Here is a 111,961-nt window from a genome sequence, read left to right as displayed (position 1 = left end):
AGATAAAACCTCACTGCAACTGTGGAGGCCCTGGCCCTGGAGGAGCTGGAGGAGGAGCTGGGGGGAAGATTAGCATGTGAAAGGAAGTGCTGGCCAAGCTGGAAAGCTGTGGCCTCCCCCCAGCAGGTCCTAGCCTGGATGACGTCAGCCAAGAGGTGCTCCTGGCAGCCAGGGTGACCTCAGACCCAGGTGGAGGGGGACAGCCACCTGCTCGCCCACTCCCCTGGCCCACCCGGCTTCCTTTGTCCCACCCCAAACTCTCCGCTGCTCAAAGCCCAGCATGCTGCTGCCCAACCACAGTAAGTGACTTAACACTCAATATAGAAACAGACCTGGATGCGCTTTGGGGATAGGTTATTGGTTATGTAACCCAACATGTGTTAATTTAAATACAGGCTCTGCCACCAAAGCATCACAGCCTACTGGAAGGGCAGGCTGAGAGGGGCGGAGACCTTGGTATTTTGTGGACAAGCAGGACAGAGAGAGGTCAAGGGTTGCGCCCCAAATGCTGGGAATGCCAGGTGGGTGGCAGATCCCCACCTCCCAAGCAGCTTGAGTCCCTGCCCGCCCATCCCTTGGCCCCAGGTCCACAGAGGCCTGTCCAGAGGTAGCCAAGGACAGGCTGGCCAAGTCACAGCCTCCGGATACAGCTGGAAACACGCAAGCTTCAAACTGTGGGTAGGGGTGTATGCTCTACTGTGATCTGGGCCTTTCTTTTCCTACCTAAGCCCATCCACGTCAGCTACGCAGTCTCTAACTGACACTTAGGTCTGTTTCATTTTTTTCCATCACCAACAGTACAATACACAGCCCTACATGTGCTTCCCTATGAGTAATTGTTGGGTACTTTCCTGGGAGTGGAATTGCTGGGTCCAAGGCTCCAACGCATTTGACATTTTGACAGGCCACACGTTTAAAGCAGCTGGAGCAGGGCCGTCACCTTGACCTGCCCTAGGGTAAAATACGGTCATTATTCAGTCACCCTCATGCTCACTTTTCATGTTTAAAATTTATTGTTTTGGAGGAAATTGAGATTTACAGACAAGCCACAGAAGTAGCAGAGAGAATCCCATACCCTTCTCTGGCTTCCCGCGTGGTAACATCCCGTCAAAGCCGGAAAATTCACATGGGCACCTGTCTGTCACCTAAACCCCAGACTCCATTCCAGTGTCCTCAGTTTTCCCCAACGTCCTTTCCTGCCCCAGGGCCCCATCCGGGATCCCATGTAGCATGTAGTCCTCTGTCTCCTAAAACCTATGACAGCTCTTCAGACTTTCCTTGTTTTTCGTGACTTTGACAGTCTTGAGGGGGACCGGTCAGGTGTCCTGTGAAATGTCCCCTAATCAGGGTTTGTCAGTTTTCTCATGATTACGCTGACGTCACAGGGTTTGGAGAAGAACTAATTCCCAGAGCTGAGGTGCCCTTCTCATCACATCCTATTGGGGGTACCTGCAATCCACACGACCTCCTGTGATATTCACCTTTGCCACCTGGGGAAGGTGGGGTCCTCAAGTTCCCCACGGTCAATGACTCTCTTCCCCTTTCCCTGCCCTGTTCTGTGGAACCACGTCACTCAGTTCAGCCCACACTTGGTGGCAGTGATGGAGGGTTTATTTAAAAAATAAATTTTGGCCTGACAAGGTCACTCATGCCTGTAGTCCCAGCACTTTGGGAGGCTGAGGCAGCAGGATTGCTTGAGGCCAGGAGTTCAAGACCAAGCCTTGGCAACATATCAAGACCCCGTCTCTGCAAAAAATTTTAAAAACTTAGCCAGGCGCGGTGGCGCATGCCCGTAGTCCCAGCACTTTGGGAGGCTGAGGCAGGAGAATTGCTTGAGGCCAGGAGTTGGAGGCTGCAGTGAGCTATGATGATGCCACCGCACTCCAGCCTGGGCAACAGAGTGAGACCCTGTCTGTAACAAAAAATAAAACAAGAAATTTTGCTACAGAAAAGTGTAAAAATGAAAGGACAAATGGCCTGTAACTACACTGCTTAGATACCTGTTGACATTAAAGAAAAGTAGTAAATACACGTGGGTAAAAAAACATTGGAATAATACAGAAAGTACTATTAAAACTATTAAATAGTAAAGGCTTGACTGTCTTAAGCAACCACAGCTACGCCAGCATATACGCACCTGCACACCCATATCTTCTCATACCGGGCCCCTGTTTCTGCCTGTCACCTGCCTTGGGGTGTCTGTGCTGTGGGTACACTTGGGCCTGTGGGACCTCTGCCCTCTACTGTGCCTGGGAGGTTGTGTGCACTCTGGCCTCCTCCAGGGCAGGGCCACAGTCCCTGGCACCTCTCAGAGTCCCTCTTCATGTTCTTCCTGTCCTGCTGGAGACCCCCGGTGACACCTGGCTGCTGGCTGTCCCCTGCCCAGCTCTCTCCCATGGGTGGCCCTCAAGCTTGCAGGACTGCCCTTCTGTGGGGCTGGCAAGATCTACCCCCTGAACCCCTTGGTGCTCCCTGGGAAGGGTAGAGAAGACACCCCCCATCTACAAGTGCGGAACTGAGAGCTGGAAACAAGGGGTGAGTTAGGGTCGCCCTGGATGTGAGCCAGGGCGGCTTCCCTGTGTGTCCCCCTACCCCAGACCTCTGCTGCTCTCAGCTGTGAGCACAGGCAAGCTGCTCCTCCGTCCTCTCCCAGTGTTGATTTCTTTATCTGTAAAATGGGGGTGACAACCCCTTAAGTAGCACAGTGAAGACAGAGGAACAGCACATAGCAGACCCAGCGCCCCGCACTGTGGTCAGTGTGGGGACAGGATGGGCTGCACATATATCCCTGTTGTTCCTGGGGTTTGGGGGTGTGGACCTGGAGAACCCCTGAATGGGGACTCCTGCCTGCAGAGCGGCTGGCATGGCCCTCAAGCGAAGGCCACAGGTGTGACACCCTGGTGGTCTCTGGAAGAGGGCAGATGGCTGAGGATCAGAGAGAAGGTCCTGTCTGGGGCCTCAAGGCCCAGAGGACAGGAAGCTGTGACCTCCCAGGGCTAACCTCTGCTGCCTCTCCCTGGCAGGCGCGTCCTCAGGGAACTGGTCTGGGGACTCCTCACACGTCTGTGGCACATCATGGGCATCATTCATGCCCCCAGGTGGAGGTGCCTCCCGCCAGCCTGCCAGCTGCCTCCCCACCAGGGCAGGGCTGGTGGGTCCCGCTCTGGGCCCAGTAAACATCAATGGAAAAAATGAAGGGTCCTTGCTGCTGTCTCGGACTGTTCCTTGCACAGGTGCCTGGGTGCTCTGTGCTAGGTGGCCAGGCCTGCCCAGGTGGTCCACTTTCCAGACCTTCAAAGACACCCCAGGCCCAGCAAGTATAGCACCCACGGAGTCCAGAGGGGCTTCGTGCCCAGGGTGGGAGAGAGGCCCGAATGTGTCCAAGAGAGCCCACACCCTCCCGCGTGTGCTGGGCTTAGGGTTAGGGTCTCCCCTCTCACCTCTGCCCAGCCCGTGCAGGGGTCTACTGGGCACTCACTGCCCGGTCCTTCGAGGGCTCAGCCGCAGCCTCCCAAGGGAGGCAGGCCGCCACCACCAAGTATGGTCCCGCCCAGGGACAGTGGTCGGCCTGAGTACACCGGCCAGCGGGACCGGGTCCGTTAGCCGGGCTTCAGGTAGGGGGAGGCGGCCAAGCCCGGGGCAGCGGCTCCAGTAGGTGCAGCGGGTCACCGCAGGCCGAAGCGGCCCCGCCCCCTGGAGGCCGGTCCGGTCACAGCGCGGCCGCCACCGCCCCGCGGGCGCCGCCGCGAAGGGCGGGAGCGTGGTGGCCACGGAGGGGGCCGCCCCTGGCCTGCGGGTGTCAGGACCCCGGCCATTTGGGTCCTGGTTGCTATTTAAGAACTTGGCCTGCGTGTCCTCAGCGGCTTCGAGTGGCCCCACCAGCTGGCCTCAGTTTTCCCGTCCAAACCCCAGGGTTGATGCCTGGGGCCAAGAAACGACGCTACGGACCCCGGTGCCCCAGTCGGGCGGGGGCCTCTGCCTCGCTGACCCGCCCCAGCCCGGCCCTTGCTTTGCGTCCGCGTCTTCCCGCGTCCCCTCTACTCGACCCTTCTCCGTGGACCCCAGCCCTCCCCGCCCCCAGTGGTGCGCGCACGAGAAACTCCGGAACCCGGTGCAAAAAGGGGAAGGAACGTAGGCTCGGTCGGCCGGGCCGCTCCACCCTCCCGGGGGCCGCCGCTGGACACCCGCCGCCCGGGTCAAGGAGGCGCCGCGGCGATCGGAGGGCGGCGAGGGGGGACCCCAGAGTAGGATCGCGGGGACCTCGGGGCGGGCAGTCCCAGCAGAGCCCCAGCCGCGGAAGAGGAGAGGGGGGAAGGGTCGCGCACGTGGCCTAGGGGCGGGCCGGCCGCTTCCGCACCACCACCCCGGCCACGTGGGGATCCGAGCCCTCCCCCCATCGCGCTCGGGGGCGCGCACGGGGCCAGGGTGGAAGCGGCCCTGGAAGGGGCAGGCTCCCGCCGGCCGCGCGCCCCAGCGTGGGGTGGGCGCGCCAGGAGGAGGCGGGGCGTGCCGGGATGGGGCGGGGCGCGCACCGGGCAGAGGGGGGCGTGCCGGAGAGAGGGCGGGGCTCCTTGGCTTCCCGCCCCGGCAAGGGACGGGCGCTCCGGGAAGGGGACGGGGGCGCGCGCCGGCAGGGGGCGGGGCTCCCCGGCCTAGCGCCCCAGCGTCGGGGGGGCACGCTCTGGGCCGAAGCAGCTCTCTGGGGCCAAAGTGGGCGAGCCGGGGGGCGGGCTCCTCCCTCCCGAACCCCGCCCCCGGAGGCCGCGCGCCGCTCGGTGGGTGGCAGAGGGTGCGCCGGGCGGGGGGGCGTGGCTGCGGCGCCCCGAGGGGGCGTCCTCCGGGCGGGGCGGGCTGTGGCCGCCCCCGCGGGCTCCGGTGCGTCAGGGCGCGTCAGGCGGGGCGGAGCGGGCCGAGCGCGGGCGGCGGCGGCGGCGGCGCGCGCCGGGCCTCCTCCTCCTCCTCCGCCTCCCGCACTCGAGCAGCCGCCACCGGCCGGACGAGCGCCACTCTCGCCGCCTCCGCTCAGCCCGCGCCGCGCGCCTTTCCCCGGCATGTCGGCGGCCGTGGCATGCGTGGATTACTTCGCTGCCGACGTCCTCATGGCCATCTCCTCGGGCGCGGTGGTGCACCGCGGGCGGCCCGGCCCCGAGGGCGCGGGCCCAGCTGCCGGCCTGGATGTGCGCGCGGCACGCCGCGAGGCCGCCTCGCCCGGGACCCCGGGGCCACCGCCGCCGCCCCCTGCCGCCCCTGGCCCGGGCCCGGGCGGCGCCGCCGCGCCCCACCTGCTGGCCGCCAGCATCCTGGCCGACCTGCGCGGCGGGCCCGGAGCCGCCCCGGGGGGCGCCTCCCCCGCCTCCTCTTCCTCGGCCACCTCTTCGCCGACCTCTGGCCGCGCCCCCGGCGCCGCGCCCTCCGCCGCCGCCAAGAGCCACCGCTGTCCCTTCCCGGGCTGCGCCAAAGCCTACTACAAGTCTTCACACCTAAAGTCGCACCTGCGGACGCACACAGGTGAGTGCAGCAGCGATCCCGGACCGTGCGAGGGCGGCCTCCTGAGCCCCATCCCCCGCCGGGACCCCGAAACTGCGTGGCGCGTGGGGGGCGGGGAGGGGGGCGCGCCCGGGCCGCCGCCGCGCCGGCCGGCAGGGCGGGGCCTGGGTAGGTGGGGCGCGCGCGGGGGGCGTGGCGGCCACGCGGTCGGGCGGCGAGCGGATGGCGGCCGCCGTGGACGGCGGTGTCAGGGGCTCCCGGGCCGAGCAGGGCGGACGGCGCAGCTGGGCACCGGGGCGGGATCGGGACGGTCGGGCAGACCGTCTCTCCTTCCGCGCCTTGCCTCATGTTTTTTTTGTTTTTGCATTCTGAGCTGGGTGATGGGCGCCGAGGTTGGGGAATATCCAGCTCTGAGATTCTGCTCTTCCCTCCCCCTCCCCCAGCCTCAGTTTCCTTATCTGTGAAAATGGAGAAGCAACCGCGTGCCCGCGCCTGGGTTGGCGGCGCGCATTCTCCCCAGAGGTCGGCGGAGCACCTGGCACGGTGCCAGGGTGTGGGGGGTGCCCAGCACGTTTTCTTTCCGTCCTCTGTGTGTTAACGAGGTGGAGGGTGGGGCTCGGAGTGCGGGTTGGGGCCTGAGTCCGGGGAGGGCGGATTGGATAGGGGGACCCCGGAGGGAGTCAGGTCCTCACCACGTTTTTTCAGCATGTTTGGGTGCCGGGTTGGAGTCCGGCGTAATCCAGCTTCGTGAGCGCCCCTCCCAGCCCAGCCCCGGGGTTAGAGGAACAGGGAGTCAGGTGGGCGCTGATTATCTTTTTACTTTGCGCACCCCCCGTCCCCCGCACCCCAGTCCTTCCCTTGAGTTCCACTGTCCGGAGAGGGAGTTTGGATTGGAGACAGGAGGTGGGGTTCTGTAGGCTGCTTGGGTTTGGGATGGGAAGCGAGGGTTGAGAGGCCTGGGGACAGGCTGTGGGGGCTGTGCTTGGATTTGGCATATTGAGCTTGCCACCATATCACAGATGACCTGCTGCCTTTGGGCCTCGGTTTTCTCATCTCTATAATGGGTGCAACGCTGCATTCCTTTTAGGGTCATAGTGGGTTGCATCGGAGAACGGGGCACTCCGAGGAGGCTTGTTCCTTGGGCCACCTTTGTGAAAACACAGATGGAGTGAGCCCAGGAAAGCCAGGTGGGCCAGAGTGCGATGTCTGAGATAGAGCAGGCAGCCCCGGAGGCTCCAGTCTTTGGGGTGTGGGGAGGGGAGGGCACTGGCAGCCCCACCTCCTGTTCTCTGTTCTTCCCACCTCTAGCTCAGTACCTGGCATTATCCCCAGGGCCCTGGAGGCCACCTGGGGGCACAGGTTGGAGTCCAGGGTGCAGGACAGGGCTCGGGGTGGGGTCTGCATTTCACCGTTGTGTTATGTGATCTCTATATGGAATCTCTTTAAGGCGAGGGAGTTCTTGTATCTCTGTGTGTCCCTGAGGATGGCAAGGAGATTTGGGGGTGGACAGGAGGGAGATGCTCCTCTGGGGGGTCCAGGAGTACCCTGTTCCTGCAGGGTGAGTTTGCAGGTCTAACCTGTGAGGGGCTGGTGCGGAGGCCTGTTGAAAAAAGGACCTCCACCTGTCCACCCCCCCCCCGGGCCTCATCCCTTTGTTAGGTGACATGGCCCTGAGAGCATTTTCGATCCTAGCATTCTGGTTTGGTTTGGTTTTTTTTTTTTTTTGACCTTTAATTTCCAAGGTTGGGAGAAGGGGGCGGACAGGCCACCTCCTATCTAGGTGCCAAGGGACGCTTCCATGGGCCCCCAGGAAATGGCAGCAGCTATCCTTCAGCCAGAAGGGACAGGAGGGAACTCTGTCACCCCGAGGTCGTGAGAAGCTGAGGCCTGGGAGGCCACGTCAGGGCATCCCAGGGTGGGTGCAGATGTTCTGATGCGGCACTGGTGCCTGCTTTGTGTGCTGGGGGTGGATCCTGTGCCCTTCCACCCCCACCCCATGGGTGGCTATGGCTGTCCTGCCCTGAAGCTCTCTTTATTACAGTGACATGAGGACTGGAGGGCAGCCTGGGACCCAGGTACCTTTGAGCTTGCTTCCAAAGGGTTTTGGACACTTACGAGCTGAATGACTGAGGAGCATTCAGGGTCTCCCCAGGACCACCAAGGGGTGTGTGAAAACGGCCTGTTTTAGTGGAAGATTCTTGGTTTTTTCCAGGCCCCAGTGGAGGGAGTGGGTTTGGGGCCAGGAAGGCCATGCTTGTGGGGGTGGGTCCGAAGACTGGTGTGGTGGTACCCTGCTGGAGGGTTGGCCCTGGGTGGAGGCTAGGGACAGATCTTTGAGGAGCCACACTTAGGTGCCAGCCACTGCAGAGCTGTCCCCAGGCCTGAGAGAGTCCTGCCCCCACCCTACCCCAGCCCCCTGCCTGGGCATCCTCCTCCTCCTCTGTGTAAAGGGAACAGCAGTCCTGGCCTAGCCCCATTTCACAGATGGGCAAACCGAGGCGGGAGCAGGTACCCTGCTGAAGGACGGCTCAGTACTGCTGTTTTCTCTGCCCCATTTACCCTCCTATCTGCGGGGTGGGGGGAGGCGAGGAGGCCAGGAGGGATGATGGTTTTTTTTTCCCCTGGGGGCACCCGGCAGTGGTGGGGCAGGGCTGCTCCTCATGTCTCTGGGTCTCTGGGTCTGGCCCGTGGCCCCCAGCTCAGCAGGCTCTCTCTTGCGTGGGGCGGGGGAAGGACTTTGGAAGCTGTGGGAGATGTTGACGCCGTTGCTATGGTTACTGAGAGTGAGGGAGCCAGCATTGGGGCGGGGGCGGGCACAGAGGCTGACTGTCTGCTCCTTGCTCTCCAAGCCTCCTCCATCCCCATGGGCCTCCCATCCCCAGAGTCCCCTGTGCCCAGCGCACACTCAGCCTCGTGCCCCCTGTGGGGTCGCTGACCCCCTCCCCCAGAGCAGGAGCTCAAGCTGGGAAGGGGGCTTCTAATAGTCTTCAGTCTGTCTCCCGCACCCCCCCCCCCCCCCCCCCCCCCCCCCCGCTTGGCACTGCTGAGACATCGTCTCAGGCCAAATCCTTCTCTGGGGAGGGGCCGTCCTGGGTGCTGCAAGGTGCTTTGCAGTGTCCCTGGCCTCCACCCACCCCATGCCAGGAGCAGTCCCCGGTTGTGACAACCACAGATGTCCCCAGACATGGCCCAGGTCCTCTGGGGGACTGCAGGATCACCCCCAGTTGTAATTCAATGTTCAACTCTAAAATCCTATTCACTGAAGTCTGAACAGGGCTGTGCAGGGCAGTGTGGGGGTGCACCCAGCCTCTTCCCCCCAGGACTCTGGTAAATCTGTGTGTTGAGTGGTGGCTGCAGAGATTCTGGCGAAGGAGGGAAGAGGCTACCTGAAGGAAGAGACCTCAGGCGGACGGGCTGGGCGGGGCAGAGAACAGGGTAACTCTAGGAGGGAACAGAGTGCTGGGGTAGATTTTGGGGTGGGGAGGGGGCCTGTGGCAAGGTGAAGAACTGTACTTAATCCCAAGAGCGGGGGTGGGAGTTTGGGAGGCAGGCTGGGCTTTGCAGAGGGAAATCCCTTTATGGAAAAGGGATTAGGATTGGAGAGGGGTTGAGGGCAGGGCACGGTCTGGGAGGCAGAGGGGTGGACCCAGCCACAAATTGGGTGGGAGAGAGAAGGTGCAGGACTGCGGGGTGTGGGAGAGCAGTGAGGGTGACTCCCGGTTTTCTGATCTGGCAGCCTGAGGTGTGGGGAGTCAGGGCTGATGATGGTCATGGTACTCTTTGCTGGGGAGGGCCCCAGCGGGAGAGGCCAATGGGGAAACTGAGGCCTGGAGGGTGGAGGCAGTCCCACCCTTGTTCTTCCCACCACACACTCAGTCAAGCATTGTCATCTCTGCCCCCAGGCAGAGCTGGGAGCTCCCTTAGGGTCAGGGTGGCATGGCTGGTGGGCTCAAAACTCAGGACTCTACAGCTTATGGGAGGTCAGAGACTGCCCAACCCCCTCCTCCAGCCCACAGGGTGCAGAGAGCAGCAGGAACAGACCGCAGATGCCCCAGCTTGAGGGATGGGGAGGGCTCCCCCAATGTTGTAGGGGGTGATAACCACCCCACCCAGGCTCCCTGATAAAGGTGGCCCAGATGGGTGGGGAGTTGGCGAGTGATACTGGCCGGAGAAGCCCCCCCACCCCTCTGCCAGGGAGAGCTGGCAGGCCTGGGTGGGCCGCCCTGGCCCCAGGCTGTTTCTAGAGCAGGGGTTACACACGCTCACTACTGGGGGGGGGCTTGTGGGAGCTGTGCCCTGCCTCACCCCCAGGCACCGACAGCCCCATGTGGAAGGTACCAGTCTGGGTAGGGACATGGGCCACGCAGCCTGGTGGGCACCAGGTAAATGATGTGCCCCACAAATGTCATTTGCCTGGTCTCTTGCTGGAAGCCGGGGCTTGGTTCTCTAGGCCTATAAGTTCTCTCTTCCCACAGATGTGCAGTAAGCACCTACTGCATGCCAGGCTGGTGCTGGGCGTGCATTTCCTAGTCCTGTGGGGTGGGGGGTTGTGTGCATACATTAAATCACACAAGATGCAAGTGTTTCAGAAACCCGGCGCAAGGATAGACGAACTGAGAAAGGGGATGGAGGGTAGGGGGCCCCCGGGGAGGCAGGGGAGACCACCCTGTGGGGGGAGACTGAGCAGAGACAGGCCAGGCAACAGGGCCTGGAGCCCCAGCCCAGGCAAAGGCTTCAGTTTTGACCCTGAGCCAGGTGGGAGTTGCTGGGCTACTGCACTAGTCCAGGCGTGAGCCAGGAGGAGCCAGGGTGGGGTCTAGACTGTAAAGGTGATGGGATTTGCTGGCAGGGAAGAGAGGTGAGGGGTTGGGACAACCGGTGATACACCTGCCCAGGTAGGTGTCCCACAGGAACAGTGGGGTAGTTGGAAAGCAGCCTGCCCACTGAGGAGTGGGGTGGGAGAGGTGGGAAGCCAAGGGTACAGTGGATGTGGGGGTGGCCAGCGTCCAGATGGTATTCAAGGCCCCCGAGTGGATGACACCCCCCACCCCCAGGCTGGCCTTAGTAAAATCATCTGCCCTTGGTGCACTCGGACCTCACCACTAATTTTCTGTCTTAGCTGCTGCTGCGGCTCCTAGAGTCTCCTTAAGGCTTTGTGGGACCTGCTGAGGGGTCACTTCCTTCAGCAAGCCCCCTGCCCGGCCCTGGGTGGGCGAGAGGCCCTCGAGGCCCCAGCCTTTCCCAGCTCTCCTAGGGGCAGGTCTGCCTTATTCCGCTCCTCCCCCCATGGAGTCTGTCCTACCTGGTAGGTGAACCTCTGTGCTAGGACAGGTGGCTGACCACACCTCCCTCCCCACGCAAATCCCTGGACCACCCAAGGAGGTGAAGCTTCCCTTTCAGACTCAGGGCCCTTTGCCTCTGCCCTGCCCTTGGCCTCTTGGAGACCACGCAGGTTGAGGGTTGAAGCCTGAGGCCAGGTATCTGGTGCACAGGCCCTCCCCTACTGGCTCAGGGGCTGGGCCAGGTGTCCAGGACTTCTCGTCCTCCATTTTTCTGAGCCTGCACCGCATTGAAGTGTCCCGGCTGTCCCAAACTCACCCGCGCCCCGCCCACACTGCCCTCCCTGCGTGGTCCCCACCGGCCGCACCCTCCTCCAGGCCGCACCCTCCTCCAGCGCCGCGGTCCGGCCAGGTAGCCTGGAGCAGCCGAGTGGCTGCGCCTCAGGTCCCTCCCACTCCCTGCTAGAGGATCGTCTGAGAGGGTAGCAGGGCCTGGCATCTTGCAGGCGTTTGCCCGGTAATGCGGGGGCGGGCAGCCTGCACACCCCTGCACCGTCGCGCACGTGCGCACGGGAGCGGGGAGTGCGGGGCGGGGCTAGCAGGCGACCAGGCCCCCGAGGCGACCCTGGTCCCGGCCCCTGGCCCGGGCGGGAGCGGGACCACGTGAGTGGGGCGGGCTGGGGCTGCGGAGGTCCCTGCCGCTACTACGTGCAGCAGCTGTGTTCCCAGCGGTTGCGCGTGTCCTGACCCGCTCGACCCCTTTGCAACCTGCTCTTTGCAAAGTGGAACGGAGTGAGGGGGGCGGAGGGGAGGATGGGAGGTGGGGACCAGTCCCCTAAAACGGGAAGTGAGCCAACCCCTGGGCAGAGCTGCAGCGGGATGTCCCCCCCTTCTGCCTCCACCCCGCCTGCGCCCTGCAAGATGGCGACAGGGCTGCAGGCCCCCCTGCGAGGGGCGTTGCTCCCGCATCCCGGGGTCTGCTCCAGAGCCAACAGCCCCTCCCCCTTAACAGACTCCCCTTCCCCCACGCTGAGGTCCTTGGGAGCTGTCAGATCCCAGGGGTCTGGGTGGGGGTCGAGGTCCCTTCCGGGGCTGTTTTGAGCCTCTCAGTTCTGTCCCCGTGGGAGCCCTCCCCCAGCTGCTGCAGAGCCTGCCTTCTGGATTGTTTTGGGGAGCCTTGGGGTGTGGAGGGGGCAGCCCCAGGGATTTGGGGCTTCTGCTGGTCTTGGGGACAGTGGCTCTGGAGCTGCCTGAGTTCACAGCCTCCTGCATGGCCCGCAGGTGTCCCAGGAGAAACCTCTTTCGGGGGCCCTACTGGGCTCTGACCCCCATCTTCTGTCTTACAGGGGGTGTCAGGGTGTGGCAGGCAGGAAGGATGGGGTTGGGGGAGGGGAGGTTTTCTCCTGGTTCCTTCCTGGGCCCTGCGTGGTGGCAGGTGCCCCTCAGTGGCCTGGACCCCTCCCACTTCCCCTCCGTCTCCACAACCCCTCTCTCCCCAGGGCAGCCCTTGAGATCAGAGATGTCACCAGGTCACCTTGGTGGCTGTAGGTCTGCCCCGTGGGCTCTCCCGCTGGCTTGTGGCCACTTCCATACTCCCCCACCATGGGTCCTCCTTGGGGGCCCTTCCAGGCCCCTGGCTGAAGCACCCACTGCTGTCTGTAGTTCTCAACCAGAATCCTTCCAGCCATCGCTCCCCTACAGGTGGGCGTGGTCCCTGGTCAGTACAGCCCCCAGTGGTGGACGAAACCCCCACCCCAGCGTGCAACCCACGAGGTGACCTTGCTCCTGGCCACCCTGTCCCCGCTGTGGCACTCCTGAAGCTAGGCTCGGGGGTCCATCAGGTGCCACCAGGGGCCTTGCAGAAGCGTGTGGGTGCCCCAGCCCGCGTGTCTAAACTCTACCGCCACCCTTCAAAACCCTTGAGTATGGGCGAAGCTACACCTGGAATTCCGGGGGCCCGGGTACCCGGAGCGTGGTCCAAAAGGGGGCCGGCTTCGGGGGCGCACAGCCCCTTGGCCCCGGGCCTGGCGGGGAGGGTCAGAGCTGTTCTAAAGCACAGCGGGGGCGGGCAGGGGGCACCTGAGTGGACTGACCTGCCCCTCCCCAGTCCCTGAAGACCCTTGTCTGCTGGGGAAACACTGACAACACGGTTGTCCCGCGCTAAGGGCGTGAGGCCGGGTAAAATTGGGGGAGGGGTCGGGCAGCAGTGTTTTGTAGCAAAGACGCGATGCCAGGTGGGGAGGGGACAGGCGGGCAGGGCTGGCGACGGCTGCTGGGGGCAGGATGGGCGAGGCCCGGCCCGGCCGGGGCGGTGGGAGGGGTCTGCGGAGGAAGTGGCTGGGTGGCGGCCCGCCCCTGCCCAGCGCCATCTGTTCCGCGGGGGCGGGGCGAGTGCGGCCGCCTGCGGTGCGTGACCCGCCCCCTTTTCGTCACCGTGCTCTGACCCGCGGTGACCCTCCCGGTGGCGGGTCCAGCCCGCGCCTTCCCGGCTCTCCAAGCGCCAGGCCCGGCCTACAGGTCACTCGAGGGGAGACCGAGGTGCCCGATCCTTACCATCTGCAGGTGGCCCCAGGGCATGGTGGGCTCCTCACCTGCTCCTCTGCTTACAGGGGGGCCCCCAGGGTCCTTGGAGGGTCCGGCAGGGGAAACTGCCAAGATGGTGCCTGTCCACCCTGGCTTTGCGCCCCAGGAGGGCATTTGAAAATGGAGGGGGTTGGGTGGGCTCCTGAACACCTGGGAAGCTCCTGAATGCCCCACAGGAGGAGCGGGCAGGGTGTGTGGTGAGAGCGTGACCTGTTTGCACAGGAGCAACTGCTCCAAAACCACACCTGTGTTCTGAGCATGCATGTGCATGGAAAATAAAGTGGGAGACATTTTCTAGACCCTGCCCAGGTCCCACCTGGGGTGGGTGGGGGACGTCAGTGTCAGGTCTCTGCAGATTTTACTTAACAGCAAACAGAAACCGCTGGCAGGAGTGTCCTTTCTAACGGTTAAGAGGAAATAAGGGGAGAATTACCCATTAGGGGCTCGAATCAGGCGGTTGCAGGGCCGGTGAGGGTCGTGTCCTGTGCACCTGTGTGGGTCTGAAACGCACACCCGGAATTCAACCTTTGGGATCTGCTGGGTGTCTCTGCCTCCTGCCCGCCGCTCACTGCCGCCTGTCCTCTGCTCCTCTGTCCAGGTGAACGTCCTTTTGCCTGCGACTGGCCAGGCTGCGACAAGAAGTTCGCAAGATCTGATGAGCTGGCCCGCCACCACCGGACGCACACGGGCGAGAAGCGCTTTCCCTGTCCTCTGTGCTCCAAGCGATTCACCCGAAGCGACCACCTAACCAAGCATGCCCGCCGCCACCCCGGCTTCCGCCCGGAACTGCTCCGGCGTCCGGGCGCCCGCAGCACCTCGCCCAGCGACTCGCTGCCCTGCAGCCTGGCCGGCAGCCCCGCACCCAGCCCCGCGCCTAGCCCCGTGCCCAGCCCGGCCCCCACTGGCCTGTAAGGCCCTGTCCAGCCCGCCCTGAGCATGCCCTCTGCCAGGCCCTGGCGTGGACCACCAGCAACTCGAGGACGCTCCTGCCGGCCAGGGCCCATGGTGGGGACTAACAGGGAGCCCTGGCCCCTTCCAGCTGTGGGTGGACCCTGAAGATGCCCCCATCCACCTCAAGAAAGCAAGGAAGGGGCTGCAGAGGTGGCCCTCAGGATGGGTGACTGGGGCCTGTGTCTGTAAATAGCCATGATTACTAACTTTCTTCCCATCTGAGCAACGGGGTCCCCTGGCAGAAGAGTGCCAGGGGGCCTTCCCCTTCCCCACCTCTTCCCCCGCCAGGGGTGGGGTTTGGGGGCTGGGCGCAGAGAAGGTGCCCCCTGCCCAGGGCTCGGACTCCGCCCCCAGGCCATTCCCTTCAAGTTGGGATGAAATGTGCAGAGCCATAGATGAACCAGGGGTCCTCTCGGGCCCCCACCTCTCTCCCCACCACACCGAAAGCCATTGGAGAAGTTCAGGGAAACAGGGGGTGCAGCCCGACCACCTCCCCCTTGGGTACTCAATCTCAGGTGTCCACAGCTTCTGCCCACAGGAGGGGCCTCCCAGCACCCCAAGCCTTGAGGGTATGGCCGGGAGGGGGGAGGCATTGGGGTATCCAGAGGGGCCCAGGTCTTCGGAGACTTGGGGGAGGGAGGAGGAGTAGGGTTCTTCCAAAGAGATTTTTCACTTTGGGGCAGGGGCAGGGGTCCCCAGCCAGTGCTGTCTGGCTTATTTATTTTCCTGTCTGCTGGTGTTGGGGGGGCCTTTCTCCCCCTCTCTGGGTGAGTGGGTGTGTGAGAGAGACTCCGGGGGAGACCGGCACCGTGGGCCCCCCTCCCCGCTCCTGCGTGGGTGGAGTCCCTGACTTGACAATCAAATCTCTGGTTTGGGTGCCGTGTGCTCCCCGCCCCGGCCTGCAGGTGGGGCTGTCGAGACCGGCCGGTGGGAGATTTGCGCACCGTGGGCTCTGGGGCTTCTCCTCCCTGCAAGTCCCCTCCTTGTCCTGGGTGCCTGGAAGAGGTGATCCCTGGGCCGCAGTCGAGGTCCTGCCTCGTGGACTGGAAGCTGGAGGCCTGGCTACCCAGCCTCCTGGCATAGCTCGTTTTTTTGGACCGGGTAGAATATTTTTTCAGGCACCGATTCCTTGTGGGCCCCGGCGGGTGGGCCATCGTCCTCAGGGGGTGTGAGTGTGGGGGAGGGTGGAGAGTTGTCTCTTGAGGGTGACATGCCCTGTTCTCCCAGGTGTCTTCTTGCTGTGGCGTTGGTTGCATTTCCTTTTGGACTGGGTACTGGGGACCGCGACCCTCCAGTGGGAAGGGGGACCCAGGCTCCTTGCCTGAGACCCGGGAAGGGCTGGCCTATCCCCCAACTGTTGGTTTCAGGCGGTTTTTGGCACCCCCTCGTTCCATAATCTTCCTGTCTCCCTATTGGGTGGGTGGCACCTGGGCTCAGCCCCTGCTTGGCGGGACCCAGGGATGGGGGGACCCCGGGGCCTGGGGAACAGAAGCAGGGCTGGCCCTTCTGGAGCTGGGCTCGGAGGGTCTGCCCGGGTCAGCCTTGGGCTCTTGGCCTCCTCTCTCTGGCAGCAGCATTAGTGAGATGCCTTAGTCTGGGGGTGGGTGGGGGGCTGGGGCCCGGTTTTCTTTGGTCTTCCTCTGGGTGTGTCTCTGGCCCCAGCCTTGGTGGGTGCCTGGCTAGGGGTAGGTAGAGCTGCAGGCTCCAGAATTCCTGAAGAGACCTGCGCACCCTCCTCTGCTCAGGAGCTGGTGGTCCCTGGGGCCTGCTTGCAGCCCTTTGGCTGTGGCTCCAGAGGCCGAGTAGGGGAGGAATGCCCCGTGGGACTTGTGCTTTATGTGGGTGGCGCCCCTCCCCCGCCCTGCCTGGCCTCATCCTTGTATTTAATTAATTAAACGAGCCCTTTTTAAAACCTTCCACCCTGTCAGTGTGGTTTTTCCCATCGCGGGCCCCCTGCCTGTGTGGGCCCTGAGTCCCTCCATCCCACCCCCCAAGGTCATCCAACTCCTCCTGGGGAAACAGGCAGCGGACTAGTGCATCCCGGGCTCCGGTGGGGCTCTCGTCCAGGTCCCCGCCGACCCTAACGCCCCCAACCCAGCTTCCCGCCCCGTCACCCGGCAACCCGGCAACCGAGACGCGGTGACACGGCGCCCGCCTGGGGGCGGCCCCTTCCGGCGCCGCAGGGGCTGGGGGAGCCCTCGCCTCTGGAGGTGCTCGCGGGCGCGACAGGCTCCTGTGCCCGCCCAGTGGTGGGGCGTTCGTGTATTGAGCGCCTACTGTATGCCAGCTCCCCCCCCCCGTGGAAATTGGGAGGTGGGGGCTAGTGCTGGAGGGGAAAGGGGCTCCGTGGAGAGGAAGCTTAGCGCCCCTGGAGCATTGGAAATCTGGCGACAGCTCTGAACCTGTTGCTAGGAGAACAGATTCCAGCGGGGTCCGGAGCCGAAGGCGGGCGGGGGCGGGAGCAGACCCTCCCAGCGCACCTGCTCCCTCCGAGGTCTCGCTGCAGGGAAAGCGGTGGCTCACCCCACGGTGGCCGCCCCTGGTCTTACGCGGCTGGCGCCCGCTCACGCCCGACTGCTCTCCCCTCCAGCTCCTGCCTGCTTTTCTGCCCCTTTGGGGCAAAATTACTAGAATGTGGGGTCTACACTTGCAGCCTCACCCCCTCGATCTCTTTGGCACACACACATCAGGTTTTTAGTCCCCCGTACGTGCAACAGAAACAGCACCGTCTTCTTGCAGCCTCTGGGACCCCTCACCCACCCCCAGTCTGCCCCATCACCTGTCACGTCCCCTCCTGGGATGATGGCAGCTCCCTCTTTCCAGGTGCGCGGGCCAAATGCCTTGGAGTCGTCCTGGACTCCCCTCCTTGTCTCACCACCCTCATTCAGTCCATCTGAAAATCTCCCTGGGTTCAACCTTAAATATATCCAGAGTCCGGCCACCTCTCCCCACTTCAAAGGTCTCCACCTGGTCCAGCCCCAGCATGGCCCACGTGGACCAGGCAGTCCCCTCCGCCCTGGTCCCCGGCTCCCTGCTCACCTCCCACAGCCTGTCCTTCCCGCAGCAGCCACCAGAGGACACCTGTGAACACCTGAGTCATAGCCTGTCCCTTCTTTGCCCACAGCCCTCCATGACTCCCACCTCCCTCGTTGTGGTAAAAACCCCAAGTCCTCCCTGAGGCCCACCAGGCCCTGCATGACCCATCCTGTCCCCTCCCTGTCCTTCCCCCCTCCCTCTTTCCCCTTTACTCGCTGCTGTGCCTCCAACATGCCAGGTGTGGTCCTGCCCCAGGGCCTTTGCAGAGGCTGAGCCCCCCCCCCCGCCTGGAATGCTCTTCCTCCAGAACACTACTTGGCTCTCTCTTTACCTTCTTAAAAACTGCTCAAATTCCACCTCTCCATAGGACCACCCACATTAGCCCTTCCTCCAGACAAACCTCTCTCCTGTCTCCTTTCCCTTGGCACGTTGTGCCTCATATAAGGGTACCTCATTTATTTATTTCCTATTTTCATTGTCGGCCTCCCTGACTACAACACCACCTCCACTAGGGTGGGGATCGTTGCTTTGCTCCCTGATGTTTCTAGCACTGTCTGCCACATACTAAGTGCTCAGTAAATATCAGCTGAATGGATGACCACAACCAGCTCACATGGATGGAGCAATCCCATAAATAGTATTAGTATTTCATTTCACAAGCGTCGTCAGGGGCCAGGCCAAGGAGTGTACCGCTCCGTTGCTGGTGAGGGAAAGCCTTTGTGACACCATCACATCCTCCGAAGAGTCATCTCTGATCCAGCCCAACCCACCTGCCTCCTATCACTGCACCCTGTCACTTATTTATTTATAATTGTTGTAAAAAAAAAAAAAACACCTGCGCACAATGTAAAATTTACCATCTTAACCCTTTTCTTTTTTATTTTTATTATTTATTTATTTATTTTTGAGACAGAGTCTCATTCTGTTGCCCAGGCTAGAGTGCCGTGGCGTCAGCCTAGCTCACAGCAACCTCAAACTCCTGGGCTCAAGCAATCCTTCTGCCTCAGCCTCCTGAGTAGCTGGGACTACAGGCATGTGCAACCATGCCCGGCTAATTTTTTCTATATATATTTTTAGTTGTCCATACAATTTGTTTCTATTTTTAATAGAGATGAGGTCTTGCTCTTGCTCAGGCTGGTCTCGAGCTCCTGAACTCAAACAATCCACCCGCCTTGGCCTCCCAGAGTGCCAGGACTACAGGCGTGAGCCATCGCACTGGCCTCCATTTTCTTTTCTTTTCTCTTTTTGAGACTGGGTCTTGCTCTGTCACCCAGGCTGGAATGAAGTGGCGTCATCACAGCTCAATGCAACCTCCAACTCCTGGGCTCAAGTGATCCTCCTGCCTTAGCCTCCCGAGTAGCTGGGACTACAGGTGCCACCACGCCCAGCTAATTTTTAAAAACACAATTTTTGTACAGATGGGGTCTTGCTGTGTTGCCCAGGCTTGTCTCGAACTCCTGGCCTCAAGTGATCCTGCCACCTTTATCTTCCGAAAGCACTGGAATTACAGGCATGGGCCACCGTCTTAACTATTTTTAAGTGCACAGTTAAGTGGCATTAAGTTGCACAACCATCACCATCACGCGTCTCCAGAACTTTCTCATCTTCCCAAACTGAAACCCTGTCCCCATGAAACACTACACCCACTGTTCTACCTTATGTTTCTATGAATCTGACGAATTTTAGGGACCTCCTATGAGTGAAATCACACAATATTTGTCCTCTGTGTCTGGCTTCTCTCACGGAGCACGATGTCTTCAAGGTCCATCCATGCTGTAGCCTGTGTCATAATTTCATTTCTTTTTATGGGTAATATTCCACTGGATGTATGTACTACACTGTGTTTATCCATTCATCCACTGACAGACACTTGGGTTGCTTCCACTTTGGGGCTGTTGTGAATAATGCTGCTGTGAACGTGAGTGTGCAGATATTGCTCTGAGATTCTGTTGTCAGCTGTTTTGGGCATGTACCCAGTGGAATTGCTGGATCACATGGTAATTATGTTTAACTTCTTGAAGAACCATCATACACTGTTTTCCATAGTAGTTCCACCATTTTAAAATCCCACCAAAATACCCCAGTTTGTTCTTAAACTTCCCTTTAACACGCGGGCCTACTCCACCAGACTTTGAACCTCCCTGTTCCCGCCTTATCCCGCATTTGCCTGTTGCAGTGCACCATCTAGCTGGTGTGGGGCCTGGTATACAGTAGGCGGTCAATATTTCGTGAATAAATGAGTGAATGTGGACCTACCTGGTCAGGTTAAGACCAGCTCGCAGACTCGTCTCGTCCAGCAGAGGGCGCTTTAAAGTGATATGCTAACGAACGCAAATGACATGCAAAAGAACCACAGCTGGGCCCTAAGAAGTTTGTTTTTTTTTTTTTTTTTGGTCAGGCGCGACGTGGACAGCCCAGGCGCCCCAGAGGCCTGGGGCTTAATATGGCGCCGCTGAACCTGCAGAGGGCGGGGCGGCGGCGCCGGCGAGGCTCGCGGAGGCTGCAGGCAGCTCAGTCTGCGCCTTCCATAACTCCTCCCGTAGCCGCCTGTCGCGGCCCATGGGTCCGCCAGCCGCCTCGGTCCCGCGGGAGCAGCTGTTTCTGATCAGGCGCGCTGTGGGCAGCCCCTCCCGGGGTCCCTTGCGGCTGCGTCCCGGGGGCCTCCGGGGGCCTCGGAGCAAGATGGCGGCAGTGGGGTCCGTGAGGCGCGGGCGGCGGCGACCGCGGCGCTAGTGAGGGGCCCGGGGGCCCGGGTGGCTCCGGGCCGGGGCCCCGGCGCGGGACGGACCATGCTACGCTCCACTGGCTTCTTCCGGGCCATCGACTGCCCCTATTGGGCTGGGGCGCCTGGGGGGCCCTGCCGGCGGCCGTACTGCCACTTCCGGCACCGCGGGGCCCAGGTCCCAGGAGCGCCCGGCGGCGGTGGAGCGGCGTCCCCGGCAGCAGGTAATGCCCGCCTGCCTTGGGCTTGGCTTCCCGGCTCGGGTCTGGACTCTACCGCCAGGCCCCACCCGAGACCCCCGTTCCCGGTCCAGCTCTCTCCCCACACGCTCGCGGGCGGCCGTTCCCCCAGCCGGAACCAGGACGACCCACCGGGACCCCGTGCAAGTCGCTGGGCCTCTTTAAGCCTCGGTTCTCACGAGTGTGAAATGTAAACAATGGCTTGTCTGGGCTGTCGCGAGGGCGGAGTGAGACAGCGCAGGCGGAGCGCCGGGCGCCGGGCCGCGCGCACAGAGGGGTTGAGAAAGGAGCGCGGCCACCCCTAGCCAGGCCCAGGAGTCCTCTTGCGCTTTTCCGCGCCCACGCTCCTCGGGAGGGAAACCGTTGCCGCCGCTCCCCCAACCTTGTGTGCGAGTGGCAGCCGTTGTTTATTTCCGTGACACTTTACCTGACCACGCCTCTCGTCGCTGTCACCACTGTCTCCAGTAGTGGAGTCAAGAGGGTCTGAGGAGCACCTACTATGTGTCGAGCTGTGTGTCCAGCACGACTGGAAGGGGAGTACGTCAAACCCAGTTGACTGGGACAGGGGTGAGGTGAGGTCGCCTTCCAGGGAATGCCCTGCTTTACTGGACTGCACGTCGAATAATCATGGTGACTATCAATGTCACGGCCGCTTTTCTTGTAGCAGATGTGGGATTTGAGCTGAAAATTTAAGAATCTTGAAGATTTGAATTGGAGCTAGAGAGGGACATCACAAGGAAAGGCTTAGAAGGAGGATTATCCAGACCCCTCCTTCCCCCTGTGACCTTTGTCCCTCAGGAGTGTCTCTCCCCTCCCATGAGGCCCTGATTTTTTACATCCTGGATATCTTTATTTGGCATCAGTTTCAAGCATTCTCTGTCATTTTTCTCATAACACCATGATTGTTATTGTTTCTGTTTTTCATTCAAAAGAGGAACACCTTTGCTAGGATTAGATTGTAGACCTGTTTTCCCATTTTTGCCAGAGAAAAGGGTAGGATTTTCTTAAATTTCCTCCCATAAATTTGCTCAGAACGCCTGTACCTGTGGCCAGCTGTTTGCAGCTGGCCAGATGCAGGCATTCCTTTCCCAGCTCCTCACCTGGCACCCAGCATCTTTGCCATGATTGTGCCTGATGTGGGTGATTCAGAACTTCGTAAGATGCCGGCTTTGCACTCTGAAACCCACCACTGAGAAGGAAAGACAGATTTGCCCACAGATACCTCAGCAGGAGGTCGTGATGCCCTGGGAGCATGCAGCTGGCTGCGGGGGATGGGGTGCTGGGGAGTTGGTGGAGAAGACAGCGAGTGGGAGACAGTGACACCCAAGTCATGTTGTGCATTTTTACACTGTTAGAGTGCAGTTTCTTGCCTTTATATATTTTTTGGCATCGTACGTGTCAATCCGCAAAGAGGCTCCTGACTTCAGTTTCTTCACTACTCAGACTACTTGAGGATAGGACCACTCCCTCATGCCACTGACGTCCTGACTGCTCAGAGTCTGTGCGTGGCCATCCAGCTGCCAGAACTCAGGAGCACTGATTTCTCCTTACTGCACTCCTCCCCTGCCCAGTCAGTCTTTTGATGTCTTTCTGTGTCACACTTGGTCAGTTAGTTTCCCAAAGGATCGCATTTGAGGGTCCATTTGATGATGTCCTGTCAGCCCCACTTTACCACGGGGAAAATGCAGCTGCCTACCTGTTACCTGGTATGTCTGCATTTTGCTTTTGTTGCTGAGAATAAGTAGTCCTTTTCCCATCTCTAGGGGGGTCGAGGGGTGGGGCCTTTTGTTACCTTCTAGTAGAAGGCTGTGTTCCCCTGCAGAAAGGCAGGAACAAATTCCAGCTCAACCTTTCTTGTGCGGCTTCTCTGACCCTCTGTTTCCTCTTCTGTGACATGCCTACCCTGTCTCGATTTTGACAAGTCCAATATCTTGTCAGATTTGAAGAGGCGGAAATGATCTAGGCTTTGCTGTGTTCTCTTGGGCTCTGTGGAAGGACAGAGGAGCCCTTCTTGCTGCCTTTATTTTTATCTATCAGGTGTCAGTTCATTCCGATTTCGGTTTTTTTGTTTTGTTTGTTTGTTTGTTTGTTTGTTTTCTTGAGACAGGGTCTTGCTTTGTCACCCAGGCTGGAGTGCAGTGGTGCAATCATAGCTCACTGCAGCCTCGAACTCCTGGGCTCAAACGATCCTCTTGCTTCAGCCTCCCAAGTAGCTGGAACTACAGGCATGCGCCACCACGCCCAGCTCTGGTTTCTGAACCCCTGCTCTTTGCCAAGCACCTGTGTGACCTCATTTGTGTCTGTAGCAGGCAATGAAGAAACATGTTCATTTGGCCCCTTGAGGGTATTCCAGGGTGGACAGGGTCGGGGCCCAGGTCCCCTACCACTGCCCCTGGTGTCTTGAGGAGTCTGCACCCCACCAAGAGGTAGGATGTTGTCTTACAGGGTAGGTTATGGGAGAGCCCATGGCACTTCACAGGTGAAGTGGGTTCTGTCCCAGGCCTCCAGAGAGCCCAGGCTGTCCCTGCCCTGGCAGAATTGCTCCCACAATGATAGTTTTCTGCATGAGTGAGGCCAAGGGAGAGAGGAACAGCGTTGAGAATACAATGATGTCAGGGTGCCTGGTGGATTGTCCCACTCTCAGTTGGCACTGTGGCCCCGAGGGAGCCTCCAGTGGGAGACTGATGGGCCTTGCGAAGGTGCTGGGGCCTCATGGTGGGATGGTGGATGTAAGGACCCCACAGCCTTCCTCAGCACCTGGCAACCATATGAAATTATTCTGTGGCGGGGCTGTTGACAGCATCTTAGCAGGGGACCCAGTGGCTCTAAGCAGTGGCATTCAGGGTGAGGGATCCTTAGGATGGAGGTTTGGGTCAGGTGTGCTGTGGTGGAACTTTCTGGAGTGCATCTCAGGAGATGTGTGAAGTACTGCGCTTTCTAGAAGGAGTCAGACGTTGTGAATCCAGGAGAGGAGGGAGGCATTCCCAGTGAGGGATTAGGTTGGGTGAAGGCAGGCGACCCAGGTACAGAAGCCAGATGTGCACGGTGGGGCAGAGGCACCAAGGGCGGGTGGGGCCGGGTTTGCCTCAGGTAGTTTTTATGCTGTGGTCAGGGGTGGCAAGATGCTGGGTAGACACCGCCTGCAGGCAGGCTTCGTGCTCCCCATGCCTATGGGGCCCTCTGGCCTCTGGCAGGTGGCCTCCTGAGCCTTTCATCAGAGCCAGGACTGGGCAGGGGTCCTCTTCCTTCTGGCCTGTCAGCTGCAGCCCGCATGTGCAGCTCCCAGTTACCACAGCACTTGCTCCCGCGGGCCCTCTGACCCTGGGACAATGGTGGGAATGATTATCCCCGTTTTACAGATGAGGAAACCGAGGCCCAGAGAGGGGAAGCCACTCACCTTTGTACGCATGCCTGGTAAGTGGGGGAGTGGGTCGGAGGCGGGTGGTTAGGCCCAGGCCTTGCCACCTCCACCGGCTCCTGTAATTGCTGGGTGCCCAGCGCGGCCCAGGCTCTGTGCTCTGCCAGGAGGAGGGAACTTGAGCCCAGAAACCTTCTGAGATGTGGCCTGGGGCAGCCCTTCCCCCTACTGGGCCTGGCCCGCAGAGCTCCAGGCAGGCCTTGCCTATTTGGAATCCTGATGCAGTCTCCAGGGAAGCCAGACATATGGGGAGAGGGAGGCCCCTGACCAGCACTTCTCTGCAGCGGGTGGGTTTCATTTTATTTCCTCTGTGAACTGACTTGGGACCAAGAGGGCCTCTGTCTGCTGTAGGGCTGCTTCCTTTTGGGGGCTGGGTGCGGGTTCACAGTGGGTGGCAGGGGCCAAGGGCGACATCTTCAGAGACCTGACAAAAGCCGCTCTCCTTGGTGTGACCCTTGCTCACCGAAGTGGACTGCTAGTATCCCCATTCCAGGGAGATAGCCCAGCAGAGAGCGCTCTAGAGTGTGTCTCTAGGGGCAGAGGCCTGGCTGGGGTGTAGGAATGCCTCGAGCTGCTCTACCCGCCAGCCTGCAACTGCTTCTCCCGCAAGCTGGGAAGTGTTGCCGGAGGGGTGTAGGCTGTAGCTGTGTGGGACCAGGGCCTGTGGGGTGAGGTCATCCTGTGTGGCTTCTCCCACCCTGGTGGTGACAGCCACAAATGTTGCTAGGACCACTTCACTTTGTTTTTCAGCCCTTTCTGGGGGACCGGAGAGTTCAGGCGCGGCTCCTGTTCCTGGGAGCCAGACTCCCCCAAGCTGGGGGGATTGAAGCTTTGCCCACATCCCCCACCATAGAGTGGTTGGTTCTCTTGTTCTGTTGTTCAGATGTCATCAGGACTGAATTCACGCTCCTGTCACGAAGATGGATCTCGGTGGGTCACAATGTGGTATCTGTGGACGGATGCCTGCACTGTTGCCTGTGTTCTCCCAGCACCTTATTTTTGTTCTGGGCTAGGAGTGATATTCCTCTTGGAAATGTTGGGGAATACAGAAGGGTCAAAAAAGAATTGCTTTTTAAATCACCGGGAGCCTGCATCTAGCAGCTTGCTGCGTCTCCTCCCAGACCTAAAAGGCAACAGGCTTTACGATTGGTGTCCTCTTACAACGGTTGGATCAAGCCAGACAGGTCACATTGGGGTCTGTGGTTTTCCGAGGTTTCTCCCCAGGTTCTGAGGTCCCCACCTGGTGGCCTTTCTCCATGGCCAGGGAGCTGTGAAAACCTGGCTTCTCCGGATCTGGCCCTGGAGTCAGAACCTCTGGGCCTGGGCCATTAAATCAAGATAAAAGGAACGCGTCGGTGCTTAAAGCTGTTGTGGTATTTTAGGATTCTTTGCCTAGTGTCCGTCAGTACAGCAGTGATCTCAACCTGTGTCTGGAGATGTTTTGGTCATCAATTTGGGGGCACTGCTCAACATCCTGCAGCATCCTGGTCCCCCCCTGCCCAGAAGGTGCCAGGGAGGGTGGTGACCCAGACCAGGTGCCCCTGTCCTGGCCTGTGTCGTATTTTAGAGCGAGAAAGGCATGGGGTGCTGGCTGTCTGCCTGAGGGAGGCAGAACCTGGGGAGAGTACTGTTCTTCCTCCTTGGGCCTGGGAGGTGACAGGCGGAGTGGCGCGCCACTCAGGGGTGGGGTCCTTCGGGGTCAGGGGACACCTGTGCAAGCTGGGAGGGGCTCAGGGGACCCCTGCTGGTGCCTGCTTCGTGCCTGCCTCCCACAGCTGTTCTCCAGGGAGTGACTAGAGGTGCAGGTGCCACCGGTCTGGCCTTAGCCCCCAGGGCCAGAGCCAGCCCCAGATGAAGGTGCTGTGACTTCGCTTTCTGTTTTGCAGGGCGGCTGGGTAAGGGCTGGGCTCCACCTGCTTGGCGGGCGCCCCTTCAGCATCCCTTGAACAGTGGTCACAGTGTCCGAGGGTGCCACGAAGCACAGCACGTGCTGTGCCGCCCGGTGGTCTTACCAGAGCAGGACAGCGCCGGTTCCTCCCTCTCTCCCTGTCTCCACTGGCAGACCCCACCTTTGCACAGGTCCAGTGAGGAGCTGGGGGTTTTAAACTGAGTGGGCCATGCAGGGCTGTGGTTCATTCCTTATGCTGTCCGTGTGCAGTGGACTTGTTAAAGTAAGAAACTGAAAGGAGGCCAGTGCGGTGGTGGTGCCTGTAGTCCCAGCTACTTGGGAGGCTGAGGCAGGAGGATCGCTTGAGCCCTGGAGTTGGAGTCTTCAGTGAGCTGTGATAAGGCCACTGCACTCCAGTCTGGGCAACAGAGCAAGACCCTGTCTCAAAACAACACCTGGGAAGGAAATAAACGGTGTCGAAGGAGACTCCTGGGTCCCAGGGAGCCTGTCAGGGCAGACTCCTGGGGTCCCCAAGCCTCATGGAGGCGTCTCAGGTCATCTTTCCTCATCCTTTGCTAACGCATGAGTCCTTGGGGGCCCTCGTGTGGTCACTGTGCCGTTTGAGGTGGGCACTGCGTGCTGGCAGCTTTAGGGGGATCTATCGAGGGCTTCCTGTAGATGCTCAGAGGTGTTCTGCAACCAGCTTTGGGGAGAGAGCTCCTCCTGTCCTGTGACAGGCGCTGTGAGGGGCAGGCCAGGGTTTCTCAGGGCTGCTCTCCTGCTTCCTGGGCCTCGGGCTAGACACACACACTCCCTGCCTTAGTGTCCACTATAAAGCCAGGAGCTGGCCTGGTGCCCTCTGTGGGTCTTTCCAGTTAGTCTGGACTCAGTAACTATCTGTGCAACCAGGCAGAGGGGACTCGGAAGCAGCAGTGGACGGGGTGACAGCTGGGGGGTGGGCCTGGGTCCGGGAGAGAGAGCGGTTGGCACTTGGAGCATGAACGCGGCTGGTGCCCACTGCAACTGTTCAGGGGGTGGAGATGGGCATAGGGAAGAAAAGGCCACCTCTAGCCCCAGCCCTAGCCCCCCCAGTTCTTTTCCTCTGATTTATACTCTCCTGCATTTCTGCATGGTTTCAAAAGGTGGCTGACCTCTTGTGCTGTGACATACCTGTCACCCAGCCTCATGCTTTCAAGCTCTCTGTGCAGCCTGTGTGCTGTGTGTCCCCAGGGCCCTCGGGGAGCTGAGCTGGGGGTCCCAGAGCTGGCTGGGGGCCTTTCCTTTTCCTCTCTGGGTCCCGCTGTGTAGCTCCGCCTGCCCTGAAGCCCTGTCGCTGCACTGTCCAGGTACGGCACAGCCCAGCCTCAGCAGCTCATCCCCGGGAGGGGCGCTGAACCCACCACCTTGGATTTTGGGGAGGGTCTTTGATGCCACTGAGTGGTGGAGCCCAGCCCCATATTCCCGCTGGGCCTGACGCCGCACTCTCCCCTGCCCTGCCTCCTGTACTGTGTGGTCCAGGTGTCTGGGGCAGCTGTGGGGCTCTCTCCACACAGAGTATGTGCATGACCAGGTCCGTTTGCCTGGGAGCTTCCATTCCTCGTCCGTCTAGTGGGTCGTGCACCAGGGCCCTGGGCACCTAGATGTCCCAGAGCAGGGCTTGAGGATGTCCCACCATGAAGCACAGACCCCTGGAATGGACAGATGGCCCCGTGTGGGACCTTGCTGTCACTCTGTTCCTCTGGGGTGGGCTTCAAGGGACCCCACCTCCCAGGAGAGCCCCAGCAGGGCTGGCCTTGTGGACTTTGCTGCCCCTCCCTCATGCTAGGCTCCCCTGTCCTGCTCCTGTCTCCACCTGCAAGGGGGCTGCACTGAGCTCCGGGTGGTCAGGGACTGTGTCTGCCCCACAGGACCAGCGTGCTGTGGCTGCCACCAGGGCTGGGGAGCCGGTGGTCCACTCAGTCTCTGAGGGGTTGGGGCTGCCCTGTCTTCTGTCCCGGTGGGAGGGGGCCAGGGCTCAGTGTCCCCATCTGTGAAATGGGCTGGCATGGAGAGGGTGCCTTTTTTTTTTTTTTGGTGAGACATAGTCTCACTCTGTTACTTGGCTAGAGTGCTGTGGCGTCAGCCTAGCTCACAGCAACCTCAAACTCCTGGGCTCAAGCGATCCGCCTGCCTCAGTCTCCTGAGTAGCTAGGACTACAGGCATGCGCCACCATGCCCGGCTAATTTTTTTCTACATATTTTTAGTTGTCCAGTTAATTTCTTTCTATTTTTAGTAGAGATGGGATCTCGCTCTTGCTCAGGCTGGTGTCTAACTACTGAGCTCAAGCAATCCTCCTGCCTCGGCCTCCCAGAGTGCTAGGATTACAGGCATGAGCCACCTCGCCCGGCCAGACAGGGTGCTTTTGAGGATGGACTGAGGGAAGGCAGGGGGCTCAGTCAGGATCTCACAAGAGAGAACGTTCTGGATGTTCACGGAGGGTCTCTGTGCTCAGTCGTCATGTCATTATTAGTCTTTGGGTCATTCATTCCACGCATGGCTGGGGGCGCCAGGTCTTATCCTGAGGGGGACAGGCGATGGCGCAGATGGGTGGAGCAGCCTAGACAGGCACCCTTTGCTCCTTCCGGTCACTGCTGGCTGGGGCTCCCTCTCCCTCCTGGCCCTGGGCCAAGCAGGAAGTGGGGACTCCCCAAGCTGTGCCTTTGAGGGGCTTTTGCAATCACCTGAGACTTGCTGCACGTGGGCCAAACCCCTAAGGCTGCTCCGTCTGGGTCCATCCAGGTGGCTTCCCCAATGGGGGGGCCGGGGGTTGGGTGTCACTTGGTGGGCCCTTCCACCTCAGAGTCCACTTTTGGACATGCCCCCCCCCCCAGGCAGGCTCTCTTGGGGAGCCTCTCCCGTCCTGACAGGTCCCCTAGAGGACCCAGCCCAGCGGGTACAGGGTGGCCGTGGATGCCCGAGCATCGTGCACCTTCCACACCTGCCCCCCGGGCTTCAGGTAGCCTTTGTGGGGGCTCAGGGACCCCACGTGCCCATTTCTGAGCCCCTGGCAGACATGCACTTGAAGCTTCCACGCCTTTCTGGAGCGGCTAAGGCTAGGATGCTGCCTTATAGCCCAGTGGAAAACTGAGGCTGCAGGGCAGGGCCAAGCCTGGTCACTTCAGGAAAGGGAGGCGTCACTGGGGGGGTCTCGACCACGACTACCTCAGGCCCACCTAGGGTGTCTTTCACCCTTGGTGCAGCCTTCTTGGAGATGGAACAGGTTTAATTGCCCTTAAAAACAAGCAGATACTAACACAGGCTCCTGGTTAGAAAACAAGCCCCCTCCCCAGACCCTGAAAGCCTGGCCTGAGGCCTCAGGGCCTTTGCAGGGTCTGGCCCTACTCCGGGAGGTGGGCACCCTGCCTTCCAGAAGTGCTTTTGGGGGGAAATGATATCTCTCCTTTCAAAATCCCAAATGTCTGGAGGTCTGGCCTCTGCCCTGAGGAGGGCTGGAGGGTGTTTTCCCAATGGACTGGGCTGGCCCAGCAGGCTGTGTCTCTGCAGACCGTGTGTCTCAGGGCCAGGGAAGCGGTCAGGCAGGGAGCAGATTCCTGCACTGTCCACCCTCAGATCTCCCTCCAACCTGCGGCCCACGGGGTGGGCTTTTCCCCAGCCCCCACCCTCTGCCTCAGGGTGTGAGTGCAGAGGCAGCATTAGCTGCAGCCTTGGGAAGCCAGTGGCTGGGTGAGACCTGCGTCCCTAACCCGGCCTTGTCCCCCCACGCATCTCTCCAGTTCACTGGCCAGGTGGCCTTGGCCCGGCCTCTCCCCTGCACTGGGCAGCTGGGACTTCTGGGGGCTGGGGGAGGGTGGGGGTGGGGTGATCTGGGCCCCCCCAATGGGGTGGCTGTAAGGGGAGCCCTTGCCCCGCCTGCAACGTCCTCCTGACCTGCGGCTGTCCCTCCCCAGGAGAGGCCGGGAGGGCTGCACTCCCTGCCTCCCAGCCCTGTCAGAGTCTCAGCATCCTCATTCCACCTGCAGCCTGCTAAGATGACTGTCCCAGCCCGTGCTGTGTGAAGGAGAGCCACTGTCACTGTGGCTGTTGCTGTGTGCTCCCCACCTCCCCATCCCCATGCTGCAACCCCACGCAGTCCTGTGGGGTTCCCAGTGGTCCGGAGTAGAGATACAAACTTCATTTCTCCTTTCTGATATAAGTTTAGAAATGGGTACAGCATGCATGTGGTTTCAAGGTAAGAGCAAAACAGCAGGCCCACAATGGACTCCTCCCCCTGCTCCATACCCCCAGGCCTGACCACTGAACCTGCAGGGTCCCCTTCTGCACATGGCAAGAACAGGAAGGTCCATCTCGCCTCCTCGTGGAAGGGCGGCCAGCTCTGTGGCTTCCTGTCGTGTTTTTAGTCATTGCCTGGTGCTGCGTGAGTTTCCTGCAGGTGCCCTAGCTAATCGCAAACCAACTGGCATGTGGCAAATGTGTGTTAGTTAAGACAGCACACGTGTATTACCTCACAGTTCTGGGAGTCAGAGTCTGACATGGTCTCACTGGGCTGGTCCCTCCTGGGGCTCCAGGGGAGAACCCGTCTCCTGCTTTTCCCAGCGTCTAGCGGCTACCCGCCTTCCTTGGCCCGGGGCCCTTCCTTCCCCTTCAGAGGCAGCGGCGAGTCTTCCAGTCTCTTTGCTGCCGACCCTCCCGCCCCCTCGTATGAGGACACTGGGCGTGGACCTAGAGGAAGTCTCTCGTTCTGTTGCTATTCTCAAACCACACAAGAGCCTCGTACACGCCTCTCTGGCCGTACCTCTAACCATTTCTGTGCACAGATGTCTGAGCACCCTGTGGGGCAGGTCTCTAGGCCCTAGAAGGGGGGTTGCTAATGGGCCAGAGGGCTCACAGGTTTTGCAAACAGACCACACACACCTGATAGTAAGTACGGAGATAACATGCACATTCTAACCCAGAATCAAGTTGGAACAATCAGTTTAGAACGGGGTGGTGTCTTGGCGCTGGCAGATTCACAGGCAGCCGCCTGTTTGCATTTGGCTACATGGTTTCACGTCCTGTCTGGCTGCTCCTCTGTCAGCCCCTGGGTGTGTGTCTCCGCATCTCAAATCCCGCGTGGCCATTGGCATTGTGTACATTGCACGTTAGGATTGTAGTTGCTGTCCAGATGGGCCCTCTGCTCACAATCGGGACCCTTGGCTTGGTTTGCATGTGGACCCGGCTGGACCCATGTTCAAATCGCCGATTTCGTGGCATTTATGGGGACGCTTGTCAAAGATGAGAATGTACAGTGCTTATTTTCCGATACCCCCACCTCGCTGGCTTGTTTCCTGTGTAGCTATGGGATGTGGAGGTGGCCGTGCGGCATGCCGTCCTTTCTAACCCAGTTGATCTACATTTGGGTTTTTAGGGTATTTTGTTTGTTATTACAGTTTTGCTCCCAGTGCTGCAGCAGGGACGCCTGCCTCTGTGTGGGGGTGTCGGGGGGATGGGTTTTTAGAATCCTGAGTCTGAGGGTCACGACATTTGAACTGCTCGTGGTTGGTACAAATCTGCCCTCCAGAGAGCTCCATCTGTCCGTGGCCATCAGCAAGGGAGGCTTAATCCCATCCACGGGGTCGCTTTTGCCATCGAAGGTGACGCATCCATGGGCTCTCGGGTTAGAACGTGGGCATCCCCAGCACGGAGGGCTCCTCGGGCTGCTCACTGGCTGTTTTCTCCTCTTCCCTTTCAGGGCTTCGTTATGACCCCTACAATCCTGAGCTGCCCAAGCCCCCTGAACAGAGGGAGAATGGCTCCCTGGGCTGGGGGGATGAGCCGCGCTCGGATGTGCTGGAGCTGGAGCGGGTCAACCAGGCCATCGAGGCTGTGCGCAGCGAGGTGGAGCTGCTGGAGACGGCCCGGGAGTACAGCTCCAGCGAGGGACCCACCCTGGTACCCGCACGGCCCCACCGCAAGCCCTGCTGAGGGCCTGGACGAGGACACCTTCCCGCTGGCCTTCGACTACAACCCCAGTGGCCGCCGCTTGTTAAACCCTGATGCTGGCTACCAGCCCACCCCGCTGGCCACCCCTGCTGAGCCAGGCAGCAAGTACTCGCTGGTGTCCCTGGAGAGGGGCCCAGGCCGAGGTGGAGGGGGTGGTGGCGCCCTGGAGTACGTGCCCAAGGCCGTGAACCAGCCCCGACGGCACAGCCGACCTGTTCCCAGTGGCAAGTACGTGGTGGACAACTCCAAGCCATCCACCGACCTGGAGTATGACCCACTCTCCAACTATTCGGCTCGGCACCTCAGCAGGGCCAGCTCCAGGGATGAGAGGGCCACCAAGCGGCCCAGGGGCTCCCGTGGCAGCGAGCCCTACACACCTGCCCTCAAGAAGCCCTGTGACCCTTTTGGTGGCTGCGATGCCAGGTTCTCCGACTCGGAAGATGATGCTACCATGGCTCCAGGTGACGGGCCTGCAACAGCCAGCCCCCCCAAAGCTGGCACTGGCCCTGAGAGCAAGGCCCCCAGGCAGCCCTCCTGCAAGGAGGGCCTGGAGGCCGAGGTGGGTGGCCTGCGGGAGACCAAGGAGACTGCTGTGCAGTGTGACGTGGGGGACCTTGGGCCACCCCTGAAGAGCCCAGGTGGGGCACCCCCAGCCAAGCCCACCTCCCCAGCCAGGGCATCACAGGATCGGGGCTGCCTCCAGGATGGAAAACCCAAGAGGAAGAAGAGCAGGATCCCAGCAGACCCTGGCCACAGGGATGGTGCCCGGAAGAAAGACAAGACCAAGGACAAAGGCCAAGGGCGGCCTGGGGAGAAGGGCCCTGTGGACAGGAAGGGTTCACAGGCTAGCAGCCCCCGGCATGAGGCAGGACGGCCGGAAGGGACCAAGAAAAAGCCATCTTCGGCCACCTCGGTGGCCAGCTCAGGGAAAGGGAAGCCCGACCGGCCAGGGCAGTGGCCCAGCCCCTCCAGCGGGGACCCCCGGCCTCAGGACTCCCGGCCGGCAGCCGGCAGAGCTGACCCTGGCCCTCCCAACCAGCCACACAGGAAAGGCAGCGGGAAGGCCCCTCCTGGGAAGCTGGTGGAGCGCAAGGCCCGCTCGTTAGATGAGGGTGCCTCCCAGGACACCCCCAAGCTGAAGAAGCGGGCCCTCAGCCACGCCGACCTCTTTGGGGATGAGAGTGAAGACGAGGCTGCCGGGCCAGGGGCGCCGAGGGTCTGGGCCCCTGCCCTGCCCAGCCTCAGCTCAGACTCGGAATCGGACTCGGACTCCAGCCTGGGCTTCTCAGAGGTGCAGGGGCTGCCCAAGCGGCTCAAGGCCTCCCTGCCTCCCTCCCCCCGCCCGGTCCTCCTCCTCCTCCTCCTCCTCCTCAGGCGCTGGGGAGGGCGTGGAGGAGGAGGTAGACTACGCAGCCCTGGAGCAGGAGGTGGACTTCGACTCGGACCCCATGGAGGAGTGCCTTCGGATCTTCAACGAGTCCACCAGTGTCAAGACCGAGGACAAGGGCCGGCTGGCCCGGCAGGTGAGGCTCCGGGCATCCAGGCTGGGCTCTGGGGCAGGCTGCCGCGGCCAGGACCTGGCGCGGGGTATCCCGTCCTGGGTCCTGGACCTGTTCCCAGAGGACTCCATGTCTCTCACTGGGTGGAGACGCCGCCTTCAGTGTTGGCCCCTTAACTCGCTTAAAACTCAGGAGCCCTCGGCGGTCACCTGCCGCCCTGCACCCGTCCAGAAAGAGGACGCTGGCTCACAGCCGCCTGGCCAGGCTCCCACGGCAGCGCTCAGACTGACCCGTTCCGACTGACCGGCAAAGGGGTATCAGGCCCCCACCCACCCCCAGCCTCCCCTCCTCCGAGCCCCTCCCTGCCCCAACCCACCCAGCCTCCTCACCCCCCCTCAGGTCAGAGCTCTGGCTCTCCTGGGCCAGCCTTGACCTGGATGGTGTCCTTGTCCAGTGTCCCTACGTCAGCCACCAGAGGGAGCTCGCCTCAAAGTAACAGAGCCCTGTGGGCCAGGCCCCCACCTGAGTGGTGGGAGCACTCAACTCCCTGGCCTCCCACCAAGGGCCCTGGGCACTTGGACAGAACTCCACGAGCCTGGGAAGGGCCCAGGGCTTGGGGCTGTGGGGTGCTGGTCTGGGTGTTCTCATCTACAAGACAGGGCTGGCCCCCCACCTGGAGCGTGTCGGCCCCTTCCTGCTTCAGCTCCCCTGTCTTAGGGTCTGCAAAATTCCATCCTCCACTTGCCAGCGGGCAGTTTGAGGCCAGGGCGGAGGAGAGAGGGTGCGTGTTGGTGCTGAGGGCTGGTGAAGCACAGGGGAGACCCACTTTGAGGAAGGGACGTGTGTTATAGCCTCCCAAGGAAGAAAGCAGTGAGGAGAAGGCACACTCGGGTCTGACCACCCTGTTCCCCGGGCAGAAGAGGAGGATCTCTCACCTTTCCAGGCAAGGCAAGGAGGTAAGGGCCTGTGGGGGCTGGCGGGGGGGTGGGGGCATCCGCCCTGCCGCCTGCTGCACAAACAAGGTCCCCTTGCCCGCTCACTGGTGGAGTCATCCAGCAAACTTGTACGAGGTGATTTCAAAAAGTTCGTGGAAAAATGCACTCTAAAGATAAAAATAAAAATGTAAACTTTATTTCTCAGCATAATATCCAGACACTTTTGTATGGGATGACACCAGCCATGTGGTCCAATCCCAAAAGAACGGAGGGTCCTGGGAATTTGACCATGTCAGTGCAGTCTTTGTTACATTGTCAATCAAAGAGAAACGGGTGCCCTTTAAGGATGTTTTTAAAGGTTAGGACACAAAAAGTCAGAAGGAGCCCTGTCAGGTCTGTGTGGGGTATGCCTGATGATTGGCCATCAGAACTCTTGCAAATTGCCTTGTTTGATGAATGGAGTGGGGGGGCCCCTGAGGCTTACCAGGCATGCTCCTGCTCACACGGCTGAGTTTCCCAGTCCTCTCCCAGCGAGCCGATGGCATGTGCTCCGGCCCCCCAGAAAGTCAACAAGCGGAACGCTTGGGCATTCCCCAAATGCCAGGACCTCTGCTTCTGCTGGTCCACTTTGACTGCACTGTGGCCGCCCCTGGGTCACCGCTGCTTTGTGGCTTTGTCCTTTGTCTTCAGGGTAGTCCTGTGACAGCCAGGTTCCATCTCCTGTGACAGCACTCGGAAGAATCGCTTTGGGATCTTGGTCCCGCTTGTTTAAAATTTCCGTTGAAAGGTCTGCTGTTGTCTGCAGCTCATCTGGGCGTGGTGGTTTTGGCACCCCCTGAGTGGGATGTTTGCGCGACTTTAATCTTCCCATCAAAATTGTGCATGTTGAGCCTCTGGAGATGTCTGTGGTGTCAGCTGTTTCTGCTGTCAGTTTTTGGTCCCCTTCCATTAGGGCCCGAACAAGATTCATTTTTCTCAAAAAAACGGCTGTGGTCTCTGTCTTCCACGTGGTCTTGGTCTCATCTTTTTTTTTTTTTTTTGAGACGTGGCTTCCCTTTGTGGCCCCAGCTGGAGTGCAGTGGCGTCATTACAGCTCACTGCAACCTAAGACCCCCAGGCTCAAGCGATCCTCCTGCCTCAGCCTCCCAAAGTGCTGGGATTACAGGTGTGAGCTGCCATACCCAGCCGTGTCCTTTCTTAAAACAAGTCATCCATTTGTAAACTACTGATTTCTTTGGGGCATTGTCCCCCTAAGTTTTTGGTAAAACATCCGTGATTTCACCATTCTCCCACCCAAGCTTCACCATAAATTCAGTGTTCTTGCTTCAATTTTAGCAGAACTCACATGGCTCTGTTAGGGGTTCTTTTCAAACCAACGTCTTATTCTCCTTAGTGCTGCGGGCTAGATCCAATTCCGATGTGTTATAACAAGTTGGTATGAGTTTATTTTGGTGCAAAATAATTTTGAAACCCATGCATGGTTTTTTCATAACATGGATTTTCCACGAACTTTTTGAAGACTCCTCAGGTTCAGCACTGCTGTGTCCTGGGGGAGAAGCGGGTCCTGCCCACTTCCCGCCCTCACATTGTCCCGCCCCAGAGCCACCCTGCCCTCTAGTGCACAGCAGGCTGCCAGGCCCAGGTCGTGGCTCCGGGTGTGCTGTGTGGGCCTGGCCAAGCTGCCCAACTTCTGAGCCTTGGTTTCCCCCTGTGGTCCAGAGACAGCAGTGGTTGTAGGGCTGCTGTCAGCAACATGACTTAGCACAGGAAGAGCAGACAACCTGCCTCTGACGTTAGCAGCCAGGGGTCCTGGTTGATCCTATCACCAGACCCTGCCCTGGAGCAGGGAATTTGGAAGCTGGGTTTCGCGTATTATTTAGGTGAGATAGGATTGAAGTCCCACCCCAATCAGAGCGGGGGCCATCCCACCCACCCCATGCCTATATCAAGGCCCAGAGCTCAGCCTGAGCACTCAGAAGCCAGGAGTCAGCAGAGCGGGGCCAGACAGGCGCTCCAGGAGGGAAAGCGGCATGTCTTTGAGGGCCACAGCGCCATGCTGGTTCCCACCAGGGCATCCCAGAGCTCAGAAGGTGACAAGAGAGGCGGACCCCCCCAGCCCTCCGGGAGCCCGCACAGGGCTGCATGCTCTGGGTGTGCCAGGTATGCAAACAGGCTTGTATCATCCAGGTGGAGCCCCCGAGGAGAGGTCCAGTGGTGCCCCCCACCCGGCCCCCGACTGCCCAAGAGGTTTGCTACCTGCGGGCTCAGCAGGCGCAGAGGGAGTCGGCCACTTGGCTGCAGGCTGCCCCTAAGCTGGCTGAGAAGCCTTCCTCAGTCCACATCTCCGTGCCCGGCGAGAAGAAGAGGATCGCTCACATCCCCAACCCCCACCTGGCCACAGGTGAGTCCCAGCTGCCGGGCTGCCCTGAGCCTTCCTTGGGGTCCCTGGCATGCCTGTCTGCATGGGAGGCTGAAGAAGGCCTGGGCTGCTTTCCTCAGCTGCTTCCGACCTCTTCCAACCTCTGGGTAACCGGAGGGACTGCTCTGAGCACAGGCAGCTGGTGTGAGCTCGATGGGCAGGGCAGGGGAGGGCCAGGCCCCAGCCCAGGTGTGGCTTCTGGCTGGGAGGGTGTGAGTGAGTGTGGCCTCTGTTGGAATCTGCCAGCTGATGTGCCCTGGGGTGGGGCTGTATTTCCTGCCCTCTGAGGGCACGTCTCTGCCTTGGCCTTGTCGATCTGGAAGTCCCGCCATGCCTCAGCAGTAGGGATGGGCAGGACATGCAGTAGGGTGGTAGTCTTGTCCTCCGTGAGTCTCCATATGAGGCAGGTTACAGGTGAGAATCACCTGGGAGGCATTGACAGCACAGATGCTGGTGTGGGGCTGCAGAGGGTGTCCTGTATCTAACCAGCCCCGGGAAGGTCCTTGCTGCTGGTTCAGAGATCACCCTGGAATAGCCGGGTCAAAGCTCCCCGTTCCCTTTCCTGGCACTGGTCCTGCAGCCCTCTGGTCTCAGCCCTCTTGGCCGGGCATGGCAGTGGCTGGGTGTGGGGCTACAGCTGGAACCCAGTCCCAGCTCCTGCAGTCTCAGCTACTCAGGAGGCTGAGGCTGGAGCATCTCTTGAGCCCAGGAGTTGAAGGCTGCAGTGAGCTGTTATGATGCCACTGCACTCCAGCCTGGGCGACAGAGTGAGAGCCAATTTTAAGAAAAAGCCCTCTGGGTGATTCTGGCCCTCCCCTACGCAGAGCCACTTGACAACCAGAGATGTGGGAGAGATTTTAGCAGGGTTTTGGCAGCAGGGAAAGGAAATGACTGAATTGTGCCCAGCCCAAGACACCCCACCCTTTCCCAAGTCTGTTTGTATCTTCTGCACTTGGGGTTTATGTACAGCTGGTGGCGGGTGGCAGAGTTGTCACAGTGCAGGTGCGGGGTGCCACAACCGGGAGGAAGTCTGGCGTTCCTACACTGCCAGGGGCACTTCCAGGGGCGGGGATACTGACCTGGGCTGGGAAGATCCCATCTAGCGCTTCCTGCCTCCTTCCATGAGAGACAGGGAACCTTCCACACTATGCGAGGCTCATGTCCAGTGTGGAGGGCAGCTTGCTTCTTCCCTGGGGGGCCTGTGGGAGCCCCCCACCTGTACATAGACACGCACACCAGGGTGTAGCTGCCCCACTGGGCCAGCCCTTGGAAACAGCCCTGCAGGTCGGCCCTCCTTTCCCCAGGCCCTCCTCTCCCCAGGCGAGAGACCATTTGTTTGTGACCTCATCAAAGGAGCGGCAGAACACAGGCTGCATGGGCAGGCCGCTGGTCACAATGCACAGGCCGGGGGTGTCCCATACCCTCTGGTCCTTTGCCCAGGAGCCAGGGCCTTCCCCCCTTGGACGTCAATGCCGCGGAGCCGGGGCTGGAACATGTGGCAGAGGCCCGCCACGCTCCTTTGTACTCACCGGACTGCCCTGGCGGCAACGTTGCCTGAGCCGGGCTCTGCAGCCTGATTTTGTTCCCCCGTCTGGATGGACTTGCCCAAAAGCAGATAGAGCCTAATGTCATTCCACAGCCCGAGCCCTGCGCCCCGGCCCGTGCCCCTGCGCTCAGAGATGCACGTGCTGCTGACCCTGAACGACCGCAGCTACCTGGTGCTCCGCAGCTCAGTGATGGGCATTCTCTCTTCCTGCACTCACGCACCCTATGCCCCGCTAGCCCCCACAGGCGCCAAGAGGACCCTTGCGGCCAGCAGCAGCCAGCCTTCCCATGGCCCGGAGCACGGCAGCCAGCCGCTGAAGACGCGCACGCTCTCCGGGATGACGTCCAAGACCACCACCACCATCACCCCGAAGCGGGTTGCTCATAGCCCGTCCTTACAGGTGACCACTCCCACCCACCCCCAACGGACTACCCCCCCACCTGCCAGGCCCCGAGCCTCAGGCTCCCCCCCTCTCCGCCCTCATCCCACACAAGCACTGGCGCTGTCTCCATCTCTTCCCTCCTTGTCTTCTGTTGGTTTTTTATTTTTTCTTGTTTTGATGTTTTTACTTTTATTTTATTTTATTTTTTAGATTTTTAGATTATAAACAGCTAATTTCTTTCTATTTTTAGTAGGGACAGGGTCTCACTCTTGCTTAGGCTGGTCTTGAACTCCTGAGCTCAAATGATCCTCCCACCTCAGCCTCCCAGAGTGTTGGGATTACAGGAGTGAGCCACCCTGTCTGGCCTTGTTTTGTTTTTAATAGATTTTACTTTTTTTTTTTTTTGAGGCCACCGTGGTGTCAGCCTGGCTCAGAGCAACCTGACACTCCTGGGCTTAAGGGATCCTCCTGCCTCAGCCTCCTGAGTAGCTGGAACTACAGGGGTGCACCACCACGCCCAGCTAATTTTTGTATTTTTAGTTGTCCAGCTAATTTCTTTCTATTTTTAGTAGAGACGGGTCTTGCTCTTGCTCGGGCTGGTCTCGAACTCCTGACCTCAAATGAGCCTCCTACCTTGGGCTCCCAGAGTGCTGGGATTACAGGTGTGAGCCACCCCGCCCGGCCTGATTTTACTTTTCAGAGCCATTTTAGGTTTATAGAAAGTACAAGTTCCCACATGCCCCCCACCCCCGTGCCCTCAGTTTCCCCTGTTGTCCACATCTCGCCTTGGTGTGGCGCATGTTTTCCAGCTGGCGGACTGATATGTCACCAGCATAGACCTAAGCACCAGCTCCAGCCCTGGGTCACGGCAGGGCTTCCCCTGTGTGCCTGAGAAATGCCTCCTGTCACATGTATCCACCCGTAGAGGACCCGACAGAGCCTCACCCTCTGCTGGTTTTATATTCTTCCAGAGTTTAAAGAAACCCATTATCCCAAAAGAGTTCGGGGGCAAAGTCCCCACTGTCATCCGCCAGCGCTATCTTAACCTGTTCATCGAGGAGTGTCTGAAGTTCTGTGCCTCCAACCAGGAGGCTGTGGAGAAGGTGGGAGCCCTGGGGCCAGTCTGGTTGACGGGCTGGAGGGCTGGGGGGGCCGGCTGGCCACTGTGTCCCATGGCTGAGGGCCTGGGATGGCGACCAGACGTCTGCCTGGCCCTAGTGTCTCAGCCCCAGGGCTGCCTGTGCGAGATGCAGGTGTACCGGTCCTGGCAGCTAGCTCCAGGGAGCTCCTGGCAGCTAGCTCCTTTAGCAACCCCACTGCCAGGGCTCCAAGCACCGGTGTGTCCTCCCCAGGCGCTAAACGAGGAGAAGGTGGCCTATGACCGCAGCCCCAGCAAGAACATCTACCTGAATGTGGCTGTGAACACCCTTAAAAAGTTGCGAGGCCTGGTCCCCAGCACTCTGCCCGGGCTCAACAGTGAGTCACGGTGGGGCAGAGGGTGGGGTGGGGCACAGACAGGATCCAGCCTGTGTTTCCTGCTGGTGTGGCAGGCTCCCCCACAGGGACCCTCTGGGGCCTCTGCAGCCCTGAGCCCTGTGAGAGTCCCAGACAAAAGGCACCGCAGAAGCTGGGGGTGGGCTGGGCTCTGTGTGGGCTCCTGGTGCTCAGGCTTCTGTCCCAGATGGAGTTGGCCCGGGTACCCTCCAAGTATCCTCTTCTCGCTATTAGCCACCGTCATTTGCAAGCTGGGGGCCTCGAGAGCCAAGGGGCCACCCACTAATGGAGATGCTGGCGGCCTCTTCAAAGTGAGGCTCGGGCCCCGCATGCTGTTGTGCATTAAGCTCCAGGGAGGAAGAAAGAGTCGGGGTTAAGGCGTTTCATTACTGCCTCTTGAGGGTGCATTAAGCCATCAGCTGGTGCCCGTCCTGGCCCCCCCTGCCTCCATTAGCAGCTCACTGACGCTCGGAGGGGCCCCAAGCGGGCTTCGCAGCCCAGCCGGCCCGCCCAGCACAAAGCCCTCAAAGCAATTAGATTCCCCATCCAGTTCTCCCAGCCTTTCCCCGTTCCCCTCTGAGGGGTGAAAGCTTCACTCACAGGAAGGGCATGGGGGTCCCGCAGAGCCAGGGGAGGGGGCTGCCCTGGGTCCCCCGGCGCGGGCCTCTCGCCTTCTGGTTGAGATGTGACTCTGTGGGGCAGTGGGGAGCTGTCTCGCGGGGCTGAGTGGGCAAGGTTTGAGCCAGTCTAGTTCACCCCTCCCCGTCCTCTAGAAATCAGCAGCCGGAGGGTCGTGTCCCACGAGGTGGTGTTGGGGGGCAAGTTGGCTGCCAAGACCAGCTTCTCGCTCAGTCGCTCCAGCAGCCCCCGGGTGGAAGACCTGAAAGGTGAGGCCTGGCTTGGCTGCTGCAGGGCTGGTGCTGGGAGTACAGCATGGCCGTCTGTGGTGGGCCCTCCCTGTCCCGCGTCCCTGCCCAGTCTGCCTTCCTGCCCAGTCTGCCTTCCCACCCAGGCAGCCTAGAACCAGAGGCAGCAGTTGGCAGCCAATGCCGGCCCTTGAGGCTGTGCAGCCCCTTCCCTGCCACACATGCACTGGAGGCTGTCCCCGGGCAGCACGCTGACTGCCTTGCACGTGTGTCTGCAGGGGCCGCCCTGTACACCCGCCTGAAGGAGTACCTGCTCTCTGAGGACCAGCTCAAAGAGAACGGCTACCCCTTCCCGCACCCCGAGCGGCCAGGGGGTGCCATCATCTTCACAGCCGAGGAGAAGAAACCCAAGGATTGTGAGTGGCCTCCCCACAAGGTTGTGCTTGGGCAAAGGGCGTGTGTGCAGGGAAGGGTGTCCGGGCAGAGGGAACAGCCTGGGTGGGTGGGTGCAGGGGTCAGGCGGGGCAGGGGCTGTGGGGGCCTCTTGAGTGCTGGCCTGATGCCTCTTCCTCCCGCGTTGGTCCCCGTCCCACAGCCTCCTGCAGGATCTGCTGCCGCTGTGGCGCCGAGTACCTTGTGTCCTCCTCTGGCCGCTGTGTCCGTGACGAGGAGTGTTATTACCACTGGGGGCGGCTCCGCCGGAACCGAGGTGAGGCCCAGCTGAGCTGTCCCAGGGCCCCTACCTGTCCACGCTGCAGGGGCGTGGGAGCAGGCCGGGCTAGGCCCTGACCCATGTCTCTCTTGCAGTGGCAGGAGGCTGGGAGACCCAGTATACGTGCTGCTCGGCTGCCACCGGTGCTGTCGGCTGTCAGGTTGCAAAGGTAAGTCCCAGGGCTCTGGCGCCCTCTATGCCTTGTCTTGATAGACTTCTGCTTGCTCTTTGTTGGTCTGGCATCTTGGGACACACCAGAGTCCTAGACTCGGATGCCAACCACTTGGCTCCAGCCAGCCCTCCCCAAGTCTTCCCTGGAGGATGTGCTCCACCCAGGCCTCAAGGGCCTGCTCCCTGGGCCACTTGCTTCCCCATTCTGGGTCCTGGGAGGCCGGCCCCCATATCTTTTCGGCAAACTCCAGTCTCAGACTTCTCTGCCACCTCGGCCCCTCGAAGCCTCTCTTTTCTCATCCACAAATGGGGATGAATGAATAGGATAATCCCCCCTCAAATCTCCTGGGAGCACCGAGCTGTGCCCCCGTCATTCCGGGACTGCAGCCCCTCAGCCCATCCCCCCTCCCCAGCAACACGTGCAGGACGGCCGGAAGGAAAGCCTTGAGGGTTTCGTGAAGACCTTCCAGAAGGAACTCTCAGAAGACGCCCACCCAGGCATCTTCGCCCTGGACTGTGAGATGGTGAGTCTGCCTCTTCATCCCAGCCACCACAGTCGCCCAGGTGACGGCAGTGCTTACTGGGTGCTCATGGCCCTGGGGACTGAGGGCCCCTGCAGGGTTGTGAGGGACAGAGAGCTGGGCCCGCCAAGTTCAGTCCCCCTTGTGCTTGGGGGCAGTGAGGGCTTTGGGGAGGGGGCCCCTAAGTTCACACTCTATTCCACCCTCCCTCGAAGCCCTGAAGGCCTCTGGCCCGGTTCTATGTCTATAAGTGGGCATTGCTGCCTCTGTCCCGCTGGGCTCTGGGGACCTGAGCCCTGTCTTCAGCACATGACTTGGGCCCTTCCTGGCCTTGGATGCCAGGGCAGGGGGTCCATGCACAGGGCTGGTGGGTCTGGAGGGACTGGGTGTGTTTGAGGTGGTGTCTCAGTCTGTCCCTTCCCACCCCCAGTCTTACACAACGTATGGCCTGGAGCTGACCCGTGTGACGGTGGTAAACACAGAGTTGCAGGTGGTTTACGACACCTTTGTCAAGCCTGACAACGAGATCGTGGACTATAACACTAGGTGCGGCCCTGGGCCCCGCCCCGGGAGCTGGGTCCCCCCACCAGCCCCCCCATCTGGGCTGGGCTCTGATGGCCCCTGCTCTCCTGCGCCAGGTTTTCGGGGGTGACAGAGGCCGACCTCACGGACACAAGCATCACCCTGCGCGACGTCCAGGCCGTCCTGCTGAGCATGTTCAGCGCAGACACCATCCTCATTGGACACAGCCTGGAGAGCGACCTGCTGGCCTTGAAGGTAGCCCCTGCCCACCTGCCCTCCCACCCCGCCCAGCCCATTCCTGAATGGCTCCAGGCCCCGCGCCTCGGTGGTGGTGCTGCCCCTGGCCCTGAGGCAGCCCTAAGCAGCACCTGCTGCCCCCAGGTCATCCACAGCACCGTGGTGGACACATCTGTGCTCTTCCCCCACCGCCTGGGCCTCCCATACAAGCGCTCCCTGCGGAACCTCATGGCCGACTACCTCAGACAGATCATCCAGGACAACGGTGAGTGTGGCCCTTGGGCCAGGCAGGGCACTGACTGTGTCTGTACCTAGTGGATGGACACAGATCCAGCGCGGGGCCCTCGTCCCCTGGGCCAGGGCAGGGTAGTGACTGTGTCTGCCCCACAGTGGATGGGCACAGCTCCAGTGAGGACGCTGGCGCCTGCATGCATCTGGTGATCTGGAAGGTCCGAGAAGACGCCAAGACCAAGCGATGACTCCCACTCGCCCGCCCGCCACCTGCCCGCCTCTCCTGCTGCCCCGGCCCATCCTTAGCCCCAGGCCTCTTCCAAAACAGTGCAATAAATCTCGAGAGCTAACCCTGTCCATCGCGCCAGACATGGCAAACTGAGAGATGGGACGAGCCGGCGGCATGAGAGAACAAAAAGCCGAGACCAACCCTGGAGGCCTGACCCCTCTACGGCCCCTCTTGCCTGTCCCTCCTCTCTGCCCCCAGACCTCTGTCCCCTCCGAGACTGCTGCTCACTCGACTGGCCCCGCCCTTGCCCGCCAGCCCCTCCCAGTACCCCCAGCCAGATCCCAATCCTGTCTTCCTTATGTGGCATGGGGAGGTGGGCGGGCAGGGTGTTGTCTTGGTTTGTTTGAGACAAGCAATGTCTTTTTTTATTTTGTATTGTTATTTTTATTATTTTTAATTTAAACCTGACAACTTGCACAGTGGCCATCCCCCCCTGGGGGGCACAGGCCTGCTGCTGCCTTCCCTGCTAGGGGCTGGGGGTGAGCGTGAGCCAGATCTTGGCCCAGTGTGGGCCTGGACCTCTGGGACCCAGAGGGCTGGGTCTGCCTTTGGGCGGCTGGCTTCCAAACTGGCCACCACCCGCCCACCCAGACCTCTGGGACCTCTCAGAACCAAGCCAGGCCCCAGGGCCTGCCATCCAGATGCCCCTGGCCCTGCGACCTTAGACACTGTCTTCCCTCAGAGCCCCATCTTCTGTGGGGCTCCCATATCCCTCCTCCCCCCACCCCTGGGCAGGGACCGAATAAATGTTTGTATGGATTTTAGATTTCACTGCTGTGGTGGTGGTCTTGGTGTCAGGCGAGACGTACCCTGTGGAGGCCACTGTCCCCATGGCCAGGACCCACTCTTCCCTGCCAATGTGGGGAAACAAATGGAACCTTGTTCACCTTCACAAAACCAGCTTGAAGTCCTGGGTGGCTGCACCTCCGCAGCCTGTCAGCTTCCAGCCCCTCTCTGAGGGACAGTGGGTGGTGTCCCCTGCACAGGGTGTGAGGCATGCTGGGCTGGGCCCTGGGATTGGAGTTAGCCTCTTTCTCAGCGGGGATAGGGGTGCCCAGGGACAGTCCAGGGGGCTTAAGGAGACCAGGAGGGCAGCTTCGTGTTGCATGTCTCAGGGAAGGGATGGGGACCCCAGCCCACCATGAGCTGCCTGTCACCCTGCCAGCAAAAGCCATAAAGCTTGCAGTGCATGCACAGCCCCAATCCACCTCAGCTGAATTGGCCCTGTTTGTGAATTGTTCTGGCTTGGTGGGAGGAGGCTCAGGGGTGTTCAGGCCTTCAATTTCCATTTAAAGTATAAACGCTGGCTGGTGTGGTGGTGGGCACCTGTGGTCCCAGTTGCTCAGAAGCTGAAACAGGAGGATCACTTGAGCCCAGGAGTTAGAGGCTGCAATGAGCTATGATGATGCCACTGCACTCCAGCCCAGGTGACAGAGTGAGACCCTGTCTCAAAGGAAGAAAGAAGGAAAAAGGAAAGAAAGGAAAAAGAAAAAAAGCCAAGCTGAAGAGCTTCATGGAACAGAGATGCTGAGGGACCCTCAGCCCCAGCACCTGGGGGCCCAAGTCTGACTCTTGAGCACAGATTTCTGGAGGGGAGAAAGTCCTCTGGGAAGTCCATGCCCCGAGCCCAGCCTGGCTGGGTGGGTGCCACTCTGGACAGGACCCCGTGGGCTTCCCCCTGGTCTTGGGATGGGCTCAAAGGCTGTAACTGCAGCCCAGCGCCCAGGACTGCACCTGCACCTTAGCAGGTGCTCGTTTAACGTCTATGGGATGGATGAGCGACAGATCCAGGTGCATGGACCACACACACACCCCTCCTACCTGCGATTACCTGTGTGTCCTTCCTCCCTGGCCCCACGCTGCCCCACCGACCTCCGCTCCAGCGAGTCTGCGAGGCCTTCCTGGCCTGACCAAAACCTTCCCACGCCCTGCTTTACAAGACCCCCGAAGCTCGCCCCCCTAGCTCCACCCCAACCCTTCCCTGACAGCCGTGGCTCCCTGCAGGCGCCAGCCCTGCCCTGCCACTCCACAGACCCCTCCCAGGCCCCGCCCCCAGGTCCCCACCCCCAGGTCCCCACCCTGACCGCGCTCAGGAAGGCCCCGCCCGGCCACACCTACCGTGGCCCCGCCCCAGAGGCTCGGACCACTCCTATCCGGGCCCCGCCCCCGAGTTCCCATCATACTTGGGCCCGTTCCCCGAAGTTCCTCTAGGCCCTGGCTTCTACCTTGGCCCCGCCCCACATCCAGCCCCGCCCCTCCGTCTACCTAGGCCACGCCCCCAACCCGACCCCTCCCCTCCGTCTGCCGAGACCCCGCCCACCACGCTGGGGGCCGCCCCTACCTTGGCCCCACCCCGAGGGTCCGCCCCCACCTCTCGTGTTCTGCAAGGCTCCTCTGGCCCCCGTCTTGTACCTTGACCCCGCCCCCAAGTCCCGCCCCCTACCGAGTCCCCGCCCCCACCCCGGCCGGTTTGCAAGGCTCTCTGGTCCCGCCTTCCATCCTGGCCCCGCCCCTACCTCGGGCCCACCCTAGCCCGTTCTGCAAGGCTTCTCTCAGCCACGCACCCAGGTCCCGCCCCTGCCCCGGCACCGCCCCGCCCCACTGGGCCCCGCCCCTACAGTGGCCACGCCCCCACACGGCCCGTTCTGCAGGCTCTCTGGCCCCGCCTTCCGCCCTGGCCCCGCCCCGGCCCGGCCCCGCCCCCGGCCCGCGCAGGGCGTTCTAGGCGGGTTGGCGGTTGGCGGTTGGCGCCCGGCTAACAGTCCCACCAAGCCTGCTGCCCTGGTCGTCCGCGGCCCGCCCCAGGCAGCCCGGCCTCCTCGTCCCGGCCCGCGCAGGTCAGCCGGGGCGCCCCCACTGCTGTGCGTCCCTGGGCTCCCGCACACCCTCTCTGGGCTCCGCCCCGGCTGAGGGCTGCGAGGTCGCAGCGGGGGAGGAGAGAGCGGCCCCTCGAGGTTTGCGCTGTCGGGCCCGGGAGGGTGCGGGGCGCCGGGGGCCTCCGCAAAGGGGGTTCTGGTAGGACCAGCGGCGGCGGGACGGAGGCAAGCACCGCGATGTCTCTGCCCCGGACTGGCGGGCGGTCCTGGCCGCCCCAGCCTCCCCTCCACAGCGCAACTCCGCCCCTTCTCGCCGACAAGCCTCAGTTTCCCTCATCTGCCGAATGGGCGCGGGCCCCGCCCAGCCTCCCAGAGGCGGGGGCCAGCCCTGCCCGCCGGGCCCCGGGGACACAAACACCCGCCCTGGGCTCTCGGGCTTCTGCAGGCGACCAGACGGAGAGAAGTTGAGGAGCGGAGGTCTCTGGAGCTGGGATGGAGGACACCGGGGTCAGGGGGGCCGCCCAGCGGCGGCGCAAGGCCCCCCATGAACTGAGACCCGAAGGGTGAGGACACGGCCATGCAGAGGGAACAACCTGGGCAGGGGCCTGGCCAGGAGGGCGCTGCTGGGGTGCTGGCAGCGTGCAGGAGAGCTGTCCAGGGCTGGCATTCAGGGGTGGTTTGCACCAGGTCCCCCTGCTGCAGAGCTGGACTCAAATTCCTGAACCTGTTAGTGGAGAAGTTTCCCTCCCCAGTCACACAGTCCCCTGCCCTGAGCAGCCCCGAGGCCACACTCAGACCTGTCAGAGCAGCCTGCCCCACGGATAACATCTACCCCTCTGGGGCTCATTCAGTCAACAAACTGGGTGCTGGTGGGGCGGAGGGCGGGAGGGCTGCAGTGAAACCAGGCTGAGGTGGGCAGTGGGAGCAGTGGCCAGAGGTTCACGTGTCCAGCACTGCTGCAGGTTTGGGGTCAGCTCAGGACCCCTGTGTCTGAGGGTGTCTGGGCAGGGCAGGACTCACAGCCAGTGGCTGGACCTTCAGAGCCCAGGGAGGAGGGAGCAGATGGGCCTGGGTGGTGACATTTGCCAGGGTTGACCCCCAGGCCATTAGTTGATGGCATCCCTCTGGCCAGGGCTGGGGCCACCCATGTGACCCGGGGTCCCTCTCCCCCCTGGCAGCCCCACCAGCATGGATACTCTTACCTATCCAGAAGATCTCAAAGATGGTAAGGAGAACACAGGTGCATGTCTTGGGCTGAGGGTGGGATGTGGGCAGGAGGGAGCAGTGAGGAGGGAAGGGATGGGGAGGCCACCCCCAAACCTGCATGAGGGGCCTTGCCTGGGGTTCCCGCATGGTTACAAGTGGTTGGGATACGGGGGCTGCCCAGGCTGCGTGTGTGGCCTTGGTTGCCCTAGAGCCCATCACTGGGCCTCAGTTCACTCCATCTGCAAAACGAGGGGACCTCAGTGGGCCCCCCAGGACCTTTCCTCTGTGTCCAGAGAGTGGCCCACAGCTGGGGGAGGGGGTGTCTTCAGATCCACCTACTGTGTGCAGAGGCCGGGTGGGCGGGCTCCTCCTGTTTGTTTACAGGCTCGCGTCTCTGGCCATGAGCTGGGTATCCCCAGCGCCTGGGTCCCCTGGGCCCTGTGAGCCCTCCCCCAGGGTGTCGTTAGAGGTGTTTGTCCTGGGCCTGGTGCTCCAGCAACACCCTGCTCTGCCCTTGCCACAGCGTTCACCTGGGACATAAAGGCCAACAGCCGTGCCTACAACTGGCAGTTCAAGGCGAAGGTGTTTCTGTGCTGGCACAGGCCAAAGTACAAGGTGGGCAGCCCTTGATGCACCCCCAGAGCCAGCAGTCTCAGCCCCAGCACTCGTCTCCTTTGCCCCATCCCAGTGCATGTTAAAGGACAGTATGTCCATCAGGGCCCCCCCGAATCCCTCCTGGTGTCTCCCTTGGGGGTCCCAGCTCGATGAGTCTTTGCACTCAGTAAGTGCTCCGTAAACGCTGGCTTATGGCTTTGCATTCAGTAGATAATTAATCCTGGCTCCAAGACCTTGCATTCTGCTCAATAAACTCTGGCCCAGCAGATGCTTACCACAGTGGGGGCCAGGGTGGGGCAGGACCTGCCTTGCGACCCCATGCCAGGCGCTGGCGGCTCTCATTCCAGACCAATGTCATCCACACGGCCAAGTACAACTTCTTCTCCTTCCTGCCGCGGAACCTGTACGAGCAGTTCCACAGCGTGTCCAACCTGTACTTCCTTCTGATCATCATCCTGCAGGTGGTGGTCCCCGCATGGCGTCCACGCCGCTCCCTCTCCCTGTTCCCCTCCCGGCCGAGTTGTCCTCTGTAGCCACGGTAGGAGTGTCACCTCCTCCAGGAAGCCCTCCCTGACCACCTGGGCGACTGTGTATTTGTGTGATGGGTGGGTCAGTGCCTCACTCCCTGCAGATGCTCACTGCTGGGTCCCCACTGACTGGCCCAGGGCCTGGCACACAGGAGGTGCTCAGTGCGTGTTGAATGATGAAAGTGGATGGACAGACCCTCCAGGTCCCAGGAGGGCGGCCTCTCCATGTCGCACTGACACCTGCTGGGCACAGCCCCTTCCCAGCCTGGACAGCCCTGGTCACACCACTGCCCCCAGCCCCTGTCCGCTGAGTGGACCTTGACGGGTGTGGAGGAGGAAGGAAGGGTCCAGAGCGGTGGTCTGGGGCGGCATCTGGGGACGGGCATCTGGCCAGGGCACAGCCCACTTGCATCCATTAAGCCTGAGGCCAGGCCCCAGATATGATCTTGGCACTCAGACCTCAAGGAAGACCCCAGGAGCAGCGAGGCCAGGGCTTGGAGGGCTCCCTGGAGGAGGTGGCACGGGAGCTGGGCCAGGAAGAAGAGGAGTTTGTTGGGGGACAGGGTAGAGGGAGGGACTCAGCGATGCAGGGTGCAGGGGCCCGGCTTGCTGGGTGGCAGGGCGGGGGAGGTTGGCGGAGGAGGCCCCCAAAAGGTCAGGGAGGGGGCAGTCTGCCTGGCCTGCCGGTGTGACTTGCCCCACCCCACGGCAGAGCATCCCCGAGATCTCCACACTGCCCTGGTTCACTCTCTTTGCCCCCTTGGTCTGCCTCATCGTCATCCATGCCACCCGCGACCTGGTGGACGACATTGTGAGTGGGACCAGGGGGAGCCACCTGGCGGATGGGCACGGGGCGGGGCCGGGAGAGGCAGGCTGGTCCCTCTGATCTGCTCCTTCATGAACAGAGCCGACATAGGAGCGACAGAGCCATCAACAACAGGCCCTGCCAGGTCCTCGTGGAGAATAGGTGAGGCCGGTGGCCAGCGGGGCAGAGGGTCCGTCACCTTCCATGCCCCTGGTCTCCTGGCTGAGTCTGATGGGGACCCAGGCCTGCATTTATAAGGCACCTGCCACCGATTGTTAACCCTGGCAGAGCTTAGAGTGTGAAGAGGACTTGGGTGCAGGACTGTGGAAGTCCCGGGGCAGGAGCATGGGCCCCCAGGAGGGAGGTGAGAGGTCAGGGAAGGCTTCCTGGGGGAGGCAGCGACCGAGCTGGCCTTGCCGGCTGCCAAGTGGGTGGGGCCCAGCGGGAACAAAGGTCTAGGGATGAGTGGGGACTCCGGAAGCCAAATGCCCCCAACCCAGCTGTAGCCCCTCAAGACCTTCTGCTTCGGCTCAGTGGGAGATGGCGGGGGGGCCACCTCTCACACCCCTGCTCCCTGCAGCTTCATTTGGCAAAAATGGAAGAATCTGTGCGTGGGAGACGTGGTCCGTCTCAGCAAGGACAACATAGTCCCGGTGAGCTGGTGTCACCCGCCCCAGCGTGCCCCTCCTTGTGAGCACCCGACCCCTGTCCCTGGGGAGGGCCGCCTGGCCTCTCCTGCTTGTCTTCTATCCCCTCCTGCTACCCTGCCCCCTACACAGGCCGACTTGCTCTTGCTGGCCAGCACTGAGCCCAGCAGCCTGTGCTACGTGGAGACGGCGGACATCGACGGGTAAGGAGCTGCCACGTCATCACCGGGGCCCGGGGTGCTTTGGTGCACGGCCCAGAGGAGCCCCACTCTGCCAGCTGCCACAGAGGCCGCCCACCAAGCCCTCCCCTCTCAGACACTTTGATCGTTCACCCCACCTGGCATTTCTGCAGGCCCTACTATGTGCCTTAGGTGGGAAGGCCAAGGCCTCGGCACATTGCCAAATGTGCTGGGTGGCCCCAGGCAAGGTCCTCTACCTCTCTGGGCCTCAGCCTTCTGATTGGCAGCCGGCACATAGTAGGTGCTGAGCAAAAATGTTTGCATGACTCTGGAGGAAGGGGTTTGGGGGCTCCTTGCGCCGGGGAGACACCTTTCCCCTCCCCCTCTTGCCTCTCTCTTCCTATCCCTCCCCTCCCCATCGCCAGGGAGACCAACTTGAAGTTCAGACAGGCCCTGATGGTCACCCACCACGAGCTGACTAATCCAAGGAAGATGGCATCCTTCCGAGGTGAGAGGCATTGGTGCGGGGTGGCCGTCCCACGCACCCCACCTGGGCCTCTGTTTCACGTAGCCTGAATCAGGGCAAAAGCTAGTAAAAGCTGGTATCTTTGGTTTTTGTCGTTACTGTTGTTACAAAAGGTGCTGCGGCACTTTATTTAACAGTGTTAAATTTGACAGTAACACAGATGCCTTTGATCACATCATCGTTTTGTCAGAAAGGCACCCTGCATGCCCGGGCTGAGGACCCACATGGTGGGACAGGCCGGCAAGAACAGGGCACCATCCCCACTCCACCCCTTGGCAGCTTCTTACTTTCCGCCTAGAGTTGTTTCCCACTGGTGGTGTGGACACAGTTACTGTTTGCTGTGGCCCAGTGAGGGGGATACGGTTTTGTTTTGTTTTCCTGTCTTGTTGCAAAGGCAAGTTGACAGGTTTTTCTTCTTGTCTTATTGCAAAGGCAAGTTGACAGGTTTTTCTTCTTGTCTTGTTGCAAAGGCAAGCTACTCTAGTTGGTTCAAGAACAGAATCTTTCTTGGGCCACAGCCTCCTTGCTCCTGACACCCAAGCACCATTTTTTTTCCTTTTCCTGTCTGTCCCTGATGTCTAGGAAAAGGCTTAGCTTCAGTGGAAGGCAGCCACAGCCATCCTCTCTTCTCATTGTCCTGGTAGCCCCAGAACTTAGTCCCTGCCATGTGACCCCATGAAGGGATAGGGTCAGAGAGAGAGGCACTTCTCACTGGGTCAGGAAGACCCCAGGGTGCTTGGCAAGGAGCCTCTCCCTAGGCCTTGGCCTGGTCCAGCTGCCTCAGCACTCCTGCAGGGCAGAACCCCATTTCTCAGAGGAGGAGACAGGGTCAGAGCTCCACCCATACCAGCCTAGACAGAGGATTCCTATACTCAGGACTAAGTCAGGTTCCCAATCCCTACGACGGAATGGGGCAGGCAGGCAAGGACCATTTAAGAACCCTGTGGCCCCTTCTCCTTCTGGGGTCCCAGTCCACACCCCATGGTCATGTTAGATCTCACCGAGTACTGGCCTGGGCCAGGTCTTTGCACCCTGAGCCTGGTTCCTCAAAGAAGCATGGCTGACAATGCCCCATTGCAGGGCGACGGGGAACTGGGTGATCGTGGGCAGGGTGCTAGGACGTCCCTTCTCTCCTTTCCTCTTTACACACTTATTGAGCACTTACTGCGTGCCAGCTGCTGGGCTGGGCCCTTGGGTCACAGCATGGCCAAGACAAGGCTGGTGCCTGCTCTCATGGAGCCCACACACATTAATGACATGGTCACACAAATAGCCACGTCTTAGGATCAGGACCATGAGGGACGGGGCTGGGTGAGGGCCGATCTGGCTGGAGGATCAGGGAATTGTGAGTCCAGGCAGAGGGAACAGGGGTCACTTTGGAGCACTGGGGGGCCCATGAAGGTGTCTGGGGCTGGAGGGTGACAGGAATATTCCCGGCTGCTGATTAGAGAGGGGTGGTGGGAGGGAGCCCAGCTGGCACAGAGGGCCCAAGCCCAGCCATGACACTGGCCCGCTGCCCAACCTACTGCCCACAGGCCGGGTGATGTGTGAGGAGCCCAACAGCAGAATGCACCAATTTGTGGGCCACCTGGAGTGGAACGGCAATATGTACCCCCTGGACATTGGCAACATCCTCCTCCGCGGCTGCAAGATTCGCAACACGGATGCCTGCTATGGAATGGTCATCTATGCTGGTATGGCCATGCCAGGGCCCCTGGAGCATGAGCCGTGCAGGTGGAGGTGGGGGTTGCGGGCAGGTGAGAGCCCTAAAGTAGAGGGTGAGGAGCCTCAAACCCAGACCAGGCTGCTGTAGATCTGCCCAGTGATGCGGGGCTCCTGGCTTTCCCGGGGCCTGGTGCTGAAACTTAAAATGGACATGTTGAGCCAGCACCTTTGTTTGGGTGGAAAAAAATGGAAAATGGGGTGCTTATGTACAGATGGAAGGATGGGTGGGTGAGTAGGTGGATGGATGGATAAGTGGATGGATGGATGGATAAGTGGAAGGATAGATGGATGGGTGGGTAGGTGGGTGGATGGGTGTGTGGCTGGGTGAGTGGATGGGTGGATGGATGGATGAGTGGATGAGTGGATGGATGGTTGCAAACCCCATAGGCTTTGACACAAAGATCATGAAGAACTGTGGCAAGATCCACTTGAAGAGAACCAAGCTAGACCTGCTGATGAACAAGCTGGTGGTCCTGGTGAGTTGTCAGTGGGCACGTGCCCTGGGGGCCACAGAGGAGAGGCAGGGGAAGGGCCCCCACCCCACAGACAGAAGCTCTGGCTGTCATAATCTGGGCCTCAGTTTCCCTCCTCTGCAAAAGGTGCAGCCTGATCCTATGAACAGGTGCTTGGGCTACAGAATGTTTTGTTAAAATAACAATTTAAAAAGATTTTTTTTTTCTGTAATCCTAGCACTCTGGGAGGCCGAGGTGGGCGGATTATTTGAGCTTGGGAGTTCGAAACCAGCCTGAGCAAGAGCGAGACCCCATCTCTACTAAAAAAATAGAAAGAAATTAGCTGGGCAACTAAAAATATATAGAAAAAAATTAGCCGGGCATGGTGGCGCATGCCTATAGTCCCAGCTACTCGGGAGGCTGAGGCAGAAGGATCGCTTGAGCCCAGGAGTTTGAGGTTGCTGTGACCTAGGCTGACGCCATGGCACTTTAGCTTGGGCAATAGAGCAAGACTCTGTCTCAAAAAAACAAAAAATAAAAAATAAAAATAAAAAGATTTTTTTTTGAGACAGGATCTCTCTCTGTCACCCAGGCTGGAGTGCAGTGGTGTGGTCACAGCTCACTACAGACTCCAACTCCTGGGCTCCGACAGTGCTGGAGCCACGGCACCCGGCCTGTATTATGTTTTGTCAAATACATTTTGATCCTGATGTTTTTCAAGCCTATAGGAAATGATAAAGCACTTACCTACTCTCTGCTGAAAGGTTAGCAATCCTTAATGTTTTGGCCAATCAACTCTATATTTTTAGAAGTTATTGTAATAATAAAAAAAATTAGCCACAGGCCGGGCGCAGTGGCTCACACCTGTAATCCCAGCACTCTGGGAGGCCGAGGCGGGAGGTTTGCTTGAGGTCAGGAGTTCGAGACCAGCCTGAGAAAGAGCAAGACCCTGTCTCTACTAAAAATAGGAAAAACTAGCTGGGCATAGTGGCACCTGCCTGTAGTCCCAGCTACTCGGGAGGCTGAGGCAGGAGGATCGCTTGGTCCCAGGAGTTGCAGGCTGCAGTGAGCTGTGATGACACCATTGCACATCAGCCCGGGTGACAGAGTGAAGCCCCGTCTCAAAAAAAAAAGAAAGAAAAAAAAACCAGCCGCAGAAGCCTGGGCACAACCTTAGAAGTTCCCCTGCCCTCGGGATGCCCAAGCCTTGCCTGCATTCTCCCTTCCCGTCCAGGTGCAGAGCTGGGGGCCCCACCCACCCTGTGCTGGTCCTGCTGGCATCCCTGGGGCATCCCAGTGGCCCCCAGCTCTGCATAGCCTCCCGCTCCCACCGCCCCGCAGATCCTCCTGTCTCTGGTGGTCGTGTCCATAGTCCTGGCCGTGAGCTTCGGTTTCCAGATGAGAGAGTTCAGAGACAAACACTACTACCTCTGGATCCCGTACCGGGGCGGCGTGGCCATGGAGTCCTTCTTCATCTTCTGGGGCTTCCTCACCCTGCTGAGCGGCATGGTCCCAATAGCTATGTTCATCATGTGCGTTTCCCCACGGTCACACCCCCTCCCCACGGGGCCACGGGGAGGCCCGCGAGGGAGTGCACAAGCGGTGGTCAGGGCCAGGGGCCTGAGCCCGCGTGCATTTGCAGAGCGGAGTTCATCTACGTGGGGAACAGCAAGTTCATCAACTGGGACGAGGAGATGTACTACGCGCCGCAGGATGTGCCCGCCAAGGCACGCAGCACCAACCTCAACGACCAGCTGGGCCAGGTGGAGTACATCTTCTCGGACAAGACGGGCACGCTCACGCAGAACATCCTGACCTTCAAGAAGTGCTGCATTGACGGCTACATCTACGGTGGGGCCCGGGCCGCTCTGCCCCACTGCCAGCGTCCCCTCCTTCCCTGGGGCCGCCCAGGGAGTCTGTGAGCCCGACACCTCAGCAACCCTCGCTGTCTCCAAGGGGGGCCGGGTGCCCAAGGGCAGGGGCTGTAGGAACCCCTCCCCCAATAAGTGAGTCCCAGAGAGCTGAGGCCTGAAGGGGGTCTTTCCCCAGGTCCGGATTCAGAGAGCAGGACCTCCAAGGTGAGCCCTGCCTGCCCACCCCGCGGCACCGGACACCAGGAGGGATGGGTGGCAACCTACCCACAGCTGGCCTGCGCCCCTGCCGCCCCCAGGAGAACCCCTACCTGTGGAACCAGTTTGCTGACGGGAAGTTGCGTTTCCACAACAAGAAACTGCTGGACATCGTGCGAGCCAAGAGGGACAAGGTGGTGCAAGAGTTCTGGCGCGTGCTCGCCATCTGCCACACCGTCATGGTGCAGAGGAAAGACAGTGAGCATGCTGCCGCCCCCGCCTCTCCTCCAGCTCGACTGCGAGGTCACCCACGTTCCTGGGGGTTCAAGATGGTCCCGGCCTCAGAGCGTTTTCACTGGGCTTAGAGCCGAGATCAGAGATGGCTTAGCACTGGGATTGGAGGGAAAGTGTGTCATCATCAGGGCTAAAGGGTTTCCTGGGCTGGGTTTGAGCCTGATGAGGTCATCTAGACCGGGACCCAAGCACCCACCTCCCTCGGTTGGGCTTAGAGGTTGTGCAGGCCCCAGGGACCAGTCCCACAGGGCCTGTTTCCTCCCCTGCACCATGGAGATGGAGGGGCCCTGCCATGTGACCCCAAAAGGGCCCACGTGTGGCCAGCTCTCTGCAAACATGCGCCTACCCCCACCCAACTGGTCCCCTCCGCCACCAGACCTGCTGGTGTACCAGGCGGCTTCCCCAGATGAGGAGGCGCTGGTCACGGCAGCTCGGAACTTCGGCTACGTGTTCCTGTCACGCACCCAGGACACCATCACGCTCATGGAGCTGGGGGAGGAGAGGGTCTACCAGGTCCTGGCCATGATGGACTTCAACAGCTCACGCAAGCGGATGTCAGTGCTGGGTGAGCCTGGGCAGCCCAGCACCCCAGGTCCCAGAGTCGAGCTGGGCAGAAGGGTAGCGTGTGTGGGCAGCCGGGCCTCTCTCTCCCCCGATAGTCCGAAACCCAGAGGGCACCATCTGCCTCTACACCAAGGGTGCTGACACGGTCATTTTGGAGCGCTTACACAAGAAACACGTCACGAAGCTGACCACAGAGGAGGCCTTGGCTGTGAGTCCCGGCAGGGAGGAAGGCTGTTGTGTGTCTGTGTGTGTGCGCATGTGCATGTGGGTATGGAGAGCGACAGGGCAGGGAGAGGGAGGAGAGTGTGCAGAGAAATGGCTGCAGGCACCTGGGGAAGCCATGGACAGTTGGGCAGGTTGTGCACTGCACAAATCACCTCTACCCTCCACAACACACACACACAGAATGGGCGGGGACTGAACTCCAAAGTGTACCTGCTCATAGGAGGTGTCATCTTCTCATTGACACAAGGACACTGTGTGGTTGGGCTTTGGGCCTGGACACCGCACCCCTCTCCCAGCCAAGCCTGGGTTCCAGGACACACTTGGCCCTCTCTGCCCCAAACATTTCCTTCCTGTGGATGAAGCCCAAACTCCCCAGATCAGCCTTCAAGACTGTCTCTTTATGTCTCCTGCTGGCCTCTCAAGCTAGCTTGTCTCTCCTTGCCCATTGAGGGGCTCCCAGAACCCCAATTTCTGGCTTGCAATTTCCCCCATGCTCAGGGTATGCATTGGGGCCTTTGCACATGCTCTTCCCTCTGCGTGGAACAGCTGTCCAGGGCTTTGTCATTCAGAACTCTTGGTCCTCAGCTCAGCCGCAAGGTGCCCACCTTCAGGGGGCCTCTCCTGCCCCATCCCCCTAACCTGGGGCTGTCACAACCCCCGGGCTCCTTCCCTCTGGCCCAGCCCTGACCCTACAGGGGTAGAGGTGACAGGGGCCATTGGGCAGGGTAGGGGAAGAACACCGTGTGTCCCCCGACTCGGGGTCTCCTGGAGTGCCCTGCCCTGCCCTGCCAGGGTGTGGGGGGAGCCAGGCATCCAGTCTCTGGCCCAGAACCGGGAAGCGAGTCGGAATGATGACCCAGAGCCCAGGAACTCGGCAGCGTGGCTTGGCTCAACCACACTAGGGAATAGATGGGTAAACTGAGGCACTAGGAAGCATAAAGTCCTGTTGGGAGCTCCCAGTGCCCAGGAAACCCCTCTGTGGTGTCCAGGCCCAACCTTTCTGGCCCACCCCCCATCAAGAATAAAAGCAAGACTTGGGCCCCTGCCTTGGGGCAGAAAGCCTGGGCAGGAGGGATGTGAGGAGCCATGTGGGCACCTTCCTTGGGGCCACCGAGCCCTCAGGCCACCCTTGGGGTGAGCCCCAAATAATCCATCCTGTTCCCTCCCCAACCCCGGCCCAGCCCTTGCAAAAAGAGGTAGATGGCCGGGCATGGTGGCTCACGCCTGTAATCCCAGCAGTTTGGGAAGCTGAGGTGGGAGGATCAGTTGAGCTCAGGAGTTCAAGACCAGCCTGGGCAACATAGCAAGACCCCATCTCTACAAAAAATAGAAAAACTAGCCGGGCATTGTGGTGAACACCTGTAGTCCCAGCTACTGGGGAGGCTGAGGCAGGAGGATCACTTGAGCTCGGAAGTTGGAGGCTGCAGTGATCTGTGATTGTGCCACTGTGCTGCAGCTTGGGTGACAGAGCTAGAGAGTGGAATGCAGAGATTCCTACTAAGCAGAGGGTTCAAGGGAGGGGCCCAGAGCTGGGGAAGCCCTGACTGGGGTGGGGTCCAGGGTGTGGGTTGCACAGAGGGTCCTGAGGAACAGCTGGAGTTTGCCATGCAAAGTGCAGTGTGCATGTTCCTGGTGGGGAAAAGGCGTGTGCAGAAGTCTGGGAGCAAAAGAGCTGAGCATGTCAGGGGCTGAGGCAGAGCAGGTAAGGCAGTGAATCTCATGCTGGTTCTCTGAGCACCCCTGGCTGCTGTGGGGATGTGGGGGGAGGAGGAAGGGCAGGGCGTCAGGGGTGTGGGGATGCCAGGTGGTGACAGGTCATATCCTGCCGGCCCCAGGCCTTTGCTAAGGAGAGCCTGCGGACGCTGTGCCTGGCCTACAAGGAGGTGGATGAGGCCATGTATGAGAGGTGGCACCAGCAGCATGAGGAGGCCGGTGTCCTGCTGCAGAACCGGGTGCAGGCCCTGCAGGAGCTGTACAACGAGATGGAGCAGAGCCTCAATGTGGGTGAACGCACAAGGGGACCGGTGGGGGTCCCCGGGGTCCCCTGCTGGGAAGCTGGGTCCCTGCTCAGTCTCTCCCCCAGCACCCCCCATTGCTGCTCACTCCCACCAGCTGCTGGGAGCCACAGGCATTGAGGACAGACTCCAGGACGGCGTTCCTGTCACCATCGAGTGTCTCAAGAAGGCGAACATCAAAATATGGGTGCTCACAGGGGACAAGCAAGGTGGGTCCCACGGTAGCTCTGGGTGGCCGCTGGGTCATAGAAAGGGACAAACAGGAGTGATTAAAAACTCTGCGATGCTCAGGGTGCCTCCTGGGGGCCTGAGGCTGTGTAGAGTGCCCAGCGAGAGTTTTGTCCTCACAGCAACCCTGCAAGGTGGGGCCCTCATTACCCCGGTACAACAGAGGATCCCAGCAGGGTGTAGAGAGCTTGGGGCACGCCAGAAGCTGGGATTGGAACCTCAGGTCCTGTGACACGCCCAGCCCTAACTGTCCTCTGCCATGGAACGCAAGGCCCTACCTATACATTCTCTGGGACCCCACCAAGCATCTCGGAGAACGTGGCAGGTGCCAGCATGGCCACATTAGGGCTTTTGTGGGGCCAAGGCATTTTTGCCTTCATGTGCTCCCTGGTCCGCCTTACACACACACACACACACACACACACACACACACAAATACTAACAATGCCATTTTCTGACTCTATAAACATTAATGTCCAGGCTGAATTATATTCACTATTTTTTCCTTCTGATTTTAAAAGAAAATGAAGATGTTTCCATAAGTCTGAGGCACGATACGCCCAGTGATCCCAGCCTCAGACTCCCATCCCTCAGCAGCCCCCCAGGGGAGAGGGAGCAGCCCTTTTGCTTAGAGCTGCAGCCAAAGTCTCAGGGCTCGCTCTCATTGGCTGGCCTGGGTGACATGCCCCTCTCTGAGCCAATTGCCATGGCCAGGGGGTGGAGTGTGCTGCTGTGATTGGCCGGGTCGTGCAGGCACTGAGCCTGGCTGGTTTGCAGAGACAGCAGTGAACATCAGCTTTGCCTGCCAGCTGCTGTCGGAGAACATGGTCATTCTGGAGGAGAAGAAGATACTGTAAGAAGCCAGGGTGGGGGCAGGCGAGCAGGGTGGGGGTCAATGACCTGGGGGGCACCTGAGGGTCTGCAGACCACCCTCCGCCTCTGCCTGGCCAGGCTTGCAGAGGGCCTCTCTGCTTCTGCCCAGAGGCCTTTGTCAGGGTAGGGGGGCTGGGCAGAAGGGAGGTGGTGCCCTGGGACCTGGCTGACCCCCTCCCCGACCCTGGGCACCCACAGCCACATCCTGGAGACCTGCTGGGATCCCAAAAACCTGCTTACCAACAAGGGCCTTCGGAATCTCACGCAACACTCCAAGTTTGCCATGGTCGTTGATGGGGACTTCCTGGTCAGTCTCAGCTCAGGGTGGACAGCGGGGTCCCCAGTGTCCAGGAGAGGCCCAGGAGGAGCAGCTGATTGGGGGTGGGGGGCCCCCCGAAGCGTGGGGAGCAGGACCGTTGGGAAGATCGAGGCTATAGGGCCTCGAATAACAATGCAGAGAGACTGGACTCAGAGGGTCAGAGCGAGGGAGAGACACGCAGTCAAGCCCGGCCCAGGGAAGCAGCAGGAGGCCAGCCTGGGAGTGGGGACTGAAGTGGGGGGGCTTTCAGAGTGACACAGCCTGTGTGCCCACCCCCCGCTGCCAGGACAAGCTGCTGCTGTCCCTGCGCAAGGAGCCGCGGGCCCTGATCCAGAACATGGAGGCAGACGAGTCATGGCAAGAGCCCTATAAGGGCGTGAGGGACTTCCTGCAGGGCCGGAGCATATCCAGGCTGTGGCGGAGCTTCAGCGCCCAGCTGACCCAGACGAAGTCCAAGGCCTTGAAAACCCGAGAGAGCCCCGAGATGCAGCGTGAGCGGGCCTTCATGGAACTGGCCTCGCGGTGCCAGGCTGTCATCTGCTGCCGGGTGACGCCCAAGCAGAAGGCCTTAGTTGTGGCCCTGGTCAAGAAATACCAGCAAGTGGTGACCCTGGCTATCGGGGATGGCGCCAACGACGTCAACATGATCAAGAGTGAGTGGCAGGTGGCGGGGCTAGGGGATGCCGGGGCAGCCTCCCCGGGGGGTGGCCGGCGGCTGAGTGTCCCTGTTTGTGCCCCACAGCGGCAGACATTGGCGTGGGGCTGGCAGGGCAGGAGGGCACACAGGCAGTGCAGAACAGTGACTTCGCGCTGGGCCAGTTCTGCTTCCTGCAGCGGCTGCTGCTGGTGCATGGCCGCTGGTCCTACATGCGAGTCTGCAAGTTCCTGCGCTACTTCATCTACAAGACACTGGCCATCATGATGCCTCAGATCTGGTTTGCTTTCTACAACGGCTTCAGCGCCCAGGTGAGCTGGCCTAGCCACGGCTGCCCCACTCGGGATGGGAGGGAACAGCCCCGCGGGGGTGCCACATCCCTCCGTAGCCACACCCGGCCATGGGTGTTCATTTTACTCTTATTTCTGTTGCTCAGATTGTCTCAGATTTTTTCTCTTAGCATCTACCTGCTATTCTCTGAGCACAGCCGTACTTTCTGGTGCCGCCAGAGGTTCCAGGCTCACGTTGCACTACCCCTGCCCCAGCCCTGGACTCACTGATGGAGCCCAGGCTCTTGTCACTGGAGAGTGGTGGTTAGACAACAAGGTCTGAGTGTCTGGTGTGCGCAGTGCTGCAATGTTACCTCTCCTGTAAGCAGAGCCAAGAAATATACAGCGTGTTACCACACTGAGTACTGTAGGCAGCCATAGCACAATGGCAATTATTTGTGCATCTAAACACAGAAAATGTAGCGCAAAAATATGGTATCCTAATCTTATGCGATCCTACGGGACCACCATCATTATGTTTTGTGTCTATCTAATCTGCCATCTATATGTCTGTGTGTATATCTCTCTCTATTTTTTTTTTTTTAGAGATGGGGTCTCACTCTGTCTCCTAGGCTGGAGTGCAGTGGTGTCATCACACCTCACTGCAGCCTCCAACTCCTGGGCTCAAGCCATCCTCCTGCCTCAGCCTTCCCAGTAGCTGGGCCTCCAGGGCTGGGCTAAGCCTTCTCCATGTACTCACTTGTAGCTGTTTTCCCCAACAGTGAGAGCCTCGATTCTTGTTATCTATAATATCTCTACTTATTTGCTCAATCCTAGAATGTACATAAAGTGGTTTTAGAATCGAAATACATATTTTTATGATTATTATTACTTTAGTTTACACAGAACCGCGGTTCAGAAGTAATTTCTTTTTTTAAACTGGACTGGATCCGTGCACTGGGAGGGGAGTTGAGCTAGTCAGCCTTGGGTCTCTTCCAACTCAATTCTAAATATTGGAAAAGGGCTGGGCACGGTGGCTCATGTCTATAATCCCAGCACTCTGGGAGGCCAGGAATTCGAGACCAGCTATCATTCCTTCTGCAGCTCTTTCTCGAAATCACCCAATGAAAACAAAAACTCAGAGGCGCCGTTTGGAAACCATTAGCCCAAGCTCTTCTCTCTCTGACTTTTGTCTTCCAGCCTTTGTCAAGTGTCAGTTAACCCATCCAGGGTCTTAGGCCCAGCCCTGATTGTAAGACGACTCTCTAACTCACCCAGGATCCTCCCCAGGTATGCGACCAGTGCAGTGGGGTTCCTGAGCAGCTGCAGGCTGACTCTGTTTCCCCTCCTTCTCCCCAACCCAGACCCTGTATGAAGGCTGGTTCCTGGCCCTGTTCAACCTCCTGTACAGCACCCTCCCGGTCCTCTACATCGGGCTGTTCGAACAGGTGAGCAGAGGGAGGCCCGGCCTCCCTCTAGACTGGCCCTCCCCTCTGTGCTCACCCTCTCTGCCCTGGGGGCTGGGGACGGGGCTCAGGGGGTACTGTGCACACCTCTCCCTGCCCTCTGCCATGCACCTGCTTCCACCGGAGCTCAGTCCCATCCTGGGGTGGGTAGAAGGTGGCCTCTCTCCCAGCCCCTCTCTTTGGGATGCACCCCTGCCAGCCCCCAAGCCCCAGGGCCTCTATCTGCCCATCTGTGCAATGGGGAGAGGGCATCAGAAAAGACAGTCCTAGGCTGGGTGCAGTGGCTCACGCCTGTAATCTCAGTGATTTGGGAGGCAGAGGTGGGAGGATCACTTGAGCCCGGGAGTTGGAGGCTGCAGGGAGCTCTGATCACACCACTGTACTCCAGCCTGGGCGACAGAGTGAGACCCTACCTCTACTTCCCTCCGCCAAGAAAAGAAGAGATGGTCCTGCTATGTTTGTCCCCCTCCCAGCCCTGAGAGGCCCCAGCTAAGTGATCTGGAGTGTGAAGTGGAGGGGGTCCTGTAGAATGTTCCAGAAGACAGGACTGTTCCGCCCCTACACAGTCCAGTCCAGAAGCTAACAGCCACATGTGGCCAGTAAGGATACCTGCTGCTGGCGTGACGACAGAACAGGATTTTACATGTCATCCCTCATGTTTTCTAGATTCCTAAACTGTGGTAGGAGAGCAAATAGCACACCGCCCCCATCTCAGCCGTCCCCACGCGCACAGCCAAGCTGGGCCCACCCTCTCCTGAACTCTTGGCGTTTCGTTTTATTTTCATCCATGTGAACTCAGACCTGTGGGGGGCCCCTGGCCCCCACCCCCACCCCCAGGATGTGAGCGCATCGCAGAGTCTGCAGATGCCCGAGCTGTACGTGGCAGGGCAGAAGGACGAGCTCTTCAACTATTGGGTCTTCCTCCAAGCCATCACCCATGGTACAGCCACCTCCCTGGTCAACTTCTTGATGACCCTGTGGACCAGCAGGGACACCGCGGGGCCCTGCAGCTACAGCGATCACCAGTCCTTTGCGGTGGTCATGGCCCTGTCAGGGCTGTTGTGCATCACCATGGAGGTGGGCAGGGTCCCTGCCCCGAGTGTGGGGTTCTGGGCCACTGGCCATGGAGGCCTCCTCCCCAGGGGCTCCCGGGTTTGGGGGCCTCCCCAGGTGCCCTCCCTGGACCCCAGGGGCTTGGTGTCCTGGCCCAGCTTCCTCCCGGCCCTGGGGTCCCTGGTCTCCCAGCTGAGCCCTCCCTCTCGGCCCAGGTCATCCTGATCATCAAGTACTGGACCATGCTGGGTGTGGTGGCCGTCTTCCTCAACCTCAGCTTCTACGGGGTCATGACTTACATCACCCAGAGCTCCTGGCTCTACAGGATCTCCCCAAAGACCTTCCCATTTCTGTGTGAGCCCCCAAGCACCGGGGTGGGGATGACGAGGCCTGACGCGGGTGACCCTGCTGTGAGCATGGGTGGCCGTGCAGGCGGCGGGCTGATCACAGAAGTCAGTGGCCCAGCAAAGCATCCGCCAGGGGTGGAGGGAGGGACTCCTTTCTTGGAACCGGTGTCCCTCAGTCTGGGGGCATCCGCAGGGAGCCCGAGGGGACTGGAAGACTCTGCCGTGACCCCACCCTATCCCCAGACGCCGACCGCAACGTGCTGTCCTGCCCCTCCACCGTGTTGGTCATCCTGTTGAACATGTCCCTGAACACCCTGCCCGTCCTAGCCCTGCGGGTGATCCGGCAAACCCTTAAGAAGCCACTCCCCAAGGTGAGGCGGGGCTGGGGCTAGGGTCCCCACACCCTGCATGTTCCCAGGACCCCATCATGGGAAAGCCCATGCTGGAAACAGGGACTCTAAGGTGTCTCCGCCCCTCCCGGCCCTCAGAGGCACAGGGCTGGAGGAGAAGGTGGGCACAGAGCCCCCACACACCCAGTGCCCTTGTGGGGGGCACTGGATGCCCCAGGGAAAGCAGCAGAGAGCGCCCAGCAGGCTGACACGTTGTGTTTCTACCACAAATGATCTAAGGCTTAGGGGTTGAGGTGACAGAAACAAACTTGAAATGGTTTGGGCAGAAGGGGGAACTTAGAAACAACCCAAATGTCCATCGATGATGGATGAATAGATAACTCTACATGGTCCATCCACACACTGGAACATCACTCAGCCTCAAAAAGGGACAAGGCTCTGACACAGGCTACAGTGTGGATGGACCTTGAGGATGTTGTGCTCCACGAGAGATGCCAGACACAAACTGACAAATGTTGTATAATTTCACTTTTAGGAGGTTTCTAGAGGAGTCAAAATCACAGAGACAGAAAGTAGAATAGTGGGTGCCAGGGGCTGGGGAGGGGGACCCAGAGTTAGTGTTTCCAGGGGACAGAGCATCAGTTTGAGAGAATGAGAAAGTTCTAGAGATGGAAGGTGGTGATTGTCGCACAACAGTGTGAATGTGCTTAATGCCACTGAGCTGTAGCATACGCTGAAAAATGCTTAAGATGGTCAACTTTATGTTATATATATTTTACTGCAATAAAAAAAGTGGAATTTGCCAGCTCCTGGAAACACGGAAAGACATGAAAAAAGAGGTTGCAGCTGGGATGGGCCCCAGAATTGACTGGAGTGGTGGACCAGGACATGCCACAGACCTGCCACTGGTTCTCCCGGCTCTGCTCCTGCCACCTTCTACCACACAGGCTGGACACATGGCTATCCCAGATTCACCTCTCCTGGATTTGCTACCAAAAGGCAACCAAGGCACCTGGTGGCTGGTCCAGAGTTAGGTTCCAGGGAAGGACTCTGATTGGCTGGTCCAGAGTTAGGTCTCAGGGAAGGACTCTGATTGGCTGGTCCAGAATTAAATCCCAGGGCAAGACTGATTAGCTGATCCAGAGTCAATTCCAGGGAGGACTCTAACTGGCTCACCTTGGGTAGGGAAGAACCTGGCCAATCAGTGGTAGCCAAGGGCTCTGAATTGGCCCCCACTGGTGGGCAGGTGACCTGAAACCAATCAACAAAGTTTGGTAGCCTGGTGACCCTGCTTTCCTCCTTTGTTTTGCAGGAGGAGGCAAAGGAAAAGGCCCCAGATGAAGAAATTTTCACCGTGGAGCCCATGCCCAGTTTACATCGGGGGCTACGCCACCGGCGTTCCAGCTATGACTTCTCTCACTGTGAGGGCTATGCAAACCTCATCAGTCAGGGCACAATTCTGAAGAGATCACTATAAGGCTGGTGGCAGGCACCCCTCCCTGCCCTAATGAGAAAAGAGGAGGCCCCTCCTGTCCCTCGGTGCCCACCCCAAAACTGAAACTCCTGGCCAAAGAAGCTCCCATCCCCCAACGCTAAGGCCACTCATACTTCTGTGTCATGGGACTTCCTGGGTCTCTCTCTCACAGGGCCCGTGAACTTCACCTGGGAGCGCCCTAATAAAGCCTCGTTGCTTTCCCCTTCTCAATTCTGTTTGTCTTTCTTTCTCTGGCGCCAGCTACTTCAAAGAAACCTTACAAACACAAGGGAGCAGCAGTGAGTTGGTATCTGATTCCCCAGTCCCATCTGAAGAAGAGCTGCCTTCAAGCCCAAGTAGGTTATGCTGGCATTTCAGGAAGTTGTCATTCCGGGGAAGGTGGAGACACCACCACCAGGGGAAGGTGTCCTCCGAGGAGATGAATCCCTCTTCCACAGCGAGCTCATCGTTGTCTGTGGACCGGCAATCTGCTGTTATTTCAGACAACCAAGGTTCTCCCACAAAAAATTTGCCCAGCGGCATGAACAAGGCATCTGGGTCTTCCCAGAAGTTGTAGATGGTACAGGAGAGGCCACTCTCACCCAAGCACCTCTTCCTAAGGCCCAGGCCACCTCTTCCTAAGAATCTGCCGTGAACCAAGGAGGGGTCAGTTTCTCTTCCAAAGGAAGAACACGAGCTGTCCCTTCCAGAAAGTGAGCCACAACCTTCAGGAACTGAGCCATTGCCTTTGGGCCAGCCGTTTTTGGACAGCCAGACAGAATCCTCAGAGGAGAAGCCATCATCTAGAAGTACCTCAGTACCATTGGGGAAGAGCCAGCCATACATCTCACCCAGGAGCCCCACGCCTCCAAGGAGGAGACAGTGGCGGAGACTCTGCCAAGTACAGAAGAGTCATCTTCGTAGGAGCAGCCTATGGAGGTAGAGCCCTGGCCCACAGAGAGGCAGCCATCACCGACGGAGTGGCAGCCGGCACCTAGCAAGGACCAGCTTCCACCTGAGATGGTTGGAGGGGCCACCTCTGCCCCCAGAGGATCATTCATTCCAGTGAATGTCAAGCAGCCAGCAGGAGGCCTTCCTCTGATGACAAGGACACTACATCCTTTTCTTTTTCTAACAAACGAGGGTGCATCTGACCCTGGGGCTTGGTTAGACTCACTTTGTTCCTACACTTCTTTTTGTGAAGCCACATGGAATAGTCTTTCCTGGTTTGTTAGGTTAGAACACTGGCCCCTAGTGGCCCATAGGGTATTTGCAGGGAAAGCTTTTTTCTTCTTTGCCCTGGGGTGGATCACGTGAGTGAGCTTCATTGCTCCCAAATGGAGAAAGGTAAGAGCAAATTCTGCTTTACAGTCTTGGCCCCTGCCACTGCCCACTGGCTGGCCCCGCTCCCAAAAGTTCATAAACTCGAATTCTGGCACCCTCTAGCCTCTTCCTCCACCAGGCTGCCCTGGTCTCTTCCCTTCAAATAAACCCCCTTTCACTTTAGACTTTGGAAAGAAGTGGGCAATGACCACGTCTTCAGAAGCAGGTCCCGACAAGTCTGCATCTTGAAGCGTGGTCGACTCAAAAGCACCAAGCTTTTCTGATTCTTAACTGTTCCTGATGGAGGGTGGAACAGTGTGCAGGGGTGGGGGCTCAGGGCGGGCCTGCAGCCAAGGAAGAGGGTGGGGTTCAGAGCTGAGAGGGGCACGTGGGTGGGGGCAGAGTCCCTCTTCCCTCCTCCGCCAGCCTTGTGGTGGACAGGTCCCGTTCCTCTCCCACCCCTGCACCCATCCCCAGTTGGCCAACACACATGCCTGAGTGAGTGACTAGAAAATAATTTATTGAAGAAAAACAAAACAACAAACCCAGCACAGCAATGGTTAACAATGATTTTTTTTTTTTTTTTTTTTTTTTTTTTTTACTTTTAAGCCTGTTGTCTGAGGGTGAGGGTGGAGAGGGTGTTCCTTCCCTCAAGCACTGGGGGACAGGGGACTTCTGGTGATCCAAATAGCCTCTCCCCAGAAAGCAGCCATAATTTCCATGCTTTATGGAAAACACCCAGGGCCACCTGATCTCCCGGCCCCTGTCACTCCTGGCTGAGATAATCCCACCAAAAACAGCCCTTGCTGGGGAGAGCACATGACAGGACCACAAGGAGGTGCCCCCGGAGCCTGAGGACATAAGTTTGGTTAGGTCTTTTGGGGCAGAGGATGTGAGATGGCCCAAGTTCCAGCTGGTGCAGGGCTGGGTGCAGGGGCCCGGGCGCACTCCTGCCCCGCCATCATTTCACGTCACTTAAGCCCCCAGCCCCAGGCAGACTGGGGCTTCCTATCTCACAGGGTGTGAAGCACCCCCTTTGGCACCCCTGGCCCTGCTAGTCAGGCCCCTCCTGCCTCTCTGCAGTCTGATCCCTGTGGCCTTTGGCCTCCTGGGGAAGACACACAAGGAACCCCAAGTCAGCTTGTCCACCTCCTGTTCCACCTCCGGGGATTGACTGGGGGTGGCTTAGAGACCTGGCCTCCTGGCACAAACAGAGGTACAGGCAGAGAGACATTGTCCCAAAGCCCACTTTCCTGATTTGGGTGGGTGGCCCTCTGTCCTCTAGGGTCCCAAAGTGGGCTGGGAGGGAGGGTCTGTACAGGTATGCACCCCCACCCTTCCAGGCCACACGGTAAAGCAGACACGCACCCAGCCCTGGGCCCAGGGGGCTGAGGGTGTCAGCGTAGGGGGTGGAGGAGCCGGGAGGGCCCCTGGGATCTCAGAAAGTCGGGGTGCACCCCAGCCCCTCCCCCAGGCAACAAGCCTCGGATGATCTGATTGTCTCCCTCCTCTGAACAAGACACTTGGGGATTCATGCTAAAGTGAAGCCAACCAGGTGGTGGAGTGAGGGGGTGTCCCAGGATGGGGATGACACCTAGGGCACCCAAGAATGGGGACTGGGGGTGGCTAGCAGTCCTTGCCTGGCTGGCTGCCGCTGGCAGGTGGGCGGGATCTGGGGGGCTGGGAGGTGGAGGACACCCCTGTGCCCTGTCCTGCTGGCCGCCTGCCCCCACCTTCCTGTCTACCTGGGGCCCCGCCCCTCCTGCCACCAGCTGGTTCCTCAGAAAGCGGGAAAGCAACAGACAGCAACGCAAAGCACCACGGAACAGCACCACCTTGGGCATGAGACACAAGGATGCGACACATGGAATTGAGGGGCCACTGCCCGTGGGCCCCGCCCCCGCCCCCCCAACCACCCATTACATTTGCGTCAGGAAAGAGTACATTAGTCATGCACCAAATCAAATTCCATTGCGTCTTTTTTTTTTCATTTTTCTTCCTTTTTTTCTTAAATTACATTAGAACACAGAACACATAGAATAATAAATAAATACTCTTTAAGACATGACCCCCAAAACCAAGAAAACTGAACAAGCCAGAAAACAGAAAAGTAACCCTCTCTCTCTCTTCCTCTCTCTCTCTCTCCCCCTCTCTCTTTCCTAAAGGACTCGTTTAAATAAGAAATCTGTAAACGCCGCCAGTCCTCCCTCTCAATCTCTCGCCACCATGCTCCCTCCTGACTCCTGCCCAGGCCACCAGCACTCAGCTCTCGCCACCCTGACATTCAATACGTCTCTCCCTCGGGACTCGTCTAACACATGACATGCCATCGTCTGCAAAATTATAATTTAACGGTATAAAGCTTCAAGTCACGTATTCCAAAAACTAGCTAAGGATTTTTCTTTTAAATCACATAAACTATACATTAAATATTTTGAGGTATTTCAGAGAAAATTGTCAAAGGCTCAAAGGAGTTGTGCTGGAGGTATCATTCCCCATGTGGAAAATGCTCTTTGGTATATGACAACCGACTGGGTCTGGGGGAGGCCCGGTGGGGCAAGGGGGCAGGTTGGAGTGACAGCCCGCTGGGGGGCTGAGGGGTAACAGGAGCTGGTGTGTGTGTGTGTGTGTGTGTGTGTGTGATATGAAGGTGTTTGAATAGGATCCAGGAGTTCTGGGCTGTGACATTGGGGCTTGGTCCAACCCAAACACAATTCATCATAACTGAAATGTTCCACATCCAAAAGGATCCTGAGCTTCTGCTTTCCTAGCAGGGTCAAAACAGGAGGCCCCGCCCACCTGACCCTTGGGCCTTAGAGGCCAGGGACCAGCCAGGGACTTGCCCAGGAGAGGGTGCCCAGGAAGCCCCGTCCCCCATTGGCCACTGCCCGGTGGCCCAAGATCCCCCAGCATTGATTTCCTAAGAAGGTCGTGGGGCCTGGGCCACAGCGGGACCCCTCTGGACCTGATGCACCTCATTGCCTTTGAGGGTCCCTTCCTCCACGAAATGCATATATAGATCATATTGGCATGGAGACAAAGATATTAATATGGTATATAAAAGTTTTCTGCCACCTGAAAGTTGTTTTTTTCTCCCCCCAACTTCTGATATTGAAAGAAATTAAAATGTTTTCATGGGCCCGGGTCTGCGGGGCCCAGAGGATATGTCCAGTGGGCAGGAGAGCTCCCGATTCATGTGGGGAACTCAGGGGTGGGGACAGAGTGCTACTGGGCCCGGGTTTTAGTGGGCAGTGGGTGGAAGGTTCCTCTTAGAATCCCAGGGACACCACAAAAGGAACAGGACACCACAAAAGGAACGGGATCCAGTATGTGTGCCAGTGTCTGTGTGCCTGCATGTGTGTGCATGTGGATGTCTGAATGTGCATGCATGAGTGTGCCAGTGTGTGTGGCTGCATGTGTACATATGTGTGCCTGTGTGTGTGCGTGGGCCTGCCTGCATGTGTATGCATGCGTGTGCCAGCATGTCTGTGTCTGTATGTGTGTTGGGGAGAGGGGTTCATTGCTCAGCGGGAATGGGGACCCTTTTTACTTTTAGGATTCTGCCCCAACACCCAAAGTTTCTAGAAGCATCACTCAGATCCAGTTGCTTAGAAAGTGGGGAGAATAGCGAGTCGATAAGGACAAGAGAACACTCCATACATTTCTTTGGTTCAAGAAGAAGGCACTCACCGACCTCACTATCCTCTCTCTCTCTCTTTCCCTCTCTCTCTCCCTCTCTCCCTCTCTCTCTCTCTGGTGGGGAAGGGGCAGCCCCTCCAGGCAGGCCCAAGCCAGTCCCACTGCCACCGGGGAAGCGTAGCAACCAGCACTAGTCCTTGGGGGAAATCTTTGGTATCAGGCGTGATTTTTCCAATCACAGACGTGAACGTTTGAGTGAGGTAGCCTTTACCTGGGGGAGGGGGAGGGCATTTCACTAGAAATGTCTTTTGCATTCTCGGGGGAGTAGGCAGGTGGCCCCCTCCCTGCGAGGAGCCGCCGGTCTGGGGGGGCCGCAGGGAGGGTGGGGTTTCCTCCCAGCCTGGGGTCTTGAACCCCGGGAGGCGGCGCTCGGGAGTCTTGGAGGTCACCCCGAGGGGTGGGGCGGGGAGCTCATCCTCGTGTCCACCCTTCCCCCTTGTCAATTTTTTTCTTTTTTTGGCAAAAAAAAAAAATGGAGCAAGCAGATTCCACCTTCCTCAGCAAGTCTGTCTCTCGGAGACGTCCAGGTTCGGCCGCTGCCCCTCCAGGCTCCGGGGCGCTGGGGCGGCGGATTCCAGGGGGCTCCAAGCCGCTGCGCATCCCGGGGCCTCCTCGGGGTCCCGTCTGGGTGGGATCTGGATGTCGTCTTCCGTCTCCTGGGCTGTCTGTCCCTGTGTGGTTCATCAAGGTGCCTAAAGGTAAAGTGAACTAGAGAGGGGTGCTGGGGGGGCGTCTGGAAGTTACCCGCATGTCGAAGCCCGCCGTCCTCTCGCCCGGGCGGGCTGGGAGGGGCGCGCCGTGGGTGCCGGCTCGCCGGGCCTCCCCAGGCGTTAAGGCAGGCGATTCTTGGCACAGGAGTCCCGGCGGCAGGGGCGGCGCGGTCCTCGGGGTGGGGCCGTCCTGCCCGCGGGCGAAGGGGGCGGGGCGGGGCACGGGAGGGTCCACCTTGGTGGGTTTTGGCGACTCTAGAAGGGGCTGGGTGGGGGGACCACAGGGCACCTGCTCCCCGGGAGGGAAGGAGGAAAGGAAGGTTTTTCCTGCCTCCCTCTTTGGGGGCGGGGGCGTCTGGCGAAGGAGGGGTTATTCTTAAAATTCCTTTTTTTAAATACCCGGTTTATATTTCTAGAATGTGCTTCTTGACCCGCTTTAGGGGACCACACAGTGAGCCCCCTGGGCGTCCTGAACTGAGAGGGGGGCTGCGGGACCCCTTTCTGTCTCCCTCTCCCCCCTGGGGGAGGAGGGGGCCTTCCTTTGGCCTGGCGGGGGCTGGAATGCAGGGAGGAGGGGGCCCGTTTTGTGCACTTGGGCTGGGGGGTGTGCTGCGTCTCCCCCCGGGAGTGGGGGGCCCCGGGACAGCACTCCGTCCTCAGGCCCCCGGGGGCGGGTCTCGGGCGGGGAGGGTGGGGTGGGAGACGCGGGGGCGCAGCGCCCGGGGCCTTCGAGGCGCGGAGGGCGCGGGGCCCGGGGCGCCTCAGGCCTTGGAGAAGGTGGAGGCGGCGCCCGCAGGGCCCCCGGCGGCCGCGCCCGGCTCCTCGGCCCAGCGGTTCATGCAGCGGCGCCGCGCGTTCATGAAGAAGTTGCTAACGGTGTTCAGCTCCAGGCCGAGCTGCTGCGAGATGGTGACCTGCATCTCCTTGGACGGCCGCTTGTTCTCCTTGAAGATGGCGATGAGTGTGCGTCGCTGCAGGTCGGTGAACACCAGGCGCTGCTTCTTGGGCTGCAGCGCGCGCTCCTTCTGCTGCTCCTGCTCCTTGCGCTTGCAGGCTGCGGGCGGGCGCGACACGGTGCCACCACCGCGCCGGCGACAGGCAGGCAGCAGGCAGCGGGCGGGCAGGAGGGAGACGGGGACAGCACGCAGCCCCGAGCAGAGCGGGTCGGGGGAGACCCCAGGATGGGCAGGGAGGCAGGGAAATGCGGACAGGGAAGGGAGGGACAGCCGGCAACAGAGGGACAGGGAGGCAGAGACACACAGGGCAGAAGAGACCGGAAACAGCACGGAAGGGAGAAAGCGGGAAATGGAAGGCGAGGGGGGCAGGCAGGCACGGGGTGGGGGGACAGGAGGGACAGAGAAGGGGACACAGTGAGTGCACCTCTGCAGGCACCACCACCACCCCCTCCAGTCCCTTCCCCATGGTGCTTGTCCCAAGCGCCCCGGCCCCCTCTCTAGCCCCATAGCCCCAAACCTCTCACCCCACCCCCCACCCAAGGGCTCCCCATCCAAAGGGCAACAAAAAGTTGGTGGTGGTCCCTTTCTCCTCTTCTTTCCCAGGCTGGGGAAAGGACATGGAACCTCTACAGGTGAGTTATTTCTGGCTCATTGTATCCTTGAGTGAAAGAAAGGGTTAATTGACAGGTGCCGGGGTGCACCGCAAACCCCAGCCACCCTCCTGCAAGGGCGGGGCAATCAGGTTGCCTCCTCCCCTGGGCTGTCCCTGCAAGGCCTGGGGACTGAACTTAGGGACACTGTACCAGGCTGACACTGGAGTCTGAGCCCCTCCCCCAGCCACAGGCTGAGAACGACCTGAGCTGGGTCTCCCTCTAGCACACAGGGGACCCTCGGGATCTGAGAGGATCCCAGGACTTTGGAGGAGGAGGTGCCAGTGCAGGGACTACCCCTCCCTCTCCCAGGGTAGCAGGTCGCCCTTTCTCTTGGGCCACCCAGCATAGAGCAGGCGGCAGAGGTTGCCCCCTGACCTGAGATGCTTGAAGACCAAAACAGCAACAGCTGAGGGTGATGCCGCAGGGCTGACACCTGTATCCTCCCTGCCCCAGCTGCAAAGCAGACACCTCCCCGCAATGCAGTGTTGGGGGGGTAGTGGGTGCAAAGGATGGGCTGCTCCCACCTAGAGGACGGGCCACCTGTCAGGCGGGCTGCTTTGTGGCATCAGCTTGAATATGATCAGAATCTCAATTTCTCTCCTGCATACCAGTCTGGGCCTGGGAGTGAGTGAAAAGTCTGCCCCACTCTGCTTCCTCCTGGGCCCCAGAAGTGGCTGGTGGTGCATGCTGTCCTAGCAGGTCTCTGCTCCCTGTCTCTCCTCTGTGTCAGCCCTGGTGGGCTACTGGGACGGCACAGCAAGCTTGCTTTTTTTGGTTCCGGAACAGCCAGAACAGATGACATGTTAGATCAATGTCCACAAAAATAAATGAATGTTCCCTGTGCGGTGACTCATGTCTCAGGGACAACAGGTTCTCCCATCCAGTCTGTGAGCTGACATACACTTCACTTCCTCTGACCTGGGATGGGCAGAGCTTCTAGATGGTGTTTCAGGTTTTAGGATTACATACGAATGATGGCTGGAGCTACTGGACATTTTAGAAAAGCATTTAGGCCGGGCACGGTGGCTCAAGCCTGTAATCCTAGCACTCTGGGAGGGCGGAGGCGGGTGGATTGCTCGAAGTCAGGAGTTCGAGACCAGCCTGAGCAAGAGCGAGACCCCGTCTCTACTAAAAATAGAAAGAAATTATATGGCCAACTAAAAATCTATATAGAAAAAATTAGTCGGACATAGTGGTGCATGCCCGTAGTCCCAGCTACTCGGGAGGCTGAGGCAGTAGGATCGCTTAAGCCGAGGAATCTGAGGTTGCTGTGAGCTAGGCTGATGACACGGCACTCATTCTAGCCTGGGCAACAAAGCGAGACTCTGTCTCAAAAAAACAAAAAAAGAAAAAAAAAAGAAAGAAAGAAAAGCATCTAATATGAGGATAAACTCAGGAGAAACTGACAAAGCAGGCTACAATTATAAAGCTATAATTAATATTCCCAGAAGGGTAAGAGGAAAATATTGTATCCATGAAACAAGTACAGAATGCCATGAAATAAAAGGCACCATTAAAGAGTGAGAAAATATTCTTATAATTTAAATATATAATAGTTGGAATAAAATTATTCAATGTAAGGATTGGAAGATAAACAAATATCTCAGAAAATAGACCAGGGTAGAAACAGAGGTGGCAAATGAGAGAAAGATGTTAATAGAGTTAGAGAATGAATTAAAATGAAGATTTGTCACCTGATCAAAAGGCAATTTGAAAGTAGAGGAAGCGATGATCAAATAAATAATAAAAAAACCTAGAGTTGAAGGACAGAAGCTTCCAGTTTAAAAGAGCCCATCAAGTCCTCAGCTCAATGCATGAAAAAGACACAGTTGAGTCTCCTCCTTGCGAAACGTTGGAGCACCAGGAATACAAGGAAAATCCTAAAAAGCTTCCAGAGATGAAAACCAGAAGTCATATCAAATATTGAGAATCAGAACACCTTTGGGTTTCTGAAAAACTAGGAAGCAGTGAAGAATGCTTTCAAAATTCCAAGGAAAAAGTCTATTTAGCTAGAACTGCCGAACATCCAAACACAGAGCATGAAGGTGCAATAAAGATGTAGTCAGATGTTCAAGGACTCCAAAAGTTGACTTTACGTATGCCCTTTCTCAGAAAACTTCTGGAGGATGTGTTCCATCCAAATGAGGAGGTATATTTTTTTTTTTTAAAAAGGAAGTGTAGGATTCAGGCAATGGGATCCAACCTAGGAGAAAGAGAAAAAGGGTCCCCTAAATGAGGAGGGGGGGAGACCCTGGCAGACAGCTAGAACAAAGCACCTGGGATATGTGGAAAATCCTATTGAGTTGGTTTTGCATTTTGTTGCAGAATGTGGAAAGAATTTATGTTTGGCAAATGTTAACTCCTGGAAAACCAAACAGTTGTACAAGAAAGGAAATGTAATCCTAGTACTCTACATGGCTGAGCTGTGAATGCTCCTCACTGAAAAACCACAGTAAGAGTAATTACTGAATATCGATTTAGGCAAAAGACTATATTTGTAACTGCATTGAGAAGCTGAAAAAAAGGGAGGGTATAGGTACAGACGTAGAAAGATGGCAAAGCAGACCCCAGAAGACACTGTGCCAGATAGCTTTTTGTGTATGAAAGGGGAGGGAAGAAAGTATGTTTATATTTTATCCGCGTAAAGAAACACTGGAAGGAAATATGAGAAGCTGCATAGACCTCTCACCTCTTTGGCCACCCTGGGAGGGGATCACCTTACCTGTTGTCATCTTCAGTTCATTCATTCACTCACTTAGCAATTTTCTCCCAATTCATCCTACCTTTACAGTAGGGGCAGAAACACAAATGCTCCTCAGAAAACTCGGGAGTTCTTTGTGTCAAGAGCCTCTCGTGTGTCCCACCTTTCTTTCTATCCTCACAATGCTTCCATAAGGTGGGGATTTTTCTCTTTATTTACTCAGAGAGGGTAAGCCACTGGCCCAAGGTTGCCCGGCAAGTCCCCTCAGGGGCAGGACAGGAACCAGAGGGAAGAGAGAGGGGAGATGTAGGTCGCCCCTCCCACCCCACCCCCGTCCCACCCCGCCTCCCTGTCCCCAATCAAGTGCCCAATGGGGGTCCCAGAGGCACAGGCTGGGGGAGGGGCCGGGTGAAGCAGAGTCGTGAAAAAACTTCGCGTTTTGTCGATCGCAGCAAAAAGAGGCTGGGCTCTCCCCCCTCTCCCTGGCGTTCAATCTAATTACAGCTCCTCGCAGCCGGATCGATCCGGGCTGTTTACCGCGAGCAGCTTTGTCATCGCCCATCCCCCCACAGCCTGGTGGGGGTCGGAGCGGGAGTGGGGGGAGGCGCCCCGGAACCGACCCGAGCGCACCCCGCCTCGCTGAGGCCACCTGGCCCCGTCAGCCCCGCTCGGGCTCTAAAGGCCACCCGTGGGCCCGCCGCACAGGTCGAGGTCACGGGCCCCTTTTACCGACGTGAAAACTGAGGCCGGAGACGGACCAGACCGGAACCGAAGCCGGACTGACCCGGTGCTGAACGGCAGCCGCACACTGCGGACCCGCCGTGGCCACCTCTTCTGGGAAACCTCAGCTGGCCTCTGCCCCATCGTCTCCCGAAGTCACCTCCGCCACATCAATCTGCTCATCGCCACCTCCTGCACCTCCTGTTTTCGTCGCTCCCCCATACCCCTAGCCTCATTTAGGACACGAACGCCATCCCGAGGTCCTCTTCTTGCATGGGGACGCTCCGTCATCTGTGGGGGATGGGAGTGGCCCCAGACCCAGACCTGTCACCACCAGGCGGGTGGTGTCAAGCCAGCTCTGGGAGCCTGGGCCAGTCATTTCCTGGCGGGCCTTTGTCCCTCCTTGTAAGAACCCTATACCTCCTTCAAGCATTCCTCAGCGCAGGCCACCCCTTCTCTCCCTCCCTCCACCCCCTGCCCAGTCACCTCCCTGTCCTCGTCTCCCACTGGCGCCTGACCCAGCCCCCCACCTCCTGTCCCCCTGGCCTCATCCCTGCACAGTCTGACCTCAGGGCCACTGTCCTGGCCGTTGCTGGCTGTTCCCGAGGTCCCCCAGGGCTGCAGGCCCTCCTTCTAATTTCTGCTCAGGTATCGCCTTCCCTTCCGGGACTCCCTGAGCCCCCATTTAACTCTCCCCATTCACCCCCACTTTTTCTTCTTTTTATTTTTCCCACACTCGTTGGAGTGAAGGTCTGGGTGGGACCAGACGCGGCTGTCCCTGTCAGCCCTGCTCCTCCTGCACCTCCAGGGCTGAGGCTCTCACACTAAGAACAAAGGATCCCCAGATGCCTTGAGTTTAGGATTGGGGGGCCCAGCCTGCCTGTCTCCCCCAGTGATCAGTGGTCAGTCTTTTTTGTAGTCCGGGATGAGGAGGATCCGAAGCTGGCTTCTGAGGGTTCCAGAAGCCCTTGGAGGAGATGAAAGACTACCTAGAGGAGGCTGAGACCCCCACCCCCAAATCTGACCCCCAGGTCATGGGGCACTGAGCAAACTAATGGAGCACTGTCTGGCCTCCCAGGCCTCCCAGCTCCTGGGCAGCCTTTCCCCAGCCTGCGCTGGGATCTACAGCACCAACAAGCCGGGTCATTTTCTTTTCTGGGATCAGGAAAACCTAGGGCAGCTGGGAGCATTCCGAGAGAGCAGCCTCCCCTTTGCCCAGTTGTCCCTGCAGATCCTGGTGTGTCCAGTAGAGGGAAGCCGGCCCCACCCCAGCCTCAAAGGGGACAAGGCTTGGGCTGTGTCTGGCCTGGCAAAGGTAGGGGACTTGGCTGAGACCCTCAAGTTGCAGCTGAAAGCCCTTTGGCATCAGACTCCTTGGAACTTGGCCCCCACAGCACCCACTCCCTCCCGGTTCGGTTCTTGCCTTTCTAAAAGTTGCTGGGGTCAGCAGACCACCTGGGGACCAGAGAGGGTGGCAGACTTGCTGCCCTGCAGACTCCCACCCGGTGTTGGACCCTGTGAGCTTTAGTTTCATCAACACAACACAGTCTTCATCATGGTTGGGGTTTGGGAAAGGGATTAGCCAGAAAAGTCCAGAATGAATATGGCGGGGCTGAGATGAGGTTCCTGAGCTCCCCTCTGGGGGTCCCCAAGCGGAGCTGAGCTCTGGACCCCACTTGCTGTGTGATTGTGAAGCGTTCCCTACTCTTGGGGCAGGCCCCCAGCCTTGGCACTGCTCCAAGAATCTTCCTGCAGGGAGGAAGATTGGAGAAACCGATGTCAGGGGCAGGGAGTAGGACTGCTCCAGCCAGAGAACTCCTACACATCCCTCAAGGCCCAGCAGCAATGGCCCCCCCCAGGAAATCCTTCCCCTCTCTCGCAGCAGAACCCTGGCTCCTTCCTCGGGGACCCTGGCCACTGTCCCTCCTTCTGGCCCAGCGCTGACCCCATGTGGCCTGAGACCCCTCTGTTGCTCAGTGCATAGTGGGTTTACACGAGGTGGCTGGGTGTGTTTGTCTGATGACTAATACACCCCTGGGTTACCCCCCTGTGTGAGTGGTGGGGCACCGGGAGGGGGTCTCAGCCCAGAGTGGAAGACCCTGCTGAGGGGGACTCAGGCGGCCACTCCCCTGGAGGGCAGGGTAGGACAGTGGGACCCCCAGCACCCTTAGCTGGGAGCAGCTGGGGCCTGCTGACTGGCAGGTGGGGGCCCTGGATCTGGTCACCCTGCTGGCACCAGAGCTGGGATCCCACCTGTTAACCCCATCGTCCCCCACAGGTGACCACACCTTTCTCCTTCCTCCCCCCTTCTCCCTCCCTCCATCCCTTCCCTCCCTCTCCTCAACCTCCCTTTGCTCCTCCCCTTCCATCCTCCTCCTCTCTCCCCTTCTCCCCTCATCCAGGGGAGCTTGGTGACTGGGCTTGTAACTGGGGTGCCGAGTCCCCTGGGTCCGGCACGGGTCAGTGGGAGCCTCTGCGTGCGCCTAACCCTGACGGTCCCTGGCTGCGTGCCGGCTGCCAATGGGTCAGAGGTCTCCACCACTGCACGTGCCAAAGAGGGGCCACCTGTGGCTTCCTCCATGGGCGGGTGGGCTGAGGCCGGTGAGGTGTTTGGTGTTTGCTGTGCATGCATGCTGTGTGCACAGGTGCTTGGCTACAATGGGGGGTTGTGTCCACACACCTGCAAACCACACGCTGGTGTGAAATCTGGAAAAACCTGCAATTGTAGTGAGAGCTGTCCATGCGACAGGCAAGATGGGCCCACTTGTGGAGACGTGGCCCAGCGGAGGTGGCCGTGGTTGGTGGCCCTGGGGGGCCACGGGGGAAGAACCACGGCCAGCAGATCTCAGCGTGACATTCATTTGCAGCTGGTGTGGGGTGCAGGAGGCTCTGCATGCATGTGGGGTGGGAGGGCTCTGGGGTGTGCAGGGGTCGGGTGTGGGTGCAGGTGTCGCCCCCATGGAAGTCTGCTGTGTGGCAGCATGTGGCATGCAGGTCTGTGTCCACTTAGTCCCTGGTATGGCCCCTCTCCGCCCCTGCCTGGGCTCCCCTTGCCATTCCCAGTCAGTGGGGACGCCGGGCTGGGCTCTGTGGGCCGAGTGGGCTCTGTGGAGCTCAGTTTCCTAGTTCATCAAGGGGATGCAGCGACCCAGACCCTGGTGTCCCTACCTGTGAGTGGGGGTGATGATCGTCAGAACCTGTGACGCAAGCTGTGAATGAATGAATGAATGAATGCCAGAGCCGAGCCCCGAAGCCACTCATTCACTGAACCATCCTGAGTTCCTGGAACGCCTGCTGTGCGAGTGCCAGTCAGGCAGCCCCGGCTCCACAGCCGGTGCCTGGCAGGGAAGAGGACTTACTCTGACAATCACAGATACGTGGCAAGCAACGCCTGCGACTTTGTTCCCAAACAAAGAGGCTGGCTCCTCTTGCTCTGAGTAGTGGGGGTGACAGAGGTGGCCTCTGGGTGGGTGTCTAGAGGGGCTCAGCTGGGCTCAGTGTGGCCTCCACGTGGGGACAGAGCTGGGCACAAGCCCAGGTGTCGGGACAGTTGCGGGGGGAGGATTGGTGAAGCCCAGCGGAGGGCTGGCACTGCTGGGTGTGGCATGACCAGCAGAGGCCTGAGTCCGGGTGGCATTAGCAGGACAGGGCCCCTGAAGGACAACTGGATGATGCCCAAAGGTGGGCTAAGAAATGGCCCCAGGATTCAGCCATGGCGGCACGAGAGTGGCTATCCCCATCCCATGTGTCCTTCTGTCTCTGTCTGAACAGGGCACCACCAACTGAGCCATCTTGTCTGTCCCCATGTGCCTGTCCCATGGGGGTCTGTCCACTCAGACACAGCGTGGGGTGAGCGGCAGTGTCCTTTTCTCCCCCGCCGGCCACCTCCTGCGCTGGGCTCTGGCTTCAGGGAGCAGACAATTCAATACGGAGCCTGGTCCCCGACTGGGATGATGACTGGTTTCCTTGGTGATGTGTCCTGCCCTGGCCACCAGCTGCCTGGCCCCAGATGTGGGGAACGCCAATGCCCCCACCCTGGTGGCTTGTCCCTGCCAGGCTGAGCTGAGCTGAGCATTCCCCAATGGCCTCTCTGGACCAGAGCCAGTCGGTGGTAACTTGCCCAAGGTCACATGTGCAATCACCCTGGGGGGGCCTGGAGCACATACCTTAACTCTCTTTGTCTACACCTTGAGCACCTGTGGGAGCTGAGAAAAGGGTTCCCATGGGGGGGGTCTTCTCCAGGGAGAGAGTGTGATCCACAACTCTGCCCCCAGGGGCCTCACCAGCCCCACATCTGTCCCTGCCTCACCTCAGGCCTTGGTACCCACCTTGGCCCACACCCAGCCTTGGGGACAGGCCCCGCCTCCCTCTCTCCCTCTCCTCGCTGATGCCACCTCCCCAGATGGGATTTTAATGGCCGCATTTTCAAATTAGTTCTGAGCCTTTCAAAGACTTATCAGGGAAATGAGCGGTCACACATGGACTGGGCCTGCCCCTCCCTGGTGGCTCCATCTGGAGGTTGTAACTTCATGGGGTGGGGGGCCTGGGGAAGGGCAGGGGCAGCTCTCACACTCGGACACTGAGCCCCAGAGACGCCCCCATTCAGGTACCCGCTAATCTGCAAACCGGGGCAGACGGAGTCGCCAAACCCACACACAAACACACACAGGGCTTTGATTTTTTTCAAAAAAATAATGTGAAGGAGACGTGGCGGCCGGCGGCTGGAAATGGATTTGAAAAAAATGACAGGAAAGGAACCAGCGATAAGAAAAAGGACAAAGAGGCCGGCCTGGAAAAGGGGGAGGTTTGACCCGGCGTTTCAATTATTGAGAAATTAATCCACAGATACTCGCGCAGGCAGGATGACCCGCTCCGGGATGTATCAGCTGCAGGTCCTCGGTGACCGCAAAGGGTTTGAAACAGCCTAAATGTCAGGGGGGCAGGGACGTGGTTAGGTAAAGACTGAAATGACCAAACAGCGGCACACTAGGCAGCCTGCAAAAATGACCGGGATGTGAGCTCTTCACGGATGTAGGTGTGGTCAGATGTCAGAGGGAGACGGGCACAACACAGTCGGAGGCCCTCTTTTGTGTTTACAAAAGGAACAAGAAAAGGAAAATAAGAAAGCATTTGCACCTGTAGCTGCTTTAAGCGTGGCCATGCTCAGAAGGGGAAATACAGGTGTGATTTGCAGAAGGAGGAGAGAAGAGGGCCTCCTCCAGTTCCATTTAAATTTGGAATGTGGTGAATGTGTCACCTATTTAAAAGTAATGTAGATTTTTTAATTTTTTTTTTTTTTTGAGACAGAGTCTCGCTCTGTTGCCGGGGCTAGAGTGAGTGCCGTGGCATCATCAGCCTAGCTCACAGCAACCTCAAACTCCTGGGCTCAAGCGATCCTCCTGCCTCAGCCTCCCAGGTAGCTGGGACTACAGGCACGCGCCACCATGCCCAGCTAATTTTTTCTATATATATTTTTAGCTGTCCAGATCACTTCTTTCTATTCTTAGTAGAGACGGGATCTCGCTCTTACTCAGGCTGGTCTCGAACTCCTGACCTCGAGCGATCCACCCGCCTCTGCCTCCCAGAGTGCTAGGATTACAGGCGTGAGCCACCGCGCCCGGCCTGATTTTTTAATTTTTAAGAAAGGGAGAAGAAAGCAGAAGGAAGGTGGCGGAAGAGAACAAGAGCGTTTGTTGCGCTGCCACTGCGCACTGGAGCCGAGCACACCTGAGGCGGCCGCCGATCTAGGGCGCACGCACGCGGGGGAACACGCACGCGGGGGAACGGCCCAAAGGCGGCTTGAGGTGCGGTTTCGGCCGGGTGGGAAGTGGGCGCCTGTTGGGGGCTGCACTCCAGGCGACCCTGGGGACGTGGGTGTGCACTGCGGGGCGAGGGCCGGGTTCCCGGGTCTCCTAGCGCCGGGCGCAAGCGTCCAGGTCCCTCCAGGCTGCGGAGGGCAGGTGCGCTCTGGGTGCCTTCTGGCTCAGGGAATGCCCGTCCCCGCCGAGGGCTCCTCGGCTTCCAGGGCACTTCGGGGCGATGTTGGCCCACTGCGCAAAACTCAGGCACAGACATCTCGCCAGCAGGCCCTTGGATGCCGAAGGGCGCTTGGAAATTGGTGGATCCCAGTCGTTCGGCACCCAGTGTCCTCTACTCACCCACCCCCAGTCTCCGTGGGCAGAAGCGACCCTCCCAACCCTCATGCACTAGGGAGCACGTCTGGCAGCATCTGCTCAGGCACCCTGAGAGGTGGTCTGGCGGGCAAAGCTGGGGCCAAGCACCACCCCCAGCCGCCAGGTCGCAGGTCTTCAAATGGCACAGCCGCTGCCGCCTGGAGAGATGGGGTTCTCCCAGGTGTCCCCACTCCACTCTGTGGCCTTGCACGTGCCAGACCCGCCCAAGGGCGGTTGGGGGGTCCTGAGCCAGAGTCCGCAGGCCTGTCCTAGAGTGTGCGCTACACCTGCGCCAGGGGCACCTCTCTCCTGCAGCCCGCGCCTAGTCATGGCGCATCTCTGTGTCCTCGTTTCTCTCTGCTGTGACTCTGTGGCTTTGCGCACCTGACTCTGTAGGCCAGAGGGGTCCCCCCACTGCCCCCCACATCTGCCCACACAAGACTCTAAAGGGAAACGGGTGCCGTTTGTCTCCCAGCCCCACCATCATCTGCACCTCGTTTGAAAGGGGGAAACTGAGGCGCAGGTGTCCTAAGACTGCCCAAGGTCAGGTGGGTCTCCCAGGCCACCCCTGGCTCCAGGCCCAGCCTCTCCCCTCGCCCACTAGCGCCGCCTTCCCTATTGATCAGGGTCCGTGTTTAATTAAGAACTTGATTCAAACCAGCCGCAAGCTCCCCGGGTTAAGCCGGGCTGCCTGCCAGCTACCTACAAAGAGATTGTGGGTGTCCAGCCTCACTCCCCACAGCCACCCTGGACTTTCCCACCTCCCAGCCTTCGTTCCTGCTGGTCCCACCAGCCAGAAGCCTCCTCCCCACATCCATGCAGGAGGCCAGAGAGTTGGAGCACTGTGAGGTGTTGTCTACACCTGACCAGCTGTGAGGGCATGGAGGCAGCCCACTAACCACAGAAGGATGAGCTCCAAAGTGGCCATAAAAGCCCCCTCAGGCTGTGGGGCAGAGGGCAGCGAGGGCTGAGAGTGGGGCTGGGAGACCAGCGAGGAGGAGGAGGAGGAGGAGGAGGAAGTGGAGGAGGAAGAGGAGACAGCTCCCAGCAGCAGCAGTTTAGACTAGAGTGGTAATGGTTGACAAGGAAGAAGAGAAAAGAATGGGAAAGAGATTCTGGGGGAGAAAAATGGCCAGATCTTGGGTAGTTCTGCAGCTTTAGGCTAAGGGACTTCAGAAAAAAGGAGCCAAATGTCAGGCCCAGCCCCTCCCCATGCAAGCGAGCCACCAGATGAGTCTGTGGGCTTATCTGTGGTATGGGGGTGAGTGTCCTGGCTCTCTGGCTCTGACATAATCACAGAAGGGGCTTGTTGGGCCTGGGGCTGGCAACAGGGAGGGGGGTTCGCCAGGAAACACAGAAGGTGGGGATCCTGGTGGCTTTGAAGTGGACGTGGCTCCCATCCACCATCCCTGAGGGGCTCTGGTGGTCTCAGTGTGATCACAATACTGTCACCCTCCGGGAGCTGGAAGGGGAAGCACAGGAGCCACAGCCCTAAAAGATGTGGCTCCTGTAAGGGGGAAGGGTGGGGCTGGTCACCTGCCACCCACCTAGGGATCATTCAAGCTGCTTGTCAACTAGAAAATGCTGTGACCTTCTCCCTCGTCCTTGTCCTCTGTGGTCCTGGGCCTTAATCTGCAGAGCCTCCCTGCCTCCCAGCCCCTGTCCCTGCAGTGCCACCTGCCTGGACTGCTCCCCTGCGTCTCTGCAGGAGGTCAGGGAATGTGGGCATCTCACTCCTAGTTTTAGCCCCTGTGAGAGGGGCTGAAACATGGGGGGCATTTACTGTTAGGAAAGCTGAGGCTGTGCTCACTCCTGCTGCAAGCAGGTGTGTGGTTTGGCAAGTGCCTTTCTCTCTGTCTCACTCAGCCTGCCGGTCTGTAGAACAGGCACAGTGACTGCCTCTGGTTTGAAAGGTCATTCCAGATGATTCCATCTCTCATGCCTGGTGGGTGAGCTGAGGAGGAAGGAGGGGGAGGGCTTGGGGCATCCAGCCGGCCACTCCCCACCTAGAGCCTGCCCTTCTCTCCCTCCCCTTCTGCCTGTGAGGCAGGGGGCGGGATCCCAGATCCTGGGCAGGGGGTCCTGGGGCTGTCCCTACTCAGCTCTTGAGGTCTACAGGGAGGGGCTTGTTTGGGGACACCCAGAGTCACCTTCGGCATTGAGCAACCCTGGATGTAGTCTACCCTCCACCATGCATCCCTGTGGGGGACTACTGTGTACCGCCAGACTCCTGCCCTCTCTTCTGGGTGTCATTTAATTCTCTCCATTGCTCAGATGAGAAAACTGAGGCTCAGACCCTTTTGCCCAGGACCAGTGAGGGACAGAGCCCAGGTGAGGCCCAGGTCTCCAAGCCCCCTGACGTCCCACTGTCTGGTGGGGCTGGGCATCTTTTCCAGGGGTGTCTGTAAGAGGCGTGGAACTCCATGCAGTGAGAAGTGAGGTTGCTACAGAAGGCAGAGGGGCCTTTAAGAGTGGAGATCCTGAGTGCTTGTAGTGGGGTAGACAGCTGTCCCTGCGGGAGACTCCCAGATTGGGCCTTGCAGGCTGGTTCTCTGCAGCCTCAAACACACTCCCCCTCCCGCACCCCACATTTCAACACGTCCGGGAAAGTGGCAGCTCAGTAGGGCAAGGCGGTGGGGATGGGCAGGGCTGTATTAGCCTGGGTGGGGGAGACTGTTCCGCCTCTTTAGGCTTTCCACCCCATCACCCTGAGACCCCCAACCCCTAGCGACCCCTGCTCACCCACTGCCAACGGAGCCGCGCTGTCACCATAGCTGTTACTGAACCCAGCGGCACCATCAGCATTGGATACCAAAAAGGGCTCCAGTTTTTGTCCTCAGGACAATTTGTTTTGTCTAGGCACAAAGCATCCCATCCATCCCTATCCCTTCCTGCCTCAGTTTCTCCCCACTCGTCTCCACCCCCCCCCCAGGGATTCTGGGCTCCTGCTTTCCCATGGCACCAACAGGAGGAAACTGGCCCTTCTTTCAACAACCTCTGTCTAAAATTTTATTATATGTATATATACACACATATTTTTTTTCTGATCATTTACAAAAAATACTTTTCCTCCGGAGTTGCAATTTAAACGATATTTGAAGCCAAAGCTATCGACCAGGTGACGGTGATGAATTAGAGACGGTAATTCGAATTCATCGACCGCCCCCACCCCCCCCAGGAGCCTGCCGGCTCCTCCCCCAAGCCCTCTCCCATAATTACTGTTGGGGGGAAGGCTTCGATGAGGAGGCCGCTCCCACCCTGCGGGACACTGGGGACCCTGAGGTGAGGCCCCAGCCCCATGGGAGCCAGGTTGGGGGCTTGGCTCGGCCTAGAGAGGCCCAGAATCTCAGAGTGTCACATCCGGAACCTGGCTCCACATACACTTTGCAGATGGGTAAACTGAGGCACACGGGACGGGCAGTGGGGCCCGGGACTCTGAGGTCTGTTGTGGGGTTTCTTGGGTGCTGTGGCGAAACAAAGATACCACCTGTTCCCCTCTCTCCCCCACCCTGCCCCCTGATCCGAGGAAGGAGGAAGGAGGCTGCACTTCCGCCCTGGATGGGGACAGAGGCCCACTAGGCCTGGGGACAGAGGGGTCTTCCAGCCACCCAGCTCTCTCCTCTCTTGTCTCTCCTTTTCTTTGTCTCTCTTTGTCTCCCCTCCCCCTTTTTGTCTTTCTTTTCCTCTGTTCCTTTCAGTGGCTTTGGTTTCTTTTTCTCTTTCCACCCCTGGCTTCTTTTTCTCTGTTTCTGTCTCCCTCGTGTTCTCTGTCTCTGTCTGTCTCTCCCTGTCCCTCTCCACCTCTGCCTCTTCCACGGGTCCGTCTGTACACGCGCGTCTTTCTCCCTCTGTGTCGCTTTCTCTCTCCTGGCCCCGGCGCCACTGGGGACACCCCGCAGCCCCCCAGCGAGGGGCGAGGCCGCAGCCTGCGGGCGCGCACGACACACTCCTCCTAAAGTTGTCGGAAGAGGCCTGGGGAGGCACCGGGACCGGGACGTGGGAGGAGGAAGGGCAGCGAGTCCTCTCCCTGCCGAGTTTGAATGGTGCGGAGTGGACAGATTTCTCCTTCCTAGAGCGCGAGCGCGCCGGGCACCAGCAGGTGCTTCGGTTGTCGCGGCGCCGGGCGCGTGCTGTCGAGTGGGGACGCCCCCGCCGCCTCCCCCTAACCGCCGCGATTTGCCGCCACTTAACCACTTTTCATTTGCGCAGCCACCGGAACTAAAGGCCTTGGCCGGAGCCTAATCACCCCGCAGCCCTGAGCCCCGCCACCTCTAACATCCCAGGCGGAGTCGGGTGGTGCAGACGCGGCCCCCTGCGTGCCAGAGGGGCGGCAGGTGCCCAGGGCTGGGGCCGAGCCAGCCAGCAAGGGTTTGCCAGGCTGGTCGGTGGGGTTATGGCATGGGCAGCCGCCAGGCGGAGCTGGGAAACAGGCCGGATGGTCTCTGTTTATTGTCCCCAACACCCCAGCACCCTGCCCAGCCTCAGTGCCTCCCCCCTACCACCCTGTCCTCTATGCTTCTCTGATAAGGCAGCTATTCTAATTCCTGTTGCCTAAAAGGGGAAATCGAGGCTCAGAGAGATGAAACTGTTCACCATTGCCAAGAAGGCAGGCAGGCAATGCTGGGATGCAAACCTGGCCTCAGTTTCCCTATCTGTAATTGCACCTGTGGCAGGAAGGGGAACACTGAGGCCTGGGTGGCCACCTGGTAGGCAGAGGCGCGCACAGACCCAGGGATTGTCACTGGGTTGTCTCTGCACAGGACCGGTGCTGCTCTCAGGGCAGCAGGTACCCACCCCCAGCGACCTCTCCCCTGCGGTTTCTCATTCTGTGAGGCTCAGGCAGATCTTTCCGAATCTTTGGTGTGGCCCCCGAAACAGACTGTTCAAATACCGCTCATGGGTCATGCTAGTTATATAAGGTGACAGTGAGAAAAACAGAGAGTGGTGTGGATTCCGGGGGCACTGGTGGGGGACACAATGTCCCCCAAATATGTGCGCTGGACAGGAGGCTGCCGGTGGTGGGTGTCCCCATGTATAAGCCACCCAGCGCTGCGGGGTGAGTGAGAGCCACAGTGTCTAACAGGTTAGAGCTGTGCCTTTAGCACATGCACGGGGTGCCCTCTGCCCCCCGGAGGTCAGCTACATTGCACACTGCAGGCCGTGGCTGTGTGTCATGACTGAGTGTCTACGGGAACACGTGTGCTATTGCATATGTCACCCACGGGGAGCAGGACAGAGTGGGTTCTGCTCTTGAGACCATCCAGGTTCCAGTAGCCATTTCTAACATGTCACAACAACCTCCCTGGGCACTTTGTTACCTGCCCCAAAGTGGAGAATTTAAGAATCCCATAAGAGGTTCTAGCTAAGCACCTTGCTCTGCAGAAGGGGGAAACTGAGGCCTGTCTGTTGGTACAGGCTCCTGGAGGTTGCCCGGTCCACCTGGGGTGGGGAGAGGGAGAGGCTGGCTGGGGAAGAATGACACAGGACCCTCTCCAATCCCCAACTCGTGCCCCCTCTTCCACAGCCCCCCTGCCTGGCTGGGCCAGCTGGGGGACGCAACCAGCCCCCAACTGACCTCCTCGTTAGTGGGGCACCTTCTAGAGCCCCCGCCTGCCCCCCGCCCTTCTCGCCCTTGCGCTCAGAGAAGCGATCGATCCGGCGCCAGCCGCAGCAGCTATTGTCCCTGTGACTGGGGTGGGCAGCCCCCTCCCCAGCACTGCCAGGGAAAGAGACCCCCCCACCTGGCCCACGGGTTCCCCTGTACCCCCACACCAGCCCCCAGGAAGTGGGGGCCTGGCCGGGCTGCCTTGCTGGGGGCAGGTGTGGACTTCGTTGTTGTCAGCTGGGAAGAAGGAGGGAGCGGGGTCCCCAGGGGGCCGGTGGCTGAGAGTGAGAGCGAGAGAGACAGAGACACGCAGAGGCAGAGAGACAAGAAGCTAGAGAAAGCATGGGGAGGAACAGGAGGAAAAGAAAGAGCAAGCGACAAATAAATAGAGCCCCGTTTGTCCCGACAGAGCGAGGAGAGAAGTAGAAACCAGAGACACAAAACCAAAAGGCAAGGCAGGCAGGGAGCGCGCCCCGGAGGCAGGAGCGAAGTCACTGGCTGTGAAGGCCTCCGGGCAGTCGGGGCCGAGGGTCCTGTGGGCCGCCCCTCCCCCGACCATTCTCGGGTGACCTTTGCCAGCGGCCGGAGCGGGGGAGGGGGTATTGATCGCGGAGGCCGAACTACAAAGAAGCGCGCGCTGAGCCGGGGGCTGTGGCGCGGGAGCCCGGTGCATCGTCCCGGAGCTCTGTGGCACCAGGCTGGAGGCTCAGCGGCCCCCCTCCAGAGCCCTTCGGGAGGAGGGGAGTGGCACCCCAAGCTGACAACAGCGGCTCGTCGGGGGACACAGCCCCCCAACGCGCGCGCGTGTACACACACACACACACACAATGAGCCACCCTGAGCACTGTTTCAGGGAGATGCCTGGACCCTCCCCGCAGTCTAGAAGGAACTAGAGAACCCCTAAAAAACGGCAGAGAAGGCGACGGGGTGGGGGGGTGGGGAGATGACACAATCCCTTTCTCCCTTTTGGCGACGGTACAAACGGGCAGGGGCGCAGATCGCAGTCTAGCCTCCTGCGAGGGGGTCTCGGGCTGGCGGGGCGCAGGTCAGTGCTGGGGAGCCCCAGGCCGCCGCCCCCGCGGTCGGGTGGTGCGAACAGCGCTCCTACCTGCGAGGCGCAGCGCAGACATGCGCTGGAACTCCGGCTCCTGAAGCCACTTCCACATCCTGCGGAAGGTCTCGCGTCCGGATTTGAGCTTGCTCCACGGCTTGGGGTTGCGCAGCAGGTCGGAGAGCGTTCCCTGCGAGCGGCACAGGATGCGCTGCGCGAAGATGGCCTGAGGGATGCTGTAGCGCTTCAGCTCCGCCGTGATGCGCTGCGCCACCTCCTTAGTGTTGATCTCCTCGGCCGCAGCGCCCGCGCTGGGGCCGCTGCCGCCCCCGCCCGGACCGCCGCCTCCCGAGTGCTGCCCGTGCGCCCCGGCCGCTGCCAGCCCGCCCAGCGGCGCCAGCAGCCCCGCAGTGCCTCCGCCGCCCGGTGCGCCGCTGCCTGCGCTGCCGCTGCCCCCCGGCAGCCCGCGGGCCAGCGCGTCCTCGGCGCGTCCCAGCAGCGCGGCGTGCGGCTCGAAGGCGGCGGGCGGCAGCAGCTTGTCCCCGGCCAAGTGGCCTGGCGCACCGTAGGCGGCCAACGGCGGGGGCGGCGGCGGCGGCGGGGGCTGCGGGGCACCGTGCAGCGCCGGCGGTAGCGCGTTGGGCAGCGGCGACAGGGGCGACCCCATGGCGGGCAGCTCCTTGCCGTAGGGCCCGTAGAGGTGCCCCACGGAGGCAAGTGCAGCGCGCTCGTCGCGCATGAGAGTGAAGCTGCCGCTCACGCTGGCCGCCAGGCGCTGCGGTGGGGGAGGCGGGGGCGGCGCGGCCGCCGGGTGCGGGTGCGCGTGGGGGTGGCCGCCGTGCGCCCCAGCCACAGCTGCGGCCGCCGCGTGCTGGTGGAACTTGTCGGCCACCGCCGCCAGTGGTGGCAGGTGCTGCAGGGGCGTGAGCGTCGTGTAGGTGCCGCCCAGGCCAGGCGCCTCGCAGGCCATGCCCATGGCCGGGTGCAGCGGGCCCGCCAGCTCCCCGCGGAAGTCAGCACCGCCGCCCGCGCTGCCCGCGCCGCCCGCTCCCGCGGAGCCTCCACCGCTACCGCCGCCGCCGTCCAGCAGGCTCGCCATGCCGGCCACCAGGCCCGGGCGCCCGGGCGCTACCAGGCCGCGGTGCTGCGCCGCCGCCGAGCGCGCGTGGCCGGGGCTCAGCAGCTCGCCCGCCTGCGCGTGGGCCACGCCGTGCAGGCCCCCCAGGCTCTCCAGGCTCAGCTCCATGCTCCGTCGCCCGCCAGCCGCGCGCGCTCCTCGGCGCCGGCCCGGCGCGCTCAAGGCCGCGGCATGGCTCCCTCCCGCTCCCCGATGGCTGCGCGCGAGGCTGCCCGGCTGCGCGGCGCTCGGCCCGGCCCGGCTGCGAGCGCGGCCACCAGGATGTGGCGGGGGAGCGGCCGCCGGCGCCGGGGCCCGGGTCTGACGTCAGCGCCCCCGCCCACCCGCTCTGGCCGCCACCTCCCGCCGCCTCGCTCTCCGCCCGCCCTGGCCCCCTCGAGAGCCTAGCGGGCCGCAGTCTACCAGACTGTGGCTTCTGTGGTCCCCTGCCTCTGCGCTCGCCTGCGCCCCCTGGGGGGACAACCGGTGGGGGTCTGAGGACAGACTCCGCTTAGGTGGGGCTGGGGGCTTGGTCTCTGCGTCTCTGATTTCGTGTCTCTCTCTGCGGTTCTCTCCAGAGAGTCCCGAATGTCACTTTCCTACCTGGCGCCCCCAGTCAAGTCCATCTCCAGGGAGTCCCTGGGAGTGTGGCTGGAGGGACGCCTGCAATCCACGTGTCTCCTCCACTGAAACAAACCCCAGGTGGGTACTCTCTGCAAGCTCAGCTCCCTGTGCACGCACACATCGTCGGGAGTCACAGCCCCCCTCACACGACCTCTTTGGGGGCAAGTGGGCTGGTTCTCCACCTCCACTCTCTGCAGGTGTCAGGATCTGCCCCGTGTGTGGGCACCTGGCTTCAATTTCCCCAACTGTACAATGGAGTGCCCAGCTTCATGGGGTGCTTAAGGACCCTCCCAATTCCAGAGTCCTTCTACAGTGTGCCAGGAGCCTGGGGGTGACTTTTAAAGCGCCTCTGTCACTCTCCAGCCGGGGGAGGCTGAGGAGGCTCCTCCTGTCTGTTTCCTGAGAAGTCCTTGCTGCTAACTCCTCTTTGTGCCTGGAGTGTCTCATTGGGCGGGGGAGCCAAGGTGCCCCTTCTTCTCACCACCTGGAGACAGGAGAGGCCCAGGGGCCCATAGGAACAGGATAAATGGGGGCTTCTATAATCAGAGAGCCCCCCCAGGGGATGAGATCCCTCCAGTGGAGGAAGATGGGGACCAGGGAGGGGGCTCTGGAGTGGCCAGGCCAGAACCAATAAGGCGCCCCCATCTTAGTGGGAAGGGAACCCGAGACTCAGCACAGCCCCCTCCTCCTTCCCCACTGCGTATGCTCCCCCCACTGCCCATTTTCTAGAAGAGGAAAGAGGATAAAGTTAATAGGGCTTTCTTCTGGGGTCCCCAGCCCCCCATCTCAGTGGGAGAGCCAAGGGCTATAAGCTGAGGGTGGAGGGGTCTCTCCCCAGTACCTGCAAACCCCTTGGGCAGCCCCTGCCCCCAGCCGCAGCCTCCAACCTTTGACCTGATGAGGGGGCAGACATGGTCACACATTGGAGATGTGACTTCCTGGACTGGGCTTGGCCCTGTACCAGGGCTTTGGAGGGGTGCCTTCTGGCCTGCCCCAGCTGAGGGCTGGAGGCGAGTCTATGCCGGCCACAGCGGGAACGGGGAGTGGGGGAGCCTGGAGGATCTGGACCTGCAGGTTGGAGAGATCAGGTCCCCAAGCCCTGGGGTGGGATAGGGTTAAAGGGACCCCTGTTAGTGCATTGAGGAAGTGCCTGCTGTTTACCAGACACACTCTCCTCACCCAGCCTCAGAGAGGGGAGTCCCACCACCGGGCTCCATCTGCCTCAGACCCACAGTAGGCAGTGGGGGTAGGCTGCCCCCTTCCTATGTCTGTCCAAGTGCTGCATCCCTCCCAAGTCCAGGTCCTTGGACATCTCAGTTGCAGGGTAGTTTACACAATCACACCCATCTTCCAAGTGGGAAGGCAGAGCAGGAGGGGACAGGTCCCAAGAGCTGAGCATCCCCTACCCCGGGGGCAGAGTCGAGTCTGACTGTGCTGAGCCCCAGCCCGGGCTCCTCAATCCCACCCTCCAACAATCACAGATAATTAAAAATAATCGTGTGATCTAACGATCAATCAGCCACCATAAATGGTAGCATCCCAGCCAAGGAAGCCCAGGCCAGGTGGGGGCTGGAGGCTCCACAGTGGGAAAACATAAGGGAGAAGGAAGGTCCCCCAAATGCCAAACTCAGGGAGCTCCTTGTGTGGGGGTAGGGAGTTGGGAGTATGTGGGCTTCCTTTTCAAAAATATCTCCTACACTACGATTCTCATTCTCATTTTTACAACAAGCATGTGTGGCTTTTCTAACAGGCAAGGTGTCCATTTTGAAAGAAAAGAGGTGAATCTGCGGCTTTGAGGGGAAGCGGCCTCCTCCCCTCTGCTGCCTCAGGACACCCTAAGATCCGCTCCCAAGCTTCCATAACTGGGAAGGGGCAGCCTGGCCTGGTGGAACCAAACTTATGCAGGTGCGTGCAGCCCCCCACCCCTCCCTTAGCCTGACGGGGACTTGGACTCCCCCAGGGACAGGGATCTCGCTTCCTTCACAGGCTGAGCTCCTACTGGTAGGTGAAGCAAAAATTTGCAGAGCCCCTGAGAGGGAGTGTGTCTCCCTGGGGCCCCAAGCCTGCGTTCTCCCCACTTTCCCAGCAGCCTTTTATTAATTAGTAAAATAGAATCGAGCTGGCCTCGGGACAGGCTGGAGGCTCAGGCCTTGATCGATCTTGAGTCATTAGGCAAATTGCAAGCAGGGGAGGGCTTGGCTGGATGGGGACTGGGCGCCCCCCCATCCCCGCCCCTCTAGGACCTGGGTTACATGCCAGGCTCTCTGGCCTCAGTTTCCCCTCAAGGAAAATTGGAATTTAACTTCCAGAGCTGGCACCTGCGCCTTAGGGTACCTCAGCAGGCGCTGGGCTGCCCGCGGCCAAAATGTACCCTCTCTGTGCCCAGCACCCGCGCAGCCTCTGCCGTATAACCCGAGAGCTTGGAGAGTCCCGACAAGTGAGGGGAGACTGGCTGGGGCTTGGGACTCCTTCAGGCCCTGAGGGCCGAGTAGGTTTCACCCTGCATAATTCACCCAGCAAGCCCCAATCCGCTTTAATCAGTATCGTCCAGCCGCCTTCTTGGCCGCGCTGCCCTCCCTACTGTTATGGACTCTCCCGTCGCATCTAAAGCTATTGAGGGGCATAGAGACCCAAAGTTTCCCTTTCCTGGGCCTCCCCGAAGCCCCTCCAGCGTGGACAGCGGATTGTCTAATTCGATTTCTCTCCCACGAAAATGAAAGCCGCCGGCCGCTGCACACTCCTCCCCCTTTTCTTAGAGCGAGGTTTTAATAAGTGACGGCGATTCGGGCCCCCCCTCCCACCCCGCCCGAGCCTTAGGTCCGCACAGGTCTCACCCAGCGCCCCAAACCTGTGGACGCCCCAAATCCGGGCTGCGCGCGCCTGCTGCGGCCCGCGTCCTCCCGCCGGACTCCAGCCACCTTCGTTCGGGCGGGGTCCGGGGACTTTATTTAGGTTTTGACAAGGAGGGACCGGGCTTTTCCTGCCTGGCTGGGGTCCCGGCAGGGCTGAGCGAGCGGCGCCTCAAGGTTCCAATTCTCAGACGTTGGGAGCGGGGACATCCTGGGCGCCTGACACGGGGTGCCGCGACGTTGGGGTTTCGCCCCTGGCGGGCCCGACGTCCCCGGTTTCCTGCTGGCGTCTCGGGGCGCCCGAACAGCTCTGGCCCGCGGGGTAGGATGCTCCCGCGGGCTCTTTGTCGACAGCTGCGCCCGATCGATCCCCGCGCCCGCTCCGGCTCCGTCGCCCCTGCCTCGGCGCGCGGTTCCATCGAATCCTCTTCGCTCTCGGGCCGCGCCGCCCGCCGCGCACTCGGCAAATACTCCGCTTGTTTGAGCAAGGGCCCCGGGGCTGGGCGGCCACGGCGGGCCAGGGGTCCCTGGGGCCCAGCGTCCTCGTCCCCCTCCCTCAGCAGCTCGGCCTCGGTCGGCCCCAGGGTTCAGTTCGAGGGACACAGTTAGAGGTGAACTGCCATCTCCCCCCCCCTTCCCCCCGCCAGCGCTCGGGGCTGGGACTAGGGGGATCCAGGGGCTCCCAGGGGAGTGCAAGGGGCTGCGCTGAGGCCCGAGGTCTGGGCGCTCTGCTGCCGTGCCCCGCCTGCTTTCGCTTCCTCTGCGCATGGCCTGGAGGTGCAGGTCGGAGGCTGGGGATCCGAGGCCCAGCCAGATGTGTCTGGGGACAGGAATGCGCCCCCTCCTTCCGGCCTGGACCCCTCCTCTCTGGGCTGCATTGAAATCATCCCCCTCAACATGCGATCCTGAGAAAACTGCGCGTTGGTGCTGGACTTTGCAGTCCCAGAAAATGGAGTGGGGAGTAGGCGTGGGCTGCAGCCTCCGGGAGCAGGGAGGGAACGGGCCGGCCCGCGGGTCCCCAGGACGCCCGCACCCCGGGCTGGGCTGGCCGCGCGGGGCTCCGGCTCTGCAGGCCACCGGCTTCCCGGGCGCAACGAAACCCGCGTTGGGCGCCTGGCTCCGCAGGGGCCCAATCTCCGCCCCCGCCCTGGGGCCCGCAGCTGAGCGCGACGGGGGGGGAGGGGACCCCAGGGGACCCCACGCGGCCCCGGCCCTGGATTAGACCACCCGAGCGCCCTCCGCACCCTTCCAGGAGGGGAAGCTTCTTTGACAATTAAAAATGTAAATATGCGTGTTTAATTCTCGGTGCTGTCCTCCCAGCTGCAAGGCAGTGGGCAGGTCCCGGAGTGGGGTCGGGTGGGACAAGCAGATCCTTTTGCCGAGAGCCCAGGCCGGGGAACCTTAGCAGGGCTGCCCTCGGGGCGTCCCTGGGCGCGGTCCCGCCTCCGCTGGCTCTGCGGAGCCGGAAGTCGCCGTCTTCGACACCCACCCCGGGGTGTCCACACTCGGACCCTGAAAGCCAGGAACAGGACGACAGAGGTGGGAGGATCGACTTGAGCGAGCGCCCACTTCTCAGACGCAGAGACCGAGGCCAGGCGGAGAGTGAGGACCCCACCCCGGTGGGTGCCCGCTGGGTGGCATCTGGCCTGGGGCCTCGTCCCCGTCCTGGCCTGGCACGCTCGAGACGTGGCTGGCGCCCCATCAACTCGCCATTTATCTGAACACACCGCGCCCTTTCCGCCCTTTACGCTGGGCAGGGGGGCGGAGGAGACAGCACCCCATCTCTGTGAGACCGACCACCCCCACATCCCTGCCACCTCTCGGTCAGTCTCCCCTCCTGTACTCTGGATGGGGAGGGCGGAGTTGGGTCTGGGGGAAGGAGATATACACCTCCCAGGCGAATCTGCCTGCCTAGGTGGGGGTGGGGCTGGGCCACTCACTAGATTTGACAGACCTCTCTGTGCAGCCCCCACCCCAGAGCTGGGGCCTCAGCCCCTGCCCCTCCCTCTGGAGCTCCCAGGCTTAAAGAGGGAAAGATAAAGACCACACAGTCAACTCCATCCTCCTGGAGGAGGCCCCTTGAGGCTGGGTTTTGTAGGATGTGTAGGAGTTATAATGAGATAGGTAAATCAAGAGGTGAAAAGACTCCTTGTTATTTAGGGAGGGAGGTGGGCAGGGGGCAGGAGTCTGGCATTAGTCTAGTGGCGGCACCTCCCAGGCCTGCACTAGTATTTGCTGAATGAGTCAGTGAGATAACACAGGAACTAGGCGGAGTATTGCGGGGGAGGGTCACAGCTAGGCCTTGAATGCCAGGCTAAGAGGGGACTGGGCTTTTTCTCTCTGGCTGGGAGGCCAAGCAAGGGAGGGTCCTTGGAGGCCTTTGCATAATCCCCTCCCTGTGCAATATACACAACTGGGGATAGCATGTGCACACAGGTGTGTGTGTGTGTGTATGGCAGGCAGGGAACTGTTTGTTCCTCAGTGGGGCAGGTGAGTCACCGTGTGCAGAGAGGAAACTTGTTTTCTTCCTTTGGGGAATCAGCGCCAGCCTCACTCCTCCCTTCCCGGGTGTGGAGGTGGGAGTCCCCTGTTCCCAGGGGGCCTGACACACCCAGCCAGCCCGTTCCACCTCCCTCCCCACCCTGCCAGCCCACTGTGCTGTGAGGCAGCAACTGTACTTATTCCCATTTTCCAGATGAGAATGCTGAGGCACAGGGAGGTTCTGAGATTGCCCCCAGGCCACAGGCTGGTGTCCCGAACCCAGCATGTGTCCAGTTATGTGGACACACTCATGTGGGCCACGCTGAAGCCGTGGCTGAATTCCTGGGTGGATTGCAGTTATAGAGACCATCACTGCACCAGGGTCCCCCCCACCAACCCAGCCCTGGGGACAATCCAGGAACCCCCAGGCCCTGGCAGTTGGGGGGCAGCTCAGCCTGCTGTGGGGGTCCCCGATTCCACCCATGAACCCTGCTCCTGGGGGTCAGGTGTAGAGGGGTGGCCAGGGCAGTGGGGCAAGGGAGCAGGGACGGTTGAAGGGCTGGCAGTCTGGGAAGGCCAGCTGGGAGGTGTCAGGGCTAGGACTTCCCTCTGGGCCTCGGTTCCTCCCTGTGGGAAGGAGAAGGAGGGACTTGATGTTTCTAAGGGTGAGGCCAAGTTGGGGGTCTCCAAGGACCCTTCTCCTCAGTCTCTCTCCTCCTCCTCCTCTTCCCCCTCCTGGGCTCCTCTTTCTCCTACCTTCCTCCTCCTCCCTCCAAACCTCCCTCCCCTTAGCCCTCCCCTCCCCCGCCCACCCCGCCTGTGCTAACAGCTGTAATTGCTGCTCAGCCCCCTCCCTAACGAGCACCGGGCCCCTCCCAACAGCCCCGGCCAGACCGCTAGGCAGTAATTGCCTCCGCAATAAATCCCCGCACCTCGGCTGGGCTGGAGCTGCCGGGCTTCCCTCTCATCCTCCTCCTCGCTTTAAACAAAACAAAACAAAACATTTCTGGTGTTATTGAATTCTCTGTGCGCCGGGAGGTAAGACGCAGCCTTTCCCTGCATCCCCTCTGCGCTCCCACCCTGAGCCTGGAGGTGAGAGCCTGGGAGGGGGTGTCGGGCCCCTTTAGGAGGGTCCCTGGGAGGCTGCCATGCCCGGGCACAGCGCAGGGGGCTCCCCTGGGGTCACAGCACCAGCAGACACAGGGACAGTTGGGGAGGGACCCAGAAGTCATCCAGCTGCCCTCTTTGCCTGTTTTACAGATGAGGAAACTGAGGCACAGACAGCTGAGTGGGCACCTCTCAGCTGCCTTGGAAAAAATCAAAGCCCTTCCGCTCTGAGGAGTAGAATGACAGGCAGGGGCAGAGGAGGTGTGTGGAGCCCAGGCTCAGCTGCTGTGGCTAATTTGTCACATACCCATCTCCCAGGCGGGGAGACTGAGGCCCAGGCTGGCCACCCTGGAGGGCATTTGGAATGGGGCTGGTTTGCAGGGCAGCTGGCCTGGGACCCCAGCCCTCTGGGGCTCCACCCCTGGGGCCCCCTGCAAGGTGAGGGATGGGCTCTACATTAGAATCCCTGCTCCTGTGACCCACATTTCTGACCCTTTGAGAACTTCAGTTTCCCCATCAGTGGAATGGGGACAAAACACACAGCACACACTCAAGGATACCTGGTGGCACTATGCAAAGGCCTTGGCAGGTGGAGGCAGCAAGAGCAAACCCACAGCAGGGGTCAGAGGATTGAGGCTGGGGGGGAGGGGCAGGGCAGGGAGGGGAGGTGGAGGGGAGGAGGCCTCCCAGAGGACGGGCCCCAGCCCAGCCCCCACCCAGCCATTGGGATTGATCCTCCAGAGCTCCTGCTGGAGCAAGGCCAGCTCTGCCTGGGAGGCTGGGAGGAGGGTGAAGGGTGGACAAAGGGATGAACAGGCTCCTCCCCCACCAGCCCACAGCAGGTCCCTGCCACAGAGACCATGGCCCCCCTGCAACTGCTGTCCCAGAGGCTGATTTCTGGAACACCTAGCACCAGGTACCTGGACAGGTGGATTTAGGCCACCTGGGGTTGGCCAGCCTCTGCCCCGCCCCCATCTTCCACTCCTTAGACCTTCCTAAGGCTGGGCACTTTTTTCCTGACTCTTCTTAAAGGAACAGAAATGACAGAGCTGTGAGAGGGGAGTGGATGGGGGAGACTGAGGCGGAGTGAAAGTTTCCCAGGAGTCACCCAGGGTGAGGCTGGAATGGAGTGGGGTTGGGGGTCCTGGACTCAGAGGCCAGCGTGGTAGCCCACACCTGTAACCCCAGCACTCTGGGAGGCCAAGGTGGGAGGATGGCTTGAGCTCAGGAGTTCAAGACCAGTCTGGGCAACACAGCAAGACCCCATCTCTACAAAAAATAGAAAAATTAGCCAGGCATGGTGATGGTGCCTGTAGTCCCAGCTACTTGGGAGGCTGAGGCTGGGGGATTGCTTGAGCCCAGGAGTTGGAGGCTGCAGTGAGCTGTGATTGCGTCACTGCACTCCAGCCTGGGTGACAGAGCGAGACCCCATACCTAAGAAAATTAAGAAAACAATAGAATCATCAGAATATTGCCTCAGTTTACTTCCCCCCACCCCGTCCCTGCAGGTTGCAAGGTGACGGCGATTGTTCCCATTTTATGGGTTAGAAAACTGGGGCTCCATAAACTGTGGTATATGTATACCGTGGAGTACTACTCAGCTATAAGAAATAACGATGATACGACATCTCTTTGGTTCTCCTGGAGGGAGCTGGAACCCATTCTATTAAGTGAAGTATCCAAAGAATGGAAAAACAAGCATCACATGTACTCACCAGAAAACTGGTTTCCCTGATCATCACCTAAATGCACATCGGGGAAGGATACCAATTGGATATCAGACTGGGATGGGGGGTGGGAGGAGGGGATGGGTGTATGCCTACATGACGAGTGCGTTGCGCACCCTCTGGGGAATGGTCATGCTTGAAGGTGCAGACCCGGGGAGGTGGGGGGGAGGGGATGGAGGTATGACTACATGATGAGTGCCAGGTGCACTGTCTGGAGAATGAGAACGGACGCGCTTGGGACTCTGACTCGGGGGGATGGGCGGGACATGGACAATGTATATGACCTGAACTTATGTACCCCCATGATGAGCTGAAATAAAAATAAATAAATAAATAAATAAATAAATAAGAAAAAAAAAAAAAAGAAAACTGGGGCTCCAGCTCCCTGGCTACCTGGACAATTACAGAACTGGGTGTGGACGTAGCTGTGGGATTTGCAATGGGACAGGCCCGAGCACCTGAGTTCAGCCACTCCCCGTTCTTGGCAGCTCACTCAATTCCTCATGCCTCAGTTTCCCCATCTGTAGAATAGGGACCGCATGGAATTATTGTGAGTGAATGTAAGTCAAGCACTTGGACCCAGGCACCTGGCCTGTGCTCAGCCCTGCTGGCTGTTATCCTAGTGGGAGGGCAGCACCCTGGGCCTGGCTGAGGCAGGTGGTCGGGGGTCAGAGGTCAGCGGTCAGCATCCGCAAGAGGGCCAGACTGCGCCCCTGCCTCTGTCCAACAAAAATCTCTCCTGCTTCCCTAACTGAGGACCTACTAAGTGCCCCACTCCCCGCACAGTGGGCTGCTTTGCCTGCTGTCTCTCTCCCCACCTTGGGCCCCCAAACAGGGTTTGGGATGACCTGGTGTCCCTGTCACCCGGGTTAGGACAGGGGCACACAGTAGGGACACCCATGAGAGGTCTGTGAATGGAATCTGAAGCATTGCACCTGGGACCTGCCTAGTTTATGATAACATCTCAGCCCTGGGACCCTGGGCTTCCATTTAAGGGACTCTGGCCGGATGCAGAGCCCAGCCAGGCCCCTGTCTGGCAGCTGGAGACGGGTCCCAGCAGGCTTGGCATGTGGAATGGGCTGGCTGCGCTGGAGGGAGCAGGTTTCCCTGGGGCAGCACTTTCGAGATCTCCTGCCCCTGGATCAATGTGTGGTAGAGCGTGTTTGTAAACGATTATTTATGCTGGTGCTGCCCTGAGTTCAAACCCTGGGCTCAGAGACAGCAGAGGAGGCCACCCTGAGCAGGCTTCCTGTGGGTGGATGCAACTCGCTCAGAGGGTGCTTTGTGACGGTGCATGGTGCATGCAGGAGTGTATGTAGCCCAGGCTCTCAAATCTGACTGCGTGGAATTGAGACCACCCCATGTTCTCCCTTCTCTTAGCTGGTGTTCCTGTGCTAGCTGTCACAACCTCTCTGTGTGGCAGTCCCCTTGTCTGTACGATGGGAGTTCTTGAATGAGAGAATTCTTTTAAGGCCCAAATGCTGAGCAGACAGGAGCTGCTGTCCTTATCAACCCTTCTGGGGTCCAGAAAGATTTTGATACAAAGGGTAGCAAGGCAGCCAGAGAAAATCAATTAGAACCAAGGTCAAGAGAAGGTGTTTCTGGAAGAGAGAAGTCAGTCTATGAAACCCACATCAGGTTGTTCTGAACCCTTGCCACACATAGGCCATAATTGTGGCTCTGAGCTCCCCAGCAGGCAAAAAGAGAAACACTTTCAAGTATGTACATCTTTGTGGCCATGCACAATTTCGTGGCCATTTGAAGGCATGGGTGTGGCCTCACATGCATGGGTGTGCATGTCCAAGCTGGGTGTGGTCTCAGAATTCTAAAGTGATCCCAGCCTTCATCCTTTTTTTTTTTTTTTTTTTTTTTTTTTTGAGACAGAGTGTCACTTTGTTGCCCGGGCTAGAGTGAGTGCCGTGGCATCAGCCTAGCTCACAGCAACCTCAAACTCCTGGGCTTAAGCGATCCTACTGCCTCAGCCTCCCTAGTAGCTGGGACCACAGGCATGAGCCACCATGCCCGGCTAATTTTTTTGTATATATATTTTTTAGTTGGCCAGATAATTTCTTTCTATTTTTAGTAGAGACGGGGTCTCACTCTTGCTCAGGCTGGTCTCGAACTCCTGACCTCGAGCGATCCACCCGCCTCGGCCTCCCAGAGCTAGGATTACAGGCGTGAGCCACCGCGCCCGGCCCCAGCCTTCATCCTTGAGTGAGGGCTGGACCTGTGGCTTGTTTATAGCTGAAAGACTGTGGCAAAGTTGTTGTGCGTCACTGGGTGACTTTGTGTTCTATAAAACTCCAGATGGGAGTGAGAGATTCTTCTGCTGAGAGAGTCCCTGGAGGGGGCCAGGTGGCTGGGAACAGTTGTCGACAGCCAGCAAGGAAACAAGGACTTCAGTCCAACAACCAGAAGGACTTAAATTCTGCCAGCAAGCATGTGAGCTTGGACAAGGACCTTGAGCTCCAGAGAGGAACTTGGCCCAGCCAGCACTTTGACCTTGGGAAACGCTGGGCAGAGGACCCGGTCAAGTGTGAGATGATAAATGTGTATTGCTTGAAGCTGGTGGGTTTGTGGCACTTTGTTACGCAGCTGCAGCCAACCACTTCATGGGGTGCCATGCCTGTGGCTCCCACATTCTGACCTGCCCCCGACTCAGTGAAGGCTTCTTCTGCCCTTTAATCAATGCCTTGCACTTGGTGCGCACAGCTATTGTACACCTGCTGTGTGCTGGCCTCTGCGCTAACCACTCAACCTGTGTCATTGGGTCATGGGAAACCGGGACACTTATCGCGCCCATTTTCCAGATGGGGAAACTGAGGCCCAGAAGTCCAAGTAAGTTCTTCTAGAGCACATGGAGGGTAAATACGGGCTCTGGGGTTGTCTGGCTCCAGCCCCTACCCCTTGACTGCCCCTCTTGAGGCTGAGGTTTGACTCGTGTCTTGGTTCTCAGAGTGAGGTTCCTAGACAAATAGCATCTGTGTGGTGACCTGAGAACTTGCCAGAAATTCAAATTCTCTGACCGCCACCTGCTCTGAGACAGAGTCTGCTGACGTCAGGGGCCCCCAAATGAGGGGCTGGCAATCTGTTCTTTCGCCGAGCCCTGCGGGGAATCCCGATGCAGACTGAGGTCTGAGCATTGCTGCGTGGGCAGGTCCTGCTACCTCCTGCCTCTGGGCCTTTGCACAGGCTGTTCCCTCCATTGGAAGGGCAGGTCCCTACTGCCCTTGTCACGGAGGCCACCCATCCTCCTCCTTTAGGTCTCAGCCAGGGTCATGGCCTCAGGGAAGCAGCCCCTGTCCCTCTAACCCCCAGAATCCATCAGCTTCTCTTCTGTTTTATATGATAGTTTGTCACTTCAGTGTCTCTTTCAAGGGTCTTGTCACCATTTGTAATGACATTTTTTTTTTTTCTTGGAAGTTTTTTGCTTGGTCTGTCCTTTTCTGCCACCAGACTGTGAATCCCAGGTCTGTCCCAGTGATGGCTGTGGCCCCAGCACCCAGCACAGGGCCTGGTGCCTAGTAGGTGCATGGTCCCTGGGCCATGCAGGAGTGAGTGAATGAATGAATGAATGAATGAATCAATGCACGAAGGAGGCTCCTACCTTTCTGCTTCCACAAGAGCAAGGAAGCAAAATTTCAAACACCTGGAAGATACAGTTCAGCCTGGAATCGCCGGAAACACCAGCTCCCTAGCAGGGAGCATTGACTCACTGTGGGGCCGGCCTCTGGCTTTGTGGAGGCGGCATGGGGGGGTGAGGCAGGGAGGGGCCCCCGCCACCCCGCTCAGTGGCGATCAAAACACCCCCCACCCCGCGCCCATCCAGTCCCTGCAGATGCCTGGCGCAGACCCTGCCGAAGGGGGTGCAGGGGCGCGGGGGCGGGGGGCAGCCTCTGCGGCAGCCAGGACAGAAAAGCTCTCTCCACACACAAAAGCAGGAAGGGCACATTAAGTCCATTATCAATATTTTGCCTGGAAAAAATACAAAAAGCATTTTCTTCTCTGAAAAATTAATAACCCTGAGCAGGGGGAGGCTGGGTTGGATGTGTGGAGAGTGGAGATTGGAGTGGGGGGTGGGGCCTTGCTGTTCCCCAGGTGTGTGCCTGGGGCCCCCTGAGCAGGCACCCCCCTCCAGCCCACCCTGATCTGCCACCACCTGCTCCTAGTCCTTGCTGAGTCACCCTCAGCCCCCAGCCCGACCCTCCCGTCTGAGGAGGGGGCATCCTCCCCAGCTGAGTCCCAGCTGTCAGCCCCTCCCAGCACTGCCCAAACCGCCATGTTCTCCCACCTCTCCCTGGAAAACTCCTGCTCTACCTTCAGAGCCCAGCTCCAATGCCCCCTCCTCTGGGTGGCTTCCTCTCCTCCCCTAGCCCGCTCAGGGGCTCCCCCAGCCCCCGTCTCTCCCTCTGGCCCAGACCTATGTCCTTTCTGTCTCCCAAAAGCCTGGGGGGCTTCCTGAGAGCTCTGGCCCCAGGCTTGGACTTCAGCATCACCTTGCACCACAGCGGGCGGGGGTGGGGGTGGGGGTGTCATTATTACTCAAAGAATGAATGGGGCTCATTTTTGTGGGTGGCAATCTCCCTGGGAGGCCCCCTCCTCCTATATCCCTATCTTCTCTTGCCCAGGACACCCTTGGTCCTGGAGAGAAAGTTCTGGAATCTGGCTGGGGGAGGGGGAAACATCTTTTCATTACTCAGTCATTCCCCCTCCGTCCTTCCCAAGCCCCCTCTGTGGGTGGACTTTGCCAGGCTGGAGATGCCCAGTGACTCAGTTTACAAACAGCACTGACAGCTGCATCCCATCCTCACCCAACCCGGAGGGCGGGGCATGGTTCCCATTTCACTGAGGTCCTGGGTGTCCCCTGAGGCCCCGGCAGGAGGAAGCTGGGTCTAGCTGGGAGATGTCCGTGGTGGGCGTCCTGAATGGGCCCTCGCACCCCGGACTTCCAGAGAGGAAGGAGCAGGGCCCTGCCCTTGGCGCCAAAGCTGGAACTCAAGGGTCTGCAGCCTGGGAAGGAGGCGCCCCTCCCGCCACCTGCCAGCCTGAGCCTCCCCTTCCTGCTGGGATTCAGACTGTGTCCCCCATCTCAGGACAGAATGCACAAACCTGGTCTGTCCACCCTCCAGCTTGTCACTAGCTCATCCTGAGGGCCTCCCTGCAGCCCTGCGAGATGTCTGGTCCCTCCCCTGCGAGACACCACCTGGCCCTACCCATCCTGCCGGCCTCTCCCCTGGGTGCAGCTCTGGGCTGTGGGCACCTGTGCCCGGCTCTGCCTCCCTCTGGGTTGGCAGAACAGACAGAGGAGGATCTGAGCATTGGACAGTGCAGGGTGACCCCACAGAGACAGTCAACCCAGTCCGCAGAGAGAGAGTCCAGTCTAGGCCACAGGGCGGGGGGGGGGGTACAGCCCACACAGGGAGGGCTCCTTGTTCCCCAGACCCTGCCCCCACATGCCCCAGAGCTGTGGGAATTCTAGAAGGTCTTCCTGGGGGAGGTGACCCCACGGGAACCTGGCAAATCTCCTTCCCCCTGGCTGTCCCCACCTTAAATCTGAGCCCAGCTCCACTGCAAGGACCGCATGGGGGGAAGGGAGCTGTGTCTTATCCACACACAGCAGGGCTGGGGGTGACACAGCCCCAGGCGGGCACGGGGGACCGACAAGAGGGAATATTGTATCGAAGCGGCTGCGATCTCTCTCCAAGGCCAGCGCCTGTCAGATATTGAGCCTGCCTGTCGATGCCGCAAGCTGTAAGTGGACAAAAAAAATCGCTTAATGGGCTGCTTGGGCCTGGCGCAGGTGGGCGGGTGCCCCAGCAGGCCAGAAACGAAGGTGGCACTGGGTCCTTCAAAGCGCCTCTGCCGTCCTTCCCCACAGTGGGCTCCAAGGCTTGTGTGCTGATCACCCTCCAGATCACCCACTTGCTGGGTTCCTCCCGCACACGTGCGCCTGTTCGGTCTCCAGACATTTCGATGTTACAAGCTGTGTCCTGGCATGGGACCCTCATGGACCTGCCCTGCACCTGCTGCCTGCCAGGCCTGCAGCCGGCATGGGGAACCCAGCAGGGAGGGGGGGATTCACAGTCTGAGGGTGGCTGACCTCAAACTGTGCCTGGGACCCTGGCATGAGGGGTTCATATTTGTCCTGAAAGCTGTAGGTGGCACCGACGTTCATTCCAGGAAAAGAGCTGGGACCAGCATCGGGGCAGTGGGAATAGCACATGCAAAGTCTTGGCAGTGCGGAGAGGTTGGGCCTGGTGGGGAGCCCTGGCATCACCGTGCAAGTGAGGGGTGTGTGCAGGGCTGGGGGGCGACTGGATTTTTTTTTTGAGGCAGAGTCCCGCTCTGTCACCCTGGCTAGAGTGTCGTGGCATCAGCCTAGCTCACGGCAACCTCCACCTCCTGGGCTCAAGCGATCCTTCTGCCTCAGCCTCTCAAGTAGCTGGGACTACAGGCATGCGCCACTATGCCCGGCTAATTTTTTCTGTATATTTTTAGTTGTCCAGCTAATTTCTTTCTATTTTTCAGTAGAGTCGGGATCTCGCTCTTGCTCAGGCTGGTTTTGAACTCCTGAGCTCAAATGATCCACCCTCCTCGGCCTCCCAGAATGCTAGGATTACAGGCGTGAGCCACTGCACCTGGCCTGGATGTTTTAATAAATGAAAACCAGCACTGTTCTCAGAACTGGCTGGTGATATTGGTGATATTTATTTTTCTTTTTGAGAGATGGTCTTGCTCTGTGGTCCAGGCTAGAATGCAGTGGTGCGATCACAGCTCCCTGCAGCCTCCAACTCCTGGGCTCAAGCGATCCTCCTGCCTCAGCCTCCCAAGTAGCTGGGACTACAGACGCACACCACTACACCTGGCTAACTTTTTATTTTTTGTAGAGATGGGGTCTTGCTACAGTGCCCAGGCTGATCTCCACCTCCCAGCATCAAGTGATCCTCCCGCCTCGGTCTCTGAAAATGCTGAGATTACAGGTGTGAGCCAGCACTTTGGAAGGCTGAGCTGGGAGGATCGCTTGAGGCCAGGAGTTGCAGGCTACAGTGAGCTGTGATTGCACCACTGCACTCCAGCCTGAGCCATGGAGTGAGACAATTTCTCTAAAATTTAAAACATAAATAAATAAAATAGAAGGGGGAATTTGGCCACAGACATGCACACCGGGATAACTCCATGGGAAGATGGAGGCGGAGTTTGGGGTGATGCTTCTATCTGCCAAGGAATGCCAAGGGTGTGGCCACCCCCAGAAGCTGGGAGAGGCCTGGAACAGACTCTCCCTCATTCCCTCAGGAGGACCCAGCCTTGCCCACACCTTTATCGTGGACTTGTGGCCTCTAGAACCATGAGAAGATCAAGTTCTGGTTCTTCCTAGACAGAGACTTCCCTGTGCACAGCTCGTGCTCCCAGGTGCAGATGGGGCAGCTCATTTAACTCCTATCCTGTTTTCAGGGTTTAGTTTTTCTCCAGGTTTTCGCCAGAACAGTAAATGCAGCTGGGAACATCCCCTTCTGTAAACGCTGGCATACTTTCTGCCTGGGGGAGAAATTCCTAACAGTGGGAACAGCAGGACCAGGGGAATTCATTTACCATTTACTGAGCACCTATTATGTGCCAGGCGTGATTTCAAGGGGCTTGAGACACAAGGGGGAAGGTGACAGACAAAAAAACCTCTTGTCCTCAGATTTTGAGTTTGCATTTTAAGTGTTGTTAGCCATTGGCTCGTGACTTTCAGGAAAGATCCGCTCGAATTGATCCAATCACCAACAGTGCATCATGGTGACCAATTGTGAGTGTGTGCATTGACCCCAGGGCTAGAGGGGGTTCCGGTGTCCCCTCTCCTCCTGGGCTGGTGGAGGGCTGGTGGGGGCACCCAGTCTGGGTCCCTGGAGAGGTGGGAGGAGCCAATAAGTGAACTGGTCAATCACTCAATCCGTCGAATTGGGTTAATAAAGCCGCAGATGGAGCGACGGCTTCGGAAATCCATATGCCCAGCCACGTCCAACAGGGACAGCGTGCCTGGACTCAGCTGCCACCAATCAGGATGGGGCAGGGGAGGCTGTGGGGGGACCTGTTGTCTGGGCCTCAGCTTCTCCGTCCATCCAGGGGGTGTCCACACTGCCCTGCTGCAGGCTCCTGCGTGCAGCACCATGGCCCAGGCTGGCACTGTCATGGCCCTGTTGTCACCTCCCCTTCATGCTCCGGCCTAGGCTCTGGGCACTGGCAGTGCTCTAGAGAGACAGGCCCCTGCCCTTATAGGCCTCCCAGTGAAGGCTGACATTTATGAAATAACCGCACAAGTAGAATTGGTGGCAGGTCCTCCCAGGGCGAGGCAGCCGGGGCTGACATCCAGGCCTGGTCCTGAGCTGGTGGGTCTGGGGTCTCCCGAGGAGGGGACACAGGAAGAGAGGCCTGAGATGAAGCAGAGTGGAGCAGGGTAGATCAGTGTCCCCACAGTGGGAACAGCAGGAGGAAAGGCAGGGGCTGAGCACCCAGTGGGGCCGCCACAGGTGCAGGCACAGGTGTGCACAGGCACACTTGTCCACACGCACAAATGCATGCGTGCCCTAACAGCCACGCACACGCTCTGACATGTGCACATACACACATGTATGCGCACACGTATACACCCCCATGTGTGCCCACTCACATACACCCTGGCACGCTCACACTTGTGCACAAATGCTCACATCATCACGCACTTGTATGCAACCACTCACACACCCTCACAAGTGCACAAACATATAAACACATGCTCACACACAAACTCACAAATACACACAGGCATACACTCATCTGTACCCAGTCACACATATGCACTCACATATGACCTCAAATGCACATACCAACGCACATGTATGCATGAACAGACCTGCACACACTAATATGTACCCACCGGCAACACACTCACATGTGTGCACTCATATACACATGCCTGCACTCACCCAACACACACATATGTACAACCTCACAACCCTCACGCACTCATGTGTACACACACACCCAAACCCCATAACACACTAAAAATACACACAGTCACAGAGGCTGGCCTCCCCCTGCCCCTGCTTCCATCCTTCCACTCAAGCCACACTGTCACCCACATTCACACTCACTCAGGTACAAATGTAGACACAATGCACCCTCTCACATGCATGCCCACACAGAAACACAAGCGAGCATGTTTCCAGGACACACGCAGACACCCGTAGCCCCACGCACACGCCACTGTGCAACCGTGCGTACACAAAACACCCAAGCAGCCATGTCCAAGACAGCTCCTCATTTGAGAAAATCCGGCTTTTTCATCTTACACACGCACCAGCCAACCTGTGCCTGCCTGTCCCTCCCCACTCAATAACCAGGTTAAAATAAAAATTGAATTCCAGCATCTGCTTTCAAAAATAAGCCCCACACAGTCCACCGGTCAATGCAACCTTCCCCAGCCGTTAAGAATCAGAAATGCAAAGCTGGAGGAAGCAGATTGGAGATGTCAGGTGGAGCATTATGTGAAAAATATAAAATAAATGCCCATATTGAGAGGAGGCACAAAGGCTGGAGCTCTGTCGAGTGTGCCTGTGCAGGACACAGGGGCGTGGAGGCCTGAGCAAAGTCCCCATGGCTGAGTTCAGGAGGGGAAGGCTGTGGCCACTATTTTGTCTTTTCTATTTTCTTTAAGGTGGTTACAGAATTACACTGAGGGTTTCTTCCTCTGCAAAACCACACCGATGTGGGGCGTGTGTGGGATTCACTGAGATCATTTAAACTAATCTCTCAGCACTGGGCTTGGCACGGCATGGGCATTAAAACTATCAAGGGTGCTAAATTTTAAAACTCTCACACATGTGCATCAAATAATCCAACCTTGCTTTTCACTCTCAAAGAAGGTATAAATGTTTTTGGCTTCACCTAGGGAACCCCAGCATTTTATATACAGCACCTTTATTCTTACCATAAACCTGCCCTTGACAAAATCCAGTTGTTTTTTAGTTAGTTTGTTTGTTTCGAGACAGGGTCTCCCTATGTTGCCCAGGCTGGTTAATTGTTCATTTTAATAAACCCAATTTGTTGTTAGGGACTTTGGGATTTTTTTTTTTTTTTAACTAAACTGTAAGGTATAGGGCACCACCCACACCCCCTTCAAAATACCCAGTGGCTTTTCTGAAGCCTGCGGCCTTGAGTTCCCTCTCTGGACTTCTGGGCGAGGAGGGTGTCCTTTGGGCATGAAGATCTCACAGCATCCCTAAGCCTTGTCATTACAACAGGACGTTTAAATTTAAATAATTGTCCCTCATTACAGGGCCGCGGGCCACAGGCAGGGAGAGTGGGGGACGCAGTAACACGGGAAGATGTCTGGGCTTTCTTAGGAGGCGCAGTTGCGGTCCTGGTGTGGCAGAGGGACGGGAGGTCCTGAGCCACAGTTTCTGGGTACCAGCTCCTGCGCCCCTATAAATGAGTCCTGCATTTTCAGGAATGGAGCGGCCGGGGGGGCCCACGCGTGTCTGGGGGTGGTCCTCGTGCCGCCCTTCCCCCACCCGCCGTGCATCCCTGAGATAAGAAACCGGTCAATAAACTTTTCTTTTTTTTGCAAGACGGTCCAGGTCTCTCCGTCCTCCGCGGCCCCCGCCCACGCCGGGGAAAGGTCAGAGGCGAGGCGGCATCGACCCGCGCCCCGAGCCAGGCCCTCGGCCACGCCGCGGCCGCGCTGACCGGCCGACCACGCGCGGCCCGAGTCCCAGCGGCCGCCGGCCAATGGGAGCGCGCCGGGCGGCGGTTGCCGGGCAACGCGGCCGGGGGGCGGGGCGGGGCCGGCGCGACACTGGAGCCCGGCTCGCGGATGATCAATCGGGCGCCTGCGCGCATGCGCGGCCGCGCGGCCCGGGCAGGGGGCTGCAGCCGGCGCCCAGCGGGCATCGATCGCCGCGGCCCGAGGCGCTTAATAAGCTGGGAGAGGGGCTGCTGGGTGGGGGGACGCCTCCTGCCCTCCCGCCCCTGGCAGTAACAGTAATGACAACAACAGCGATGGCAGCTTGGGGAGGCGGGAGGCTCCTTGCCTTCAGCCCCCAGGAGTCCAGCCCCGTCCCCCCAACTACCTGCCCTCTCTGAGCCTCAACGTCCCCACCTGCAGAGTGGGGTGAAGATCGCGCCTGCCCCGCAGGGCTGTCCTGAGCATTGGGTGAGCCATACTCCACTGCCTGGTGGAGGCCCAAAGAGGGCATGTCACCAGCCCAGAGACACACAGGTGGGACAGGAACGGGGTGGCTTCCTCATCATCTCCTCCTCCTCCTCCTCCTCCTCCTCCTCCTCCTTCCCCTGCGTTCCTTTGGTTTAAAGGCAAGAGGTTTTCCAGGGATGGCATGAAAGGGGAGGACCTTCAACCTGGGCCTGGCCTGGCTCAGCCTCAGATGGGTAGGAGCTCAGGCTGTGGGGACGTGCAGAGTAGATATGGGTCTGCAGACGCCCCCTTGGACCTCAATTCCCCATAGCCCCCACATCCCTCCCCCCACCACAAAGGATCTCTAACCCTGCCCAACCTGCTGTGTGGCTCTGAGCTGCCCGCGTGCCCTTCCTGGGCCACCACTGGGCCTCCATCTTCAAACAGAGGTGTGAATGTGCTGGAAAATGAGAGGCCTGGATGCCACCCAGCACCCAGCACCGCACGGCACCCTCTTGCACCTCTCTGCCTATCTCTTCCCCATATTGGGTGGTGTATTCATGTCCCGGGGCTGCCCCGACTGACAAAGGGCCACACACAACACAGGTTTATTCTCCTACAGTTCTGCAGGCCAGAAGTTGGAAATAAAGGTGTCAGCAGGGCCACGCTCCCTCCTGCAGCTCCAGGGATGGAGGATGCTTCCTGCCCTGTCTGGTTTCTGGTGGGGGCTGGCAGTCCTCCGTGTACCTTGGCTGGTAGCTGCTTCACTCCAATCTCTGCCTTCATTATCACGCATCCTTCTCTGTATCCCTGTGTGTCCTGTCCTCTGTATAAGGACACAGGTCATTGGATTTAGGGTCTGCCCTGATGCAGTATGACCTCATCTTAACCCGATGACATCTGCTAAGACTATACTTCCAAATAAGTTCACATTCTGGGGTACCCGGTGGACGTGACTTTTGGGGGGGACACTATCCCATCCGATGCAGGTGGGCATGGATGGAGGAAAGAACGGTTCTCTCCAGGGTCCCAGGACATCATGGCTCAGTGCAGTTGGCTCTGGCCCGGGACCCCAGAACATGCGGAAAGAGGCCAGGGCCTTTACAATCCTGTTTTACCAAAGTGGGCTCACGAGACCCCCAGCTGTCATGTGGGCTGTGTCTCTCACGTCATCACAGGGGCATCTTCCATGTCATTACAATTCCTCCTTCCTCCACCTCTTTTAATGACTGCCCAGTGTGCCACCCAAGGAAGAGACAGCCACTGCTTACCAATCCGCCTGGCCTGGGTAGCAAGGCTAGTCCCAGCACATTTTGTTCCAGAAACCAGGATGAGGACAACACAATGAAATCAGCTGGGGACAAGAATGCGGTGGGGGGTGGGGTGGGGTGGTGGTGGTGGGAGGGGCGAGATTCACCTTTGTAGTATTTTTATTCTTTTAAATTGAAGTAAAATTTATACAACATAAAGTCAACCATTTCAAAGTGACAACTCAGTGGCATTTAGTACATTCGCAATGGCGTGCGAGCTTCACCTCTATCTAGTTCCAAACCATTTTCATCACCCCCAGATGAAACCCCGTCCCCATCAACAGTCACCCCCCGTCCTCTCCCCTAGTCCCTGGCACCCAGGAATCCACATCCCGTCTCTGTGGATCTGCCTGTTCTGGACATTTCACATAAACAGAGTCACACACTGTGTGTCCTTCTGTGTCTGGCGTCTCTCACTGAGCACGATGTCCTCAAGGTCCATCCACGCTGTGGCCTGCTTCAGAGCCTCACCCCTTTTTGTGGCTGAGGGATATTCCAATGTGTGGATGGACCACATGTGTTTATCACTCACTTGTCCATGGTCACCTGGGTTGTCTCTGCCATCAGCTGCTGTGGATCAGGCTGCACCTTGGTGTCTTTTGTCTCACCAATTTCTGTCAAGTAGATACTGGACAGTTAGCAGAAGCCACATGGGGTGAAACATCCCCCATCCCTCCTCACTCGGGGCTGCCAAGAGGGCTTCTGGAATGGAGCCCCAGGTGTGGGGTAGGTCCCTGTGTAGGTGGGCCCCTGGGCAGGTGGCTTTACCTCCCTGAGCTTTGCAGGGGTGGTTTTGACACTTAAATACAATTGGGCGAAGCTCTGGAACTTAGCAGTGGCCCCAGGATTTTCAGGACATTCTGGGTGAGTGGGGATGACCCGTCTGTGGTGTGCAGG

At 59.4% G+C, this 111,961-nt stretch overlaps 4 protein-coding genes across 4 annotated transcripts; 3 read left to right on the top strand and 1 right to left on the bottom strand.

The window, feature by feature from the left end:
* Nucleotides 1–4,938: 4,938 nt before the first annotated feature.
* On the top strand, nt 4,939–16,217 carry KLF16 (Kruppel like factor 16). Its single transcript, XM_045543675.1, has 2 exons — nt 4,939–5,508; nt 13,948–16,217. The coding sequence occupies exons 1-2, from the start codon at nt 5,052–5,054 to the stop codon at nt 14,259–14,261; spliced, it is 771 nt and encodes a 256-aa protein (XP_045399631.1). The 5' UTR covers nt 4,939–5,051; the 3' UTR covers nt 14,262–16,217.
* A 3,807-nt stretch (nt 16,218–20,024) lies between these two features.
* REXO1 (RNA exonuclease 1 homolog) lies at nt 20,025–44,178 on the top strand. Its single transcript, XM_045543666.1, is given in 18 exon segments — nt 20,025–20,282; nt 31,333–31,535; nt 31,537–32,928; nt 32,930–33,106; nt 33,934–34,038; nt 36,205–36,418; nt 38,219–38,382; nt 39,336–39,467; nt 39,717–39,840; nt 40,632–40,745; nt 41,003–41,140; nt 41,320–41,433; nt 41,532–41,605; nt 42,021–42,131; nt 42,559–42,674; nt 42,767–42,905; nt 43,032–43,152; nt 43,278–44,178. Coding segments are annotated over 18 exon segments (3,684 nt in total). The 5' UTR covers nt 20,025–20,125; the 3' UTR covers nt 43,367–44,178.
* Nucleotides 44,179–46,168: 1,990 nt separating this feature from the next.
* On the top strand, nt 46,169–65,324 carry ATP8B3 (ATPase phospholipid transporting 8B3). Its single transcript, XM_045543653.1, has 29 exons — nt 46,169–46,244; nt 46,669–46,786; nt 47,402–47,448; nt 47,953–48,044; nt 48,392–48,505; nt 49,284–49,382; nt 49,477–49,538; nt 49,957–50,029; nt 50,156–50,226; nt 50,628–50,710; nt 52,264–52,422; nt 52,841–52,929; nt 54,247–54,437; nt 54,548–54,756; nt 54,955–54,983; nt 55,076–55,232; nt 55,645–55,833; nt 55,928–56,040; nt 57,893–58,057; nt 58,170–58,281; nt 59,078–59,153; nt 59,372–59,480; nt 59,779–60,145; nt 60,235–60,458; nt 61,781–61,864; nt 62,720–62,959; nt 63,151–63,289; nt 63,526–63,653; nt 64,945–65,324. Exons 2-29 carry the CDS (start codon nt 46,716–46,718, stop codon nt 65,107–65,109), a joined length of 3,657 nt encoding a protein of 1,218 aa, XP_045399609.1. The 5' UTR covers nt 46,169–46,244; nt 46,669–46,715; the 3' UTR covers nt 65,110–65,324.
* A 6,275-nt stretch (nt 65,325–71,599) lies between these two features.
* On the bottom strand, nt 71,600–89,943 carry ONECUT3 (one cut homeobox 3). The gene is made up of 2 exons (XM_045543638.1): nt 88,755–89,943; nt 71,600–71,892 (listed from the first exon to the last, which is right to left on the bottom strand). Exons 1-2 carry the CDS (start codon nt 89,941–89,943, stop codon nt 71,600–71,602), a joined length of 1,482 nt encoding a protein of 493 aa, XP_045399594.1.
* Between the last annotated feature and the right edge of the window lie 22,018 nt (nt 89,944–111,961).

The sequence above is a fragment of the Lemur catta genome, chromosome 1 (assembly GCF_020740605.2).
Source record: "Lemur catta isolate mLemCat1 chromosome 1, mLemCat1.pri, whole genome shotgun sequence".
Classification (NCBI taxonomy): Eukaryota; Metazoa; Chordata; class Mammalia; order Primates; family Lemuridae; genus Lemur; species Lemur catta.
This window is presented reverse-complemented; position numbering and strand designations above follow the sequence as displayed.

Coding starts and splice junctions, on each gene's coding strand:
- ONECUT3 (XM_045543638.1), bottom strand. CDS start 89,943: ATGGAGCTGAGCCTGGAGAGCCTGGGGGGCCTGCACGGCGTGGCCCAC. Junction 71,893..88,754: donor GTCTGCGCTGCGCCTCGCAG/GTAGGAGCGCTG, acceptor GCCCGCCCGCAG/CCTGCAAGCGCAAGGAGCAG.
- ATP8B3 (XM_045543653.1), top strand. CDS start 46,716: ATGGAGGACACCGGGGTCAGGGGGGCCGCCCAGCGGCGGCGCAAGGCC. Junction 47,449..47,952: donor TCCAGAAGATCTCAAAGATG/GTAAGGAGAACA, acceptor CCCTTGCCACAG/CGTTCACCTGGGACATAAAG. Junction 54,757..54,954: donor CATTGACGGCTACATCTACG/GTGGGGCCCGGG, acceptor GTCTTTCCCCAG/GTCCGGATTCAGAGAGCAGG.
- KLF16 (XM_045543675.1), top strand. CDS start 5,052: ATGTCGGCGGCCGTGGCATGCGTGGATTACTTCGCTGCCGACGTCCTC. Junction 5,509..13,947: donor GCACCTGCGGACGCACACAG/GTGAGTGCAGCA, acceptor TCCTCTGTCCAG/GTGAACGTCCTTTTGCCTGC.